The sequence below is a fragment of the Pseudopodoces humilis genome, chromosome 16 (assembly GCF_049639895.1).
Source record: "Pseudopodoces humilis isolate 2021_Gansu_Grassland_sample_001 chromosome 16, ASM4963989v1, whole genome shotgun sequence".
Taxonomy (NCBI): domain Eukaryota; kingdom Metazoa; phylum Chordata; class Aves; order Passeriformes; family Paridae; genus Pseudopodoces; species Pseudopodoces humilis.
Window position 1 is genome coordinate 10,285,205 of NC_142215.1, and position 135,654 is coordinate 10,420,858.

Below are 135,654 nucleotides of genomic sequence, written 5' to 3' on the forward strand. Positions count from 1 at the left end.
CACTCGCTTTGCATTCTTTTTTAACCATTTTCACACATAGTCCAAAGTTGATAGATTTGTCTTGTTATCTCTATTTCAGCATATTGGGCTGTTTTCTGTGTTCTGTAGCTCAGCCTAATTTTCCTACTTTAGCAATAGACTCAGTATATGCACCTTTCTGATATGAAAAATGTGCTGCTGAGGGCTTTCAAAGGCTGCATACCTGCAGCTGATACACAAAGAAGTGGCTTTCATTAATTAACTCTTGTAAACTGTGATCACAGCTGTCTCCATTTTGACCTCTGTCTTGTCAACCCATGGCCACCATTCTGACAAGAAGTGGGGACTGAAGTGACTTATCCCACTTGTGGCTTTTGCAGTATGTTTGCTGGATTTATAGCAGCATGTTCTCTGACCCATTCCACAGTCTGAATTCAGAATGATAGCAATGAAAAAAATTTGTGGTATTCAAAAGGCTTATCTCTTGTGTATTATAAAGAAAGCAATCAAGGATAAAAGGTAATTGTGTTTTACTCAGCAAAATAGGATGCAAGTAGAAATGTTTTTGTAAATATTCTGTGTCTTTTATGTCCAATAACAGTCTGCACTTTCAGATTCATACTGGTTTTAATTTTTCTTTTTCCTTGCTAATGTATTGTTTCTGACAGTTAGTACCAGGAGAAAAAATACATACCTGAGGTTTCAGTTCCAGAAAGCTGGAGCTATTCGTGGTCCAGGCATAGCCATGTATTTCTCTTGGCTCTGAAAAAATAAATCACTTGCTGTAAGTGTGTTTTCTTAAGTGGTGCCTCACTTCTGATCTCTGTCAAATTCTGTAGTTAAGAATAAATGAAAAGTGGCTTAGATAAGGCACTAGCTCTAATTTTATTTGGTGAACAATGCAGTTACTCTTTAATTATTGTTAGCATCCATATCCTTGTATTTTATAATTACAGAAAAATATCTTTCCACCATGCTTTAGCTGCAGTTTTCCTTAATCACACATTTTTATATTTTGCTACACAACAAGTCTGACTGTAATTTTTAATAGAGGTATGCCATCTTGTTGTGCATGTGCACATCAGGCTTCTCTGCACGTATCTCTAAGCCTCTGGATGGCCCTACATGCATCTGATAAATCAAGCATAACTAATATCTCTCTCAAATTAATCTGGTTTAGGTTTAGAGAAGATTTAGCTAGACTGAAACTTGGTACTCTATCTATTTAATGAGGTGAATGCCCAGGTCTTTGCATTACAATCCCAAGCAAATCTTTAATAATATATGGAATTTTTCCACCTGAAATGCTTATGATTTTCTGTTTCTTTGGTGATGTATTCAGGTTTCAGGACCACAGGAAACATGGAAATGTGCAAAATGCACATGCTGTAAGCCATCCTTTAATATTTAAAGCATGTACTGGTGCCTCCTTCCTGTTGGTAAGTTTTCCACAGCACTGTTACAGTGCACATGCTGAAAAGGAAAGTGGAAATGAATTCCAAGCACTTTGCTTCTGATTGTAAAGATTGTGCATAGGTCTCCAGTTAAAATAGAGCTTAAGTTTATTCCCTTTTATTTTACATAGGAAATTACTTTTTGTCCTTTCAGATGAAAACATGACCATAAAGACCTATGCTTTCCTCATCTCCAGGCTGGCCTGCTGCAAGTTTACTGCCCAGCTGTGGCATTGGGTCATGAATGTGACTTTTAAAAACCTCCATTTTGTCTAGTTTCCCTATGGGGCAACACATCCCTGCTAAGAAACTTATCATTCCTTTCCTCCTTGTTCCTTGATCCATTTCAAATTTGTTTTAGAATACCTTTCAGAACTTCCAGAGTTTAAGACAGTAGGAAGGTAAAAATCTCTGTATCAGACTTTAAACCAAAGATCTTGGGTTTTAATACCCTGAAGCAATAGCTAAAATGGAATTGGAAGGTCCCAGGGAAAAAATACCATAGATGTGAAGGTGCTAAATATTCTTGTGATTAAATCCTTATCCACAGTTTCCAAATCTCAGAAATCAGGATCAGATCTGTTATTACTGTTATTACATGCAAAAGATACAAGAAAAGTGCTACTGTTTGAGCAAATCTTTGGTCAACATTGCAGTATCTGAGAAACACTGCAACATGCATGGAAAATAAACTCATATGATGCGGGAGTAAAAGCAAGAGAGACAAGGAATATGTACTTCAGTTTGGATTTATCTTTTCAGGTTGTAAGAATCAGATTAAAAGCTATAACTATGAATCTTTTGTCTCCCTGACTCTAAGAATGTATTTTTGGTTTTGGTAACTGGTATGGATTATTAAAATCATATTGAAAAGACAACAGCAATTTTTTCCTTGCAATTTTCAAAACAGATCTCTTCAACATCACTCTTTTTTTTGTTTCCTCCTATTCATCCAGATCATATTGAGCTGATTTAAATCTACAGGAAAAATTGAATGGGATGCAGTAGATACTTGGAAAAAAAAACCCCTTCAAACTATCAAATAGTTTGACTACTACATAACTAGTTTCTTTTCTTTTAATTATTTGCAGCAAATGTGTTTTATATAGCTTATTTTAGGGAAAACAAGGGCTAGGAATACCTTAGCTCAGTCAATAGTAAACTTAAAGGTAAATCCATCCAGGCTTTTTTCACTTGGAAAATGTAGAATCATGATACAGATTTTTGAAGGAGATAGAATAAAAACAGAATGCAATGGCAGCTGGAGGAATCCTTCCTTTCTGAATGGAATGGTTATGCTAGATCTTGTTATTCATAGCTTAACAACCCTCAGCTTCAGGGGATTCAACTTGTGATGACATCAGGACGCTCAGGCTATGTTTATTATAACCTCAGATGTTGATGCAGAATTGTAACAATACATTTTTGGTGGTGATATAAAAATAGAGAACTGGTATGTGAAGATACTGAGGAGACACATTTGGTTCATCTCATTTATTTATATTCAGAGGTCTCTCTTCTCTTTCTGAAGTGATATATACATTTGTAGTCAAATTTTTGTTTTACCAAAATACTTAACCAGGCAGTGATTTCCTCTGCTGGACTTCAAATATATTCTTTTTACAAAATAAAAAACTTGTATCATCTTCTTTATATACACAGACGGTTGGATGAGAACCAGCTTTAAGACCTCTGGATTTGTGGAATCTGTGTGCTTAGAGTCGCCTTCTACAGCTGTCTTCAATTAAATAGGTGTGATACATCCAATATCTACTGCCCCTGCTGCATACTGTAGGTGTCAAAATGCTCCTGTGATTGATTTCTAAAAACCTGGGCTTACATATATACACACCATACACTGTAACATTATTAATGCTGTAAAATAAAATACTCAAAAGGCACAAATTCTAGCTATCCATCTCATGCATTCAGTCAGCGGGCAAAATCATGAAGAGAAGAACAATAATAAAACTTAGTCTGTAGCATAGTATATACTCACATGCTCAACCAAACCAGTGTTTATCAAAGTAATCTCTTGTCATCTCTGTATTATTCAGTGCGTCCAAGATTTCACCCAAGGTTTAATGTAAATTCCTTCTTTATGTTTCTCTACTATTTATGAATGTCTTAATGTTTGAGATTTAACTGGACATTTTTTCAGTGGCTTTCTTGGTACAAAGGCAATAAAGCAGGTTGGTACAATCAATGCAACAAATATGAAATAACAAAAGGTGGGACTGTGTATGGCAGAAAAGCTACTGGATTCCCACTGTGTATTTATTATTTCATTTTGGGAAACAGCTGGAATAAGACTTTCCTAACTTTCAGCTAATTACATGAGCTATTGTTACATGTGTTCTAAAAGGAAAGGAACACACAGGGAAACTGCCCTATTCCCCTGTAAAGCTGTGGTCCTTGTAAAGTTCAAAACTCACCAGTTGACTCAGAGTAAGAGCAGTTCTCTGTAATGATTGCTTTATTTATTACCCATCTGTCAGAGACAGGGACACCACTTAGTCCCAAAAATGTAAGGTTTTACAGCTGTTTGCTATTTGAATGGTAGATAAGCATGTGCTAAACTGAGGGAATCTAATAAAAGGATGTCGTTCCTAGGGAATCTGTCTTAGTAATTGGCTTACAGAGTGAACTCCACCACACTTCCTCACTTTTTCCATTCCCTCACTTACTGATAATGAGGTCCATGATATCCTACTAAATCCTATGTAAATTCAGGCCAGAATAGTAATTTCATAATCTGGTAAGGGTGTGAAAGAAGGATGTGAAGTGCTAGGATCTGAGTGCAGTTCAGCATATCAAGTGCAGGGTTAGAACAAGCATGTTAGAATCATTCCTGAGGCATCTGGTATGAGCATGGACTAGTGAGCCAGTTTTTCTAATTATAAAAGGAAGAAAAGAAAGTGTCAAAATACCTTTGCATTCAAAGGACAAATTTAAGCTATGACAAAACTGCATTTTCTTTCAGAGCTCCCTCAAGAGAGTTAGGCAAGAAGGGAAGAAGGGACGCTACTGATTTCAAACTGGCTGTAATTTAAAGATGCCTAGACTGAGGCTTACCAGATAGTGCCAAATAAACCAGATGTTTATTTGCAATATGAACTATCCTTCTCCTCTGTACGTATAGTTCTGTAGATTGCAGGAGTGATCCCTTCTTTCTGGGAATTGCTGTGCTTCCAGGAGTTGAAATGCCTGCCAGTGCAGCTGTTGCTCTGGTAGATGGTTATTTGCCTGGCTTGTGGCATCAGCAAGGATTGAATTTTGTCAGCGACTGATGAGGGTCAGGCGTTGAAACAGATTGTTATCAGACTTGGTGTTCTGATCTGCCTCCCTATCCCTGCCTTACTTTTCTTGTCATAACTATCACATTACTAAAATAATTTCTACCCTTTAAACAGTAATGCCAGTTGCTAGTTTTTCACACCTTTGACAAAGACTGTCCACTGCAACTAAAGTATTCTCCACAAACCTAAATATTACTGTTCTGTGAAACTGGAATGTGGAACATTTGGGAGGTGATAAAGAGAAAGAGAGGGGTAAAGAGCTGGGACTAAAGAATCTGTGTATTCCTTCCTCCCCTGTAAAAGAGGAGGGAAAACATGATTCTCTGATAGGAATTTGTCTAGTGTAGTGGTAAATTCCCTTTATCAGCCTTTTATGATATTGGGTTGAGTGCAGCATCTGTCTAGTTTGTGTACCTCTTGCACCTCTGTTATCTCTGCCCCGACTGACAGTGGGTTATTGCAACAGAGCCCCTTTTCTGGAGTAGAAAAGTTTTATTGACGTGACTTTGTGTAAACTTTTTTCACACTGAGTATGTGTATTGGCTCCAGTGCTGCAGTCACTGTGCTAAACTCCACCATGCTGAGGTACAAAGTATGGTAGTCCCTTGACACTGCAATCAACTGAACAAGTTTTTTGTGCGTTTTTTAATCCAGTTGACTGAAAGCCCCGGAATAAGAAGATATAAATATTAAAGGGAAGTTACTGAAAAGCTATTTTTTAAAGAATTTTGACAGGCAGTTTTTTGCTAGTTAACCACATTTCAATAAAATTCCTCTCTTAAGATCATGCCATTGTTTGTTTGTTTCATAGCATTGTTAGACATGAACAATAAGCTGGCAGTGCCTGGTATGAATTATTGGTCTCTAAAAAGTTTCTGGTGAATGGTTTATCAAATTGAACATGTGTTCTATAATCTTAAATTAGGGATTAGGTTTTTTCCCTCAAGTAAGTCTGCTGTGCCCTTCCTCATTATTCCTAATGGTGACTTAACACTTTTTATATCTTTTCTTGATGAGAAACCTGTGGAGGAAAAGACAGCTTTCTCAAAGTGTCCTGAAGTTTAGGGGCTTGTTCCAATTCCGACTCTTCTGTGAGGATTGTGAAGTTCTATCAATAATCCCCAATACCAACACGATTTTGATAGCCATTGCTTCAAAAGCAAAAAGAAGGTGTCTTTTATAGGAGTCTCATGTTATACAGATGTGGAAAAAAATCTGTAATGCAAAGAAAGATCAGCTGTGTACACACACGAGTTGAAGTAAGGCTTCATTAAAAATGTTAATTCTGGTGTTTCCAAAATTCAGTGTTTGACTTTATGATATTCATTTTCTTCTGATATTGGAGTAATTGATAGTTGAAATGTCTGATTTGGCAATCAGTTGGCACCAGCATCTCAAATGTAGCAGGGGATGTCTCAAAAAAGGGAACTTTGTTCCAATACTGGTCTTTCAACACCCACTAGTGCTGCTTCTCAGGAAGGTTGTTGTCTGAGTACACAAACTCTGTGAACTTCTAAAGCAGTGATGGGTTTCCCAAGGGGCTGTTACTTTACAGGCAGGTGCTGGCATGTGGAAGAGAATGGAGAACCAGCTATGGCAAGCAGAAAATTAGGAGAATTATAAATTGTGGAAGAGAAGAGATAATGGACAAAACCTGGTGAACTTTCAGGAAGAGGGAGAGAGATACAAGACAGAATAGAGGAAAGTAAAGAGGTCCTAATGTATACAATATGTCAGAAGAAATGGTAGTTAGGAAATAGGGAAACCTTGTAAGTCACTTTAAGAAGATACAGGAAGAGATCAAGGAATTTCTCATACAAATCCTTACTTCTTCTGTCTGATGCTTTTTCAAAATATATCTAAGAGAAATAACATCATTTGGCAAAACAGATATGTATTAGACTGTAGTGCTTTTGAATTTTGAAATCTTTCATTTCAAAGTTTGTGTTTTGGCTGTAGTAACCTGCGGTGAAGGACTTCTAGGGATGGAATGATGGAATGATTACCACATGGTGATGAAGCTTTGTTCACCCAGAAAATAAGATGGTGATAGCTAAAAGAGATATTTCTAAGTTACTCCTTCTGCCTTTATATGGTGTGCTATTTCAAGTTTTGCAGGCCTGATTGTGTGGCTTGTGCTTTTCCCATTGTAAGTGAAGCTTAGCTGCAGCAAAATGACCTGGCACAACTGGGACAGTGCCATTAGAGTTGGTGCTGAACAGGGCTAACCCAGTCTCTCTTCTAGTTCTTTTGAAAATAAGGTAGATATGTGAGAGAGATTTTTTTTTTTAATCTGTTTTTGAAATTATTATTTTATCTACCCAATGAAGAAATACCTTCCTCTCCATGCTTGCCAAAGGAGACTGCCACCCTCTTCACTGGTCTCTGGTTCCTGGCCTAGATCAAAAGGTGCAAGGGAAAAAATATGACTTCATTAGGGCCACACTATCTGCAGTAGAAGCTGTGATGTTGAGGAGTGGTCATGCATTTTCCTTTGTGGTTTGTGATCCCTGTTCCTGTGGGACTTGAAATTTTGTTCTTTTCTCTTCCGTGTGAAGAAACAGATGGTCTGCTCTGCAAAACAGTGCCATTGAGTCACACTTAATCTTCAAGATTGCAGATACTGGCCTGCATTTAGCAAAAAAAGAGCTCCCATCAGGATTGGCACAAAGATTTCCATTTTGTGCCTCTCTGGAGTTGAAGGTTTATATGTAGGTTCCAAAAAAATTATCTTACAGTCCAGTAAACCAAAGTGGTATTCCTGTAAAATGCTGAGGTCTAAATGTAAATTAGTCTTTTTCCTGTGAGCTTTATTTCTTGTGAATTTATGAGCGAAACTGAAAATAGAGGTTTTTTTCTTTGTTTTAGTGTTGGCTGGTACACCCAGTTTTAAGATAATGGTGCATTGGAGTATAATCAAAATAGGTGTCTAAAGAGCTAGATTGCTTCATGGTTCTTAGGGATTTTTTTGTGAAAGAGTAGATTTCTGGCTTTGACTGTTTTTCAGTTCCTACCCCACCCTTCTAAAGATACATACACTCTCCCTCCTCAGTTTCAAGAAACACCCCCAGGGCATCCTTTTTTATTTGAATTGATTTTCTGGTTGTTTATCTTTTTCAATCTGGTAATGAAAAGCACATCTGGTTCCTATTTTAATCAGTATTCCAGTGGGAGCAACATCATATTATAGAAGGCTAACAATGCTAAAATAATAATCCATAATGATGCAACTTCTGGTAATTTAAAACTGTTTTATCCACTGTTTGTAGAAGTGTGTTAATGATGTCAGCCAACTGATCTCTTTGTAGATTAAACTCACCCTGGGTCCTCATAACAGAGGATATCTGACAGCCACATAGGCAAACTCTTCGAACTGTCAGCAATTCCTGAAGTGTCTGAGCATTTCAGTACTTACAGAAAGTGCAAAACTGACAGTTGTGCAAACTGAAGCAATCACTTGACAAAGAGGTTGGGTAAAACAACCCCAGTGTTGGTTTAGATGTAAACTGCTTCTGCCTTTTATTTGACATAGTTCTGCCTCTAGAGGTGACAGAGTTGGATGGAGGTCTTGCTCTTGTTTTTCTTCACTTTGTTAGTTGATTCAATACTCAGCATATATGGCAAGACCGTCAGAGAGTGACAGTGGTTATTTTATTACAAAGCTGTGTGCTAGCAGATGAACTGAGATGGGTTTCCAAACAGCGTTCAAGTAGTAGGACTTGTTTTCTTTATTTCCTGTCTTGGTTTAAGCCAGCAACAAAGAGGAGAGACTCTACTGTTTCTCTAACCAATGCATATTTTGCAATTATGTAAAAGTGAAACTTTGTATCTCTGCAATTCCCACATGAATGGTCCAGCAAAGCAGCCACCCCCAATACTTTTGCTGACAAGGTGTTTGTTGAAGTGTGGACCTCTCAGTCATGTTTATAATTGCATTATCACTTTAAAGTGTATCATTCTGATGCCATCTGCAGACTAGAATTCCACATGATAGCAGAATAAACTGAAGAGGCTGTCCTTTAAAAATACCTCTGAGACATGGGGAGAACATAATCCTATTTGTTGAGAAAGAATCCTCTGTTACCAGAACTATCTAAAAGTTTCATTCAGCCTTCCAAATATCTATTGAAACTGTCTCTTTGATATACACCTGCTTCTACCAACTGCTAAGTTTCTCAATGAAGAAGGTTGTAGCATATCTTAAACAGGGAGGTCAAATTTAATACTGGTATAATCAAGTAAAGAGTGGCATTCTTGACAGGATGATGGAGTTACACATTAATTATTTTAGAGACTAAATTTATACATGATAGTTGATGTTCATGACCTTCTTTCTCCTCTAACCTGGTGTTAGAAAGAGCTAAAGCCCAAAATGAAAAGAAGCATTAAAATTTTGCAAAATCAGTTTTTAGATAGGAATTATTATCTTTTGGAGAACAATAACTGCAGTCAATGTTAGTGGAATTCTCCTAAAAGTCTGTGGTCTTGGTAAGAGAGTATGGAGAAGGTGTGTACAAGTGAACCTCAGCAGCGGGTTTCTCTAGTTCTCTAAGAAACTCTGCTCTTAATTTATTCACTTACTTTCCTCTCTTAAGACAACTGAGTAGTATCTTAACACTTCCATGGTTTTATTTTGTGGAATAAAACAAGCCATTTTCCTCACAGTTCTAAGAGAATAAATTATATAAAACATCAGAGCAAAGCACTGCAAATTTTAGAGGAGCTAAGCTTTTGAAACTCTGTGTCTGAACTTCTGTAAATAATCTGTGCTCCAGGTCAGAATATCAGGTCAGGGATATCCAATGACTGCACACTGAAGCAGGGGAGCTGCAGTACCTCTCATCACTGAAGTTTTTCATTTGCATTTTTAAATAAACCAGGAACAAGTGCAGGATATATATAGTATCACAGCCTTATGCTGGCAGACGGAATCTCTTGAATAATTTTATTCCAGCATCTTGAAACAAGGAATTGGTTAAACTGGTGAAATGTTATATTTTCAGCTAACCATTAACAAGAGAGAATCTCCAGAAGATTATCGAGTGCTATTCCTTGCTCTCATTTGAACTGATGCTACATTCCTGATTGATCTTGTGAACTGGATTTTATTATTTGTTTTACCTTTTCCTGTTTTGACACTATATAATTTCAGAATTTAATCTGTATTTTAAAAACCATTCTCATCTTTAGAATGTTTCATTCTGAAAGGACTTTCATGAGTCAAAAAATATTTTTGTTTCCACTGAAGGAGTGGGTGGAGAATCACTGTACATGTCCCTTTGGCACATTTAGATTTCCCTAGTAGCCAATTTCAAGCTGTGGATACTGAAACAAGTTTCCAGTCTGGGTTGCTCTTCAAGTTGTAGATGGTGTGCATTGTTTTTGCTGTTGAAATTGTATCCTGAATACAAACCAAATTTGTCTTTCCAGATCTTTGGTTTAATTTCTTGTGGTCTAACTTTAAGTGCCTCTTCTAGTATATTTCTCATATGTATCACAATTTAAGTTCCATATAAATGCTTTCAGGATACTTTGGGAATAACTGTGTAAATAATGAAAGGGAAATAAAGCTTCCTATATGTAACTATATGATTTCTGATTTTGGTGGTTCAGAAAAAGTTTCCTGACTGCATACCAAGAGGCAAGCAAGCAGCAGGCATTCTGAAGAAATGACAGAGAGAGTCCTTGTAACTTGATATCATAGCTGGGGAAAGTGAGGTACACAGAGGAAATGTGTGTTTCCCATGGCTATGAGGTGATGTAGCCATAGATCTTGGAGCTAAGTGCAGGTGGCCTCATTGCAGGAGCTTTCAGAATGAGATCAACTGCTTGAGCTGTATCTCAAGTGTGCATTTTGCTTTCTGGTTTTCCCCTCTTGTCATCATATTTTTCCTTTTCTTCGTACTATTTACAGAAGAACATATCTGTTCCATTTTCTATGTACATGTACTTAGGAACAGAATATAAATTTATTAAATAAAACATATTCCTAGGATGGGATAAAGGCTCAGAAAGTTGTAAAGTAGTGGAACTTCTGTGACTTTTATGAACTGATTTTATATTCTGCCTCACCCCCAATATATTGCTCAGCTGCTTGCAGCTGAAGCATGTAGTTTTTCACAATTCTCTTCTTGACTTCATTGTCAGAGCAGATGTTCTTTTTGCCAAATTTTTTCAGAATACTTCTCCTCCTTTTTGCCCCCATGAAAATCATTAGCTCCACCTTTTATTTTGAAAGATGCTACTGTCTTGTTTATGGAAGCCAGTTCAATTTTTCCTTTGGCTCAAGAAGTGTTTGGTTTTCTAAAATTGTTCCTTCTCTGTGTATGGTGCCAATTTGGAATTTTGCTGAATAAATGAGTAAATAAGTTGCATGGTAAGTAGAAAAAATACTAAAAGATGTATTTGGTGTGAACTCACTTTTTCTGAGTAGATACAGTGAAGTATAAATTTAGGGTTAGTTTACAAAGCAAAATTTCTCATGTTCTTTACAGGCAATCTATTAATAAATCAGTGGCATAATACAGCCTTTTCTGTTTCATTGGTTTTCTTTCACTTTCTCACAAGTAAGAGGATAGTGGATCACATAATTCCTCTATTCTGAAACAGAAACCCCACCTGATTTCAATGATTTTACTTAAAAACTGATGGTGTGATAAAGTCACTCTATCTAACATCCAATATTATAAGATAAGAATATTAAGAGCAGCTTTATTGTACAAAACGAAAGCAGATAAATTATCTCTGCTTTATCAAAGCTTTACAGGTTCTAGAAACAGATGCCGTTTAAAACCAATACAAAATTCCTAGATATTAACTTTGCAAAAAATAACAGCTGTTAGAAATCAATTTTGATTAACTACTCTTGGAATAGACCAGATTTGTTTTAAAATTAAACACTATTACAGAAAGACTTTCTAAAATCAATTTTCATACTCAGTCCAAGGAAATTCGTGTTAATTCAGAATTCATTGTATATTTAGCCCAAATTTCATAATAAGGGAAATCTTTTGTAACCTAAGTTAAAATGTTACTTTTGCATTTCCTCACCATTTAAAAACTGTGTAATGCAGCTTTCCTATTTAATTTTTTATGGTTGTTTTACCCTATTAATAAGAGTGACGAGGGAATTAGGACTGGTATGGATTCTGTCAGTTGTATTCCTTGATAGATTAAACTTTTCTGGCATCTTCTTGAAGAAATGAGTCAGTTTAGAAGTTTAACTTGGAATTTTATTTTTTTTATTATTATATTTGATTGCAAACAGATAAATGTGTAAATTGAATATTTGGAGATAAAGTTTCAAGTTGCAGGGGAGTGCCTGTTGTCACAGAGCTGGACTCTGGCCCAACCCTCTGCCACATGCCAGTGTACACATGCAGTTCCCTGGCCCACTGCACCTGTTCCAGCTTTTTGCTATTCTGAGAATACATTTGTGTGTGTATAGCAACGAGGCTGCTTTTTAAATGGAGATGGATTTCTGGTGCCTCTGGGCAAAAGTAACCAGTGTATTCAGAGACTGGGATAGCATCATCTTTTCCCAGTCATGATTCATTTTAAAGGAAAAAAGTTAATGATTCTTTCTTTCTTTCTTCCTTCCTTCCTCTGATGTTACTGCAGTTTTAGACTAAAAGGCTTTGGGAATTTGGATGTTCTAATCTAGAAATTGATGGTACAGTTTATAATACTAGAGATGAGGAGCAAAGCTGAAATTATTCTCTATTCATAACCCTCGTTCAAGACAGTGATTTCTGTTAACCAAAACCAGCTTTCTGCATCTCAGGTGATCAAAAGCAAGATACAGATTTACATAAAAAAGAGGAGGGTCTGTGCTTTATTGTCCATACTGGGGAGTACTGCAGTTCTAACTTTCCCCTTCACTTAGAAGTGGCAATAGCTGCATGACTGCACTAATGAAGTTGTTAATTGTCACTGCCAGAGATACTATCATTTGCAGGGATGTAAATCTTTGCTGATTAACTTTATTACAGTGCTTCTCCTTTACTTTGACACTGAAGACAAGTACAATCCGTATTTTGGTACCTCATACTAGATTCAAGCATGGGAGCCAGTAATATACCTACAGAAGTACATGCTGTCTTTGCTCAAATGTTGAGTCTGTATCCAGAAGATAATTGTGTGTGAACTAAAGTTTTGGACTCTCAAAATAATATAATCAAGTATGATTAAATTTGTGTTCAACTTGGATGCTTCCTAAGGGGGCATATCTGTAATAAACTCTTCTGGTGATGATCTAAAAGCACTCAGATTGCTGTATTAGTGGCAATAATTATTAATGAAGGATGAAGAACTAGAAACTCTTCTGGCATTCAAACAAAGAGGAAGAAAAAAAAAGACGACTTTCTGTTACTGTGCGAGAAATACAGAAGTGTGGAAAGTCTGATATTATATTTGGCACTTTCAGGAAAGAAACATTAAGCAGTTTTAGGTATTTGCACTGAGAAAAGTAGATGTCAGAAAGATTTGAGTTCCAGCTACTGCGCCAGTTCTTTTCTGCTTCCATCTTCAAAAATGGGGGAATGTATTAAAGTGTTACCAGGTTCTCATCACCTGATAATTGTTCATTCAAAATTACTGTAATAATTAGAAACAGAATCTTAGCTCCTTCCTTTCTCTAAGCCTCAAATAGCCTCAGAGAATAGAAAGGCCTCGGAGTGTTTCATAATTTAATGAAAAAATGGAAGCAAGCTGAATTCCTAAAGTCTTTCACTCAAAAGTCTCTTGAAATCTGAGTGGCAGTAATGGGGAACAGAATTTCTGTACCTGTTTTTTGAGGTGTGGGTTTTTTATGTATACATATTTGAATGACCAAGATATCACTACCCACTTTTCAAGACACCCATATAAAAACTTTTTCCACCAAGTAAAAATTCATCAGCTTTCTCTTGCCAGTACTATTCCTGCTGTTAGTCATAGGGTTACATGCAGTATTTAATCAGAAAGAAAGAAACAATACACATATCTTCTGCTCCTTTTATACTTCTATCATGCAGAAATATGCAAAGCACTTACTTATATAGATTACTTCATGGCAAATAAAAAAGAACAAATTTATTTTCTAAATTTTAAATTTGGATTTTGCCCATTTTGGTACCCTAAAACTGCTGCTCTAGATTGTTGAAATATTTTGCTAGTATGTCCCAAGCTGAAAACAAAGAGAGACTTTATTTTTTCCTGCCAGCATGCAAGTGCTGCTTGGAGAGGTTCTGGAAGCATTCATCCACCATGTAATCTCTCTGACAGTGCACACACTGCTGGTGGAATTTCCTAGATAGGCATGCAATACTCATTTGCCTCATCTCATCAAAGGAGCAGGGGAACTTGACCCATCAAAATTGTCATACTTTTTTGACTAGGTGATTATAAATAAAGCCTCACTTTCAGTTGTTAGTAATTCCTCATTTCTTACTTTCATTTGTGGTTATTTCATGGCATGCTGCAGTAACTAATGACAGCCTAGGTACTCTGTTTTTTAAACCAAAAACATTTTTAAGAGTTAAATGCTTTCATTTTAGTTGGAAAAATCCCAGCAGAGTAAAAGTGCAATTTGTGCACGATACTAGAGCAGACTCAGAGTTCATTCTAAGTTTCTGCATGCTAAGCATCTACTGAAATCACTGACAGCTGCACATGAAGAGATATTGCAGAACCCAGCCACAGCTTAATGATAAATAAATAGTAAGTATGAGATAATCTGACTCTACTTCATTTTAATTAGAAAATTTTGATTCAGATTTTGGGGTGAAATTGTACCTAGACTTCCATATGAGTTTCTAGGGTATGAAATTACTTCTGAATATGTCCTGTACAAGGGGATCAGGTACTCATCTCGAGCAGTTTGCTCATGTGGCTTTTCCTCTACACCTTCAGTTTATAAGTCTGTTTTTGAAATCAGCTCTTTGTACATATGAGATATTTTCAACAAATTCCTCTGAAAATTTATTGTAGCAAAAGCAATATTGTTTCCAGCTGTTTCTATCCAGAACTGATATTAAATACTGGAAGATAACACAACCAGATCACTTTCTCTATCATACTTTGACACTAGGTCATGGAAATTAATAATGTTCCAAATGTATCTCAGATTGAAGCTGGAAGGGCCAGTCAGAGATATCAACCAGCAGCAGATGTTAAAGCCACACTCTGATCCAATTATTACCTTGCACTGCAAAGGAGGCAAAATCTTCAGGAGGTCAGTCCCATCTGGTCTGTCTGGGTGGCCTGAATGTCTTCTCTGCAGCTGATCTAGTCTGAATTTCACTCAAGACACTTTCAGGTCATTCAGACAGGAACACATTTTGTTCCTTCCCACCACACATTAGGATACTGGGGAGATAAGGTGTAGGTAAGATACCAAGAAAGATACTGTCTGAGTTAATACCATCAGATTAGTTTCAAGTTTTTAGTCTTACTGCCATATTTTGTTAGGTCATAATGTAGCTGGAGGTCAAGTTTCTGTGCTATTTCCTAATGGTGTGTGTGAGATAACCCTAAGAGTGATATATAAGTAACAATACTAAAAGCACACTCCCAATTGCTTGTTCACTGAAAGCAGACAATTCCAAGTACTGAAAGCCAACTACAAACTTGAGATCCGCCTCTATTTATTGCTGATATTTCTGGTGTGGTGAAAATACCAACAGCCACTAATAAGTGTCTGCTTAAACATTGGATCATGAAGTAAGGAGTATGTTTTGCTCATATGCAGCAGATAATCTGCTGTGCTGTCTGAAGACTTCAGACTTAAAGAACGCTGTTCCTAAAACCACTCTGGAATTGAAAGCACTGCAGTAGCTGTGCCACTGTGATGAAGCATACCTAAAGCAGCCTGGTCTGAAAGATCTCCCATACCTCCTGGGAGGCAGAATTTTTTCTTTCAAGGATCAAGGTGATCATCAAACTCCAGGTGGTTTTTTACTTATTATGTGTTGTACAGTAAAATTTGGCTGCTAAGAAACAAAGTAATTGAGGGGAGAATAAATCCTTCTGTTGATAGCAATGATGTTGAGTCTGTAGAGGCTGAAGTCTGGGAAGCAGTGGCAGCAGCAGGAAGATATTAAACTGCAGTAGCTGGCTTGCACAGAACCATTCTAATGGCATTGGGTTATTTGTGGATTGAATGCCAGCTTGACCTGTCTGTAGAATGGGTGATTTTTGTATGGCCAAAAGATGTAAAATCCTCTCTCAGAAAAGTATAGTCTGACATCAAAGTATTTGATAGAAGTCCTATTAAATGTTTTTTTTTGTAGTATAAGAACTCACAAATATTGACTCCAGAAAATGGAAATTCTTCTCTATTAGTTTGGGACTATTAAATGAGCAGTTTCAGGAAAAGGAACCTTTAATGAGAGAACAGTTTTTTGTTTCCAAGACATATTAATATATAAAAGTCTTCAGCTGTCTATAGCAAGATTTTATATGTTACAAGAAATCCTCTGATTATTCCCTAATTTTCAAACAAGCAAGACTACCAGAACATCAGATTAAACTAAAATAAAAGAAAAATGGCTCTTCATGCAATATTATTAAGCACCAAAAGACACTGTAGATATTAAATTTTAAAGAGTTCTAAAGATTACTGAAGTAGCTTGAAGAAACTTGTACAGAGCTGTCAAATAGAGTCACTACCTCTAGTTCCTGAGCCACAAAATGCTTGTGGCCAAGAGAGAATTCTGTGGAAATATCACTATGTACTTGCCATGTTCTTAGTCTTCCTTAGGCATCCGATGTTGGTCAGAGCTGGAAATTGAATCTTGCGCTTTGTGTACCTTTGGTTTGACCAAGTACAGCTATTCTTGTATTCTTCTGTTGTAACAGGAAACAATCCAGTTATGTTTTATTTTTTGTTCTGCTGAGAGAATTCAGATTTTCAAGTAGAGTAAAGCAGATGCAGCATTAAGGTGTCTGGTGACAGTTAGTCATACAAACTCTCAGTTTCTTGATTTTGATTTTTTAAATGTCTTTTCATCTGCTGATGAGCAGACTTACTAATTTATAGATTCTACATTTCAGTAAGAAGGAACTGATAACAAATTTTATTGATTTTTAAATTATGTGGTTCCACTCTTATTCAGAGCCTGCACGATTTGGCTCCACAGGCTTGTTTGGAAAGCCATCTTTTTCTCTCTTCTTTTTTTTTCTTAAGGGTTTGAGAAGATTCAAAGGAACTGAGTCATATCTGATGGCTGATCAAGTTGTTCTTTTGCATTCAAACTGTGTCAGAATGATGTGCTGGTTACGTTCCAAAACATCCTTCTATCATTTGTCTCTTCTTGAGCATTGAATTTTTGGATTTCCAGCCCCTGTTTGATGCTTTGTGGTTTACTAATCCTGCACTTATTCTCTTCAGTACTGAATGTCTTTCCCTTTAATATTCTTTGGGTCACTAGTTCTTACCTTCTTTAACAAATCAGTGTTTCTCCAAGACTCACAGGAGCTGCAATGTAAATAATTTCAAATAGGAGAAACAGGTGATGGGATGTTTGCATTATATCAAATTTTGTGTCCCTTACACAGTGAGAAAACCTTACCCTTACATAGTGAGGATAAGCTCTTCAGCTTTTTTTGATGACCAAAAGATTGTGGATCTTAATGTAGTAAAACAGGCGCTCATCTATAAAACCCTTAATGCTTGTTTAATTCTATTTATGTAAGTTATTTAATTTGCCCATCAATACAACTGTTTCCAAATTAATTATTTTTCTATTAGGAAAGTTAAAAAAGGTGCATCTCCAAGCCTAGTCTGATAGTAGACGGTGGCCAGTGATGATGCAGAAAACCAGATTACAATTTCATTTACAAAAGAAGCCATTTGGTTTGGGACACTAAAAGGGTGCAGATACATCCTGTGAAAGAATAGCTTAAAATTTCCAAAGCTGCTTTTACAGACTTTTTTTTTTCCTTTGTAAGAAAAGATCTTGTGAGAAGTAGTGGCTGCCTTTGGTTCTCCATGATTCTGTTCCATAACGGGCTGCGTGAATGAGGTGTCTGTGTGAGGCAAAGCTCACTTTAAACCTGACCTGCTTTAATTTTTTACTTTCTTTTCAGAATGGCTTTTGTCATCCTAAAGACAACTTTATAACCTTTTTACTAAGCAAACCAAATTTTTTCTTCTCCTTTCATGCCACTTCTTTTTTCCTTGTTAGGAAATGAGTCCTGTTGAAAAGAAAGCACTAATTCCTTACCAGTAAGGGCGAAATTGGAGAAAATGAAATCCTGTGAGGCTTTTCTCTGTAGGATGACAAGTTGTAAAAATACAACTATATGCTGAAAAGTGACTGTAGAGATGGCATCTTGGGAGTGAGTGAGGGAAGGTTATGTTTATTATCTGTTAATGACTTCCAGATCAAGTTTGTTCAGTTTGTGAGTATAAAAAAAGAACCCTCCCTTTTTTAACTGCCTTCTCTGCAGACTCAATTTGGGATTTAAAAATCATGCTGTGCTAATTTTAATCTAAGTATTACTATCAGTAAAAAAGAGGTTTTTCAGGGTATATTGTGCCTTTAGTTAAACTGTCCATTGCTGTAAGTGAATGTTAATGCTGTTGATGAGAAGCTTATCAAAATCTGGATATTTCTTTTCCTGATTAGTCTTAATTAAGTCTTATTAACCCTTTTAAACACGTCTGTTGTATTGGTTTCTGGACTTGTCTGCTGTGAAGGAATGTAAAAAGAAGAGGAATAAATCTCAGAGCTATTATTTTTGTGTTGCACATAAGGATTGTTGGGTGAGGTCACAGGAGTTATAAAATAAGTCCCATTGACATGCTGGCCATCTTGTTTTAAATATCTGAAGGATTTGAATATCTAGCGCTCATATATAACAGAAATGAGAAATTTGTGGGATTTAGTTAAATCAAATTATGTAATTTGAAAAATGCCAGCTTTCAGACATGTAGGTCCTTTAAATCCAATTGGAATCATAATAATCATAATTGGAATCGTTATCAGATAAAGAGCTAACAATCTGGAAAACGTTGGGTGCATTTGTGTGGCCTCTGAGGGTGCTTTGATGGCAGCACCACTGAGCTTGGTGGTTACAGTAAAGGAAAAAACAGATAATAGTGGTGATCTTGCACTCCTTCCTCTCTCTGACAGATGTTCAGTGATCCAAACTGTACCCAGGTCTTGTCAACAAAGACCTTGTTACTGACTTGTCAGGCTACAGGGCTCAGCCATGCTCTGAGATGTGACTTTTCCACTGCACTTCTCACTAAGTGGCAAACTGGGCTGGATGCTGCCTCTGTCTGTCTCTCAGCCTGGTAAACTGGGATTCTTTCAAGATCAAGGGAGGAGGAGAAAGTGTTCATCTTCTTTGTCATACTTTTCTTATTTTGTTCCTGTCAGATCATCCGACACTCTTTAATGACAGTAGCTTTTCTTTAGCCTCATGTTGGTTACTGATCCTGTTCCATTCTGCCCACTTTCTTCTTCCTAGGGAGAAACTGCTGCACAACAGGAGAGCACTGCAAGGATTTGAGATAATTCCTGGTTTTAATAGGCAGTACAACTTCTGTCCTCAGTTCTCTGTCAGAGTACAGAGGGGTTCCTCATCTTCTTTGTTTCTGGTATGAGGGTTTTTCCTCCTGAGCTAAAGCCTGCACCTATGACTACATTTGTTACTCCTGTTGATCAGCCTTTCAGACCCTTGTCTGCCTGCATGCTGCTGCACCTTTCCATGGAATTGGTTTTTTTTGTGCATGTCACTTCTGCATGTAGTGGGAGATTTTTGTGTAGCACACAGATTCCAGATATCGTGTCTCCAAACCCCACATTGTGAGAAAGATTAAATTATAATTCAGTTTGAGTCAGGACATTATCCCTTTTCTTTCCTACACTCACATTTTAGAGCTGAAGAGTTTCTATGGTTATGGGTTTCAAAAAGTCCTGGGCTAGATCTGGAAACTCAGGCCTTTTCTAAGATCTTTCTAAGAATTCAAATTAATTGATTTGGAAGGGCTTGGTGGCTCCTTCCCCCTCTTGCTAATTTTCAGCAATCTGGAACATTGTTCTCACACGTATTCTTCTTGTGAGTATATAAATTGTTTTGAAGCCCTATGGGATAATTGTCATTGCTGGAAAACTTTTATTGAATGGTGTTCGCCAGCATCAGAACTTGAGGAGGTTATTTCATCTTGGCTTTCATTTCAGTTCTATTTTAGCAGTTCTTTGTCTTCAACTCCATCATCTTCTCTGTGCACTGAGCTGCTGTGTTCAAAGACATTTTTTGAAACAAAATTCTTCATTTTGTGGTTCTTTTTCAATGATGTTATTTTTCATTTTAGGAGCTTTTGTATTTCTTTAAGGCAAATGAGACATGTTAGTGGTTATTTGTAATTCTTTTTTGTTCAGTGGATTTCCTGTTATGCAAAAATGTAAAGCTTTTCTCACTGTTCTTCCAAACTTTTGTTTTCCTGTCTTGATAGTTTTGTACATCTGTGTCTGCTTTATAACCTGTGGCTAAGATGTACTTGCCCAGTTAAGATCTGGCTTTGTCTTCATGGATGTCTGACAACTTACTGTAAAACTGCAAGTTAGAACTCGTGCTTGTTTGTTTGAGGACCTTCAAGAAGTGAACAGCTTTGCTTTTCTTTAACAGCTTTTCTGAATGGACAAGAGGCTGCTGAAGATCTACATAAAATTATCAACATGTTGTGCTTGCATACCATGTGTCCAGTAATAATTTCATTCATTTGTTACAGTAAAAAAGAATCCCTTTAAAGGGAAGCTTTAAAGCATAAGGCTTGCACAGGGACCTGTGCACTGCACAGAGTGCCACATTTGTTTATGGAGCACAGCAAAAATCACAGTCACAGAATGCTTTGGGTTGGAAGCAGCCTGAAAGGTCATCCAGTTCCAACCCTGTGCCATGGGCAGGGACACCTCCCACCTGCTCAAAGCCCCATCCAGCCTGGCCTTGTTCTGGTGCCTCACCAGCACACAGGAAAGAATTTCTTCCTGTTATCTAATCTAAACCTGCCCTCTCTGTTTTAAGCTTTAAGCCATTACCCCTTGTCCCGTCACTTTGTCTTTCTAAAAGGTTCATCTCCAGCTCTCCTGTAGTCCCTTTGGATACTGGAAGGCTTTGCACACACCTCTACTTTACAGTTACTTTTCCCTTCATAGGCAGGTGGAGTAGGGACAGACAGACACCCACCTTGTAAGACTGGATAACTAAGACTACTCTTTTCCACCACAGAAATCCAGGATTATTAATACCAGTCTGTGTTGTATTGCTAGTGTTTAATGGATCAAATAACTTTCTTAGCACCGTTTTTCATTAATCAATTCTTTATCTGTACAGAAATCTCTTTGCAGAGCATTTTGTTTGGGAAGAAAAAAAGTGTGGAAAATGTGCTAAGGGGAGATTTAGTTTATTAGCATTTCACTGAAGGGTGACGTGTATCCTAAATTACCAAGAAAATGCTGTGTATGGTTTTTATGTTTTTGTTAGAAGATGATTCAATTTGCAAAAATCAACCTAAAGATAGGAAATATATGGCAGATGAAGAAATAAGTGAATGTTGTGAACATATAAATACTGTGCCAAAGGAATCCAAAGCCATAACAGAGGTTTGGTTTACATATTTCTGATATTTAAAGGATCATACCATGGGTAACAGGCTAACAAAAGCTGTGATTCTGTCAATATTTATAAACTATGTTATAAAATGCTTGACAGAATACAGAGGATTATGGGGGGAAACAACAATGAATGTAACTGAATTAAAACTCAGCAATGAAGTGTTCCTTTTCTCTACTGATCTGGCAGCTGCAGCAATATTAGGTGTGATATATTTAAAAAACTATGCAGAAAAGCCAGAGGGGAACATCATCTTTAAGTTTGTTGTGTAGGTGATACCATCAGAGGTTTTGAACAGTGCTGTATTTATGTTGGACTTTTCCTTTTATAAACGTATTTGTGCTGGGCATTTTTTACATGTTTTACATGGGTTTTTTTCAGTTTTCCTTTCTAATATATTTTAATGCTTTAAATGTTCACAAAAGGAAAATGCTTATGCTGGAGATAAGAATCAACTAGATTAAGGTTAGGGCCTGATTGTAGTAAACTGCAGCTTAAAATGTGATACATTAGTTTAATTCTTAATAAAACTTTATCACACACCTTGATTCTTCTTAAATAGCTGTACACAAAAGTCAGCATTAATTTTTTTAATAACTCAGGCTCTCAGGTGTTTACGTTCCAATGCCTATTACCATCTGCAGGTTTTCTGCTTGAAATGGAGAACGGTCTCCTGTAAGATATTAGATCATTGACATCAATCTTTGCCAGAAATTCTCATCCCTTCTTATACTGGTATCACCATTAATTAATACAGTACTTCATTTTGGTGAAAAAGACAATTAGTTTTAAAAAAAATCTCAATATAAATATTTTGTAATATAAATGTAGAATTTCTTCATCCCTTCTGCTAGTCTTCTGAGTTTGAAAATATCCTTTATTGACATTTCTTCCATTTTTACAGCCCTCTTCTATTGGCTCAGAGTTGAATGCATCTCTGTGCTCCTCAGAATTCAGTGGTCAAAATCCTGTATCTCCTACTTTCTTCATGCTCACAATACTGATAATGCTGTGTCATATCCCTTGACTTGAAGAGTAATTGTACTCAAGTTTACAAACAACGAGATCCTTTGGGACTCCCTGACCAACCTGTATTGTGTTTAAAAACCTTTCTTCAGAAGTTTTTGCCAAGATGGTTTAAACCAGCTGGGGCAGGGAGGAGAAGAATGCATTACTCAAGTCTCACCCATTTATTTTGTTTCCTTTTTCTGCTATGATCCACAATAGCTGGGACAGTTTTCTCTTTTCTAGACTGAGACAGACCACAGTAATGCAGACAATCTCAGCAAGTGGTTTGCCTAAAAGACAGAAACTTAAAAATACAGAAAAAAGGTTTGATTGGTTCCTCATCTTGTTATCCTTTAACCTATGATTTAAAATGTCTGAAGTAAGACTGCATTTCAGCTTGATTACTTTATTTCTGTTAGATTTTTGGGGAATTAGGCTGAATGAGAAACATAAATCAAACTTCCCAGAATGTAACAAAACTCTTCTTATATCTGGATTCTAGCTTTATATATGGACTTGGTTCTATTATTGCCCTGAATTATAGTCTTTGGATCCAAACATCTATAAATTTTGAGGAAGCTTAGAGTATTTTCTGAAATTGGACATATTTCTATCTGGCATGTATCCTGAATGTAGAAAGGACTTATCTGTTTTGTGGTACAGATAGTCAAAGCCCTTTGTTCTTTTTATCTTAAAACAAAGAGTTTTCACAAGCAAAGATTTGCTAATTAATTCAATTCTTTCCCTGACACACATAGAACTTCTTTAATTGCAATGTTTTTGGAGGATTTAATGAACACTTACTTGAGTTTCTCTGAAACCTTTTCTCAAGGGATTCTTAGCACTTTGGTTTTCTGTATATTGAAGAGTTTGCACACAACACATTAAAGGAAAACCAGTTTGCCACTGGTTTTCAGCATATTCAGCATAGGGACGCCTCAGCTTGCTTGTAAAATCTCAGCAGCTTCTGTTACAACAGGACAGCCCTTATTCAGTGAATGCAGAGGTCAGTTTGTGTTATGGTAGTTAAACTTCACTGACTTCAACAAATTTCGCAATATCATATAGAAGAGTGGAAAAATTATTTTTTTTCAACTTTCAGTGTGGCATTTTTATATTTGTCATTGTTTTTATGAACTTCACAAGGACAAATTGTAAAACTTGTTATTAGGCTGACTAATGGGATAAAAAGAAAATTTTAGACTTCTTGTGAAACTGATTATGTTTTTCTCAGCAGATTTTAGGTGACTATTCACATTATGGGCACAACTCTGTCTAAAAATGAGTTTTGTCCACTTCTTTATGGGTTTATTGAGAACAGAAATTTCCACACCATTCTCCCTTTAATGTGACCACAATGGGCAGTCATAATTTGTCCATTTATAAAAAAGAATAAAGTAGCAAATTGGCCACCATAAACTGTTAGTATATCCACTTTTGCTGACATGTTTATTGTAGTTTGCAATATGCATGATGTTGATTTTCAAAAATGTTCCATTTTCTTTTTTGAGAGTATAAATTATAAATTCATTAATCACAAAAATCAAGACTGTAATACAGCTCAGGAGTTGGAAACGCTACATAGCACTCATCTATGTCATCCTCAAGAAATGGGGATGTTGAAATTTTTCATAGTTTGAATAAAAGCCTAAAACCTTCTATTTATTGTACAGCTGAAGCCAAGCAGATCAGATAGTTTTTTATGCATTTATGTAATGAGCAATAATGACCAAAAGGCAGCTAATGAACAAGTCAGGAAGTGTTTAGAGAAAACCTAGAAAGGGACAAATATGTAAATTTCAGTGCCCCACCTGAAACCTTATATAGCATATAATCTCATAAAATAAACATATAACTTTGCCTAAAGTCTGAAAGTTTGTTTTATGTTTTGTTTTCATGGTATGTTTCAAAGGAAACAAACTTGACTCCAAAAAACACATCTAGGAATTAAAGATGGCCCCTAATGAACAGACAAAGGAACGAAAAAAGCAGCTTTTGCAGCCTTAAAAGTAGAGTTCAAAATATCATCCCTCTTACAAAATATTTCCTGAAAATAGGCTTGTGGAGCACAAAAGTCAATTCTGGAAATGTGAGAACTATGAAAGCAAGTCCAGTAGTCGGCACTTTCAAAAATAAATAAAACCATCAGGCAACAACTGTATGCTAATTGCATTTAAGAAATAAAAGACCACCTACATAGAAATAAAATAAATCTCATTAGTGGAGCTAAAGCAGATAGTTGAGATTCAAACTCTGCTAACCAAAACCTTTAGGCTCGCCAGAAAGAGCTTGTGAAGTCACTGCCATTTTCCTTGGGATGGGGGAGAGCTGTGCAAACCCCCTCTGTGCCCCTCAGCTGAGCTCGAGAGGCTGCTGTGCATTTCCTGGCATGGCTGTGCCCTCACTTCCAGAGCAGCCAACCCAATTGTTCCTGCTGAATGAGCACAGCTAAGGCAGGGAGAAAGGAGGGCACTCAGAGCAGTGCAAGGGACTGAAATCCCCCTTGTGTTGTTCTGTCAAAAAAAATTTATTTGTTTAACCATTTAATTAGTTTTATGAAGAATCAGCTTTAGGAAGGCATACCACTGCAATCTTATAATCAAGAAAGTTAAATATTTTATGACTTTCAGGCAGGACAATAAATTTTGAAGGTTTTCAGTAACAATAGTGAGAGGCCTGTAGGTCCATCTCCTGAAGCAGCTCCCAGAAACCATCCTATTCCCTCTAGAGGAAGTATTGAAAATCATTTGCAGCCCGTGACCCCTCTCTCCCTGCTGGCCATCATCGGGTTATAGATCTTCAGAAACAAAAGCTGCCCAGGCCCTCATTCACTCTCTCTAATGGCCTTCTGAAAAGAAATGAAAAAAATAAAAAAATATTTAAAATCACGACTATTCAAAGATCCTCATCTATTCTGCTACTGACATAGATTGGCTGTGGAAAGATTGCAGAGGAATTTGATTGGATATATTTGTAGGGTCAAGGCCTGACCATAACTAACTTGAATAAATGCCCAATAGGTATTTTTCCCTTGACCTTTAACCCTTTGTCCCCAAATTTTTTCCTTCAGTTAGTATTTGGCTCTGACTAAGTTTATGATTCAGCTGTGGAGTTTTAACTTAATCTGACAGAAGTTCTGTAAATCCTTGCTGGACATTTTTGGTTCTGATTTTAGCTCGTTTTTGGTTAGATTTTTAAATTCAGCTATGAGAGTTAGAGCTTTATGTTCCTAGATAAACTTAGGTTCAGCCCTTCATAAAAAAACTTATTCTTGAAGCTGCTATAGATGTTTAAAAGTGGTGCTCTGATTTTGAGGTTTTTTTTTTCCTCAAGTACAGGGTCTTGTCTGAATTCTTTTCTAGATAGAAACCTGAAAAGGAAGGAGACAAGAAAGAATGTTCCCAGGGAGAAAGTCAGTAGAAAATTCTTCAGCATTTAATCAGAACAATTTAATTCTGTTGATAATCAATCAGTAGAACACAATTAAAAAATTCTGCTCTATGTCAGAACAGCTCAGCCAACAAAAATAAATACATGTATTTGTCACATGAGGGACAGATAAGAAACCAGAAAATGTAGAACAACATGAATAAAACCTTCCACCATATGGAATTTGGCAAAAAATAAGGTATTTAATAATATTCCTGAGGAATTGCTGTAAGAGCTTCATACAAACCTGCTTCAAGGTTTTCCCTTGAAAAATTAATTTGGATTTTAAAAAAAGAACCCCACACATCTGACTTGATCATTGGCTGATAGAATATATTTTTATTCCCACCTCTAATCACACACAGCTTGGCTGGAAAGAAGACAGCTGCTTGGGCACTGGTTGTATTTCAGTCTGAAGTACATCTAATCTTTATTGAGTTATTTGATCCCCATGTGCCAAGTGCAAAAAGTTGTGCTTTAATGGGAAGATAATTTTTTTTTTTCCTTTTAATATTAACATGTAATTTTGGCCAACAAAAAATGGTTTAGATGACAGCAGTTCTCAAAATGCATTAGACTTTAAATCCAATGAATATCCAGTGCTTTTGTATGAATCCTCATCAGTTTGTTGATTCTAAAGGAAGGACTGCTATTGGAAATCAATCTCAAGCATTTTAATGATAATTAATTCTGAACGCTCCTTAATGTCTTCTCATCTGAAGCTTAAACGTTTTTCACTTGTCTACAGTTTTTCCATTACTAGGTCTGACACCTCTGATGAATTTGGTCTGAGTGCCTTAAATTACTCACGAGATTTGGTCACATTAGCTCTCTGTGCAAACTCTCACTACTTGTTATTGTATTGCTTGTACTGTTTGCAGGGACTATAGGCTGGGTAAATCCACATTATGCTGAAATCAGTGACCAAACCTACAGAGGCTTCAGGAGCTCCAGAAAATGTTCACCCACAGGTTTAACTGGTCAAACGATCGTAGGTGATCTGAGGAAAAACACGTGCTCAAGAAGCAGCGGTTGGCAGTGCAGCAGCCCCAGCTGTGTCCTGCTGTCTGAGGCAGGGCAGCGCTGCAGTCCAGGGCAGGGCCAGCTGCGGGGGAGGTGGCACTGCCTGCCCTGGGCACAGTGACAGCTGTCTCTGTAAACCCAGGGCTGGCAGGGGAGCCTGTGGCCTGTCGTGTCTCAGAGAATCTCAATTACTTGTGACACAAGTCCAAAAGCACAGGGCAAAGTACAAGAGATAAGATCAGTACCAGAATTAATCTCTTGTCTCTATTTTATGAGATATTGAATCTTAGAAGAGCATTTGATGAAAGAGCTGGCTGAACTGCAGAGCTGAGGGAGGACAGATGTGTCGCCAGCATTGCTTGGCAGTGCTTCATCTGCCAGTTCTCTGTGCACTGGGAAAATCTGTCAAACAGGGCTGTATCACAGCAAGCAATTTGCAGTTCATTGTACATTCCCCACTGTAGTCCTTTCTGCATTGTGAACAAGTCTCTCTTATCAATACCTAGCCTTCAATGTCAAAATTAATTTAATGTGCTGCATGATTCACAGGTTTTATGACATTGTCTTACCAGTCCAGTTTTCACACTACTGATACTTTTTAGTGTAAGTTCTTCTATAGAGTTCATTTTTTCTTGATGCACCTTTTAAGACAAGAATCAGGGAGCACTGCTTCAGTCCTGCCCAGAACAGGTATGATTTTCAAGGTATATTTTTTTAGACTAGTATACTCTTGTGAATGGTGTGCATCTTTAACTAGATCTGGTTGGGATTTAGCACACACGTAAGTGTTGTAGTTAGCTGAAAATATAAATCTTTCACTTGACTGAAGCTGTAGTGCAGCAGTTGCTCCAACTTATCAAGATGTTATTAAAGAGACACATGGACTCAGAGAGGAATTTCAGAAGGATTAGACTGACTAAGTACTCAGCAGTTGCTAAAATAAAAGTTGGCATTCAGATCATATTAACTAGAAACCAATATTCCCAAAAATGTTATGTAAGTAATTATTGTATATTAGGTTGCCATATGTCTGTGTGTGTGTGTGTGTGCTGTGTCCAAGACAGCAAACGTCAAATACACGGTCATGATCCCCTCCCATCGAGTGAATGGTAAAATTGCTCTCATGCTATTTCTGAGGATGAGCATGTTCCTGTGTACAGAGACACAGTCAGCAAATGCAGTGATGAAGATGTACATGTCAATGGGATTACCATAATACAGAGTATTAACACGGCACCAGGCAGTGATGCTGCACCCGGATGTCTAACAGTGTCTCCATTCCAGATCTCTTTTGGAAAGGTTTAGAGCCCATTTACCACACACTAAGATTAAACTCGTGATTGAATGAATTACAGTCGGGACTTAGATAAAATTACACTCCAGGAATAAGCATAGCTTGTGCTAACCTTCATTGGGTGCAGGGGGAAACATAGTGACAAAGGATGAGGAAGCGCCTGAGGTACTTAAAGACTGAAGCAGAGAAGGCATTAATAATAAGAGCAGTTGTTCTCTGGGTACCCAAACCCCTGAGCTGGAGGAGAGCATTATTTTCTTCAAAATATCTGTGGTTATCTTAAACATTGTTGAAGATACCTTTTTTTTTCTTTTTGAGGTCCTATATTTACAGGTTTATTTGAATGTATGTATATCTACTGTACATTACAAATAGGTTACAAATTCAAAGATGGCAATAGGGAATGTTTAAGGTTAGCCAGTTCTGTAATCTGCCAATTGTTCAGAACTGTTTCCCCTCTCCTTTGCTTTCTCCTTCTTACATGTATCCCTTTAACTGTCCTCCCTCCGAATCGTATTTTCATCTCCTCCCCTTGTGCCCAGAGCCCATCCTTTTACTCTTCAGTCTTGATTTACTTGACCCAAGCACTCTGTTCCACTTTTCCTGGTTGTTAGAAATAAGAGATCTTCTCTACTGATATTATTGCCATGACATTCCCCTCTGAGGTTCCTGAAGAGATCTGGTAGTTTGCATTGGCTGTCGTTCATCTGCTGTGCTCAGATTTGGCAATCTTCCCACAGAATTAGGAGCCTCTGAGAATTTGGGTTTGGCCTGAAGTAGCATGGGTAATGTACAGAAAATCTGAGCGATCTCTAATTTGATGCAGACTTCTGGACATTAACTTGTGCTTAGCATCACAAAAACGTGCCCAGGGCCAACTCTTGCTGTCTTTTATGGCTGTAAGGGCTGTGACACCACCAAATCTTCTCTTTGGTTTTCTTTGAAGAGAGCAGAGAAGTGGAAGTTTGTGCAAGAGCTTGACTTCCCCCTTGGGAACAGGGTTAGGACATCTTTGGAGGATCCTGATATACGCTCCCCTTTCTGCAATCAGAACCATTTCTCCTGCTGAGGAGGCAGGTTATGAACTGTGGGTCTGTTCTGACAGAGCAGTTACAGGGGATGGCAGGAGTAGAAAGTGATAGCAAGGTCAGAATTTGTCACTGATGTCAATGACATTTTCCATTGGTCCTACCTAGAACTTACTTTTGCTTAGTTCAACTGAGTAAATTCTCTCAAATTCCTTATAAAATTGAATTGCTTTTTCACATGGTCAGTGGCTCATATTTAGTCCTCTATAATAGTTTTGCATAAAATGCAAATGTTCTATGATGTAGATGTGCAGCTGGGACTCAAGCATGCGAATATGGTGTTTGGATAACTCAAAATCCAACTTTGCTTCATTGTTAGCTCATTCACTTAGGTTGTCATATCTTACAACTCAGGAATAGCATTCATTTTTGTTGAAACTTTTTCATACCTGCACGAAGATACCTAAGAAATATTGCTAGGAGAAAAGCTGTCCTATGTATTCCTAATGCTTTACTTGGCCTGCAGGCACTCTTCCTATTATCATTATTATCATTAATTATATCATTATTATCAGTATTATCATTAATTATAACAGTAATTATCCTATTTGTGGACAGTAGAAAGCTTGAAATGTTTATTAAGGTCCTTCCAAGTTTTTGAATGCTTCAGTTTAATCTTCCTTTTTTACAGAACACTCCAAACAAAACAATGTCCAGCCTGAAGAGAAAAAGCACTGAACTGCCCTCCCCTGAGGTCCCCTCCCTCCACTGAGGCAGCTCATGGCACACCTGGTCTTTTATTACAGTCAAAGAGAGACTGTAACAAATCACCGTCTTTATTTCAATTTCAGTTTTCCCTGTCAATAGGTTTTAGTAAATCAATATTTATACTGAAAGATATATTTTATATGGGGGAAAAAAGACTTTTTTAATCAAAGAATTTTCTTTTAATTGCTTCTTCAGAAATACATTTTGATAATAGCAACTGCTCATTACAATACAAACCAGAAAAAGCATTCATGTACTGTGGCATGGGAAGTACTGCCAGTTCTACATGCTCTACATAGTTTCTTTAAAATTTTTACGTTCTTCAGGCCTCAACAAAAACCAAAGCTCCTCTTCCAGGTTTGGTAGCAAACAGACTATTATTTTCCACTGCTAACCTTTGGCCATCTGTTTGGTAATAAGCTTTTTTTACATTTTTTAGGAAAGTGTTCAGCTTGTCAGTAGGCACCATTGACACAGTACAGCCACCCCATCCAGCTCCAGTCAGACGTGACCCAATGGCCCCAAATTGCCTAAAAGAAAATAACAGGGGAAAAAAATAATGTAAAATAAACCAAAAAGAGGTACTTTGTCATATATAAATTTTTTATGAAAAACTGAGATGTATTTTGAGTATTCCCATGTAATCTGACTTTTCTGATGTTCACTTGCTTGTATGTAATAGTACAACAGTTTGCAGTTACCCTTTTGGACCAAATAAAAGTGCTGACTCTTTAAACTGCAATATAGTCATTTCTGTCAGTTCCAAAAGTCCCCCTGTTTTGTAATGCTCCAGCATCAGCTGTTTTTAGGATCACAGCGCAGCTGAGATGAAGAAAGCAGGAGAAGAAAGGAATTGTGTTAGCAACATTCATAAGACATCAGAAGTGAAAACAGAAATACATGACAAAAATAACAAAAGAGGGTTCATAAACTAATTGCACAGGATGTAGGCATGCAAGCCATTTTCTAATGTGGCAAAGACAAATAGCTCTATTCTTCCAGGACAGATCTAAACCATGCTGAAGATTCACAGGCTTCTGCAGGACCGCTGAGCGTACCAGTCAAGAAAAGGAGAGTTCAGAGACTCAAAGAAGTCATAGTCACTGCACTCTGTATAAATAAACTCACATAAACTTCTGTTCATGCTGAATGGACTGAGTTGGGGATCTCTCTTCAGAGGAACCTCATGAACTTAAGACTGACAGCAGTAGAGGTAAAGTATGAATGTCATCCCAAAAGGAAAAAAATGCTCTTAATGAAGAGTGCGAACAGAAAGAACAATGACAAATAAATGACATGCAAAATATAAACCATTCCCAGCCTCATGACATTGGCCTGCTAGAAATGTCCTAGAGCAAATCCCATGCTGTTATGCTGCAAGACTCAGATGCCACCTGATTAGAATTTAGAATTGTTTTCAATAGTTTGCTTACCTGTGTTCCTGATCTTTGCTTAGACTCAGAAAAAATAGAAAAATACCATGCAATAAGTTACTTTGGGGCTTTTTCTAACCTAGTGAGAATAGAACCAGTCAGATTTAAAAAACTCATCTGAAATCTTTTTCTTGTGGAAGATCTAATCTGATTTATTAACAAATACTTTTGATGTGTTTCCAATAGCCTTGCACAGAGAGACTGACCAGCCCTAGAATATGTTAGAGGGAGAGACAACATCATGTGACTAGCATTGGAAAATGACAGCTCATTTGGAGTGAGCTGTTGTAAATTTTCATGTGTGCATTTTATGTTAAATGAATCTGGTGTAGTGCTGGGTTAGTAGAGGTTTAGGTCATATTTCAAGCAAGTACTTGCATATGTGTTTGATTCTAAACACACATTTCTTCTTGAACAGAAACACTTCCTTCAGTGTGTCTGTGTGGTGTCACCCTTCATACTGACTCCATTTTATGTTCATTCTGCATTTCCTGTTGGTGTTTTATTTTACTTATTGTTATTCCTGTAAGCCACTCATTTTCTGATGCAATGGTAGTTTCTAGTCCATGGAGCAACCTCCTAAAATGAGCAGGATCCAATCCAGTCCCAGTTGCAATCAATAAGGAAATTCCCATTGACTTTATAAGGCCCAATCCACTTTTCAGAATCTGTAAAATCAACTGTCTGTACTCATTTGGTCTGTTACCTCAGACAGAACTTCATATTTCAGATGATGTCTGCCTTTTATTTTGGTAGGCAACTGAAATCCCTTCAGAATAGTTCTGAACCTTTTATTGATTTCATAATTCTCTGTGGTCATGCTCATGTCTCATTTTTACTGAGTCATTTTTGAATACTTAGTTGAAATAAAGCATAAAGTAGACAGAAAATATGCCTGTTGCAAAGCTGAAGTCACTGTGTTTCAAAATACTGTGGCTTAACAGTGTCAAATGTGGTGATAGCAGCCACTTGAGGCTGCTGAGGAACCTGATGGGCAGTGCTGCACCATCTGAAAAACAGGTACCTCATACTACCTGGATCCAGGAGGGAGCACCTCATTCTGTGTCTGCGGGAGATGTGGTGCCTGGGGTATCTAGATCAAACACAAGGATGTTGTCTTTGGAACAGGTCTGAAACTGCCTCATTAAAGTTTTAATCAGTTCAATACTAAGCTGGACCCCTCTGGTAAAGTGGGATTCCTGGCCAGACACTCTTCTTGTGCACTGGCATCTAGACGGTTTTTGAAGAGCCGTCTGAGCAGACAATCCTGTGGATGGGGAGCTCACCTGTGCAGTGGGAGGTGAGGATTTCACGTGTGGGAAAGGCTCTGTGCGCTGCTGGGCCCTGCAGCACCACAACACGGAGTGCAGGGAGAAGGGCAATGTGCCTGCAGCCCAGTGCTGGGGGCACTCAGCTCCCAGTCCCAGGTTCTGGCCTTTGCTTCTGGAAGTGTTTATGTATCTTGTTCCAGTCTTCACTGAACACAAAGAGAATTTGCTTATGGGGGTGTACATGAGAGTAAACATATGAGTACTGCAGCAAAGGAAAGAAGAGTAAAAGAATAAAAGAAGGGAATAAGAATGGAAATCCCATAGTCTGGTGTACAGAAACAGTAGGCAGGACATGGCAGTAGTCCATTTTAAAAATAACTGTGCTTTTAAGGTGTGAAAAAAACCCAGAGCAATATTGTTAATTTGAAGTACTTAAAATTATGAAATAGCTTTTCAGAAAGCATGGAGTTAACATGGTAAGATTTAAATATATAAATGGAGAGGATTGTGCTAATTCTGCTTTGTAGTTTATAGTTTGCATTTGAATAGCATCTTTAAGTGTTTCTGGCTTTGTTGAAATTTCAAATTATGCCATTAATGCTGCAGGCTCTGCAGCTCTAAGAAAATCATCAGTGGAAATGCTAAAAGTCTTGATAAAATGCAAAATTGTGTTGGCTATTGTAATGCACTGGATGTAAGGTACAATCTGTATTTTTTAAAAGTGGTCACAGAGGATTTAGCTGTCTGTCATGTAAGAGGCATGGCTGGGAACACAAAAACTATCAGGATTTATAGCACCAAAAGATGGAGAATAAGAAAAGGAAAGTAAGTTACGTGCAAAACTAAGGACTGAGAGATTTTCAAGTGTACCTAACTTACTTAGGAGCTCACATCCCACATTTTGTCCCTTGATTGTTTAATGAATCTGCTGTGTTACCTGCTTTAGAAGACTAACAGGTAAACCAGCTACTAGCAGGATGAAGTGAGTTAGAGAAAGCACAAGTCTTCAGTCTTTGCAAATGAAAAAAACAACTGACCAACTTGTGGTTACAGTTTTCAGCACTACAAACCACAGCAAGTATGGATCCCTTTCTTTCTTTCTTGGCAGAGGTTATACAGTAAAACATAAAGATCTAGGCAAAACAGAAAACATCTGGATATGCAGATAATTCTTCACAGTTTAAACCTTGTAAGGAGAGAGTGGCAGTAGACTCAGGCAATTCTGTGGAATGCATTTTTGGAAAAGCTTTTGAAAGTTACAGGGCAGCTGTATATCATCGCAAGTAAGAATGTAATTTATGTAGTTCTGGCCATTTCTATAATCACATCAGCCAAGCCTTCCTAGAGTGACTAGTGATTTTATATTTTCTAGGCTTTTTAATGTACAACTTAAGAAAAGTTAAGACCTTTTTTCCAAAAATTAGATGCTGGCTTAAGCAGCATTAATCCAAAATAGCTATAAACTTTTAGAATTCTAATTACTAAATCAGAAAAAGATTTAATACTAAACTTCTAGGGAAGAAAGATGCCTTTCTTAGGAAATATTCTTGATGAGACAAGACTGCAAAGAACAATGAACAAACAATTTACTTTTTTCTGTGCAAAGAATACAAATAAAAAGTCCCACATGAAATAATTTTAATATATAAATTTGAGATCATTCCACGTGAATGACACTCCACTGTGGTACTTAGCACTGCCCATCATATACTGTGGGCTCTTCTGCTGGTAAGTCAGGAATCTGATGTAACATGGGCACACACATCACTTTTTCCCTTTTCTATTTATATTTTGCTCCCTGGAACTGAAATGCTCTGATGAATTTTAATTTAATTTAGAAAAATCCTAACTACTGCTTTCCTTTTGGTACTGTGGCTGTGTTCCTGCCTGCCAGCCAGTGTCCCCCTGCCTGAGCTGGAGCTGTGTCACCATGGAAGCACAGAGCTCAGCACAAATGGGGAACAGTTTCCATTCCCATGCTGAGCTTCCTGCTGCAAGAGGGTGTCCCTGCCATCCTCGCTGGTTCACTGCAACGTGGCACAGGTAACTCCACACTGCAGAGCACTTCTGGCCAAGTTGTACCTGCTTGTCTTCCCCTGCACAGGGCCCAACAGTTTCCTTCCAGCTTTTCTGAGAACAGGCCCTGTCAGAATGGGTTCCTCAGCTGTGCCAAGTGCAGTCATTGGACGCCACTGACTGAGGCACCAGCTCTGGGCAGTTACTGCACCTAAAGCAATGCATGTGTTAATTAAAGGCTCCTGCCCTGCCAGTGGTGCTTCAGAACAGGCAGTGCCAATGCCTTGCATGGGATCAAGACTTTGTTGCCCAAGATCATTGGTAATTCAGTACAGCTCAGTTTCTGTCTTCAGCTGACCCTGGAGATAGTTATCCCCTCTCACACTCGGATCAGCGGTTCTATTTGAGCAGCTGGGATAACTCTGGTGGAACTGCCCTGCTGAGTTCACTGTCACTGTGTCACTGTCACAGTGATGTGATCACTGTGTGATACAATAAACTGAACACAGCCTGGGAGTTACACCCTGGACTGGGTCCCAAGAGAAGAATCAAAATTTGTTCTGCTCAGTTGCTATCAGTCTGTCCAGTGGCAATCAGGCTGCTTTGTTTTAGCACAGCACGTGTATCCCACATGAAAAATAATCTGTCAATGTCCAGAAGTCTTTTGTTCAGTTTTTAGGTTTGTAGGTTTCTGCCTCAGAGGCCATTCCATCTTGTCTGCAAAAGAAATCACACTCACCTAAATAATCATATGCTGTACTCTATTGATTTACAAACCTGATAAGTGGGTACTGCAACTTAAAAAATCCATGAGTGCAGAAGAAAAAAGTATACGGTAAACTGCATGCTTGTAAAATTTATATTTTCATTCTAAGCCAAACTAATTTCTCAGTTAATTTAAAAAAAAAAGCTGGTAAAGGTGGTAAGGTATTAATTATTTAATTTTTTTAACTTCAAATTGAAGCCATTTATTTTCTTCAAGACTGAAAAGATGTAGCAAGAAGACGGGATATCTGCTTCTAAAAGATAGTGAAACAACATTTCTTGACCTCAGACCTGCAAACACTTGTGTCACCCCACATTTCCCTTCTTGCAGGGCAGTAATGCTCTGGCTTAGGGCAGTTTCCTAAACTAAGCACACCCTTCTCCAAGGAGAAGGAGGAACAATTAGGGGCGCAAGTTATGAGGGTGGCATCACCAGGGAGTCATTATGGAATGGTGGGAAGCAGCTGGGACAGGATGGCTGGGGCAGAGGCAAGGATGGAGTAGAGGACAGACAGCCCAGGTGGGCAACTGTTTCCCCCAGCCCCTGTTAAAATGATCACCAACCACTAAATTCCTTATATAGGCACTGAATTTAGATCAAAGTTAGCATCAAATGTCTGTCCAGTGATTAAATATACCAGAAAAAGAGAAATAAAGAAAGACCGAAATGTGTACATTGTTTGATGCTGACCCTGTGGGAGGGATGAAATGCTATGTAGGATGTGAGTACTCAGTACTTGTTCTTACTTTGTAGATTAACACACGCTTGTACCAGATCTCATCATCCCCTGTAGCTGAGTCATGGAAACAGCCTGATACCACAACAGCCTGTGTGTGGGAGAAGAGAAGGGACAAAATGGCACTCAGGGAATTGAATTGCTTTAGAATTGAGATTGTTTCCTCACAACCAAACTGAGTTAGAAAGGGATCACAGCTGAAAGAATAATGCTGGGGCAGAGACGGGGACTTAATTATATGTGGAAAGTTCAGATAGCACAGAGAGAAGCAAAGTGTCAGCCCCCTGTAACAGCACAGTCATTTTTTAAACAGTGAAATGCTGTCCAACTATCTGATATACTGGACAACTTATTTTTTTAATTGAAAAAATGCAAATAGCATTTCACTACATTTCATTGTAATTCTAAGACAACCTGAGGTTGTAGAACAGCTTGCTTACACCCTGGAACTCCTGTGGCAGCAGTACTGAAATAGTTAAGAAACATGAAAAAGGTAGATTTAGATTAGATATTGGAAAGAAACTCTTTCCCATGAGAGTTGTAAGGTACTGGAGTAAGTTGCCCAGATAAACTGTGGATGCCCCATCCCTGGAAGTGGTCAAGGCCAGGTTGGATGGGGCTCTGAGCAACCTGGTCTGGTGCAAGGTGTCCTTGCCCATAGCAGGGGAGTTGGAACATGATGATCCCTTCCAACTCAAATCATTCTATGATGCTATAATTTGAAGAAACAGAGAAAAAGTAACAGTTCAGATAGAACAAGTAAGATGATGTTTTAAGAACACCACTTATGACTTCTGCAACTTAAAAAAGGGTAACCAACAGTCTAACGTAAGACTTGTGACGATGAGTCAGTCCAAAAGCAAAATCTGTAATAAAGCCATAAACCGTAGCTTTCATCTGAAAGTATTACACAGATGTCAGCAGGGAAACAATTGACCATGTAATGTCCCTGCAGGAGATTAATTTTGTAAGAGACAAGAATACTTTCATTTTAGGATTGCAATAGCCGAGGATGTCATATTTTCTCCTCAATTCGAACCGTATTCTCCACAGACCATTACTCTTCTTTGTGGTCAGAACTTACAGGCAGATGTCGACCAGGCGATCCAGTTCAGGACAGCTGCACTCATACATCTCCCTGCAGCTGATATGGCTCTGCTTCATTAATTCTCCCAGCAGCTGGAGTGCATTGGCAGGTGCTTCACTGCAAATCTTCTGAAATTCCAGCACTCTGGCAGCCTCACTGTACACGTGCTTTGCACGCTGGTATAACTTAAAGGTGGAAACTACACAAAAAGAAAACTGCATTATTATTCACTACAAAAGCAACATACAAAAACATAACAGAACTGTGTTTTTTTAGCAATTTATATGAGAATTCTCTAGGCTGAAAGTCTTCTGCAAAAGTTCACCTACATCTTCTTTAAAAGCCCTAATAAAAATAAAGTTTAGAGGTTATCAAAATGCAATGTAAACATCTTTTTTCATTTTGACAGCTTCATGCACATGCTCTGGTTATTTGCTGTGCCACTGAACAGGCTCAGTCTCTCCTCTTACTTTGCAGAGGCAAGGCAGAAGCACAAGGGTTGGCAGTGACAGCATTAGGGCATTAATCTAAAGCTTTCAGGTTTTCAAATAGCAGCAGAACAGAGGCAGGAGAACACCTGGAGGGTCCCCAGTGCCCTGCAGGCAGCTGTCAGCCAGCACCTGCTGGCCCAGGGCCTTGTGTGTGGCTGCTCCAGGCCAAATCTGCATCAATTATGGAACTGTGCAGATGGACCTTTGCTTGAAAAAAAAGCAACCACCAAACCCCAAAAAACATAAACATCACCCACTTTTTTTTTTTTTTTTTCTCAACAATGCAGGCTCACTATGACTGTAGATAATACCAGATTAAAGGTACAGTGAAGAAAGAGAACAGGTGCTTTCACTTTGGATTTCAGGGTTTATTTTTGGTACAAAAATAGTTAGTGCTGCCTGTGTGGTTGTGAAGAGGTACCAAGGCCAGACAGGTACTGATTAGTACAGACCAACTAAGAATGAAAGATTAGTGCAAGGATTTTGGCTAAACTTTTTCTATTGTGCCATAAAAAAGCAATTTTGCTGGGAAGGGTTGAGGGGGGGGAGGTCCAAACCTGTGTGGTCATCAGGGTAGAGACCGCCATCAAGCCTGAATAACGGGGCATAAAAAGGAAGGAGATGGTTGTGGTTAAAGATGCCACAAGCCACCCATATTTACAGGAAGGTTTGGTTTGCAACTAATATCTGAGAATTGATCTGCTGTTCCCAAGCTTGTGCTGTAGTTCATTGTTTTCCTCTCCCAATATAGTTCTGTTTGCTTTAATACCATGGCTACTATTTAAGAAGTATTGTTCACCAGAAGCATGCTTAACATAATTTAATTTATGACTGAATTGGTTTGCATGAGCTGTTTGGGTGGTAAATATTAATGGACTTTAACCTTTATATGGAGCACCTACTGCACTGTTTCCTTATTTTAGCACAGCAAAGCCTTGCTAGAGCACTTCAGGACATCCTTCTTTCTACATGTAAATTCCCCTTTAGAGTGAACTTTCAGTTCAGCTCGTGGTCTCTCTTGCTTTCCAAAATGGCTGAAAAAACACTCCAATAGAGGTAAAAGGAGAAGCAAGACCAGCCCTGTATTTAAAATAGAATTTTCTGTCTGACCCAGACTCACAAAGTTCTTACTTGGCTGTTCTGTGGAGACTGCCAAGTTCTGGAACCACTTCTGACACTTTCAGTAATCTACATTTGCAAATACATGTAGAAATCTTCCTTGAAAGACTGGAAATAAAATTAGGTCCAGTACGAAGTCTCTCGTGTTGTACACTCCAGGCAGCAACCCTTACAGACTAAAACTTCATCAGCACCTCTATAATGCCTTTTTATTTCTCCAGAGTATTTCACAACTGTAAATGCTCAAAATAGTGCTGAGACACAAGCAGTCTAAAATGAGACAGAAACATTTAACATAGCAATGTTCTTCTACTGCTGATATTGCTCCTATTTATTTTGTAATTCAATACAGCCTGCTACTGAGAAACCCTGTGCTGTTCGCCTTGTGAACAGGCCTTCTGAAAGCATTTCAAACTAGAACAGAAGTGAGAAAATTGAGTGCCCCCCAGAAACATGGACTTGAGAGTATCACACAGGAAGAGCATATTTTGGTGTCTGATTTTGTTGCTGCTGGAGTGAGTTGCACTGTGTTTTGCAAAGTGGTGCCTCAGTATTTTTGAACTCTGAAGAAAGGCAACTTGGCCTATTTTTAAGGATCGTTTCTCTTTAAATATTCTTTTCTTATGAGGCATTGTTTTAGAGCAAGGAGATTTCTAAATGTGCATTCGTTTAGGGAATATCTAAAGTTGCGTGAGAGATTGCCATAGCTCACACTCTCTTGTAAATCACCATTGAACAGTAGTAACCCAAAGAATGAACTGAAAACATGTCTGGTTTCAATTGTCGGGCCACAGACTTGCCAAAGGCTGTGATTGATTCGGAGACCACCCTTTGGTAGAGCAATGCTCTACTGGCCAGATTACCTTAAATTCTCTGGGGTTGTGTTGTGCTCGTCGTGTCAGGAATTGGAACCACAAAGGGCGCTTGGCTCTGGCTGCCAGCCAGGGGACCTGAGCTGTGTCCTGGGCAGCGCTGGCTCCCGGGAGAGCCCCTCTGTGGAGGGGGGAATTTGCTACCTTGACACAGCTTCCTCTGGTTGGGAACACACTCCTTCCAGGCAGCACAGAGTGGCTGTGTGTTATCGTTTACCAAATTAGTACTGCTTAAAGGCTGGGATCTGGGCATTAGCTCTTGGTCTGCTACAGGCAGCATTTTATTTCAAAAAAATTATGTTTAAGAATTTTTGTTATAGCTTGCTTTTCTTCTCAGGCAAATTATCTTCAGGACAGCAAACAGCTTGGTACTCTCTAAGCTGTATTCTAAAATAATGAAATTATTCATGTATTTTCATCTTTCAACACCAAATGCCTTTGATAATACAGAAACCTTCTTCTATCTCTTCTGTTTGAATGGGTAGTCCAAACCAACCCTCTCTACCTAACTGAAGATAGAGTACAGATGATATTTCTAGAAGTCATATCTATATTGGAAACTGTTTGCAACATCACAGCTTGCATATTGGCTCCACTGATTTCCTAAGCCATGCTCTGTCACAGTTAAAAGAAACAAAACCAGAGGGCCCACACCTGATTAGTTTATATCTGAGCCAAGGCTGGAGTGCTCTGAAAGAGGAAAAGCTGAAGTCCTCAAAGAAACCCTTGCAGGATTGCACACAACTGGGTTACCTGGTCTCATCCTCTGTGGTGCTCCAAGGAGAGCATAAAAAGCAGAGTTTGGGGAACTAATGCCAGATTCTCAAAAGCATGTGGATCCTTAAATCTCCTATAATGTATGGAATTAGGTAATTAATTAGACTAAAAATGTAAATATACTTTCCTAATCCACTCAACTATAATAAAGGCCGGGTTTCTCCCACTTCAATTTATGCAGAGGATTTGTCAGGTCACCCACGAACAGGTAAATTCAGTTCATTTACAAACCACCAAATTCCCTTGAAAGAATGGTGCCATTTTCCAGGGCACTAACAGACAGTACCGCAGCAAGAATCTTCCAAGTTGATGTGACCCAGCAGACTAATGTAAATGAAAGCTTGTCCAAAATCCATATAAAATCCCTTAACAGACAAAAAAAAAATCTGGGCTATTAGTCCCAAATAATTGTGGGTAAACTAAATATAACAGAAATATTTATTGTAGATTTTCAACTGTATGGTCATATTTTTAATTTTAGCTTTACAAAAATTGTGCAAACCTGTCTAGTCCATTTAAAGGATTTTTTTTTTCTGTATAAGTAAATGTTGTGGCTTCTCAGCAACTCGTATTATTTGTTACAACTTCAACTTCAGCAGATTCTTTTCTTTAGAGGCTTCCTGTACAATTCTATCTGACCTTTAGCTAAAGACCAGCCTCTCCAGGCTATATATTTTTTTCTTCTAGTTGCTTTGGCAGCTTCTAAAGATACATTTCACTGTAGATTAATGAGCTACACATGGCTGATGGGACTGTTAGAAATTTACAACCGGAAAAACTCACGGACACGCAGTTGTGTAGGGGACAGTTTCTAGCACCATTACTCACATGGAATAGTACCCTTCTCTGTTAGGCATCCTGCTGATTGAACATGATGAGGGTGAAGGTTTCTGGCTCGTAATGTATATAAGAAAATGCTGCCAGATGGCTTTAATTTGAGCCAGATTGTGAACCCCCTACTTGAAGTGGGGAACAGTTACTCTACTGGGACTGCTCAAGTAACTGTTTGCAATCTGGCTTTCTGAAAATAAACCAGGGGACAAGTCATCACTGGATTCGGTGACACATTCAGCAGACACCTGTTTTGAGATTATGGTAACTACTGGCTTAAAGTGATTTTTCCTCCAGAGGAACGGCGGCTTTACAAGGCTTTTGCAACTAATCTAGACACTAGTGCCTGTGCCTAACCTGCGGCACACCCCAAAAGCCTCCATCCTCCAGGTATGGGATCTGCCTGGAGCAGCCACATCTCTGTTTCTGTGGTATATCCCCAAATTCTCCATGACATGGATCAGGGCAAGGCTGAACTAGGCACCTGAACCCTTAAACTGGGATGTGCTCTGAGGTCTATCCGTTTGGAGGTGTAACTTCTGGTCATGCGGGGCATCTACTGATGCACAGAGAGAGCTTTTTGAACCCCAGAGCCACCTGACAACATTTGAGGCCCCCTCACCTACAGCTGCCAGTGCAGGGAGTGTGGAAACTGTTCCTCAGATCACCATCAACGCCCACGAACGGCTGTTCAAGCAGCACTCGCGGAACTTGCAGCACAGATTTAGAATTCTCTTTCCAGGCAACAAATAGGAGTTAAACAGCCAAATCCATGCAGCAAATGGATGCCTGCTCCTCCCATGGTGATTTCATTCTCAGGTTTAAATGTCAGAATTAGATTACAATTTTTTGTATGAAAAAGAAAAATGGGCTTAAAAAATACCTCATTTAAGAAGAAAAAACATTTCATGGTTAAAGGAATATACTGGTTTACAGGAGAATAAACTTCGCCCTTTTGTGGCGAAGCTTATAAATACTTAATGTCCCACAATCACCACACACTATGTGTTCTGTGAAGCACTAGAGTCCAAGCCAAAATTATGGCACAGTGCACCTTAGAAAGTAATAAATATTATTTTTCTAGAGATGTTCAGAAGCCACAAGTGCAATCCATGTGTAAACATTTGCAAGGGAGCTTTAAACTCAGGATTTGGAGTTGACCAAAGAACAACTGCAAGAAGTTCAGAGAGGCTTTATGCACCATCTGTACTTCTCCAAACATGGGGAATGAATGGGCTGTACAGTGGGGAACTGCAGAAATCCTTGCATAGTTGCTGTAAAGGGATGCAAAGTTGCTGTGGGCTTCCAGACCTGGCCTGGAACTTGACCAAGGCCAGTCCTTTGAGACATGGAGTTTTTATCTGGTCATCCTTAAATACTGATAAAACTTTATGTAAGTATACAGGACTGTCACTGGAGGAGTAGAGGAGGCGAAGCTGGACTTACAGCTGAGTATGTACAGAGACCTTTTAGATCCTTAAACATGAGACACAATGCCAGTACAAAACAATATTTGTAACGATCCCTGGGCATGGAAAGATCCCCTAAATGTTATGGTTTGTTCTGCATGTCGAACAAAGAAATTCAATTGACGCTCTGAAATTCACTGCAGAGGTTACTTATTTAACAGTATGTTTTCTCTCTCACATGAAGAAGCCAGGCATTGTCATTAAAAAGAGTGGGAAAGTAGCAGGGAAGTAAGAAAAATGTTTTCTTCAAACAGTCTCTGCTGTTCCAAAGCCAACATAACATGTAATTTGTATAGTGTGTAAGAAACCCAGCAGATTTAGATTCTTTTTGTGTCTGTCTAGTTTCTTCTGCATAAGTTTTACAGAAATCTGTTATTTAATTTTGTATTGTACACGCAAAAAGGCTTTCAGCATAATCCTTTTTAATTGGTCTTATCAAATGAAATCATGGTCATGCAAGTTTAAGAGATTTTGTTCAGCAAACATCTGCAAATAGTATTCAGAGCTACAGTATAAAATTTCCTTTGAGTTTCTTCTATGGCTTTTATGTCTAAATTTTTCATCTAGACTTCGTTTTCTGAAAAAAAAATCAAGATAACCTGTATAAACAACTCAATTTTGCAGAACTGTAGAATTTTGTTTTATAAACCAGGTATAAGGAGTATAAACATCTGTAAGTTAATAGTCTTGCATTGCTTCATGAAGGGGAAGTGCAGGGACAGTGTAAGATTTACAACCTTGCAGTTTCCCAGGAAAGCGCTGTAGAGTGCATTTACATGGTTCATATCTTCCTCATGTACAGACAGGACAAAGTTATCAAAACTCTTTCTATGGAGATAAAGAGCTGGCTTAAGATATCTTATTCCATCCGGTTATCTTCTGGCAGTGAAATTAGACAATAAGATAGTCTAATACTGTCTGATACCACTGGGGTGCAAAACAGGTTAAAGATTCAGGACCTGGTCCTTGGTCAATATATAAAATTTACAATCACTCCAGATGGACAGATTATTTAAGTAAGTGTCAGTATAGACAGATATGTTACAGATCTGTGTACATCCAATGTACACATTCCTGAAAGCAGTCATGGGAAGGACTGACAAGGAGGTAATATGGCTCCAAAAGAGTACAGGTATTAGTGCTACAGTATGGAAACAAGGAAGAAAGATTCTATGTAATTCTTACAGAAAGATTCTGATCTCAATTGGAATGAAAGCAAATTGAATCATAAATTCTCTATTATTTGGTATTATTAGCAACCCTACTATATGCATCCAGGATCCATTTCATGTGTGACAATGCTCATGACTGCGTGGTATAATCCTAAACAATAATACATGGGAAATGCTTTAGATACTTAATTGTTCATCTTCCCCAACATCTTCCAAAAAGAAAAAGAAATAGTAGTAGTGACAGGAACTTTCTCAGGAAAGACCAAGATAACTTGCTGCCCAGTGCCTGTTTTAGGAAGTGATCGTGTATTTATCAGTTAAGAACAGAAGCACAAGCCCATCCATGCTGGTATTAAACACCAGTTAAGTGATCTATTATTTTCATCATTTTAGAAACAGTTCAAACAAAATCAAAGTTTGCTCTATTTTAAATTAAAAGAATGAAAATATCAATTGATTATGGTATCAATTCTTTCACTTCCCAACCAAAACTCCAGCCAAGCATTCTGGCAAGACTTCCACTTGCACTACTTATTAATGCATAAAATTTTTATATAATACAAACATTGTACAGTAAACCCCATCATTTCATATATGCTCACCATCTTGCATGTTTTGACTAAGGATCTGAGAGCGGAGCTCCTCCAGGCTAATTCCCAGGCATTTACAAATTTCCTCTGTGCTGTAAGGCTCAGGATGTAATACCTCCTCGACAATGGTCAGCATTTCCTCTAGGCTAACTCCTAGCTTGGTTTGCACATCATGGAGTCTCAACATTTTTCTCCACTCCAAGCCTTTTGACTTTGAGAGAAGCTAAAATTAAAAAAAAAAAAAAGAAAACAGAAAAATAGAAAAATATTGTGCTTTCCTGTTTAAAACTATTAGTTGTTTGTAAGTATAAGACCCGTTTTCTTTTTTTACTTAATTGAGAACCATTACAACATAATTTCTATCAGTACAGAGAAGTCAATACTTATATTTATTATTAAAGGTCTGTGAATGACAGATATTCTCTCAAATCAGATACTGCCTGTAAAAGCCCTACTGGCATCATTTGTGTGGTATAAGATCAGTGATTTATCCTCTTCCATGGACTTTGTTACTTCAAGCACTTACTAACTTTTTACAATCCCATCTGGACAACTGTTTATACAAGTGCTATCTATGATGTTGTAACACTGAAAGTCCTTAAAAAGTCTATTTCCATACTATTAGTATTTGCTCTAACATTTCAGTTTGACATTTCCAGTACACTCCTGGAATTTTCTGATGAACATTTGAGGTTGTCATTACAACCTTTTTTCATAATATGAAAAATATGAAAGTGGTCAAGATTTGTGAGGAGAATAACCATAACCTTTTTCAATCTCTGGAGTTTTAAGTGAAATTTAAGTACCTTCTTTAACATCCAATTTAAAGGAACTTTGAACCTTTACAGGAATGGTACACTGTTGGTCTGAATCTGTTCCATTCCCACATGGCTGCTGTGATATTCATTAGTTATATATGCATCTGCTTTCCCCACTCCTGGAAATGATACCATGCTTTGTGTATCTTTGTGATGTTTTGGCAGTTGACAGTTTTTACTTCAACACACCAGAATCTTGAAAGGCAGAATGTCCAACAGGCTTTTCTCTGGAAGGCTGAAATACCTGTTCATGTTTTCATGTGTCTAATGAAAGTGGTAAATCAGCTTTCCTCATAAGGTAAAATATTTTCATGTTATGAATTATAGAAGAATAGTCAGTGATCATTGACATACTACCTGTAATTTCAACAGATTACAAAGTAAAACAAGTAAAGATTAGCAGGAACACACCAATATCATTTTACTGTGTTCATAAGCACACAGTGTATCTCTAGTGCTGCACCGTTTAAATTGAATTTAAAACTTCTAGATCCAGCTGTATGTCTGGAAAGAGTTTAAACCAGAAAGACTAGGGAATGAAATCCTTTTTCTATACAAATCAGAAGTCAAACCTTTTATGAAAAAGGCCAAGATTTCACCCAGTGTATTCTTTTCAATAAGCACCAGTTTGGACTGAGATTGATTTGAAATAATTTGTCTTGATTCAGCTAAGCCATTTAATTTTCTGGGTTAAAAAATCATGGGATTTACATACATGTCTTAGAAGTAGTTGCTTTGTTTTGTGCAAAGTTACACATGAAATTTAAGCAGATCTGCTGCCCAGCTATCTGCTGTAGATTCTCAGTCTCCTCAAACAGTGCTTTTTTTGCAGGGGCTCTTCCAGTTTTGCTTTTTTGCAGTATCTAAAAATTAACTACTTTTGGTGCCATCTAGTGACTTTCTGAGATTTATGTGAGGCTCAGCAGAGCAAAACAAACAAAATCCTAATCCTATAACTTTGCTGCCATTTAAAACACAGTTTTATATGTTCAGTGGTAGAAAAAGAAGCAGAACTGTTTAGTGCCTAATGCAGAAATCAGTGTGAAAAATTTTTTTCTGTCAGAGACTGGTTAAGTCACTTCTGACCTCCTTTTCAAAGGCTCTGAGTACCTAGAATTCTACAGCCTTTATGTAATCTGCATTTTAGCTTACTTACTGGTAAGTTAGAAGAAAAATTACTGCTTCATTTTAAAAATGTTGTATGTTGGTACATATAGATCTTCTTCAAGGTGCTAAATGAATGGAAATTATTTTCCTCATGCTTTAGTCACAATAGTCAGCATCCCCTGGATTTTATTATGAGAAGTTAAACATAATTTACAAACAGTAATATTCTATAAGACAACAAAATTTTTTCTACTTCCTTTTATAATAAATAATCCCCTGCAGAAATAGGCCACATGTATTGTCACATCTGTTCCCATTTCTGTACTTCAAGGGAGATGCTGTGTTTCAGGCAAGCCTTAAACTACACTGGGGTTTTACAGGTCAAATGTTCCAAATGGAAACTGACCCTGTTGGGCCAGCGGGCACAGCTTTGCTGGAAAGATCTATCCTGCTTATAGCAAAGTTTTGATTCTGGGAAAAATATTATGGGCAAACAGAAATGTTTTTTGAAAACAGTCTAGCTGCAGCAGCTTGAATTGTAATGGACATGGAACAGAAATGGGAAAAAAAAATTCCATTTCATTCATGTACAAAAACTAATCCAAATACTTCTTCCACAGTTGGATATTTTCTTGATGATCTCTGACTAGATGGATTAAAGATATGGACATCAAGCAGCTGGCTCTTAGATGCCAGGATATAGAATCTCTGGGCTTTATTGTTCTTTATTGTTCAACACAGGCACACAGGAGAACTGTAAGTAACTGAGAGGAAAACATACTTGGTAAGTGATGGGACAAATATAAATACAAGAAAGTCTGACTAGGAATAAGTCCAGGAATACTTTTATTGCAACATCACCTCCTTACACGTAACATTTCTATAATGCCACTGGAGCATCTGTGCCCAGGAGCTGATGGTGGCTCTGCAGCTGCAGAAGCTGCTGGCCCCACACCACACTGAGGGCGAAGCAGGGAGAGTGTGGCGTCCCCAGCCTGCTCTGTGCAGCCGGGAGAGCGCGCAACGAGGGACAGGTCAGTTCCCCATGGAACTGTGAGTGCTCTGCACAACAGAAATGTCTTTAAACTCACTCTAACAGAGTGCAGGACAGCACTCAGAGGCTGCTACAAGAATAGAGAAAGGGAAAGAAAAAGGCAAAAGAATGATTCTCTAGAGGGAAGGTAAAGAAACAGAACCTAAGAAAGGTAATTTGCCAGGATGATCAAGAACTCACTTGCTGTAGGACAGACTGATACCAAAATCCTCTATACTAATGCTAGCAGGGATATGTTCTGTTGGAATCTTTACCTACATCGTAAAGCAGTATGAAATTCTAGAATTACCTAAAGCAGAAAAGGGGAAAAAAAATCCTGTCCTAAGGCACTTCCGATGAGAACTTCTTTTAAAGCATTATTGCAAGGCCCAGCACGTTAGTTCATAGTTCCATTAGCTTAATGGTGCTTAAAAGACTTCCCTGTTTCCACTTACATACCTGCCCTCCTTCACCCCACTGTGACCTCTTCCTAAAGACAGTCTTTTCCTGGCTCAATGTATTTTTATAGTGTGTGCAGCTTTCCATCTGGGTAGCATATGTTCAAAACCAGACAGGTGTATGTTGTTAGTCTCTTTACAATCAAGCATCTGCTAAAAGTACATTTTTAGAGATTGCATAGCTAACAGGAATGTGAAAAAAAAAGATGTTTCCTTACTACCTCTTCAGTTTACTGTACAGGAATAATAATTTAAAGCAATTAAGAAAATTTGATTCAATTCACGAAGTCTGATATGTGGAACAGTAACTTCAAAAGCTCTCACAGCTTAACACACTCATCGTACAGTGCCTTTTAGAATAGATGATATGTGAAGGCTCTCTATTCCTTATGAAAAAAAATAAAAGAATTTACAAAAGAAGCTCCTTTTAAAAACATATATTTTGTCAATTAGCAACCCTAAATTAGACTTTTATCAGTTATTACAGAACTAACAAATAGACAGGTCGTTATCTTCATTTTCTTAATGGCTTAAAAACTTTCTTATTAACTTCATGGACAACAGCTTTAACTGTGGTCATTGGGACTATTCCTTTTATACTTGAATTTAAAGCCCATTTAAAAAGTCATCTGAAATTTAGCTTCCCTCCTCAAAAATATCTCAGCACATTATTCTATAATACATTTTGTCAGTGTCTAATCAGATCTTCAACTATTTTTTTAGCACTAACTAAAACTTGTAAGAAATTGTTTTTTTATGGAATCATGATGCAAACAGATATTCAAAGTACTTTTGACTATTGCTCAGATACTGATCTAATGTTCTGTGGCAAGGAATTCCACACTGCATTTTTCAAAGCTTTCTTCTAGACTTTGTGACCCACATTTTGTTCTTTCCCAGAGCATCCTGTGTTGGGTACAACTGCAGTGAATCTTTAAGCTTACTTGTCATTTAATCTTATCAAAGAAAAAGTACTGTCTTCCCATAAAAAAATCAAATCAAACCCTATATCTATACACTCATGAACATACAAAATCCAGAACTAAGCAGAACTAATTGAACTCCCCTGTTCAATTTCCATACATTTTAGAGATAATTTCAAACTGTAAACTGGCAGTACAAGTTAAATGTTGGGGATTAATTCAAGCCTGTTTTTAAACTTTACACTGACATACATGCTACTAATCAGCATTTCTAATATCACTCCCAGGCCTTCAACTACTAAATTGGATGTTCTCTAAATCCTAGAAAATATACATCTATTGCCATATATACATAAAAACATGTGACCATACTGGTTGCTTTCCATTATTTGTCATTCAGATTTAACAGAAACAGTCTATCTTATTAACTGGGAATATTTTTTTTCTGAAAAATAGACTTACTTCCTCCACTGAAATAAAATAAAAATAAATCTAATAGAACTAAATCACATAATCTTCTATATAAGGACACAGTCCTTGCACTTCCATTAAGCCTGGCAGGACATCTGCTCTTGCAGATGAAAAGTGTCTGGTTCTAGAAAGAAAAATTGTACTAAGAGTAGCACCTAGCCAGGTGTTAAAGACACAACTAGTCAGAAGTGGAAAAAAAGCACATATTTAGATGAAGGTTTCATTAGAGTTTGACATAAGCCATGCATTACCTTTGTAGCCAGCCGACACTCCATTACCCTAATATTGTAATGAGAAGTTGCTGCTTTATTCATTTCAACACAACTGTTAGCAATAACAAACGTTGCTCCACTTGGAAGTCTAACATCAGTTGCCCTCAGTGGACTGAACTCTATCAACTTGGCCTATTGAAAGAAAAATGAATGGTTAGTTTTAATTTACTACTAGGTAACAGTGCACTTAGCTCTATAAATCAATTGCAAATTTCCATGTTTTTTCTCTTGAAAATCCAGGGACAGTTAAGGAAAGAAAACTGACATGAAACAGCAAGAAAAGAGGTTTAACCTCATTGGTCAAGTTACACATACATTTCAAGCCTTTCCCTGTAGCTGGATTTTAAAATGTTTCCATTAAGTCTTTGGGTTTTTTCAGCATTTTACAGAACCCCACCCAACCTATTTTTCTTGCCTGTTTAAGACAACAGTTTCACTTTGATCTGCAGAGAAGTACCAGGCCTGGCTGAAGCTAATGTGCGTGCCACTAGAAACAAGGGGCTTTGCATTCCCTGCCCCTTCATCAATGTCCATCTCCCCCTCAGTCTTCTGATTCTTCACTACAGTGAGATTAGTTCACTGAGGTACAGTATGGTAGCAACATTTTAGGACTGATTTGAGGCAATGATCATGGTACATACAGACAATCAAACAAGAAACTAAATAAAACTGTTAAGAATGTAGTTACTGTTTCCTGCTTTCTGACATAAGAGACTGCCTTGCCTCACATATGCTTACACAAGCTGCGTAAGATGTTCCCAACATTTGTGACCTTTTCATGGAATAAGTTAGGCATCCATTAATTAAATAATTCAGGATGTAATGTAATCAAGAGATTAAATTCACATCTGGTTTTTCACTGGGATAAGTTGTAAATCATGTGCCCTACTTTGGCTTCTTAGAATAGACTATAACTGTGCAAGCAGGGGCGTCTTATGGATTTTGGCATTGTTCATCCCCAGAGAGTCCCTTGAGCAGCTAGAGTGCTAAATAAACAATGACAAATCCACTTGTACATTATGTACAGCATGTGTGTTACTCCCTACCATTGAGATTCTGGACCCCATCACAGAATTACTATCAAGACAGACAGACTTGCTTACATTTAAATATACCCTTTAATCTGCTACATTAGACCAGAATGTATCACTAAGCTGGTCTAGTGTCCTGATTCTGACAGTAGCCATAAATGGCTATTTAGGGGGAATATAAAAATAGAACACATATACAAAGCAATCTTTTCTTGGGGTATGTTTTTCCAGACTCCCATAAGCAAAGATTACAATAGTTGTACTTACACTGGAAGAAACATCTGACTATTATGTCAAATACCTACATATAGTTTAACACTCTATTACTATATCCACAAAGGTCTTTTTTGAATCCTTTTAAAAATTCTGCCTTCCATAATGTATGGTATTTCTCAATTTGACAATTAATGTTTTGGAAAAAAAATCCGAACTTCCTTGTTTGTTTTTTTACAAGCTGCTTGCTAATGTCATTGTGTTTCTTTTAGTTCTTCAGTTATGAAAAACACTGAATCCTCCATTTACCTTCTCTTTACTTGTTTAGGGAATTTGCAAACTTCAAAGTATCAGCCTCAAAGCTTTTTGTTTTTCAAGCTGAAATGTTTGAAATTATTCAGTCAATGGCCAAATTTAAAAAAAAATAGCTTTGATAAACCTCAGTGTCCTTTACTGTACTTTTCTTGTTTTTAAAAGATGGGAGGCTAGAGCTGCATTCAGCTGCAAGTATACTGAAGCAAGGATCTTTTCTGGTTTGTTCACAATTTATTTTCTCATCTGTTCTAACATTTTCTTTCTCTTTTTGGTCACAACTGCTATATATCAGAAAAGATTCCATTTACTTAAGCATCTCTGTGTATGGCAGGAAAATACGCTGCTTCCTTCTTTCATTATTCATGTAGCTGTGTTTTTACTAACAGTATAAACATGAAGGAAAGGTGTAGAGTAGGTACAGGTGATGTGAAATTGAAAATACATGTGTCTCATGATGGCATTAAATGTTTGTGTAATTCTAGGAAACAGTTTTATTTTCTGTGTAAGCTCATCTAAGACATGTCATTAAGGAACAAAAGCTGTAGAGATATAATGCCACACTCATAAGGAAAGTAAAGATTCTTATGAAACACTACATTAATTCCAGTGACAGGTCTGAGGTTTGAACAGTTGCAGTCCTGTGCACCTTCTGGGACAGCAGATGAACCTCACTGTAAATTCCACTGCAGGCACTCATGCATAACTTGGCAGGTCCTGTTTATCACAGCTAGTTCACCTTCTGTCACCACGTTTAAGACTGCTAAATGCCTTCTACATCAAAATCCAGCCACAGAATTGTCTGGAATTAGCAAAACTGGTGAAAAAAAAAGTTTCTATTGTCTTTGTAACTGAACCTGGCAAAACTTCCTAGAACTGTTTAGTTATAAGAAGTTTCAAGAAAGCATTTTTGTAATAATTATCCCATTTGCAGTGAATACAAGGCATGCCGACCATTCAGATTTCATTATATGGGAAACATTCTAAGTTCAGCATGAATTAGTCAAATAGTGAAACCTGGTGCTCTTCTAGAGTACATCTTTCCCCACATCTTTTCCTTCCTACTTGCCATTTCTGATTTTCCTCATCATATTCATTCAAACTTGTCATACTCAATTGTACCTGAGTTTATAGATTTAATTCCCGGTTCATTTGTACCAATGGTGCTTACAAAGGTATTCCAGTTTCTTATCTTCTTTCTCTTCTAGATACCAATGAAGGTTTTTTTTGCTTACATAAATGAATATTACATTGTTAGTTTAGATTACAAAGGTGCACATACAGTTCCTTCTTCTGCCAGAAAAGAGATTGACTGGTCCATTCCTCCGCCTTCTGTGCCAATATAACGTTCGCTCTTTGTGCAGATTTCTGCAAGTTCCACCTGAAAACATAAGAACCTTCAGCCACAGTTAAGGATGATAATTTTTTCTGTTGACATATTAATTAGTGAGAAAAAAAAGGAAACAATGTCAGTGTTCTTAAACTATTATCTCTTACACATCAAATAACATAAGCTGCTATCAACCAGGATGCCACATGGCCCCTTTTCCCTTTTGTTCTGAAGCAAAAATGAACCAACTACTCAGCCTCCAGAGGACCCACCATAGCCAAATGCTTTTCAGAGTATCCTTGTTTAGACATTTAACTCTTGCAGCTGTCCTCCTCCCACCTTCCTTATGCACTTCAAATCCTACCATCCCAATAGCTAATGTTTTGTTAATTAGATTAATCCATCTACAAGTGAATCTCGGCAAAAAATTGCAAGTTATTACTCCATATTGTTTCAATGTACTGACTCCATAATCAGAAATGACTCCAAAACTGTTTCCCACTGCAGATACTGAAGTCAGTGATGCCTGTCATGTCTCCTCGAGATACTGTACTCTGTTTATCTGAACTAATTCATACCTATGTGTGATATGCATTCCTTTGTGACATTTTAGGCATATCTTTGTGCACTGTAATACCTGCAGGTCAGAGGATACTATGAGAGGGTAGAATTTCAATGTTGTAACTGTAAAAAATAATAATTAACAGTAAAGCTTTCACCTATCAGGCCAAGTCAAAACAAAACACAAGAGAAACCTTGGAAAATGGTCAAAGAACACAGAGTAGTCAAAAAGAAGTCAAAAGGAAAGTATTTGTGTCCACCTATTATGACCCCTACCAGTTTGTTTTTCTAAGCACAAGGTAACCACAGGGAAGATGAGAAGAAAACTTTAGAAAAGCCACAGGCCGTTTTCCAGTCCAGTGGCAAAGTCAGATTGAGATTCCACAGTCAGGATGTAGCATTACAGGACTGAAACAAGCTAAGCAGCAAGACAGGGACACTAGCCAGCACACAGCTGTAAAAGGCAGCAGATAGGGGCAGTAAATCACAATGCTGAGAGGTATGTGCAGGGTGCCTGCCTGCTTGCTTGCTCAAGTCCTGTAATGGCCCCACTGACACAGCTGTAAAATTGGTGCTTAGATGAGTGTAATCAGGCTGAACTGCTTGCAAATGCACTAACAACCAATTTACTCAGCTCACAATGCAGTTGTGGCCAATAAGCCTTAGGCTGATAAGCAGAAGTTATCAAAAAACATTAACAAAGTTACTCTAAAACTATGCAGAGTATATCTCTTTGAATCAAACATAAGAGGTAAACGACCTCTTACAAGAAAAAGACCATTAATGAGAGAACATTGAAAGTACAATCAGTAAAAATACTCTCCTTTCCGGCACTGCCTTTCCTTTGTGTATTTTAAAGATGAGCTGAAATAATGTTTCTTTTATTTTTTGAGAAACTACAGAAACTGCATGCATTTCAGTGCTCTTTCTTCTTGACAAAAAACATTTCCCAGGTTCATGAAAATTCATTTTTCCTCCCTGTCCCACGTCACTTAAGTCCTATTTCTAGACTGAACCTCAGATCTCTTCATCCCATCAATGAAAGTTTAACATCTAGTTACTGTATCTCCCTATTCCACTATGAGCTGGAAATAATTCTGAATGAAATGCTATGGAATGTTATGATGCTTTTTTTCCCATTTAATGATAAAATTCTCAGCAACAGCTCCACAGAAAATAACAAACCTCCACACACAGCAGTCTCTAGATGCTCACTCCTTTCTACGTAGGAAGATGTGCCTATTTACTAACAACTGTTGCTATGACAAGGGAATGCCTGCATGTCTCAGCCAGTTCTGCTGAACCTGCCTTTTGTCCCTCTGAGAACTCAGCAATACCACATCCCTAATTTTTGTTGCCACTGGCAGGAGCTTTCAGACTGGAGCTTATGAGTATTACTCACTGGATGAGAAGACCATGCTGGCAGATGGGCCATGCGCACTCAAGTAGGAGCTGCAGTTGTGCAAACCTGGCCTGAAGTACAGCTCCTGAGGTACTCACAACATAAATCCCATTCTTGGGCACAGCTGCCTGAGGTATTACTTCATCTGCAACTGCCAGATAAAGCTTGGCAAAGTCAGAAATTAGGCATTTCACTCTTCACTTAGTCTGGCTGCATCTCTATCTCCACATACACATCAGCTACCACTTGATTGCCTAAATTGTTTAGACTTTATGAGCCTAGGCTTATTAAGTAAGTATCAGGAGAAGTCTTGCAGAGGAGGAATGTTAACCATTAGGACAGTGCCACTCCCCTGTCCCTTTACAAGGTCTGGTGAACTGTGCCTGGTTGAGCGCCGGGCCTTGCTCGGTCCCGGCTCTCCTGCTGTACTGCTGCGTATGCTGGGCAAGCAGCGCTGCTCCAGCTTGAGCAACTTCTGTTTTGAAACTTAGCAAGGATTGGCAGGACCACCAAGTAGTAACTGGCAAGGGTTGCAAAGAACCCTGTCCACAAGACAGCCCAAGGCATCCCTGAAATATTATTTGGTTTCTAATTTAAATGGGTCCTTGCTGACACAGGCTGGCCTTTAATACTAGGATGAGAAGCATGTGAATGGAGAGGAAATTGTCATCTGTATAGAGAGTAGTTTCTACTTACTGTTGAGACAAATGGGAAAATGTTTGCCTTTTTGCTAAAATGAGTGAAAGGGCAAAGTTTCATTGGAAACTAATGTGAAGACTAAACTGGAGAGTCTTGTGTACATATTTGATACTTGGAAATGTCTGAATGGATATGACTGAAACAGTGAACTGAATTTCAGGAGGCCTGGGCTCAATTTCTAGCTCCACATTAAGTTTCTTGTGAGTCAGGGAAAGTCACTTTAATTCATCATGGCTCCATTTCCTCAGTAAAATGAGGAGTATTTTCCCCCTCTTTCTAATTAGTAATTGCTACTTGGGATTCTTACATGATAATGCTATAAATATGCATGACTTCATTACTAGAAAGTGAAAAAACCCACATTTTACTACACAAGTTCTTAGAGTTTAGGTTTCCACAGAAAATATCTCTAAGGGAAAAGGTCTGTGAGAACCATGTAATAATAAAAGGAAATAGCTTTTGCCTATCTTGAGAAATGCCTTGTTTCCATTTAACTTGCAACACTCTGAAGCTCTTTAGGACAGGAACTGTTCGGATCATCTGCTATTTATATCTTTTCTGTGTATGTCTGACATGTGAAAATACAGAGCTTCTCAGATACCAGATTTCACTGCACAGTTTGGCAACATCTCAAATGGCTGTCTGAACAATACCTGGGCACAGAATGCCTTCCTTCTGGATGCACTGCAGTTCCTGCGAAGTAATTTTGAGCATTCTCACAGTCACATTTAGGGGGACTGCACTCCAGGCAGCACAGCATCACCTGTCAGGCTGATACCTACCACAGGGGGCCTGACACTCCTTGGTAGACTTCCACATACTATTGTTATGTATATAAAATAATATTAGCCCTATTGAGTTCTGCACAAGTCCTAGAACAGGCTTTCTCACTGAACTTGGTGAAGGCACTTATTTGTTCCTCATGAAGCACCATGTGAAATACAGAGAAAGAATAAACCCCATCTGCACACAGACTCCACTTGCATCCCACACATTCTGATTCATATGAGAGATCACTTTGAGCCAGCCACAAAACATAGCTAGTTCTATGCACCCAAGGCTCATTAGCATGCTTTTCCATCCCTAAAGCAGTATTTCAAAAATACTAGTAAATCACAATTTAAATCTTCATAGAATTTTACATAGTTTACTTTAAAAGCATTCCTATAAGGCTGCTGTTATCTTCAACTTAGAGACAGCACAGATACTTAAATGATTTGTTCAAAGTCATGTGAGTCAGTCACAAAGCTGAAATGAGAATTCAAAAATCTCCCTATTTCTAGCATTGTGGCTTATTCTTGTAAAGAGTTGTAAGGAATATAGTCCTAGGGAAACGGTTGCAGGGTAGATTTAAAATCTTATTCATATGATGGTAATGAAAAGTGGGACAGAAATATATTAAAATCATAGTTGAAACGGGTCTGAATAGTAGCATTATGACTCTACTAAAAAACTATTTGGATATATTAAAAATTTCCTTAGCTCACCTATTGTGAGGTGTACATATGTTACTGCCCTCTGAATTTCTGTACTATTGTTGCAGGAAGCTGTTCCAACAGGACTAACTAGACCAGGTGAACTGTAACTATGGTGGGGACAGTAAGTCCTGAGCTGTCATCTACACTGTTAAACAAGCAAAGTGATATATTTAGCATAGTAATTCAAAAAGCTCAAACATCGGGAGATGTTTCCTTTGATCTCACCCCCCCCAAAAAAACCCCAAAGAACCCAGCAATCTAGCCATAAAGGGAAGTGCATATAATCACAGAATCCCAGAATATCCTGATGTGGAAGGAACCCCCAAGAATCTTCAAATCCCTCTCCTGGCCCTGCCCAGGACAAGCCCCAGAATCCCATCATGTGCCTGAACACGTGCCCGTAAGCAAGTAAGGGATTGTTAGCTCGATAAAATTTATTAAAAGGCTTGAGTCAGAATAAAATATAGAACATATGAAGATAAATCAGCCTCTGTGGATCAAACCAATACCACTTCTAGTCCTGTATCTTGTAACTGAAAGTGGGATCTTAGTATGGACCAGAGGCCAAGTAAGGATCTTATTTCCCCAGGACTTTATATTTTGATAGGGAGTTCCCTAGGCTGAATGTCAGTTCTGCACCCTTGGTTACCAACAACAGATTTCTTACATGTGGATTTGTCCAGACTCCCTTTTAACTCATGCATAATTTTAACATGTAGATCATCCAGGAACAAGGACTGCTACACCTTGTCAGGTGAAGAACTGTCTCCTTTTGATTATTAATGTGCATCTGACCAGCTTTATTTCATACCAGCTGGATCTAAACACTTGAGGGGGCAACAAACAATTGATTCCCATCCACTAGATCAATTACATTCATCATGTGATGGATCTCTGACCCTTCCTCCTTTAAGTGATTTTTTCCAGAGTCCTAACACACTTTTATGGTGGTCATTCTGTACCTTTAATCATTCCATGTGGCTTTTTCCTAAATCTTTATCAGTTTAACTATCTTGGTTGGTAAGAAAGGAGAAAGACAGACTTAACAGCGTTTCTTAGACACCTTAGAGAAAATGTCACTGTATCATTTGCAATTTTAATGTGACAAATGAGCCACAAAAAGTGAGTGTTAATTAGTGTTAACATAAGCACACTGTAATGCAACCTCAAGCAGTTCAGCACTACTATTCCACCTCTTTCCCTGAGATTGGTGTACTGGAGTCATTAGGAGTGATTATGTGACCACATCTGCCACTCCTGTGCCAAGTCCCTTTGTTTAAACCTGGCAGTGACAGAGCTGAAGCAAACTGTTCCCTTCTGCTGACTGTAGTGAGGTCAGGGAGTGGGGTAGGTGGAATGGGAACTAAAAATACCTGAAATTATTCTAGCAATACCCCAAGCTGCTTTACACACTGGCTTTGTTCAGCCTCTGAACACGGGGGAGGGATGACCGTAACATGACAGCAGCAGTAGCTGGCAGGTGAGTAAAACCTTGAAGTCTCCCTGGTGATCTGTCAAGAAACACGGAATATTGCAGCTTTTGAATGCCAGACCAAATACCATCCACACAAACACTACTTTTATAGCTGTTGGCAAGTACGCATGCCAAGTTGGCTGCGCTTCCATGGGAGATGTTTAGAATCAGTAAGTTTCATGATAGATTAACACTGGGGTTTTTTGCTGTTTATCCAATAAGAAAAGATACAACACAATAAATTAGAATATCCATAATTAAAACAATATAAAGCCACATCACTAGAAGATTCTCAGTGCATGCAATTCACTAACAAACAATTAAGCATTAAGAAATTTATGTAAATTAATTACCTAAGGAAGCTGCTGTCAGGTTTTAGACAATGTTAGTTGGAGCACTAGGAAATATCTAAAACTAACAGTTTTCAAAATGTATTTTTTAGGCTGTTGGTTTGTGAAGCTTAATTCTGAAGTCTGTTCAGAATGTATCCTATTGCAGAAGGTAACACCCCTTTGTCTAGCAGGCAACTGCACCCCTTGTGCAGACCTGGGCCAGCTTTTGATCTAAGACTCTACTAACTACTCCTGCTTTTTGTTTGAAACAATTTAAGGTTCTCCCTGATAAGGAGCAAGTCAATCTTGAGTTACAAAGAAAGAAATTACTATCACTTAAATCTGTTTTATCTTTGAGTCACGAGATTTTCTATCCAGCATGCAGAAAGTCTAATCTGGGAAATCATATCAGTGGAGATATAATTTAGTCTGACAAAGATTTTTTAGTATTAGTTGCCTTATGTGTAGTTACTCTAGATGGAGAGATTTCTTGTAATAAGAACTCATCAGTAGCTCTGCATCATGTTACCTTGTTTTGGATTTTTAATGGAAAAAGTGAATTTTCAGTAAAATGATACTTTTCACTAATATGTGCTTTTCTCTACTTATGTTTCAATATGGAACACCTCAAATTCAGGTTTAGATTTCCAGCTGAGTCTTTCTGGTCTTTCAAGTCAAAGAATTGATAAATTATAACCCACCCCATACAGCTCACTTGATTCTCTGTTGCCCCATCATTTATTTTACTTTCTATGAGTTTGATTTTAGTGATAATGAGCATGAAGACCTAAGTGTTGAAAGGTATTTAGATATCCTATGAATAAGGAAAGTGAACAGATGATCCCTTAATTATAAAAAAACCCCTAAAAATAGAAAACTAAATAATTATCTGAGTGAGGACAGATATGGGAATTTCACATTTAGTAGTCCTCTTGCTCACAAAGACGCCAAGGGCCAACTGCTCTGATTGTCACTCATGCAATAATGGATCTGGACAGAGTGTAAACTGTGACAGAATTTGTCCCTATATAACTGTCACTGTTAATATGTTCCAAACCAGTGATCAATCCCTTTCAATCTCACACAGCCCTTCAAAGAAGTAAACTTGTGTAAGAGTAAACCCCTTAAAAGAGTAAGAAAATTAGTGAGTAGGAGACAGACAAATATTTGTTAGTAAAACAGAATTAGTGTTGCTTAGTATTTTTTTGGAACAGCTCACCCTACATTACACAGAAACTTGATATACACAAATCCAGAATGACAGCAGCCAAAATAAAGCAATCTTCTCAGTAAAATGATAGTATTAAATTACAGCTGCCTCAGTGTTTTAATGTAGTTAATTTTGGCCCAAGTGTGCTAGATTTTCTATATACTACAGTGTAGTAGTAATGGTAACTGATCTTTAAAGTAACCCAGTTTTCTTCTCATTTTTAATTTTATTGTTTGTGAATGGAAGCTCCATGAAGAGAATGAATTAGTTAATGCTAGTTATTTTTAGCACTGTTATTTTCAGTGCTCCAGAATTCTCTTCAGCATGCAAATTTAAGTAACTGGAGTATTTAAGTATCAATTCAGTCAAAAGTGCTGTGCATATATTTACTCCCTCAATGGAAATGGAGTAACGGTCCCCCAATGAACATTCCTTACCATTTTGGCAAACTAATCTGAGAAGTCACTCAGACTGTTGCTTTCCTTTACAACAAATAATGTTGGTAATTTAATAGCAAATGTAGTGTAGATTTTCTATTAAATTCTACAGAGTTTGGTTTACAATACACAAGACTGAAAAGGCAGAAGAAACATTTATAGATAAAGATGAGTGTTTTAAAGTAAGAAGGAAACATTCTCCATCATATAACATATTTCAACTCTAGTCAGACTGTCATTTTTTTTTCCCAATCTGTGCATGTTTTTATATATGTGCATATAGGTATAAAAATAACTTCTGAAATATAAGGTACTATGTTTCATTTAGTAAGGTATAAAATTATGCCCAAATTTTTGAGGTTATTTTACCCCCAGGAATGCCTTTTTTTTTAATATCTCATCTTGACTAGGAATAGGTTGCTGAAAGTTACCATCTGCTTCCAGTTTGCACATAAAATCCCAATTAGCTGAACTTCATCTATGTCTTGCAAGGTAATTATGCTTACTTTTTTCCCGAATGGGAATATATTTGTCAGATAGTATCTGGATGTCCTCATAAGCACAGCAATCTTAGCAATCTTAGCTTGACTTGTCTGCCCCCTAACATGCTCAAATAGAAGGTTATCAATTTGGTTGATGAGAGATTATGGCCTTTGATTACCACTGCTCTAAAGTACTCTGTTCCCCCTTGATTGCAAACACCCAGCCAAGCTTAACAAGAGCCCTGTTTTTTCAATTCCACAGGGAGAAAAGAACTGTAGCATTTCTCTGTATTAATAGTACTTTAAAATACAGTATCCATGTGCCATTTGTTGTGTAAACAATTTGGTTTCTCATATAATTAACCTGAGCATGCATCTATCAAAGACTACTTATAGATCAATAAAATAAATTATAAAAAGAAATATTTTTAAACGAAATGAAATAAATTATAATTCAATCCTAAGGAGTATTATCAGCACAAGTTACTAATTTCAAAGTCATACTATCAGTATGGATAAAATCACAGGTTTTCTTGCCAGACAGCTATGGATTAGGAGTGGTAAAGGGTTCAACTCAAGTACTTTCCTTATTTTATAAAGGCTTCAGAAAGTAGAAAGTATTCCAGATGGCATACCTATTCTCCCATTGAACCCAGTGACACTAGCAGATATAGTAACTGTTGAAATATTGTTTAAAAATGTTTAACACCCACACTCAAATTCATATGAATTTTGGGAAAAATGAAATGAAGGGACACTGTGCCATTACTGATTAGATTTAGGTCTTTTATTTATTCTGTCTGTCTTAGCTTTTCCTCAGTCTAGAGAAAGCCAAATATGATTCCCCTTCCTAAGCTAAATATTTCACATTTAATTAGATAAACCCTATTCACTTTTGATCTCTTCTTCCCAATAAGTATGTGCACAGCTACCCAGCCTTGAGTAACAGAAAAAAAATGTTGAGGTGTCTGAACAGGCCTTACTTTCACAAAAATCTAACATTTGGACAACACTATCATCACACCTTTCAAGTAAATCTAGTTACTCAGTCCTAAGTGATTTTCTGTACTCATTAATTCCTACCATGAAACACAAAGCTGGGACACTTTAGAACATTATTATGTTTCCTTTACAAAAAGTATCATCTCTTGATGAAAAGTTATACAAAAGATTGATTTTGTAACAGTGAAATAAAAATTACTTTAAAATCAAGAGCTACTACTACTGAGCATTACTGCTGTTTGAGAGATGCCAACACGGCCTTAGATTGGTATCCTGTTTGGAGGAGAAAAATGGATTCTTTTTAAAGATCACATTCTACATTTTCCATCTTGTTACTTGAATGCTATTGCACTGCTGCAACTGGTTAGCACTGCACATCTGGCTGAATTGTCTTGAACTGGTATTTTTCCTAACTATTGTGTATGTGTACGATGGGTTTTTTAAAAAAATATTGTATGCTCACTGAAACAATGCCCTATTGCTGACTGCTACAGACAATTAGTGAGAGCATGTTTTTTTCTGATTTTGTTTTCAATGTCAAAAAAGTGCTATTTTTAAAATTAGCCACCATGAAATTCTAGCCATGCTTTTACAATGTTTTTTTAATTTTGTGGAGTTTTGGCTCTTAATTTTCTGGGACCAAACCTCACACTGGAAGTGTTATCTCATAAAAGCTCTAAATTTCAATGACTTTTACTCTACAGCAACTATTCTAAACTTACATTTATCAGGCAAAAGAGCGTATAACTAAAATATTCTCATAAAAATAGTTTCACAGAAACAAAACAGATAAATGTTCCATTCAGTAAAAGGTCATTTTTTCATAACTTTGGCTACAGAAGCCCTACGATTCAGCCAAATTTCATTCCAAAGCCAAAAGTTTCCTGTCTTCCTGCTACAAACCATCATACTGAGATTTTGCAAAGTCCATCAGACTAGTGAGGAGAAAAAAGTCAATCTTTTCTCATAAAATTACCATCATAACCAAATATCGTTACTTATAAATACTACAGTTTACAACTTTCAGAACTATAAAGCCTTTGGAAAAAAAAAGATGGATGGGAGGGGTAAAGTGATACTTCTTATTTAAAATAAACAAACACATAAATATCCAGAGCCTTAAAAATGCACGGTTCTGATTTGCTTTCTAGTGGAAAGGATCTGGAAAGCCCCTACTTGTGCTCAGCTAAGAATTTCCCTGCCATGGGGGAGCTCCCTGCTGACACAGAGCCAGCAGGACTGGATCCTGCACAGATCCCATTTGACACCAGCACAGGATGCATTAGGAGCTGGCAAGAAGAGCCCAGAGCACGTTTTATACTTCTGAGGACTCACATGTCTAGATTGCTCTAATTTATACTCAGACTAGTCCTGCCTTATACAAGGCAATTCTGCAAGGCTAAGCATAAATCCAGTGCAACAGAGACTCTGAATTTAGCTACATATAAGAAGTCTCCAATGCTAAATCATAAATTAGCCAAAAGCACTGAATGAGTTTTTACTGTCCTGTAAGATCTGGGGACTTGAAAAGCCTGGACAAAAGCAATCAGTCTTCAGAGCTGTCACCCTCTCTCCTAGCCACGACACAAGGTGCCTTGGTCTATGCAAGCATATAAAACCTTGGATATGTTCTTAACTGCTCCTATGGTGGCTATTGAGAAGTCTCATCTGTACATTAATTGCTCATTTTTCATCACAAGTCCAAAATATCTGGCAGCAGACAGCAGGGTTTCCTGACAAAAATGTGCAATTGTGTCTCTTGTGTTTGTCCAACTGTATTTCAGACACAAGCTTAACTTTCAGCACATTTTTCAACTAGCAAGAAGAGGATTGAATAGGACACATGAGGAGAAGAAAAGACATTCATTGGAGTCTCTGTCTTCCTTCTGTTCTTCTCTAATTTTCTATGAAAATGACAGAGTTTTGCACCTTTCTTTTCAGTAAGTCTGGCATAATGCCGGCCAGTACTCCCAAGCCACGTGTAAATTCAGCTCAAGATACACACTGTATCATTTATTCTCTGAAGAACACTGTGCAGAATTGGAATAATGAAAACCTGGCTTCTGGTTTTCCAGATACAGATTTTTACTACCTAGTAAATTTTGGACTTTCTGACCTCTGTCAATTTTATGATTGTGCAGATACAAATTTCTGAACACGTGCACTCCTGTGATTTGGATCATTTGTTCCCAAGCTTCGCTCTTGAGGTGACCACCATCAGAGATGGTGCTGACCTGTGGTAGGACCATCTATGCAAAACCAGAAGCTTCTTGTCAGGCCAGGTACACATTCTGTCACCTCTAACCCTTTAACTGCAGTCTCATTCATCTGAGAAGGATCCTCAGTTCCATGTTTTCATCTACCACTGCTCTACACATCTCACCTCCCAAACTAAAGCCTCTCTTACAGTGTCCAACCCCTTACTGACCTTTGATCACACACCAACACAAGTCCGCGTGACAGTAACTGTAGCCACATCCTCCTACTTAAAAAGCTTCCTGCCTCACCAACCCTGCTCCTTTCTGCCTGAGCAATGTGGGACTGTGCAATCACTGCTGAGAGCACTCCTGCAACTGCAGCTTCATTGAGAAGTAAATCTCAACAAAACCTTCTGTTTTGTGGATCTGTTCACCTTACGGCTCAGAGAAGTTCTTGTTAAAAGCAGAGTTAACAGCTGCCATCATCATGTGCCACTTTCAGTTGGCTTCGTACCACAATTTGGGAATGTCTGTCTTAGACAATAGGCACAAATACGTGTAACAGTCACATTTAGATCTGTTCTTTTCCTGACAATGTTCTAATTTAAGATCCTAGTTTCACTTAACCAGACATTTTTAATAGAGAGAACTTCATTCCCATATGGCACCTTCAAGAACCATGACTCTTCCAGAAATCTGTATTACACAAGCCAAACAGTGCTAACAGTTGTACTGCTAACAGGTCACATACTTGGGGTTTGTTTTTAGACTAATGTTTGCTTAAAAGTGAGGAATACATTTTGGATTGTAAATATGTTCATTCCAAAAAAACTGTGAAGAGAATAAGGAGAGTCAGATGGAAGAATTTTACCTCTACTTTGTGCTGATTACATAATTTATCAAGAAATTGTTCCACAGGCCTCCAACAGATGTTGATGCTCTGCTGTTAAAGCCATGAAAAGTCATTCAGGGAGAGAGTAAAGGCCTCGGGGGTGTGGTCCACATGCTTCAGCACATATATCCTCAGCCCTGGCCTACAGATAGCACATCTGGTCCAGGCATGGACCTGATGGCTGGCCAAAATACAGGCTTACAATAATGCTCCTTTTTTCAGCTTTAATGCAAGCCTGTGTTCTTGCCAAATTCAAATCCTGCCAAAATTTGGCCAAAGATGTTTGCTCAATTGTGCAATATCTTAAGTTTATATCCAACAACTCTTTGCAAAAACAATTGTATCGTGTTTTTAATGTTTACAGGCATTAACAATATTTAATTTTAAGTAGAATTTTACTGCTGACACTCTCGTGTTTTACAGTAAATTACCTTAGAGAGGGTTTTTCCATTAGCTCGGAGTGTCACGAGTCCTGCACAGCACACCAAAGCACTGGAGCTAGAGAGACCAGAACTTGGAGGGATGGTTCCATCTAGCAGACAATTCATTCCAGTTGGGTTATTAAGACCAAAATGTTCCTAACAATGAAAAAATAAACAATCTTAGTTTCAAGTACAGACAGGCTCAGGCTTGCAATTTTCTGATACTTAGAAAGAGAATCCTTCTGCTGAGTTGCTGGAAGCAAGGACCTGCTTCTGTTACCTCCAAAATAAAGCAAAAGCAAAATTTTCGTTCTGTTCCTTACAAACAAAGCCAATGGTGAGGCTTCAGCCAAAGGTATGTCTGCAATTGCTGTACACAAACATATAACTACCCCTAGCAGAACTCAGGATGGGCTGCACGCCCAAGAATTTACCAAGCTTCGTGGGTGGGTTTTGCAGCAACTGGCTCTGCTTTGAGCTGCCGTTGTGACAGTGCAAAGTTACCAATCCTTTTATACCCTACTTTTGTCTTTTTCTTAACAGCTCTTCATTTTAGGCACCACAAAAAGCTCAAGGTCCACTTTATGTTTCACTTCCAACACTGGCACGTGGTATTAGGGAGCCACACAACGCCAAGGGGGAACCAGTAGCCATGCAGCTGTTTTCAAAGCCAAATACTCATGTCCTGAAGCACCCACAGGACCGACACTGGGAAAACCACAATGGTACTTAAGGAACTCTGTGCTTTAGGGTCACAAGGACACACCTACCAGCGGGGCTGGTCTCTGGCATGCTATTTTTTGAATGAAGTTTAAAGTATTTTAACATACATGATAGATATCACAGATAATACATTTAATCCAGAAGTCATAAATCCTCATGTACGTACTCTTTTAATTATTCTTTAGTTGCTTTGTCTTTTTATTCATAATCACTTTTATAAAAATTTTTCTCTGCTATTAGTTTGAAACAAACATTCAATACTTATTACAAAATCATTGACTGTATGTGGGGCTATATGAATAGATAACTTCTGATGCAATTTATATGTCAATAAACTATGTTACTGTGTCAATAATCATAAAAAATAACAGTACTTTCATAAAGAAATGTTCGCCTTCAAGAGATTTTTCCTACTTTTACTGACAGAACTTCAACCATAAATACCAATGGTAGAGATTGGCAAACACAAAAAGCCCCCTTTAAAATCTTCTACCATCACTTCAAAATCTATTTTGAATTTCCTGTTTTACAAATAAAGGAAATTCATATCTAGAATACTATTGCTGCCCATGCCCCTTCATGAAGAACACTAGACAGGCTTGTTCATAAACAGAAAATGCTTGAGTAACCAGAAACTGATCCACAGTTTCTGGATTGTCTTGAACGTGAATCAGGCTTGCAGACTTATCACGCGATGTTTAAATAGAAACGTACTTCAGTTTCAAAAATGAAAATGGACTTTGCCAAGTTCTGCAACAGTTCTGTCCCAAAAGGATAGCATGTTCAACTTAATATAAACAGATTATCCCGCTGGACCCTCTGAGTACTTGTATTTCAGAGTTTCTTAAGTCTGTAACATTTATGCTTATTTTCTGCCAGTACTAGAGTCTGCAAACCTGCTTTGCAAATTAACCTTCAAGTATGAAAGCTTGTCCTTAGAAAACAAATCTCAGTAGCAGACTGCAAAATAAATAAAGTCAATTGGTCATGCAAGCCTTAATGCAAGAAAGGATATACTGTAAAGAAACCTAATCTATATCTCTACAGTTACTGCAATTTAAATGCCTATGTTACTGAGCAATACAAAATTGAAAATACTCATGTTACTCATGTTACTGCACACAAAAGTAATTTATTTGGGTCTATGCATAGGAACAGGGGGCTGTTTAGGACCTGTGAATTGTAAGAAAGTGATCTGTGGCTCTAATTGTTCTGAATATTGTATTTTGAAGACTCCAGTGGCAGGTCTGAGGTAGGCTTTTCAACAGTTGCAGTCCTTATCTATTGGACCATCCTGTGGGGTGACCTAGATGGCCTATACTGAGGCAAACTTCATGTGCTTTAAAAAGCACATTTACCCAAAATTTGGGTTGGCTATGGTGCCCTGTTCCTGACCTGCTACCACTGTTTAGCCCATCTGTCCTTCCAGAAACATAATTTGATTGCCATCGAGCAGAGAAGTCACCTTTTTTTTTATCCCTGAAAGGGCCATGAATTCTGTGAATTCTGTGCTTCATCTGCAAACAGCAGGTGAGATTTCCAAGAGCCTCGATGATGAGTTAAGGCCACCTCTCAGGGCAGCACTGACGACCAGCACTTGCTTGCACAACAGTTGGGTTCTCAGGTCAGTCTGGAGAGGGGAGCTCCCCAGGGAGATAAAGCTGGAGTGGGCAGACAGGAAAACATCTGTGTGTTTGTGCTCCTGCCTTTACCGTAAGTGTGCCCCTTCCTGCATAGCTGCACTTTTAACTCAGGACATTCTGAAAATCCCATTCAAATTCCAAACTCTGAAAACCAGGATGAGTAATGGTTCTTAATGGTTTCTTCTGTGTGTTGTTTACTTGGCTTTTGCATTTGCTTTTGCCTACTGCATGAATCAGCTTCACTCAGCTGTTGAGCACAAATTATAGGTTTTCAGCTTTAATGGAAGTCTATGTTTTTTAAATGCTCCCATAGAAAGAAAAGGGCTAAGATACAATCTTTGTGTCCTGAAAGACAAACCTCCAAACCTTTTTCAAAGCAGATTTTAATTAAATAATTCCATTGGATAGCATTCCTTCTAACTTCAAAACACAGGAATATCATCCTGATAATATTTGATCACAACTTTCCTAAGCAATTATTTGCTATTGTAATTTGTTTTATAGAGATGAAAATAGTGCTCTGCAAATATTTTGAAGCAAACTCATTCATATCTCCTCTTTAAGATTTAACATAAAAATACTTCAATGTATGTTTAAAAAAAGCTACAGAATGCAGGGAAACATTTTGAAGGTAAATAGGTATTCTTGTTGTATTTTATTTCTACATTAATTTCATAAATAAAACGGATTTGGCTTACCTGAATACCCTGCAGTCCACACAGGAAGTAGTTATGCCACTGAGGTTTGGTTTTGTTAATCTGAATGTTATTAACACTAGTACTGAAATCCCTGCAAAAACAGAAAAACCTTGAGGCTTTAATTTGTATTTAATTTAGTTTGAAAAAACGTGGCTTGTTACTGCCACCTGCTGATGGACAAAACTGGTTTGATAGTTTTCAGTGCAATGTTTTCTGTCTTGGTTTGTTGTTTGATCTTTTTACATATCTTCTTTATTAATCATTTCTATATGGTTATTTTAGATGAAAGCATAAGAATTCTTGATTAACTATAAAGAATATATTAAATAAATCCAGAAATTAAGCTGCCCTTGACATCCTTAATTAAGGCAGGATGACTTCCATCATGTATGTGAGCTATCATGGTTTCTTAGAAGTGAAAATTTAAATAATCATATTTGTCAAACCTTGACAAGAGACAGATAAACTTCAGGCTCTCTGGTAATTCCTGCTCAGGATATCATCTTCACTACCTTTGCTCTGAATGGCACTTCACTGAAAGTGGCCAAATGCTGCAGAATTATATCATGTATGTTACAAGACAAAAATATTTGGTTTAAATACTTTATCTGTTTCCTCCAGGATAATTCCTACTCCATCTTTCTTTCAAAATAATAAAAATAGTGAGCTTGAATGTTCCTAAAGAACAGCTAGGTGCTGTCAAAATTGGCATGGGTGACATGCAGAGGCCTCAACGAGGTGCATCAGTCCCCAAGGTGTGCAAGCTGTTTGGCAGTCTTGTACCCCTGAACACTCAGGAACTTTATCTTCTTGATGTCATGACAGCAGGTGCCCAACACAGAAACAGCAAAGGTACTGAGAACATCAAGAAACCAAATTAAAAATATTCAGAAATTCCAGATTAAGATGTGCTCTACAAGGCAAGGTCTGCTAAAGAATATGAACAGAGGCAGCTGAATTCCTGGAAATATTTAACAGTAATAAAACCAGTTTCAAGAAACAATACTTCAGGGGACAGTCTGCACCTCCTAAGAGGATGGGATTTTTCTTTCTTTCACTGGTCCCAGTAAACTACATAGATTATTGATTTCCTGGGTTGATTTTTGTCCAAAAGGACTTCACTAATTAATACTTGTAATGGATGCCAGTGAAAAGATGTTTTTTTCAGTTAATTATTCTGTTACCTATGGAGAAAAAGTTATGCAAATAAAAAGAATCTTTACTACGATATAATTGTCTTCGAGCAATGTCTGAAAAGCTCACTTTATTCTGGTGCACTTTAAGGCTTCCATTTTTGTGTCATGCAACCCCCAAAGCAACAAGCAATGTTGCAGTGGCCCCACACTTCATCTAGTCTATTGCTTGCCCCACTGTAGTGAGGAACTCCACTTGTACTCCCAGCCTACAACCTATTTCCAGCTCCACGGCACATAACACATCTTGTACTTCGAGTATCAACTTAGAATTCCCATTTTGCCAGTTATACATTCAAGTTCAACCTTAATTACAGTGCAAACCCATCATACTGGTGTACAGTTTAATGTGTAAGCTGCTATCTTAGTGCAACAAAGAGGATTTTATCAACAGTGAAGCAGCAAAGAATTGCACAAAGCTAGTGACAGAAATTAGTAGGTTTTGTAGAGGAACACAAACTAAATGAAAGTGAGTATTGAGATTAGACTGCTAGGAAACTTTGAGAATGGCTTTAAATTTTTCCAGTATCAGATTCGTGTGCATTTAGAATGATCTCCAAGAGAATAAAACATCAACTTGCTCATGGTTTTTGAATAAAATAGCCCCCGCACGAGATGTTTGTAAAATAGAAAATACTTGTTATCAGTAACAAAGGTTTGAAAATTCTGTTTGTTTATGCTTGCTTCCTACAATAATCTTAAATAATTGTTGTAAAAAATCAAGGTTGGTGTAAAGCAACCTTATGTGAAAGCAGTTAAGAGAAAAGGAATCCTCTTTGTCTCAAAGAAGAGCTCTAAAATATTTTATCTTCATATTTCTTTTTACCCTGTCAGACAGAGTAACATTTCAATGAACAAGCAGACACATACTATATTTGCTGGTTCTCAAGATAAATTAAAATAATGACTTCTTAAAATGCATTTTTCTCTTTTTTGCAATCTTCTCACATAGAAAATGAAAGCAAAAAAATTTGCTTTGATTTTGGCAGGCTTTATATGGACATAATTCACACAAACACAGAATGTGGGACTGTCAAAATCCCCAGAATCCTTAAATCTATCTTTTGCTATTATATTCAGTTTTTTTATAAAAAATCATTCCTAAATAGCCTAGCTTTATCTTAAATCAGTAAATCTTCATGCTTGCCTTTGAACCGTCTACTGAAAATTAGTCAGTTTAATACAAGAACTTTATAACAAAATAAAATAAAAGATTGGGAAAAACATACCCATGAAATAAAAATACTCTGATACTGTCTGTTCCAGCCTTTCAGTTTTAAAGAATGCTTAGGGAAAGAATGTCAATTCTCCATAATTAGACATAAAAACCTCAATTTTTCTGTATAATTAGAAGAGATGGGACTTCCAGGTAGTGTGACTGAGGTGGTTTTTACTGCTTGAATAGTAAATAATCCTTATTTTTGAGAGATCAATTTGGCTCTTTCTCACAGAATCTTATTGTCTTGTCAATGTTAGTTTATCTGTTTGAGTCTTCTGTACAAAAACCCTGATTTAAAAACAAACAAAACTTCCAGGTTTTGTCATGAGACAAACTGATTGGTAATTACCATCCTCTGGTACTTCTGAAGGCATTTTGAGAAGTATAAACGTCAGATATTCTCTCTACACATACTTCTCAATTACAAAGATGTTTTGTGAAGGGGAGGTATCAGGAACTTCAAAAGAATGTAAGTTTTGAATACCTTTTTAGTCCCAATAACATAAAAGGCATAAGATCAATTGAGATAATTTATGATGAAAAACAAATACGTGGTTTTTCCAGCAACCTGTTCTCTGTTTAATTTCTACTAAAAGTTAACATGAACAATCAGGGTGGAGGAGTGCTACAGAACTGCTCCAATGTTTACCAGTTCACAAAATAAGAATGAAAAAGGAAATAGTGATTCTACAGAGGATTCGGGATAGTTCTTGTTCACCAAAGGCCTATAGATATGCATTCACCACAGGCATAAATCTACCAGGGTAACAGGCTGGGAAAAAAAGACATTTTGTCATCAGTTTTGTTATGTGGTGTAACATTCAAAGTGTTGAAAAATATTTCTTTGTTATGAAATTATGGGCATGTTTTAGCTTTGTTTTTAAGCAACAGTGTCTCAACAAAACCAAGATGCTTAGTGCTGTGTTCTGAGACCTTTTCTTGGTTTATGGCTTAAAGCATATGATTTCAAACTGAAACCAGGACAGATGTAAAAAATATAGTGACAATGTGCAATTTAAATTCAAAGGCTATAATCCTACATTTGGTGAACTGTCCTGAGAACACCATTTCAATTGCAATACAATGCAGCAAAGCTTGAAGACCAAGTGAAAATGTTTACCTTTTCATTACTGCTTTATTTAGTGTTCATTATAACAACTTTTCCTAATCAAAACTATTTTAATTCTGAAGCTATTGTCTCTTGCAGAATGATTTTGCAACACAGCTTAAGCCCTGGTGGGAGGCTGCTGTTGAAGAAAGGGAAAGGTCCCACACACACCTTCCACTTCCCTTCCCTGTTCACCACTGCTTGTTCTCACTGTTTACCCCGAGTCAGCTTTAGTGCTGAGTGCATGGCAATTCACTAAAATGACAGAAAGTTATCCAAGCAAAAAATGGGAGAGTAGTGCACTTTACTTATGATCAAACAAGTACTCTACACCTGCTAAAAGACAGAGGCTGAGTTGATCTTAGAAGCAGAATCAGGGAGACTAGGAGGAAAAGAAGCTAAGCCATTGCCTTTTAGCAGTGTCAAACTCTTAATTCAGCCCAGCTATAACGTGAAAACATACTCCACTAAGTGAAAAATCTCTGAGTATTTATACTTAGCATGGAAGTACAAATTCCTTTTAACTGTTTTAGTCACAGGCAGCAGTTCATAATGTGTTTATAACAAACTGAGCTTTAAGCAGGAATATGTGCTCAAGTATTTCCTAATTTGGATAGTATGTTCCTGTCCCTGTGCTGCCACACACTGTGCTTTCAGGAACTAATTTACCAATTAAGCCAATGGCTCAATAAAAATGGCTTAAACTAAGCTTCTGCGTACTCTGATTTTTGTAAAATGTCCACAAAAGCTCATGTGGATGAGTGACCTGATCTGAACTGCCATGCAACTACACAAGTATCAGTCTGTTACAAAAAGGCAGAAAAATGTGCCTGAAGTTGAATAGAGTGGAAGGATTATTTCCCTATGTTCAGCACTTGTGAGACCATAGCTGGAATACTGCATCCAGTTTTGGGATTTCCCAATACATAGAAGACATTGGCAGGGAGTTGAGCAGAAGGCCAACAAGATTATTTACAAGGGATCTTCAAAGGTCCCTTCCAACCTAAATTGGCCTATGATTCTGTGAACAACAGCTGTGGAGGAAGTGGAAGCGAAGGAATACTGGTTTTTTGAGCCAGGATTGTTCCTAAAGCTGTTGTGAAAACACAGTCACAGGTTCTCCAGAGCAGGGGAGTGCTACCTTACTTTTGCAGTCATCGATTACAAAACAATTCAATCCCTTCTTCAGAAGAAACTGAGCTGCTGCCAATTATTATATCAAGATTATATCAAGAAAGATGAGATAAAAGAAGGGAAGACAGAATTGCACTTTTGAAGGATTGAAAAATCACAGGCCTTACAGAGTAATATGAACAAACAGGTAGGAGAGAACAGCTGCAAAGCTATTGCTCTAAACTAATACACACAGCATGGAGTCAGTCTGTGGGATTCCATCTGCTGATGGAATTGTTTTACACAATCAGACTCTGTATTGCAATGGAAGTCTGTCAGATCTCTGAAAATGTAAATTGTATTGCAATGCATCAAGAGGTTCATAAAAATTAATGAATAAACAAAGTAATTACATACAAGTACAAAGAATTGGTATTTGCCAGTTGCACAAGTTGAGTTTGTACAGGTTCTACTGCAATCAGGATATCTTGTTCTATAGCCATCGGGAGCACAGCATAACCACAGTAGTCTATGTGTTCTCCTAGCAAAGAAACAAAGAAAATACTTTGCAATAATTCTTTCTAGAATAACAGTAACAGAACTTCTACAAGGCTTCAGTGTTGTTTACTGGATGAGACAATTTCTTACTATAGTTTCAACTCTTATTACCTAAAGTTTGGGGTACATTTCCTCCATTTCTTATTACTTTACAAAAAGTTTTTCTTTCTTTAGTGATTTTAATCTATTGCACCTATTTATAAATATTCATGTTTTAACAGTGGCTTACGAAAATTTTAAAAAGTCCCCACCATGTAGATTAGATATTGTCCAAGAATGAGAACTGTCATGTACATACAATTTCTGGACCTTTTTCCATGAAGGTAACTACATTATTTAAATAATCAGTAATACAGTTGCACACAACACATAAAGTAACAAATAGAAAATGTATGTAGTAAAGTAAACATCCTCTCCCTTGGGAATAATTCTCAGTTACCATATGCTGTCTATTTAGTCTATATGAGATGTTCACATAACACTGAGATAAAAATTAACATTAACTGCTCAATAAACTAATTGACTTTTACAGCTCTGTTTTTCAGGATCCTTTTACTATGTCTTCAAATGTGTAGGATTATTTTACGAATATATGCAAGAAACTCAGCTCCAGGGAGAACACAATCCTAACATGGACAGAGAAATCTCAAAAATAAGGCTGCTACAGAAATAAAAGTAAGACCTAAATACAAAATAATTATGACTCTCCAGTCTGCCAGTGAATCACACCCACTCAAGTTCTGTGGACACATCTCCATGGAAGAGTAAAGAAGAGATGACGGCAGAATCATTTCATGCTTTATCATGTGCATTGCTGTGGGGCTGGTTATATTTGGTAAATTTAAATAATTTTAAAAACCATAAGCTGGCAAGTTACTCCAATTTTCAAAACCATCAATGCTGTCTGTAAATGTCTTTCTCCAAAATTGATATCCATGTAGAGTTGTTTATAAAAATATATAGTAAAATTATATATGATTTTCAATTTATCACAAGAGACTTCTCTGAAAAAATAAAGATCAGCATTTTCATTCTGTGTTTTAAACTACTAGACTTCCATGATGACAGATGAAGTAAAATAACATAAGGTTAATTTTTCTATTTTACCTATTAAGTTGACTCGTCCTGGTGCACGAGCATAAAACTTGGGAGCTGATCCAAACTTTGATATAAACATCTCCTTCAGTTTCTGCAATCTGAAAGGAAGGTTACAAACATTTAGAAGGACTGTATTTGCATAAAAGACAGGAAGTTTCAATGCTTCTTGAAGCAAATTCAATTCAGCTTCCTGAAGTATGTGGAGTTTTCTCTGCTACATCAGGAGTGACATTAAGCTGCTTATTTCTGCTCTTCACAGAGCACTGAAGACTCAACCTAATCTTGATTTTTATCAATTTTTATATTTGACACTACCCATCTTTGTATAAATATGTATGCATAGAACTAAAATTCCAAACCTCAGATTATCCCGAAGATTTATGACAGTATTCACTCCATAAGATGCCAGCAAAAGTACTTCAGGTTTTCCATTTAGATGTGCCTGATGTGCTACTGAAAGTTCAAAGAAAATCAACTTTGTCATACTGCTTTATTTCCAGCAACTGTAAAGGTACCAACCTTCTACCTGATGTTTGCAAAGTTGGAATACTTCAGTGTGTCATGCAGAACAGTAGGAAAATGAGGGCTGAGAACAGATGAAGCTATTATCTTAGTGAAGCATAGGAAACTTGATAGTAATTAATTTTGAAACTACCTGAAAGCAAAATTTTAGTCTATTGACAAAAATCCAGTAACAGAAACCCTGATAAGACTTCTACATTTAATCTAAATCTGGAACTGGAAGCCTAGTTAATGCAAAGTGGAAGTAAGAAGACTGCAATGAGAAACAGATGTTAGAAAATTCCACGATTATTTAGTTTGTACATCTTTGTAAAGGCTATGTTACTGCTCAGCTACTTATATTCAAATGTTTTGTACCATTTTTATGAGTGGAAAGCTACAAAATATGATTTGTTGCGATATTTTCAAACATATCTTTCAGTTCCTTTCTATCTTTGTGCCCAGTTACAAAGCTGTATTAGGTCTATGATTTCCCCTTCTTATAATCTCCCCTAGTATTGACTGGTACATTGCTCTTCCAATTAGCAAAAGCAATTCCTGCCATTTCATTGTACAATCCCTTCTCTACATCACATTAATAATATAGTCCACGGGGGAATCTGTTGGCAGAATTCTAGGTGTTAACTTTATTCCTTTTTGTGTCAGTATTTAGAATGCTGCTTTGTTTCACAGATATTTTTATAGTAGTGTTGGTACCAAGAGACAACAAACAAAGCAGTCATGAGGGCATGTTTATCTAAGTGCTGATTGATCTCTTTTTTTAATGCGGGTTTTACAAGCAGGCCTGATGAAAGGCTATTTACAGGCTTTGGCCTTGATGTTGCAACACGCACGCTGCATTTCAAGCACCTACACCAAGAAGAAAATTGTCAGAAGCCTTAAAGCAAAGGCACTCCTCACAACTTCACACTTCCAAGTCTGGAAATGTTGGACTTGTCGTTTCCGTGGGATTTATGGTGCAATCATATGCAAGTAACCGGCGTTTTAATAAGTGCCCCTTCTGCTGTGCTAACACAAGCAAAAAGGTTCGTTTGTGTTTTAATTCCACACACCGAGCGCAACTGCATGGGCAAGGAGCAGGAGCCGGCATGTGCTGCAGCCATTCCAAGGACAGACCAGGCCAGCTCTGCTCCAGGGCCTTTTACAGCAAAAAGCAACGAGAGAATAAGCAGTATTCCCTAAAACTCTGGGGGAGAAATGATGTAAGCGAAATGATGAAAGAATAAATGAATGAATAAATGAATGAATGAATGAACGATTCCTCCTGCTGCCCCAGCGACACCCTGCGAGGGGCGTCAGGGCGGGCCCGGCTGCTGTGGGTGGGAGAAGGGACCGGAGGCCGGCGCGCCCCGACCAGCGGGAGCTTCCCGGGAAGTCTCTGGTCGTGTCACGGAAAAACCACGATGCCACGAGTCCACACCGCCTCGCACCTCAGCCCGAAGCGTGAGGACGGGCTTACTCACCCGTCCTCCCACCCCCCCGGCCCCCGCAGACCGCCCACCCGCTCCGGGATATGCGGTAGCGGGGCCGGGGAGCGACCCACCCACCTGGGCTGCTCCACCAGCTGCACCGGGAGGGCGCTGGGGCTGTCCCCCGCCATGGCGGCTCCTCCGCGGGCCTGGCTAAGGCGGCTCCGGCGGGACCGCAGTCACGGGGCAGTGAACGCCGCGTCCTTCCGGGCGGCAGCGCCGGCGGCCCGGCCCCGTCCCGCCCCGCCGGCGGTGCTCCGCTCGGCACCCCGCCGCCGCTCGGCTGGGGGGCCGCTCTGCCCTCGGCCCTGCGCCCGCCGCAGCCCCGTGGGACAGGGAAGCTGCTGCTACGTGCGAAAGAAATGTTTGGCGATTTTTGGTATTCCTGCCGATGCTCCTGCAAAATGCACGTGCCATGAAAATAATAAATGGACAGTCGCATCCCTCATGGCGTGGAGGGATGGGTATCTGTTTCCCCATGGTTTTTTGTGGTGTGTGGCTCCTCCAGCTCCCCTCCCAACAGGCAGCCTCGTGGCTCCTGTTACCCTGGAATTAATGGCTGCAGATACTTGCAAGGAACTGACCATTTCAAAAGTGTTCACAGGCTCACTCAGTGTTTTGGTGTCTGTGCATTTTGGTATCTATATTTCTGTCCCTCATCCTATTCAGGGAGTTTTAAGTGCTCAGAATGAAGGAAGCACAGTAACAAATTTCATTGTGGGTTTTCTGAGGTAAAATATTTATTTTCCCATTAGTATAGTTGCAGAATACAAACACAGCTTTTAAAAGACTTGGCAGTAGCTGTAGGGAAAAAAAAACAACAAAAACCCACTGTCAGAAACCATAATACAAAACCAACAAGACCAACAAGAGGAAAACCTGGAGACCCAGTAAATATTGCAGATGCACCTGGGTGTCTGTGGGAACCGCAGGCCTTGCAGAGATGGGGAGACAGAGCCGGTCTGTTGTGGGGATTGCATCTCTCAGTTGAAGGCAGCATCAGAAATTAACATGTAAAAATCTTTATAAAGCCATTGCTTTGCAAGGTCTGTGGATTTAGAGAGCTTAGGTCTTTAAAACTGCTGCTCTGGTATTATTTGCTTATGGTAAATGCAGCCCAGGTAAACTGTTCAGCAGCACTATGTAAAGCAAAATGGAGCTGAGCAGTGATGCTGGTCACAGCAACAGGCTGAGCTTTCACAGAATGGCTCAGGTTGGAATGGCCCACTGTGGGTCATCTGGTCAAACCTCCCTGCTCAGGCAGGGTCATCCCAGAGCATATGGATCAGGACTGTGTTCAGACAGTTCTAGAATATCTCCAGTAAGGGAGCCTCCACAACCTCTCTGGGCAAGCTGTTTCAGTACATGGTCACTTGCACAGTAAAGAAGTTCTTCCTCATGTTCAGGTTGGCTTTTCTGTGCATCACTTTCTGCCCACTGTTCTATTGGATGGCACCACAAAGAAGAGCCCGATTCCATCCTCCCACACTTTACACAGAAGCGCCTCTCAGTTGCCTCTTCTTGAGGCTGAACAGGCCCGGCTCCCTCAGCCCTTCCTCATGAGAGCCATTTCCAGACTCTTGGCCAACTTATTAGCTCTCCGCTGGACCTGCTCTAGGAGTCGTGTATCTCTTTTGTACTGTAAAACTCGTACCACAGTACTCCAAATGCGGCCTCATCCGGGCTGAGTAAAGGGGCAGGATCCCTTCCCTCGACCTTTCCAAAGATGCGCCAGTCCCCATACTCGCAGCCTCCGTGAGGGATCCGGGCAGGCAGCGCCCATGCCGGACACACAGCAGGCGGCCCTGGCGCCAGCACGGCGCACTCCGAGCGGCGGCAGCGCCGGCCCGAGGAGGTTCCGGCGTGCATTGCCCAGGCCCCGCCCGGCCGCCGTTGCCAAGGGCCGGTCGCTACCAGGGGGAGGGAGCCGGCGACGGGGCGGCGCGGATTGGGCTCCGAGCGCCCCGGGCCGGGGGCGGGACAGGCGCGGGCGGCAGCGGGTTCCGGGCGGAGCGGAGCCACATTGGGCAGCGCCGCGCGGAGTTGTGGGAGAAGGGGCCGTCCCCGCCGCCGCCCCCCGCCCGTCCTCCGGCCAAGATGTCTGACATGGAGGATGATTTCATGTGCGATGATGAGGAGGACTACGATCTGGTAGGGCGCGGGGCGGCGCGGGGGCTCAGCGGTATAGCCGGGGGTGCCGCCGGCGCGGCGCAGCTTCGGGCCGCTGCTAGTGCGGCGCTCCCGCCGCAGCAGCCGCCCCGCCGGGTGCTGCCCCGGCAGGGAGCGCGGACATCCAGGATGAGTTTTCCTCCCGGGAAGGAGGATGCGGGCCGGGGCTGCGAGGGGCGGGTGCTGCTGTCGGAGCGGCGCTCGGCCGCCTTTCGGCGGATGGAGCAGGCCGGCTCCGGGCCGGGCAGGTGGATAGGCCCGGGCTGGTGCACTGGCCCCGGGCTGGCCCCCTGTGTCCCCCGCAGGGCTCACGCTGAGGGAAGGGCTCAGGCGCGCTGCCTCCTTCTCTCTTTCCTCCTGCCCCAGCCCAAGTGTCGGGCACGAAGTGGAGTGATAAAGTTGCCCGCCCTTCTCCCCACCCGCGACTGTGAGAGGCCCTTGGGACCAGATAACATTCATGTGCTTGTGTGAGCAACAAACTGAGGAAAAAGTAGGGGGAAGAGAAAGGGAAGTGAGGAGAAATGGCCTCATGGCCGGTTTCTGATCCAACGGGCCGAAGGGTGCACTTATTTCTAACTTTCTTGTCTTAATAGTCTTTATAGTCTTTGTAACCTTTCTACCACTCCCTTTTTGTTTTTAATTGTAAGGACTGGGGGGTTTCATGTAACATTTAGTTATATGTTAACGTCAGATTTTGTCCTAAGCTTTTAAAGTTAAAAAAAAAACTGATTAAATATAATTATGTTGCCCTTACATTATATTGGGGCTTGAAGTTTGATTTTTTGGGTTGGCTTTTTTTTCTTTTCTGAACTTTGATTGGGTTTTTAGAACTAGAGACATTTTTTTGAATAAAGTTACGTGTGGTAGAAGCTTGAAAGTCTATTGCATTCATTTCAGTGAAACATGTACTAGCAGTATTGCAGTTTCACTGAAAAACTACAGACACTTGCTTCTGGAAGACTTGCTCTCTGACACATTTGCCACTTACGAGTTTGTTTAAAATGTTTACCTGATTTTATTTGGAATAGTTTCTGGGCAGTTTTTGTTAGGAACTGCTTAGAATGGTTGGATGATATTAGATATAGAGTAAAAGCATCTGGTTTTGGTTTTCAAGATTTTTTCAATTCATGTAAGAGTGCTTGTTTGACAGGCATTGTCATCAAAACTCTATGAGTTGCCTGTGTCACTGTTCCAAAAACTGTTTGTATTCCCCTTCCAGTCTCTGAATGAATTCACATTCTGTAGTTACTGAAGGAAATACACAGAGTTTTAATACCATTAGAAACGTTTTGTTCCAAAATTAATTTCCATTCATTTTTATTAACACTGAAATTTGTGCCCTGATTTGAAATACTGTGGTGTTTTTTTCTATGCAATACAATCAGAGGAATATTAAACACATCAGAATTTAGGTTCCACATCCTTCCATAACATGAGAACTGGGCATGTAGAGAAACCATTGGAATTTTTCAATCTATACAGATATGAATAAAAGTGCAGCTGAAACTAACACTGCTTTATGTCAGTTTTCTCCAAGAATAATTGGTCTAGTGCTTTTTGCTGTGTTTCTTTCTTTTGAAGTACTTTATTTCTCATTGGAAAAACCTTCCTGAAACACCTTGCTTGTGGCAGATTTCCACTTCTGACTGTAGTTACTTTTTCTGGAGCATTTTCATTCTCATTAATTACCCTTAGCTCAGACCTTTCAAAATTTTTAAAATACTTCTTGTAATAATTAGGAGGACATTAGTTTTTTATTTTTAGTATATAACTCCCATGTAAAGCATCAACTAATACCCAAGCTTCAGATTTTTAAAATTTAATTTTAGTTCATAATTGATGGGGGAAAAAAAACCAAGAATTGAAGAGTAAAAATATTCCAGCTAGATTAGTTTCAGCATTCTGGGACTACCAAACCATGATTGACTGTTGTTTTCAAAAATGCTTGAGACTCTAATTGTAGTGTTCCACAGAACTGTTTCATAAAGAAGTTAGGGACTCTGAAGACAGGGCCGGATTTCTTCCTTTCATGTTAATATCAAGTTAAATTAAGAGAAGACTGTAAGGGGATGTGTGATTCTTAAGTTGAGCATATCAGCTGCTGCAAGAGGCTTTGCAACAAAAGAATGAGTACAAGACATAATACTCAAATCAGTGCAGAATTGAAAGTAAAAGAGCACATGCGAGTGCTGTGAATACTTTTTTAAAGAACAGGAGGAGAGGCAGTGATTACAGAAACAGTCAATGAAAGAAGTAGCTATTTTGTCAAAATATGGTGAAACTAGGTTCAGGTCTCCCAGGGTAGCTGCCATCGCAACAATAGCAGTGCAGACTCCCCAAAAAGTTAATTTTGTCAGCTTTTATTAGAAGTGGTTATGGCTGCTTCTCTTTAATGTGCACTTGACCTGCTGATTATGTAGAGACAGTCAGTTAAATTTCCTTAAGTATGCAAATGTTTTGCACTTGAACTGAAATGTGAACAGATATTTTAAAGGCCCAGATCTTTCCCAGCTACATCATGGAATTTTATATTATTAGAGTAATTACTACACTGTTAAACAATTGAAGACTATCCAGGTTGTATTGGATTGTTTCTGTTTAGTTTTTCAGTGGGTAAAAAGTCAAAGTTTTACATGTAAATGACCTTATTAGCCACTCCTACAAAACTTGAGTTTATTCACTGGAGCCTTGATATCAGGAAGAAATTCCATTTATATTTGTGAGTGGATGAACCTAGATTCACAATTTGCTAGTAATGTGCTGTGACAGCTTTGATTACAACATGAATTACTCCACTTTATGCTTCAATGAACAGAATAATGTTTACTGGTCATTATGAAAGCCACTCAATTTTAATTTCTAGCTCAGTGCTACTAGGTGCCTTACATGATTTCAGTACAAGGTCTTTTTACTAGATCCAGCTTGAGGGTGGAGAAGGACAAAGTGGGAAGGACCACTGTAAATTCCATTTTTGTTTTTGGTCTGGGACAAAAGACTGTACTTTGAATTGACTTGGAGGCTAAACTCAGCCTTCCTCCAAAAATTGATTCTTCAGGTATATTGACAACATATTGACAGTTGTTATAGTACATCTACTGGATCTTCTTGTTTTGTTTTAAATAAATAAGGAATCTGTGGTGTTCTTAATGAGTCATCTCTACTGTGTTCTGAAATTCAGCTTTAAAATGAATCTGAGGCAAGGTTGGACAAATATATTTGCTGAGCAACTGTTCTTTTTATCTTATGGAGTTGTGTTGTTTCAGTGAGTTACAGAAGATCTGTTACAGTTCCAGTGAACAGTCATCAGTTTGCCCCCTAGTGAGATGGCTGCAGGTTCATGAGGATTGGCACGACTCAAATACAGAGAGCATCCCTTCAGATTACTGAGGATTTTCCGTTTCAGGATGTGTTGATATTAGGAAATAAGCAGTCTTACTACTTATTTCAAGCTACATGCGTTGGGTCTGTCTGTCTGTCTTTCCATCTGTCTGTCTTTCAGTCTGCCTGTCTTTCTTACTGAAATACAGTCCATTGCAAAAGGAATTTCTGTATGTTACCAAACTTGATAAGCAATCTCATCAGTAGACGTATTATCCTGTCTTCTATTGCTGGATTTTAATAGACACAGTTGAAATTTTGTGTGGATGTTGTCTCGTCTTCCCAATTGCTCATATGTCACTATTATTATAATTTTCTGAAATACATATATATGTTGCAAACAAGAATGTGGTAATGCTGCAAAAACAAGTATCCGGATCTAGGGAAGTCCCAAATCAAGCAGATCCACTTGGCCCTCTTCTGTTTCTTAGTGAAGTTTAATTACAGTAGTATATGATTAAAAAAAAGTATGCTTCACAGAGGACATAGAATGTACTGTTCTCTGAATTAAATATTATTTCATATTTTATATGGATTCAGCGTTTATTGTGATACTCTTTATGCATTGTCTTCAGACTCATCTTCAAACACAGAATTAATATATTTGAGGTTTATTTTGCTCATTACCATAATGTCTCAGAAGGAAGTATTGAGGCAAAAAGCCCGAGAATAATTAATCAGTAAATTCTATCTAAACATTGACAAGTATCAGTATGTTCTGGTTTTGTTGGCTTCTTTTGACAGTTATTTAGGGCTGTGTTCAGAATGGTGCTCTCAAGGATCTGATATGCAGTTGAGTCTTAAACAGACATAAATTAGATCTAAGTTATGCTGAAAACTGGACTTTCAGAAAAGGATGCACATTACAACTACAGGGGAGCTGCATGACAGAGGTAGAAAGAAAAGACACTTTTTTTCTGTACTTTTTTACATGTTGTAATACCAGGATTTTCTTTCTGCAGTCTCCTGTCTCATTCCTATGCATCTTCCAACTGAAAAAAAAAAATAAAACAAAGCCAGAGCACTGCCTTTCATGGAACTCTTCTGACGCCATTGCAAATCACTGGTTTCACAGACTTCTATTCCTGGTGTCAGCCCTGGTGTGAGCCAGCAGGCACTGGATGACTTGCAGAGTTAGTGAGTAGCAGCAGGAGAGAGAGACTTGGAACGTGGAAAAGAAGCCCAATGCATGGCTGAGCAGTTGCATGCAGGCTTCTTACACAAATCGAACTCTTGTTTTCACTTTCAGGGTTTGCCTCCGTTCTTTTCCTCTTTGCTCTTTTACATTCCAGTCGGATTGCTTTCTTTATATTCATGTGCCTGGATACCAACTGGCAAATGCACATAGAGCCTGGTAGTTGCTGTTTGTCCTGGTGCCTGCAGGTCAGGAAGAGCAAATGCAAGGAACATTGTGCTTAGTAGACCTCCTAAATGCCATGGTTATGAAACAGTTAGCTGAAGTAAAATGAAATTTGTACCAGACTTCTTCTCAGAAACAATTGCACTTCATAAAAAAAAAAAATAATTGTTTGAGTCAGCCAAATTATTGAAATTTGGTAAAATCACCAGCAATGATTTTACCAGTAACAGTAGTATTTCAACCATGTCTTTGAAAGATCATTTTGTACAGAAATAGAACTTTCTGTATTGTCTTTTTTTCCTGGAAAGTTGCCCCTATATAGCTACTTTCCCCCTACTCCTTTTTTAGAAAAAGGTTTGCAAAGTAGGAATTAAGTTCCTGCAGTGATGGTGAATAATAAACAGAGGAGCACAAATTTAGGTAATCACTCCAATTAGATGGAGAAGTTAGGTAGGTGCTTCAGGCAAGGGAGGAGACCAGAAAATTAGTAACAACAGTAGTTTTCACAAAATACTCGTATGTTGTTTTTGTTCGGAAAGAACTTTACCAGGTCAGTGTACCACTCTAACAGAATGCCACACATTTACTTTTAAAAACACTGATAGGCTGTTATGGTCTCCGTGTTCCTGTCCCTCATCGTGACCCTGAGCACAGAGGCCGTGCTTCAGGACCTGGAATCTCTGGAGGCCACATTGACAAGGCTTCTGCCACAGTTCTCGGAAACCAGCAAGGAGCCAGACAGCACAAACCACTGGATTTCTCAGGGATGGGAAAGGCCAGGCTAGGAGCAGCCATGGATGGGGATGAGCTGGGAGCGCTGGGTGCTGTTAATGTGCCTTTGCTGCTGGGCAAACTGCAAATGGATCCATGCACAAAAAGGATGACTAAAGCTGACTCGGGTGAATTGACTTCTGTGTGTGCCCATTTTTAAGCTGAGGCTCAATGTTTTAAAGCTGTTTACTAGATAAAATATTATGAAAACCCAATATGTAACATAATAAAGACTTCTTAATTAAATTGGTTTCTGGATTCTAATTTAACTTTTAATAAAACTTTTTGAAAGAACAATGTTCCAGACAGAGTAAACTCTATCAGAGGTTTTATCTCTGTTACAATTGAGCTAGTGTAGTAATTTCTCTGCCTCCAAAAAGCAGTGGGATGGTTTAGGATTGAATATAACTGACTACATTTAGAACATGCAGATTTTCAACATAGCAGTGCTTAAATAATATCCTAACTTATTTAACTGCATTTTTTCAAGCTCTGTCAAGGTTTTCTAATTTCTTGAGTAGTGATAAAAACCCCATTTGTTTGTTTTGATGATCCTCTGAGGAAGGAAGAATTCAGTGGGTTTCAAAGAGTTCTGTGTACTCAGACTGCTCTTTTTTTCATTTGTACTTAAAATGTTGAAGTCCATTTGAAAAATACCATTAGGACCTTAGTTTTAAAAATTCCTAGGCCTTTTCCTTTTTTACATCAGCTAGAGATAAATTATATCACCCAGCTGCTTTTATATCTTGAAGTTCTAATTAAGGATGTTTGTCACTATGCAAATTGTTAGGTCTGGATGCTGTAGTGGAGATTTTTAGAGTTATGTAGAAATCCTATTTGTGAACCATATATTTCCACTGAATTTGCAGCAAACTTCCTACCTAGAAGATTTGAGCTGGGGAAGTTGTTCAGGCAGGAGGAACCAGGGGTATTAAAAATGAGAGTGAGGAAAGGCTTGGCTTTTGCTATCTGAATTTTTTGTTAGAAGAACTTTTCTGTTTTCAGAACTGAGAAGGAAATTAATCTTTTTCTTAATTGGAACTTTGAGGACATAGCTTTATACTTTCCTCCTTTTTTGCTTTTGGCAGAAGCTTAATGTTCTCGCATTTGTATCCTACTGCACTAAGCCATCTCTGCAGCAAAAGAAGACTGAGTGCTCGTCCTTCTGAATTTATCAGCACTGGCATAATTAGCATCAGTGCTTGAAATAAGATTCAGTATCTGCATGGTGGAGGTTTTTTTTTGGTTTTATTTTTTATTGTATAAAGATTAATGGCATCGGCTCATACTTAGTTTGAAGTTTTAAAGTTTTCTTCAAAGCCATTAATTCTAAATATGTCTTTTTAAAAGTAAACCACCTCACATTTTCTGTATGTAGGAAGGCCTTATTTCCATTGCAGCTTTGAGTCCATATCATCATCCTAAGTCTGTTGTGAGGCAAACAGACATCAAGTGAAGAAAAAATACAGCCATGAAAACATAAACCAGTACCTTTGATACATTTCAGTGCATTTCCACTGGGGGTAAAGTATATCAGACTTATATATAGACTTAACACTTCTTTATTATGTATTAATATTATGAAAGGACCTTTATGGGATATTGAAGTAGTATGAGAAAAATTATCTGAAAAAAGGCTTCCTACATGAATCCACACCCAGAATCATTGCCAGAGCTAAGATGAAGGTTCAGATGTTTCTGGCTTGAGGCTAACAGAACACATTGTCTCCTATAAGGAATTAATTTAGTTTGCTTTCCTTTTATCTTTGCAAATAGACACTCCTGCCAAAAATATTCCCCATTGTCCGAGTTAAGCATAAACAAGACATCAGCTGATTACACATATCTTAAATGCTATGCTGTTTAATTTTTGGCATCCTGTATATATAAGGTGCCTGATACAGTTGTTGACATCGTTGTGTGTACCCACAGCTGCTCCATTGGAGTTGGATCAATAGGATAAGGAATTTACAAAAACAAGCTAACCAAAATGAGAGCCTGCCCAATGAAATAAGACACTTCCTGTTTTCTTTGCTGTTTTCAGTATCACATTTTTATATTTCTGTGGGAATTCAGAAAACAGGTTTGTGGAATTCACAAGACTTCTCAGTCCATTCATTCTCACTAATGATAGTACTTTGTTGGGTGAAAATAAATACATATCTGGGCAGCTTGCCTACATGTTACAAATAGAAACATTAAAAGGTAGAAGGACAAATGTCTCAAGTATCACATTTAATAAAACTTGGTTTGACTGTGGGCTCCCATAATTAGTTTTTCTTTTGAGCTACTTTTTTTTTCCATTCCTTCCCATGGTTTTGGAGGAGTCCATTAATAGTCGGAATATACAAATGAACAAAAGAATAGATGTGCCTGATGAAGTACAGCAAGAGTAAAATTCACCCTAAAGGAGGGGACCTGACTGTGCATTACTTATGTTGGTGCAAGGGAAGGTTACTCTGACAGCAGTAACTTTGAGAATTAAGCAGATTCTGTTAAAACAGTTCATCTCCTAATAACCAAAATCCTGTTCAGAGAAGTTAGCATGAAAATGCAGAGGTGTGAAGTGGTTTTGAATCGTGTAAACATCAAATGAAATTATTATTTGAGCTTTGTGAGTGTTTTGTAATTTGGACATGCAGCATTGTCCTCCAGCAAAAGAAGATAAAATATGCAGGGTTTTTTCATCAGAAGTCTCAGAGTACTTCTTAAAAAAATTAAGTAGTAATTACTTCAGTTTGTTTTGCACTAGTGTACATGATAGATAATTATTCTATTAAATTATTGTGCCTATGCTGCACCCCAGCATCTTTGGCAGCATTTTTAGCATTTTCTCAATCATCTCTTGCTTCTCAGTGCAGAAGCAGCTGGTGTTATCATCATTATTCTTTCTTTTAGTTTCCTTAGACAAGGATGAATCGTTATGGCATAGAAGGGCAGATTATAGAGAGATTCATGGAAGCATTTGATACCCTCCATAGCTGAATCATTACTTGTGTGGCAGCTCAGCCAGAGTCTTTTCTGTGGGTAGCAAAGGCTGGATAATAGAGTGCCTTTAGGAGGATCAGTGGGCAGCGTGTTCTCTCCCCTCCCAGAAATGACATGTGCTCTTGGGCCTCTGCTTAAACTCCAGCATCGGCAGAATTTCAGTAATACAATCTGTGCTTGTCATAAAGGTGAAGTTGGTGGAGCTATGAGTTCATTAATCCAGAAAGAAACCTGCTGACAGGCAAATGTTGGTGGATGGTGAGTCTGGCCTAGTAATGGCAGACAGAGAAAATGATTATATGGGTCCATACCTGTTACGTGCTCCAGAACCAAACACTGCCACTTAATACACAAGCATTCTGTGCTAGTTGGAGTAATATGTCTTACTATTTGCTATTTCCAGCAGATTATTAGATTCTGAACCTTTTTTTTTTTTTCTCTGATTGATTTTTTTTTTTTTCTTAAAATGTAGGAATATTCTGAGGACAGCAATTCTGAACCAAATGTGGATCTGGAAAATCAATACTACAATTCCAAAGCTTTGAAGGAAGATGACCCCAAAGCAGCATTAAGCAGTTTTCAGAAGGTTTTCTGTCTTTATATTCTATCTCTGCTTTTTATACTAATTCAAATTTTAAAATATCTGATACCATTTGAGGTATTTTCTGAGATTTTAAGAGTAGGATTTACCTTTTCATTTACTAATGTGCTAAATTTATTATTGAGTATCTTAGACTCCTGGCTGACTGCCTTTCAGGATCATTCTTAGGGATAAATAGGACATGGTATAGTCTCATCACAGATCTGACTTTTTAATCTTCAGGATTTACTAAGTTAATTAAACAGTTCTGAATGTGTTTTCATGCATCAATAGAAACCAGATCCATTTGGGTTTTTTTAATAAAATGGTGTTTTCCCCAGTGTCTTATGTAACATTATATTTGCTTTGCTATCTGATTCCAAAGCTTTAAATGCATAAATACTAAGTGACACAGAGTTTCTTTCCTTCATCTCAGTTTTAAATTCTTAATGTTTGCACACTGCTAGGAGAAAGCAGTATGTTAGATGCAACTTTTTAAAGAAAAAATAGATATTTGCATCTCTTGGCTCATTTATATAGTGTATAACAAAATTAAATACATGACTTAAAAAAAAAACAAAACAACTTTCTAAAGTTTTTACAAATGAAACATGTCTGTAACTATGTTGCATTAAAACCTAGAAGCATTGCATTAAAACCTAGAAGCGTTTCTCCTTTGTGAAGGAACGGTAGTAATTCAGAAGAGCTTGTTAACTTAATTTAGTCAAAATTTAGTTGACTCAGTTTTGCAGGAGGTGTTACAACTATTTTTGCATATGTTTTTATGGAGTGGTGTTAAAACTTAGTGTTTGGCATTGAAGTGTTTGCTGTTAGACAACAACAACAATCATGTTCACCCTCCCTATATCAACTAAGTCGTGAAAACTGATGAGATACAGTCTCACTTTTTCAATAATACCAGGAAAGAATAAAATTGAAGAACAGGGCAGAGTCAAATGTTACTTTGTAAGGAACAAAGTGGGGGGGAAGGGCATGTCTGGGATATGTATATTTTAAACAATTTAAGTTTGAATAAAGCTTTTATAAATACTGTTTTAAAAATTATTTTCCAGGTTTTGGAGCTCGAAGGCGAGAAGGGAGAATGGGGATTCAAAGCTCTGAAACAGATGATTAAAATAAACTTTAAATTGGTAGGAATTACAGCTATCACTTGGGAGTAAATGGCGTAAATATGTCTTTGATCCAGAGATCTTATGTTACTATTCTAATTTATGGCTATGACAACTAAATCTACCAGAACCTGTCTTTTGCAGCCTTTAATGGCTACTACAGATATGGCAGGGAAATGATGTGGTGTTTGCAAGTCAAAGGCAAAATGGATGCAAAATAGCTGCTGTAGTCAGCTGGTACTCCATGAATGTGTGAGGCTCAGTCCTTGCTGTACTGAGGTGTCACACCACTGAAAGTGGTCATGTTTCCCTGTGTGCATTGCACTAGGACCAAACAGTGAAACATTTATATGCTATGTATGCAACCATTCCAGAGTTGTATGGCTAGTTCTGTTTTCTTCATTGAGATAAATATTGTAAATGTGTGCTCTGTGCAGTCCTGAAGTTATTTCTGATTCTGCAGGTTATGAATAAAGTGGTGATTTGAAAGTTTTAGTAGCAACCACTACTGCATTGTCTTTCTCTGTGCTTTTTTTTCCTGTATATACACTTGCAAGATGTCTCAGTTTTAACAATTAAAACAAAAAATATAATGTGATTTTGTTTTTCTTTTAGACTAACTTTCCTGAAATGATGAATAGGTATAAACAGCTATTGACCTACATACGGAGTGCAGTTACAAGGAATTACTCTGAAAAATCCATCAATTCTATTCTTGATTATATCTCTACTTCCAAGCAGGTTGGATCATCAATTCTTTCATCTTCATAGTTTCAGATTTGCATTTTTAACTACAGACATTTTTTGTGTTTGGTTTGGGCTTTTTTGATCTTAATAGAGGAATTTTGACTATTCACTTGCTGTCATATATAAAAATATATTTCCCACATTTAGTGGATTCTATTAACACAGATAAATCTTCATAAACTTGTCCTTTTTTGGCAATATTTACCTCTGTATTAATAAATAAGAGCTTATTTTTAGCATAGATACACAGTGTAAGTGCCCTCTCAAATATAATTTTTAATTTAAAAATGCTTTTTTTTTTTAATTTTGGGGGGAGAGGGAAATCTTTGCAGTGAAGTGTTGGTGTGAAATACTGCCTGTCCAGTGCACTGTGCAAGTGAGGTACATGTCCATAGATACACAGCCCAGCTCCTTTTGTTTTGTGTTGTGGTAGAAGCTTTACAGAGAGTAGGAAGGTCCTCTCACTGACTACCTGAAAGTAGCACTTTCATACAGAGGATCATTGGTCTTCAGTGCTTAGTCCTTGGTCATTATCACAATCCTTCCTGCCCTGCCACTCTTAGAAGTGGAAGTTGAATGCTGGGTTACTGTTGAGATCTAAAGGATTGTGTTAGACTGTCCCTTCTTGGCAGAGGTCAGTGTCTCTGGTTTGTAGTTGAGCCAGACCTGGAGGGACAGTCTGGAAATCATAACTTGATGTATAGTCACAGATTTGTTACCCCCCAAAGGAACAGTGGTCATGAACAATACTAATGCATTCTTTGTACAACCCTTGTAAAAGGTAACACTCAGCACTTCTATTTCTATTTCAAATGTTGTATTTTTGGGTTTTATGCAAAGAAACAGTTTGATGTGCTCAAGAGCTTTCTTCCACTCAGCATTGCTAGTCCAGAAAGAAGAAGGCATCTTTTCCTTTGACCATTTTCCTCTCTTTGTAAAGCATATTTTCTTTTTGATATGTAAATTATTTTTATTCTTTTAAGTGGGAACAATATCACCTGTGTTTGTTACACAACATCAGAGTTCTGTTCCTTGGTTATATAAGATGGGTTTTATAAGGTGGCTTTAATTTTTCACAGATCAATCAAGTACAGTACAAACAGTACAAATCTTAAAATGTGACTACTTTTTAATTATATCTGCTTCATATAAGAAAAGATAGTGTAGTTAGTTTGGTTACTTTAGAAGCTGTTTGCAGTTTAAATGCAAACATTAAGTAAGAAACAGATACCTTTCTTATTTTGAAGTTCAAGCATGCACTTGTAGGTTGTTCAGATTGACTTTATTAACAGGTACAAATTTGCTGTTTACAATTATAGAATTCTGATTTTTTATGTCAGATGGATTTGCTTCAGGAATTCTATGAAACAACACTTGAAGCTCTGAAAGATGCTAAGAATGATAGATTGTGGTTTAAGACAAACACAAAGGTAAAATATATAACTTCCTATTTTTTGCTTTTCTTTGACACCGTCAGCTAATTCTTATAAATTATAATTGTGAAATTTTATTACACCTCAGTACTTTAACTTTCTTTTCATTACAGCTTGGCAAATTATATTTAGAACGGGAAGAATATGGAAAGTTACAAAAGATTTTGCGTCAGCTGCATCAGTCATGCCAGGTACCTTTATATTCTAAATCACCGTGGCTTAGTAAACAACTTTGATGCAATGATTTATTTTTTTTTAATACATCTGTTGTTGGCCTTTGAGGCATTCTGCTGAGCTTTAGTGCAGAGGGAAGAAATAGTGTGCCTGAATTTATTTGTTATCTGCTTGATAACATGAACAAAAAATGCTAAGTGCTTTATTCCTTTCTTAAAGATGGTTTTTAAAAAATTATTCACGACTGCAGATTGGGTTTCTCTTCAGGGAAGACGAGGAGAAGCTCATATCAATAATCTATGATGCATAGACATTTATTTTAAAACATAGCAAAGATTCCAAGTGAGCTTTATTCAAAACTGAAAGTACTGTTGTTACTTTCCCATCTGGAAGGGGAAGAAATAAATTAGCCATGCAGTCTGCTGTGCTTGTTTGTGATATTTTTCCTCCTTCAGTATGGAAATAGGCTACAAATATCTGGGAAATGGTTCTGTCAGAGGCAATACATATGTATATATGTGCATTTGTGTTAGTCATTGTATTTATATACTAAGAGTGTGGCTTAAGGAAAGTGGAAAAGAATTAAGGTTAAAGTTTTGAGAAAAAAATTTAATTAAAAATACTGACATTTTAAATAAAGGGCTTCAAAATGTAGACTCTGGTTAAGTTCTTTGAGTGCTATGTTTTCTGATAGTTTCATCAGAATTTCAGAGTTTTAGGAATATTCTTGTTTTTGACAGGAAATTACTGAGAGTATTTGGTTATCATTGTTTTACTAGTATAAAACTGAAATTGCTGTTCTCTTAAAATTTCACAGTATTTATTACTTAATCTGTCCTAGACTGATGATGGGGAAGATGATCTAAAAAAAGGTACTCAACTATTGGAAATCTATGCTTTGGAAATTCAAATGTATACAGCACAGAAAAATAACAAAAAACTTAAAGCACTATATGAACAGTCATTGCACATCAAGTCAGCCATTCCTCATCCACTGATCATGGGAGTTATCAGAGGCAAGTTCATCTTGAATTTTTCATTTGTCTTCTGTTGCAGAGATTTATTCCATGAAAATCTGATAACCAGTGTTTTTTTCCAGTTCCAACTATGAAGACAGGCTTCTGTAGATTCAGTCTCATCATTTTCTTCTTGCAGGACTTCAGCTCTGCAGTTTTGGTGCCCAGGTGCCAGAGGCACTGGTCAGAAGGGCATGACGGTTGGCTAAATAACTGTTAGGAGAGAAGCAGTAGAAAGAGAAGAGGAAGACTTGCTGTTTGACATCATGGCAGGCAGCAAAAGATGAATGCAAAGGCATCTGCAGGGGAAAGAAACAAAGGCTTGACAGGACTGCTAGCAGAATGGTTAGCAGATTGCTGTTCCTGCAATCCCCTTTTATAAATTTGTGTCTCACCTTGCTAAAACTCAGCGGGAACTAAAGGGCTTTTAGATGTACTTGAAAATATTATTTATTATTTGTAATAATGAATTGTAGTGGAAACAAGTGTATGTTAACTTTCTTTAGAACACTGTTATGCCTTCCTCCTTTCCCTGGTGTAGATACTGCACAGACAATCAGGCAGCAGTGGGTACTTCAGAAATAAAAGGATATAGAAAGTATTTCTCATTTTTTCTGTGTGGTTTTGCTCAACAGATAGGGAAAATTCCATAAATATATGAAGCCTGTTGCCACTGAAATGGAGATAAATTCTATCTCAGTTTTTGCAGTATTTTAACATAATGGTGACATAATTATTGGCTATGAGGATTAGTGTTCTTTTAAGTTTTATGGTGTGGGCTGGGTTTTGTTTTTTCTTCTTTGGAATGGGTTTATTCAAATGGCAGTGCTGTATGTTAAGGCCCTAATGCTTTTTTTTCCTAGCGATTTCAGAGAACCAAATGACTTCTGAAAATGTTTCAGTAATCTATTTAGAAATAGCATGGAACTTGAGTACAATTATTGTAGTCAGCAACAAGCACACAATGTTCCTTTTCATCTGTGTTTTCTTTTCAGAATGTGGAGGCAAAATGCACTTAAGAGAAGGAGAGTTTGAAAAGGCACATACTGATTTTTTTGAAGCATTCAAGAATTATGATGAATCAGGGAGCCCCAGAAGAACCACTTGCTTAAAATATTTGGTCTTAGCAAACATGCTTATGAAGTCTGGAATAAATCCATTTGATTCTCAGGAGGTATTTTTTTCTTCTTCCTTCACACCACCCCCCTCACATCCCCTCACCCTTTTCTGAGTATATAGAGAAATTACCCAAAGGGGAAATGGGAAAAAAACCCCTAAACTTTCATATTATGCTTTCTGTTCTGTGTAGGCTAAACCATACAAAAATGATCCAGAGATTCTAGCAATGACGAATTTAGTAAGGTAAGATTTTAATTTTTCTGCAGAAAAGAACAAAAAGATAAAAAGAAAAAAAATACATTGTCCAAACCTGAAAAGGAATATTTTTAGAAATTGCTTTTCTCTGCACAGTTAACACAGTTATTCATAAATATTGGGCAAATATTTGAGGACTGCTTTTCTTTAGAAACTTAATATAAGAGACCATAGTATTGATGCCATACTATGTACAGGTGCAGAAACTGTGTTTTGTCACTAAAGGTGTGACAAAAACCACATTTCTCCCCTTAAATCAAGTTGTCCCATCTTATACTGCAACTGGTCTTTTTAGGCTCTGACTGATTACACAATAGAAATTGAGTTAAGTGACATCTCATACCATAAGCAATAGAATAATTTGCTGCATGGATATATCATGATTTCCTAAGTTAGGAGTACGAAACTTAACTCACAATGAACTCCTGTATTCTTCAAACATGTAAAAATCAAAAGAAAGCCTCGTTACCTCTTACAAACAACTCTGAGAACTTCTAGTGCATGGTCAATGAACTGGGGCAGGTTTTGTACACTGGGTTTTGAAGCTCACCTACTGTATCCACTCTGGCCTGCCTCTGCTCCTTTTCCCATCTTTTCCCCACATGAGAAGTAATGTCTGCTCACATTTTGAAACAGTTGATCCTGTATTTGAACAAATTGCTGTGATAGTGCTGTTGTGCATTGTATACATACAAATTGTTTCTGAAAGTGAGGATATTCATCTATTAGTGACATAGTGAATGAATAAATTACTTGGTGGTTTATTAAGGGACTATTTCCAGTAAGTCATTCCACTTTAGATGTATTTTTTTCTAATTCACTCTCATAGTTTCATGTGAATTTGAGGCAGAAGGAACTCCAGATGGCCTTACCCTATCTGATTTTATTCGTATTTCTAATTTATATCTTTTATTGTGACATTTGAGTATAACTCCTTCTTTAAAATTAATAATGCAATTAAAGCAGTGTTGATAAGAAATATGCAGAAGATAAAATTAATTTCAAATATGACAATTACGTTTTAAATCCTTCCTATACTCTGCAGTGCGAGCTTGCGTGCTTTACATATGATAAAAAGAGACTTCTGAAATAACCAATAAAATATACTGAACTGAAATTCCTTTTATTATAAAGTAAAATTTACTGGTTTCATGTGATACAGTCCATGCCACTCACATAACTATTTATAAACTACTCAAGTTATACCTTAAACTCAACAGGTCTTCCTCTTGGCCATTTTAATAACAAATTAATCTTCTTTGACCAGTTTAAAAACAAATTTAAAATGTACAGAGTATGAAGGACAAATAGATGTTGTTATCAAAATATTTGATGTTAGTATTAAACAGAAATTTAAAATTTTGTTTTGAAAGAATGGTTTTCAAGAAAAAGGTCTTTCTTCAGAAGTTGCAGCTTTTGACCTTTAAACGGTGCTGTGGTGGCACCTTCCTTTTGCAAAGCTTTCTCAGATGACAGGATTGACTCGTGAAAGGACATATACACAAGTCAACTACAAATAAAAATCTAAAAAGTAATATTATGCCAGAATTACTGATGAATAATCCTGGGAGTCCATATTTCTTTCATCTTCCAGTTTTTTTAGCATCGAGCTTAAGCTGGACATTGTAGAGACAGCAACAGCCTTGTAGACTCTTTTTAGCTCTTATTTGTTCCATAAAGTATGACTTCATGAAGCCAAAATTCATGTAATGATACTTTTCAAAACAGGGTATTTAAGAATAGCTTCTTAAAGTATAAAAGTTTTGAAACTAGAGTGCACATGTGGAACAACTAAATCTTCATACTAAATTTTAGTAAATGCTGCTAAAATTGAAGCAGGATAAAGGTAATTTCTGTTGCATTTCATCTTGAAAGAGTTTTTACTTACAGAGGTTCTGAATAGAAATATTTTCCACCAGTGCATAAGATGTGGGTTTTTTTTTGAAATTGTGGAACATAATCTTATAAGTCTGTTTAACTTTTAAAATTAATAATTCAGTCTCTGTTTTTCTGAAGTGCCTATCAGAATAATGACATCACTGAATTTGAGAAGATTCTGAAAACAAATCACAGCAACATCATGGACGATCCCTTCATAAGGGAGCACATTGAAGGTATTTGAAGGCTATTATATAATTTTTGTTTTGTTTTCACTACTTGTAAGCTCCTTTTTTTTTCCTTCCCCCCCCCCCCCTTGGTTTATTTTTCTTTTTGGCACTAAGAGTTCCTTATAATTACTTGTGGATGATTCCTTTACAAGTTACTTAGAAGCTGGTCAGGGCTAACTTGCATCCAGGCATGTGGCATGACTGCAGAGATATGCAGGATTTATGGAGAAAGGTCTGGAAGAGTGGATATTTTAAGGTATCTATGGTGACGTTTAAACACTTGAATATTTTGAATGTTGTTTTTGTTCTTTGTTCTTTTCCCATTGGAATAGTGAAATGAGAGCAACCCTCACCTGTAAAGATGGTTTGTATCAGTATCATCCAGTTTGATGTTTGCTAGTTTACAAAGTTAATTTACTGCTTCAGAGTACAGACAATACATAGACAATGTAATGAAGGTTCCACTAATAAATATGTAGTAATGTAGTATGTAAAAAGGTACATACTTTTCATTTATATCTTGTAAACAGTGGTTGGAGTTATAGTACCTCTACTACATTAACACATGCCTTTCTTTTCTGCTCCATTAATGTGACAAAATAAAGTTACCTCATCCATTTTTCATGTATCTGAGAATGAGGAGTCTCTTCACTTGAATATAGTGCTCAGTTCTTCAGCTAACTGTTGTTTTCAAGGGTGGGTCTGATTGTGGCAGTGCAAGATCATTTAGCTGGTTAGTTACATGAAAGAAAAAGGTTAAATCCAGAGACCTGGTTTTCTTATACTTGTTTGTAAAAGAGAGCAGAGGAAACTAAATATAACCCACTACTGATGTTCCACGTGGACTGCTGGTGAGCTGCAAAGTCTTGGAGGGAGACTTGGTAAGATTAGAACTGGATGCTCATGGAGGAAGGTGTGACAGAGCTGGAGAGTAAGAGGAGGAAGCTGAATCAAAGCACTGAAGAGAATTTGAGTGTCACTCCTTATATGCTACTGATGCCTCACCATTTTCACTCTGCAGTGATAAACAACGTGTTCATGGTTATGTTTACATACCTTGCCTTGTTGTTTCAACCTCCATAGTTTATTGAGACACATAATCTGGTTTTCAGTGGTATTTTATTATATAAACAGTCCTTGTTTAAACAGGTAAAAATGGATCAAGATTTTTTTCCTCTATTAATTTATTATTGTAATTTATGCTTTCATTTTATCCCTACTGTTTTTAATAATGTAAAAATTTAAAAAAATGATGACTACCCTATTTTATTTGAGCAAAATCAGCCTCTCCATGCAGACCATTTTATACTACTTCAGTTCCTCACTGTAATTGCATCATTAGGCCCTGACTTTTAACTTTAAATGTGAATATTCCCCATGATGTTAAATGCACAGACATTTTAAGTTGCACAGCTTTAAGAATAACCCTTTTCAATTTTGTACATGGCAAACATTCTAGCCATAAAGTAGGGGGGCAGACATACCAGGTAATGATCTCTATGATTTATCCAGTTAACTTGAATAAATACAGTTTTTACCAGAGGTCATGTTGCTCCATGTTTGAACAGTTTTCAGCTCTGTCTGTCCACCTTCAGAGTTACATATTGCTTGGATCCCTGGAAAAGGAGGGTTGTTGTTAGTTTGCTGGGCTTCCCCACTCACTGAACTACTACCTTCAAAGACCATGGTGTTTAGTGTATCTTTCTATATGGATTGATATTGTGGTTTTATTTCAATAATGCTGTTTTTACAGTGTTTGTTTTCTTCTCTTACAGAGCTTTTGCGAAACATCAGAACACAAGTGCTTATAAAATTAATTAAGCCTTACACAAGAATACATATTCCTTTTATTTCTAAGGTATGTGTCAGTAGAGCCTTGCATTTGCTTAAGTAAATGATTAACTGTGAATAAAAGCTTTTAAATAAATACAGTGCTTCCAGAAATAGAACATCTAAAATACACTTTAAACCATAAAGTACTAATGATGCACTGCTGGCAGCTTTGCAGTGCAAAAATGTAAATTTCAAGTGTCATCCAACTGCTTTTTATAATATGTACTGTGATACACTTACAAAATACTCAACTACCGTATTCTACTTGGTGTAGAAAATAACTTTTCTTAAGAAAAGTATAAAAAGTGAAATTTGTATAATAAAAAATGGAATTATGGACATAATTTTTATGAACATAAAAATTAAAAATTTAATCCCTTTTGTTCATAAACTATCTTAATGTGTTTGTGTTGTACAAGTTACAGAACTGTGGTAGTAGAACAAACCAAGTATTACCATAGAATCACTGATTTCACTGCTTAATCTGCAAAGAATGGAGTAAAAACCCAGTGGTAATATATGAGAGTATTTCCATCTCCTGTGGGTCTGTGATTTTTCCTGCAAAAGTTCACTGTGTTACAAAATATGTCATGAAATATTAGGGATGCCTATTTTCTATGCTTAAATTCTCTTTGGAACTTGGTATGCTTTTTTTTTAAGCTAGCCTTAACAACTGTAGAACTTGCTTGAGCCAGAAGATGCAATTACATCTCTAAATGGTTTTGAGTGCAGATCCATTCTTTTCTGATAATTATTGTCTTATTTTATTTCCTGGGTTTTTGTGGTTGTGGTTTATTCTGTTGTTTGGTTTGGGATATTTTTTATCTGTTTGTTTTTTCAATAAGTCAGTAAAGGAACTCATTTCTGGAGCTTCTAAAATTTTGCTTTCCCCTCTTCAGCTTTTTCTGAGAGGTTACCAGTCTCTTGATTCTTGGCCATGTGTCCTTTGGGTGGAGGTCTTTTGCTTAATCGATGATTATTGAATTGATACTTATGAACAGTAAGAATCAGAGGTTAAACCAAATTCTGTATATGAAAACAAAGATTGGAGGTTTAATGTTGCAGAACATAGTAGCAGCATAATGACTTTTCTTTTTGTTTCAGGAGTTAAACATAGATGTAGCTGATGTGGAAAGCTTGCTTGTGCAGTGCATATTGGATAAGTATGTACTGATTCTTGATCTTTGATTACTTTAAAATAATCAAACTATAGAAGAAGCAACAAAACAATATTTTGGGGCATTGTGATAATACTGGTTGATTCTAGAAGTGAAAGGTAACGGTGCTAACTTTGGATTTGCTTGGTTTCTGAGCAGTAAAGTATGTTTGAAAGATGGGAGACAAGAAAATTATACAGGGAGATTGAGCGGCATCTTTTTACTTTAATTCTTAATTACATAATAAATCCCCTGAATTATTATGAAATTATGAAAGTTGTTATTCTTAGTAATTGCTGCTTACACCCATGTATATTTTTGATTGCATTTTCAAGTTGACAGATTGGTAGTCTACTGTCTTAACTAGAAAAATTTAACTACAATTTGTGAAACCTATTTTTCTTGAGGGTAACTTTTTATAACTATTACAAAAATGTAAGCTATACATAAGCTTGTATTGTTTGATGTCTCTTCACATTAATCTCCATTTTTCATGATTCTTTGACTTTCAAGAACTTCTTATGTCATATTCCTTCAGACTTTGTATGGGGTCATAGCCAAGCAGATAAAATATGCATTGAATGAATATGAATGCAAATATGCAATGAATTCGTTTGGGTTTGGTTTGTTTTTTCCAGTCATGATGACAGCTTAATAGGCAGTACTACCCAGGACAGTAATGATAAAAGTGCTGAATTCTGAAATGGACTTTGTGCCTCTCTTGTATGAGACCTCTTACTTTACCTCTGATTTATTGTTAGCTTCTATTTCCATGTCCATTAGCAATTTACAGTTTTTATTTATTTACTTCTAGCACTATACATGGCCGAATTGATCAAGTCAACCAGCTCCTAGAACTGGATCATCAGAAGAGAGGTGGTGCACGTTATACTGCGTTAGATAAATGGACCAACCAACTAAATTCTCTCAACCAGGCTGTAGTCAGCAAGCTGGCCTAACAGAAACCAAGCTTCTACAATCGTACTTAAGGCAACAGTGCAGTGATGTAAACCTTAAAAGAACTGGGAATGGCAAAACTACTGTCGGTTGGTGTGCCCTGAAATTATTGGAGTTATGGCAGAAGTGCTTTTTTGATCAGCTGGTTTGTGTTTTGCTGCTGCATTTATCCCAAGAAAAAAAACAGCTTTAATCTCCAGAAGAAAACCAAAATGCCACGGGATTTATGCTGTATTGACATCTTGCCCTAAACATACAACATCCTAGTAATTTGTCAAGGGGCAATTAATGACCAGAGAGAAGATTTTTGTCATGATTTTAAATACACTGACACATTACTGTTGGTTAAATTTAAACATGTTTTACCTGCAGAAATTCTCTCACAGAAATAACCTGCAATAACTTGAAATGCATACCCTTTTGAACACTTCCTTTTCTCATGTATAAATTGAAATGTTTGCTGCATTTTGCAAAATGTCAGTTCTCCAAAAATGTGTCCATATATTTCTGTACCTGCAGTGTAGTAAAGGTTTAGAAGAAACCCCATAATTATAGTGGCATACTGTCACTTAGGTTTCAAGCAGCAAAATAAACAGTGCAGTTCAGAAATTGTACAGTTTGTTTCTTGATGTGCTTTCATTATACTTGAATTTTACTTGTGTTATTTTTAAAAGAAAATAGGAATTACTTACCACATTTGTGAAGGACAATATGGAGATTCTAAGTCTGAACCCCTTGGTATGTGTGCTGTTGATTTTTCTTTTTTTTTTCCCTTTGAAATAATGAAACATAAATACTAAAGAGCTGACATTTAGCAGCCTTGCTAACTAACTTTTAGCTTCAAGATGCCAAACTGTTATCAGTCCTGTCTAGTTACGTTGGTGGGTATTTGGCATCTCTCAGGGATATGCTTGGCTTTTATTTTGCTATTTCAAGAATAGAGATTTTCCACGCAGTTCTGTGGGAATAGAGATGCAGACCCTGATTGTTCTCTCTCTTTGCCTAATCTGGTCTTTTGGAGCAGATTCAGTGTATAGAAAATGAAACTGTGTATGCAGTGGGGACCAAGAACAATGACCTTGCTGGTAATGGAATCTGTTCTGTCCCAAATGTTTGAATGTATTGCAGTCCCTTCAGAGCTGCTGATCCATAACACAGTATAGCCACATGCCTTTTGTGTCCTAAGATTTTGGGATCATCAGATCATTTTAATATAACTACAGTGTTGACCACAGAAAATTTTATTCCTGTAACAGATTGGAGCTGACAGAAAAATTCTCTTGCAGGTCTCAGAAATGTAGTAAAAAGGGTAAGATTTTCCATAAATGTAAGTGTTCCAGTTTAAAGCTGAGAGTAGTGTGTGATGGTACACACAAGCAGTGCCACACACAGACATTGTAATAGTGGAAAGAAAAATCTGTATTCAGAGTAATTAACAACACCTCAAAAATAATGAAAAAGCCTAATAAATTACAAATGTCCATCACATACACGCAAGGCAGCATGGTAAACTCAGTGTTCTAGGGCAGGATTTAAATTGGTAACAGGTTATAATTAAATAGGATAAAATTAACTTCAATCTGAGGAATAGTTATTTCCCTTAGAAAATTATTTTGCTCTGCAGTTGTCAAAGCAAGTATTTTTTTTTTCCTGGTATTTACACCATAAAAGTTAATGTGTACCATGAGTAGCATAATATTGAATCTTGGGTGAGATTTTCTTCACTCATGTATTTTTTTACCAATAGGTGTTTTTAATTTATCCATTTACTTAAAACAATAATATAAAATTTAAATTTTTAAGCAAAGTTTTTTGCCTTTGTAAAATCTGTATATAAAATTTAACTAAAGCACCTTGTATTTTATTTCCTTATAATGCTGTGATAATGCTGAGTAATGTAGTTTTTGCATTGAAAATTCCAGTAGTACCTGGTGATGTGAAGTTGAACTTAACAACAGTGCACAATCATTGGGACCCTTGCCTACAGGTTCTTTCTCCCAGGGGGACAGGGGATTGTCACAGCTATTTCAAGGTTCTCCTTCCCATGGAGACAGGGGACAGTGACAGCTATTTATTTGAGTAGGTCTCCTTTCTCTGCCGTTTCCCAATACCCTTGCTGTAGGAAGGAACAACTCATCTCTTCTAAAGGAGGGGGAAAAAGAGAACTGTCCATAAACTTACAATCACTGAAAATAAAAGTTTTCTTGACTTTGTCTGTTGTACCTGATGTAACATTTTCCATCCCAGCTACGTCTGCTGGGGAGGCATTTTTGTATTTTTTTCAAGAAGGAAATGGGAACACTGCAGTAAATCTTGTCATGTCCATCTAGTTCCCATGTTTGTCTTTTTGTTCTGAAGGACTAATTGTTGTAGGACTAGTCCAACTATTGAAGGACTGTCAGTCTGAAAAATGAGGGCTAGCAATGTTTTTAGAAAGAAAAAAGGTGTTTGCCTCTAAGAAGTAGTTGTGTGTTTTGGCATACTTCAGCTCTTACTCAAGTGTACAGTGCCTTAGCATCTGTGCTCTAGGCACATAAGGAAGATTTATATAATCCCTAAGGGATTCTACCCCTTTTCTGAGTTCTCACAATTCTTAACCTAGAAGATGAAGATTTTCTCTGGGGAAATACTGAAGAGCTCTGTTGTCATACAACTGTAGCAGAAATCACCAATAGTTGCTATAGCCCACCTATAGTCCCTGGTAGATCTGGTTCTGATGTCATTTCTGTCTCCTCAGGAAAAGTGAACAAGCACTTGAAGGAGGAGAGTAGGTTTTTGGTTTTTTTTTCAAAAAACACCATTGCACTGCAGGTTGTTTGAAATGTGGTAAGCAGCTTCACTGCATTCTCAGTCTTGGGTCCAGTCATTAAATTTCTGCAATTGTTGGTAATTGTCAGACCCACGCTTGACACAACTTCTTGGGTGTTTTTATACACCTCTTGTTGCTGCTGGTACAAGATAAACTGGCATTTTAGCTAGTTACCATAACAGTGTTTGCAAAAGAACATTTTAATGGCTGTTGTAATCTTATGTAAGATTACAACAGTGATTAAGCTGTGTATATATAAACCCTTCTTTTGAGTTGTGGCAGCTTATGCATTAAAACTGAACAACAGGAAAATCTGGGAGGATGTGGGTGCTATGTCTGCATTTTAGATTTTTACTATTATTTTTAATTAAACATACTTTGAAGGAATGTATTTTTTGTGCATCTTAAAGTCCTATCGGATTGGATCTGAAACCAATTTAATTTAATTTTCCTTTTAAATAAGCCTAGCACAGAAAATGCATTGAATAACAACAAACCCCAGAAAAATGGCAGTGCACCCAGCTGAAATGCACCCAGCAGAATAATAAAATGAAGTAATTTGAATTTTAGTCTGTAAATAAACTCTGATTTTGTAATTTCTCAGGAACTGACAGCTATAAAACATTGTAATTGAAGATTGTATTTTCATATTTTTTCTTTGAGAGGTAGTGAATTAATGTGAGTAAGAACTGTGTATGTATAGAGTAAAATGACATCACTTGGTGGAGCGGTACCCCTTGCTTTCTCAAAAATACAGCCTAAATACAGAACTAAATTTCTATATATAGATGCTAATATGGATTTTAAATATAAAAGTGTCACTGTTAATTATTTTCAAAGTGCAAAAAATGTAGTTTAGAACCAGGTTAGTGAACTAGGTAAACTACATTACAAGCTAGTCAACTATTTAAGTGTTAATTAAGATATTAAGAAAGGATTATCACCATCTTAAATGCCTTTAACTGTGTGGTAAGATAGATTGCAAACTATCTGTGATAGAATAATTGCATGTGTAGTGCTAAATTTTAGGTGTAAGATGTGTAAGCATTACAGCAAGAGTAAAGGCTAATCCCTTCCTGGCCCTGTTAGGAGGAGTTGCATGGCAGTTCTGTCCTGGCTGGCTCTGCTGCCTCCCTCTGCAGCTGCTCTCGGTGGGAGTGCTGGGCTCACTCTGCCTGCTGCCAGGTAGCAATCGCTATTGGAATCGTGATTCTCAGGTTCCTGGAGTAGTTCCCAGCTCACCTTCCCACTTAAGTTCCAGTTCTGTTCCCTGCTGCGTCTGCCTGTGGCTGCCTGTGCAGGACACCATGTCACATCGCCAGATACAGTTTTATTTGCCAAGATACATTTCACTTTCTGTACTTGTCTTTTTCAGTAACTATACTGAAAATTTTAGTCCCAGGCCAGTAAAACTCACTTTTGAGTCTGCTTTGTTCCTGCTGCCTTTTCCACTTGCTCACCATGGCAGCCTCCAGCCCCACTAGTGCTGCTGCCGTGGAGCTCAGTCTAAGCCTGCCTGGACCTCAGGCAGAGGGTGTTACTGAGCAACCCTTATTTCATGCTTCCATGCTAGTGCCATTAAGCCTGTACATATGCTCAAGCTTTCCATATAAGAAGCTGCCTTGACTTCAGTGAGACGTGTGTAATCACATGCTTGTGTTTCGTAGGACTTTATACCCACTAGATGTAAACAGAGCTCATTACGGGTCTGAGTAGCCACACATGTGCTGTTAGATTTGCTTGTAATCCTGTGGTTTGAAATCTGAATACATTCATTACCAAGTGCCTTTCCATATTGCTCAGATATTTTGGTTTAGACTCCCATTTTTTATTTTTGTGTCAACCTAGATTTTCTTCATTTGATCTGTGTCCTCCATTGTGTTCAGGAAGGATATCCCTACCCAGTAGCTGCAGCAATAAAGCTAAAACCTTAGTAGCAAAATTCCAGTCAGCACCTGCGGAGTTCAACCATCATTTTTGCTTATGAACTAAGCACTTCACTTACTCTGTGTTGCAGCAAAGAAGTTGCAATAATTGTTTACAAACTGCCAGGTTTGAGAACTGGACTGTTACAACCAAGTCTTCAAAATCAGCTGCCAAGGATGTTCAAATTCAACCATGTGTAGCTACCAAGTATTTTAAAATTCACCAGGGTTTTTAGAATTTTTTGTCCTTAAGAGCTGTGACATTGTCGAGTTCTCTTACACAACACTCAATCAAGATGATGTTGTAACCAGATACCCTGGCATATCTGTGATAGCTGTGGATAGAGGATCTCACATAACTGGTTCTGAGTGCTTTGGTTTGTTTTTCTTTTTGGTAATAACACAGTTAAATTTTATGGGAGACCTTAAGTATTTTTCACCTGAGTGGCCACTCAGGTCACCCAGCATGACTTTCTGTACTATGTATATTGTATAGCTTTATGTAGATCTGATGTCTATTTAATCACTGCCCAATTTAGAATTTAGACATTCCTGTTATTTGAGTGTGCATAACAGCCCTTCTAAGTGTGACCTTTCTGTTGGTATGTATCTTGGGAACAAAGGAAGAATTTCATAACTGACAGCCTTGCCATAATGACTCATTCTTTTTTAAAAACACAGCAACTATCTTAAGCAAATGTCATAATATATATTCCATGGTCAGCATCAATTTGAACAAACTAAGCTGCATTCCACACTGAAACACTGGTGTGCTAATACAAGAAGACGATTGTTCCAGCTGTTTCAGTGGGATTTTTTCACTGTTTTCCAGTCAGGCAAGTTCTCCCACTTGATGAAAAGTGATTAAGTTTGAAATAAATCAACCTAATTTCACACAAATAAGCAAAACACATTCAACTACTGGGAATGAAATGCATTTTCTCAGTAGAGATTTTTTGTTTGAGTGAGATGAAGTTTAGGTAGCTTATGTTTCATAATTATTTATCTGTAGATTTCCATCTCATATTTAAGTTCATCAATTACTGATGAAATGCTATTCGGTTGCATCAGCTGAAAGCTCTGTGTACAACCAGCTTAATACCCAGTTTTACTTTCGTGACTTCTTGTGTTGAAATAACAAATCTCATTGTGTAAAAGCCCCTGGGAACAAAACCTCATAACCTCCAATTACTCTGTCTTACCACCTTGAAATGGCTTCCCAGTATTATAAACACTTATGTGAGTTCTGCTGACCATTTAATCTTGTCAAGAAAAGTGCTGGGATACAGAAGTGCATACAAAATATACAACTGCTGCAGCTTCTCCAGTTCAGATGAGGTTTTTGTATCAGTTAGGACACTGCAGCAGCTCTCCCCTTCTCTTCCCTGGTAGCAAAACACTGCCCTCACTGAAGTTAGTAGAAATATGAAAGTTCAGTTTAATTGGGATTACAACCTGGCCCACTCCCTTTCCCATATGCTCAACGGGACCTATGATTTTGTGTACTGTGACCTCATGAAAACTTAAATCACAGAACATACGTAATGTTGCAGACATCTAGGCAAAAGCTACACTTAGATGGTGATCCTGCTGATGTGGACGGAATAGCACAGAAGGCAGCAACAGTCTGCACAATTCTCTGTTCGTGTCATCTGTTTGCAAGATGAGATCTTGCAGTGCAATGCAATAGCCCTCTTCATAATCCCATATGGTACATATGAAGTTTTAATGGCAAAGAGAAACTCCTAAGAAAGTACAAAGGGATTATGTGGGTTTATCCAAGAAATAAAATTTTTATAACATAGGAAAAAATGTTACATGGTATCATGAACATAGAGCAGGAAAGATTAAATAATTATAAAATAAAGGTTTAATCTAGGAAGCTGTAGCAAGATTGCTCTGTCGAGACATTCTGGATAGCTTTTACTGCTGTCAAATTCAAATACAGGCTTTCTTACTTGTTTCTTTAAAAAGCAAGCCATTTATTCCTCAAAAGAACCTTTTATCTAGCACGAACCTGACTCATGCATTAATACGTAATACATTTATAATATATTTACCTGGAAGTGCTCAAGAGTCTGATCTGGGATATCTTTTGTGGATTTCTTTCACAAAGGTACTTAGCCTAGTTTTGCTATTTTTTTTTTCCCTTGCCATGAATCAACCAAGTTGTAAATAAATCATGCCACATTTCCATTAAACCCAAGGCAGCAGGCCTATTAGCGTAATGAAATGCGGGGACATCCCCTGCAGAATACACGCACGGGATCATGTGTTGTTATGCAGCACCGGCTCCTAGATGCGTTTCCCATTCTCCAGGCTCGGGGTGAACACAGTCTCACTGATTTCACTGGCGTTACTCATTATTAACCACATGTTAAAAGCAGGGCAGTAAAATAAAGGAACGTCATACAAGCTGCGCCCAACCTCGCATCTCAGAATCTCCCTGCTTTGCTGCCGCCCCAGTCCCTGCACACACGGGACCCGCTTCACAGCCCAGCCCTGCACTCCAGACGCTTGTGCGACATTTTTAGATTTCTGCCTCTAAATAAATCACAGGGATGTTGTTTTTTTTCCCCTCGGTGTTCCAGATAATTTCAAGGACGCCATCGGCCTGAGCCTCCCCCGGCGCCGCCCGCGAGCAGACGGGCCCGCCGCGCACCTGCCGCCCTCGCTCGCCGCCGCCGGAACGGCTCTGGGCGGGGGAACAACGCTCTCCGCGCCCATTCCCGCGGGTTTCCGCAACGCTTGTGTCACGGCCCTGCTTGTTTTCGGGTGGCCGGAACGCGGGAGGGGAACGCCCGCCGTGGGGGGGGAGCGAAGGCGTTCCCGGCCTGAGCCAGCCCGGCTTCCGTCCCAGCTGGTCCCTCCCCGCCGCCCGTCCCTCCCCGGCCGTGGCGTAGCCGGTCCCGGTTCCCGTGATAACCGCGAGCGGGGCCGGCGCTGCTCCGGGCGAGTGCGGAGCGCGGCAGGGGAAGCAGCGCCATGGGGGAGGCGGCCCGGGTCCTCCGCTACCCTCATTAGAGCCGCCGCCCGGCGTAGCTGGAGCCATGGACAAAGCGGACAAGGTGCGAAGGGACCGCGAGCAGCCGCGGCGGGAGGGGCGGCGGTGCGGCGGTGAGGGCGGGGAGCGGAGCGGCCGCGGCCGTGTCAGCCCCGGCAGGGCCGTCGGCAGCGGCCGGTCGGCGGGCGGGGCACGGTGGGGCGGGGCGCGGCTCGCGGCCGGCGGGGCGGGGGGCGCCGGGACCGGCCGTGAGGGGCGCCGTGAGGGGCCGCCGCCCCGGCCCGGCGGAAAGCGGCCCTCGGGAGGTGCAGACAGGGCGTTCTCCGGGCTGGAAGCGGGAGCTCGGTGTGTGTCCGCCGGCGCCCTTCCCTCCCCGGGCGGGAGACGTCAGGCCGCGCCCGGCCCGGCTGTCCGGGGGAGCTGGGATCCCGGGAGCGGCTCCCCTGGGAATCCCAAGGGAATTCAAAACTCGGTTCTGTTCTTCTCCCTGGTCCTCCAGGCTTTGTTTCGAGCTTAGGGAAGTATTGCAGTTTAGCGGCATTAAGTTTAAGCCTGCCTGGTCATTATTAGACACTTGGTTTCTTGAAAAAGAAACAGGTTTCTTTAAGAACTTAGCAACACAATTGAGGTGTCACTCTTGTTGAAATCCTGTAAATGTCAGGGTCGGGTTGAAGTTTGTAGTGACAGGACACTGCTGATGGTCTCCTCATAGCTGAGTGGGTGTAGCTCACTAATTCTACAGGTCGTTATATTTTTTGTTCTTCTGTATTAAACTCGGCCTTTCGAGGTAACCAGTTTGCATTATTCTTAAGAGATTTTAAAGTGTAGGTATAAAGAAGCAGGGACTTACGAATTTGTATGATTTGTTACATATCTGCAAAGAACATTTCATCATCAGGAGGTAGTTCTAAAAAATGTATCTGAAATGAATGATGTCATCTGTTAGAGCCTGATACTACTTTTAAGCTTCTGTTTCAGCAGAATGTGTTGAAAATTGGTGATTTACAGCTCTTTGTTTCCTAGTTTTCAGCTTTAGCTCTCCAGGGGTTCTAATAGTAGGGTAAGGAATAAAATAACACAGGTTCCTGTAGCAAAGTAGATAATGACTAGTAATGCACTCTCTAAAGATACACGGCTTTTCATGCTGTATGTATATCTAAGGAAGTTTGTGAACAGTGAGTCTTATTTCAGTATTGCTCCCACTGTGGCTTTCTTCCTGGGCTTTCTGGTGTGATAATGAGTTTAATATTTTTTTTATGCTTATTTGCCTTGATGTTAAAACCTGATCTTATTCTGTAAAATTTACGTTTGTCCAATCTGTAGTACTTTTTGTTTTAAAATCTTGGATTTTGGTGTGGTGGGATTTTTTTTCCCCTCTGTTTCATCTGTAATTAGTACTGCAGTACACTTGTGAAATATTTATTCCTCGTTGCTTGAGCTCTTCAGTACTGGAGGTTCACACACATGTCCTTATCAAACCATTTTCTTTTCATCTGTCAAAACAGTTCATGAAAACAGAGAGATGTTATTTACAGTATAAATAACTCAGTTGACTCTGAGTGATTGTTTTAACTAAATACAGTATTTCAGCTTGAAGGTATAGTTAAGCTCTGTAGCAGGAATGATCTTGTTTATTATGTTTGCAGCATATCTGGTCCTGTTGGTTCCTTATCCCCTAGTAAGGCTTCTAGGCAGACAAATAATTAATACCTGATGAGTTTCTAAAGTGATTCAACAATCTTGTTGCTTTTGTCTGCTCATTATACAGTAGCATCTTGATTAGGATGCTCCTGGATACTTTGGGTTTGCATCTTTTGTGCTGTAAGAATTGAATGTAATCACTGTTACCAGTGTAAGTGTTTGGTAAGGTTGCATCAGTTTTGGGAGCCATTTCATTTTTTCTTTATTTGGGCTTCTTTCTCTGCCTGTACTGCATGACATCTGATAAATGAATATTAAAGCCTACACATGTGTGTTAACAGTACTCATTCTCTTTCCTTTCCCTCAGTATGCTCTCTCAGGCACAGTACAGTAACTGTATGTGCTTATAGGAGTAACTGCTGTGTAATTAGAATATGAGCACCTAGGACTATTGTACTGTTAGCATGGTATTTCAAGAGTAGAGAATGCTTTTGATGGGTAAACAGTTTTGTGGTGTCTTAGTGAATCAGTGTGAGATTTCTTGTTGCAGGATCATTTGGACACCTAATTAATTAAAAGATACTGCTTTTGGATTGCCTTTGAGATTTCTGTTACCTAAATTCTAATATGTTCAGCAATATTTTGGCAGCTGACATAGATGAGAACAGACTAAAGCTGCTTAAAAAGAATTATTTTTATGATAGAGTAGTTGAAATTTTTGTAGTGGGTGTGTAAGTTTACTTCTGTCTACACCAGAACAAAATTGTTCCCATTAAAAAGTGGGTTTCAGCAGTTAAGTGTAGGTTATTTTCCTACAAGAGAGGAAACTCAGCAGATGACCTCTGATGCTCTTTCTGTTTAAGCAGAATGTGATGGAAAACTAAAGAGAAACAACTTCTTTCAAAGGTACTGCTGTGCTTTGATTTTTCTGTCTTATACTTTTGTCTTGCCCTGTGATTAAGACAGTTGGTTCCTTTAGTAAGTTGAGAAATCAGGTGAAGTTGCAAAATCAGTGACCTGTGTTTTGTTTTAGTATTGCTTAAAGATAGCCTGTTCTGCTTGCCTCTGCTATTCTTGACCACTCAACAGGTGGCTTGATAATATGGTTGCCATGGAAGTGGATCTAGATCAATGTTTTGTGCTCTTTTATCCGGTCCAGTTTCCTTCAGTGTTTCTTACCAATGGCAGATTTTACAACTGAGGCAAGCTGGAAAATGTCTGGTTTCCTGTACTGTTTGCATATTGCTTACTTTTGAATCTTGAAAGTGCAAAACACTTTTGGATTTTGTGAGTTTAGTATTGTCTTATTTCAGAATAATGTTCTCTGGTGAATTTAAATGTTATTGATGTGATTCCATGAATATCTTAACTGTTTGAGCACAAAATTATTTATCATTGACTAGTTTGTGGAGACGAGGAAACTGATTTGCATAAATAATTTGGACTAATCCTTTTAGTACACTGTCTACAAAGCACTCAAATATTACTACTTCATTTGGATAGCATGAGGATAGAAGTTTGTACTGCTAAATGCTGGAAAGTAGTGAAGTGAAGAGGATCCTTTTGATAGCTTTTTTTTGTCTTTGGACAGGCTTTGTGTAAGTAAGAAATTTTAGTTTCTGCCCCCTTTTTTCTTACAGTATTCTGGCTTTGAGTTTAACATTTTTACTTATATATAGAAAACAAGCAAGTAGCACAACCTGACAAGCTAGCATGTTTAAATATTTAGCTTTGTTATGTTCTGATAATGATATTTAATCCTGTGAAAGGAAAGAGAATTATGCGCAATTCCCTTTTTATGAGCTGAGGGAAAAGGAAAGGAGTTCATTGTGTATTTGCTTTAAGTGCTGTGTTGAAATGACTATGTTAAATGCAAATAGGGAAGGTTAAATTTTGTGCTTCGTTAAATGGCCTGCTGCTGGTGTTTCCAGTTGGACTGCATATTTACCATTCCCGAGGTATCTGCCACTTAGAAGCAACTAATTATAGAAACAATGACTTCCATATTTGTAAAGTTTATCTTAAAATAGATAAACTGTGACTTGCCTTACTATTAACACAGCATTTAAATTATGAAATCCAGAATTCAGAAACAGGATTGTTTTTCTTAAAAAAAAAACAAACCCAGAAGTTTGAGCTATGTTTTTATTTTACTTAGGGATGAGACTTCTTGTTTCCAGACTTTGAGACAGTAAAACAGCTGATTTTATTATAGCCCTCTGAGATGTGGCATCTGTGTCTATTTTCTCACCCTGTAAATGGTGAGATTGATATCTAAGCATTCTCCTCTGAGAGCAGGATGACAGAGATCCTATTTAATGGAAAATGCTGAATGACATTAGGCTACAATGAACAAAAACTTTTCTAAGATTAAATGTACAGTGCTATAACTATAGGACAGAGTTTACCAGTCTGTTCCTGCTTGTGTCATCTTCTGTCTTAGCAGCTGTTGATGACTACAGTAGCTTTTATATAGGAAACAAAGGAGCTCTTCAGTATATATGCTGTCTTGAAAGACTTGTAATTGTTGTACTGAAATATGTAATGAGCTACTACAAAACGTTTTGTAAATTGAAACTAGGGGTATCTACAAAAGAGGCTTCTGTCTAAATCTTGGTTTCTTTTGAAGGGATGTATTTCCATTAATAGGCAGCTGATTGAAAATCTGATGTTTCAGCATGACTTAAATTTATATTTAGAATTGAGTTGGGTCATCAAAGGTTGATTTCAATGAAGCTTTGTTTGGTTTTGTGATATGAAAGGTTGAACAAACATGAAGAAGTTGCAGTCAAAAAAAAGTTTAGTCTTGCAGTATTTTCAGTGTTTGCTATTAGATGGCATGATCAAACGACACAATAGTTTGTATTAAGGTCTGACCCTGCATTTACTGATGGCAGTGGCAAAGTGTTAATTTGTTTTAGAGGATACGGACTAGAATAAATCTTGATGCTGTGAGAGCAATTAAAGCATAAACTTGTATCACAAGTGCTCTATTGTAAGGATTAGGGCAAGTGTATCAGCCTTCTCCCAAATCTTTTTGTGTTTGACAAATCTTTCTTGTCTGTGGTTACAAACCAGTGGCATGATCAGTCCTGTTTGTGCTGTTCATGTGCACTTGGCACTCCATTTGTGCTGTGTGGGTGAAATCTCTGAGGAATTGTGTTCATGTGTATTTGCATGCACTTTTTTTTATGCATTTTCTTGTTTGTTTCTGAAACAAAAAGGAGCTTGTCTTGTGTTCTGGAGCTTACTTCATTTGTTACTGGTTGCATTTTCCACTGAGTCTTAAGCATGTCAGTATTTAAACAACCAAACCCATCACCAAACTGCTTCTTCGGCATTGTTGTTTCTGTAGCTCACCAAAGGAGCCTTTCCTGTTAGAAGAAATAATGAGTTTCGATATGAAATAACTTATGCTTGTCCAGTGCAATGAGAAATTAGCCGTACCTTTACTTGATACTAAATTGATCAATGTTTTTTTTTCTTGTTTCAATTTTTCTCTTTACATTATGAAGGAAGAAGGCTGTTTATTAGAAAGAGAAGGTATTTTGCTGTGTATCTTCACCAACATTTCCTCCTAGCTGAGATATCTCTAATCCTAAAAAGATCTGCTAAGAAAACTTCGAACAAATTACTTAGCATTGCTCTTTTGTTTCCCTCACTTGTCCAGTGAAACCACTGGTCATCTGTGAAATGTGCTGAGATGTCTGGAGAATCACCCTGGAGAGTTAATTCTGTTGATGTTTTGGTTTGGTTAGCAGTCTGACCTGACTTAGTACATTTGTTTCCCCTTTTTGCTTTAAGTTTACTGCCCTCATCTGAAGACACAGTCTGTGTAACACAGAAATATTAAAGTATTTTTGAAAGACTGGTAAAATGTTCTAAGGAAGCAATATACTGAAGTTATTTTAGTTTAGTTGTTGATACACTTGAGTTGCTGGTGTTCTACCCTCAAGTGAAAATGGGGCCTTGTTGTCTAATGAAATGTATAAGTTATGTGAGAATTGGATGTATTATGTTTGCAGAATGATTTTGAAATACCTGTATTGAGGTTTCTAAGTTTTCAGGTGCTGTTTTCGTGAGTTGGTATATATACGTGTGTGTGCATTGCAGAACAAAACGCAAAATCTGAAAACAGAAGTTTGCCCTAAATCATTTGCCAAAACAAGTTTCTTGAAAGGATTAAAAAAACCCAACTGTCACAAGCCAACCAAACCTGTAGGTTCAGACTAAACTGCGCAAGAAAAGTGTTTAAGATATAATGCTTGTAAGAGGTATGTGAAATACAGTTTTGATTCCTTTAAATAACAGACACTCCCCAAAAAGCTGTAAGCAAAAAAAGGATTTAACTTTCAAATGCACCCATATGTGCTTATGATTACAAGATCTGCTGTATCTCTATTTTACCATTACAGGTAGGCTAAACTTGTTTTGAGCTGTACAGAAAATGATAATTAAATATATCAGGCAATTGCTCTGTCATAGCAATTAGTAATCATAACCTGTATAAGAGACTCAACAACAGGAAAGGAAGAATTAAAGCTGTCTTTTTTTTGTTTGGACATCTCTGAATTGTTTTAACCTAATAAAACCAAGTAGAATAATGTGAATTATTTTCCTAAAATCATAAAATTACATTTTAAGACTGTTGAGTCTTATAGAGGGGTTATAAATAAATTTAAAACAAACAAACCTCCCCCCCATATACCCTTTTTTCCCATACAGATTTAAATAAGTCAAATATTATCCAATCCACCTTGGATGTAAAAGTAAGGTAGGGATTATCTTTGAGAATTGACAGGAAATATTTTGCTGTGGCAGCCTTGCAGGTGGGAATAACTCACTTCCTGCTGGATCAGTTACAGCTCTGTTTTTAATATCTGATGTGAAAGCGTGTTCTCTCATAATCCTAATGAGTGATGATATAGTACAATATCACAAAAATCATTGTCATGAAACCATTCTGCAAGAGCCTTGTCAATAAAGAATGATTTCTGTATTTTCATGTAAATCTCCCAAATAAGGGAAAGAGCAGACAGCCACATAGGAAAGATCTTTAAAACAGGAAATCTGGTCCCAACATGAATGACAAATAGAATGTTTTTACTATTTTCTGAGCCAGTGCTAGAGTTTATTTTTAGTATCTCGGATGAAGTTCACTTGGCATGTTGTGGTAGGATAGTGACCAGCAGGTTAGGATTAGTTGTTTGTCAGTTTTCAGTGTTTCCTTAGGAATACCACATTTGTAAAGCACTCACTGTAGTTTTACTCTTGTCTGTGGATGAAGCACCCTTGGTGTGTTCCTTTAATGTTTTGATTGCTCAGTTGGTTAGAGCAGGGTGCTGATGATGCCGAGGTTGTGGGTTCAATCCCCATATGGGCCATTCATTAAAGAGTTGTACTCGATGATCCTTGTGGGTCTCTTCCAATTCAGAATAATCTCTGATCTAGTTTTGTAGGCCAGCCCAGAAGTGAATCTATTCTTAAGCAAATATTTTTTGCCTCACAGTCTTGAAATAGCATAGAAAAAACACTCTTAGCTTTAAGGGAGGGATTCAGTGTTGGTATTTCTGGTACTTACGTGTTCACTGTACATAAACACTTTAAAAAAAAATATTACAAGAAGTCTTTCTCTTGTGTTGAGCAGAATGCCTTGGAGCTTTGCAGAGGGACAGGCCAGTCACCAGGCAGCTGAGGGATGTGCCTGAGGCCAGAGAGGAGACTCTGGGTAGAGCTGGGTTTGATTTGTGTTGCACAAGTTCGGTGCTGCTGCTGCAGCTGCCCCACAGCTTTTCCTCTGAATAGAACTTCAGGAATTAGAAGAGAGGAATCTCTTCTTTCTTTCTTCTCTCTTTCTTCTTTACTGTAGAAGAAAGGAATGTTCACCCTCTACTAATGATAAAGAAATGCATTTAATTGATGTGAAGGTGATTGTTCTGCTGTAATGCAGATCTTGTTATACAGCAGGAGTGATACCTCTGTGTCTGTGCTTATAGCATCAGGCTGCCCTGCACTGGAACTAGACCTTAAAAATCGTTTGGTTCCAAACCTGTGCCATGAGCAGGGACACCTTCCATTACACCAGGTTGCTCGAAGCCCCATCCAAACTGGCCTTGAACACTTCGAGGGATGGGACATACTTCCATTTATTATAGTCCATCTGTGTATATATATCTATATATATATATAGATAAATATAGATATATCCATATTACAGCCATAAGCATTTTCAGAACAGTCATTAAAAAATACTTTCCTGCCAAGAACAGTGTGTCTTGTCAGTTTGAAAGACATACTTTTTTCATTGGGACAACTATATTTTAAAAAAAATTTTGGACTTGCCCTTCCCACCTCTTCCACTCCCATGCTGCTAAACCAGTATGGGATTTTATTTAAGCAGAATAAGTTTTGGGGACTTGGAGATTCAGATATTGGGTGAGAAGGCTGTCTCTGGATGGATTGTGGATGTGACGCAGAGCAAAGGCATGGAGTGAGAAGTGTGTGGTAGGTGTGGGACCACTTGCCATGATACTTCCAGAGCTCCTGTTCCACTGTTTCAGCTCATGTGGAGGTTCTGGAGGTAGTAGCAAGGATAGAAGACTGTCCTCAGCAAACCTTTAGGATTTTGTTCTTTTATGTGCTGTAAGAGCATGTACTCATACAGGTCATATGTTACCTTTGAGATTATTTTGTAGGTGTATGGAAGGAAAAATGTCTGGAGTCCTTGTCTGCTTTAGAAAGAATCTTCTTAGGGTTTGGTACTCCATGAGGTAATGATGTGAGACATATATAATTAAGCTGAGATCTTTGTACAAAAAAAGGTTGTTTTCATCTGAATGCAAGTTATAGTAGAATACAGAGTTTAAGGGTTCTTAGGTTCTGCAGTTGTCTTATTGAATACAGCATTTTTTGTTATTTAAGTGTAAGATGCAGCTATGTTGTACAAAATCAAAAATGTGAGCAAAACCAGCTTAAGCTAAGGATACCTTCAGGATTGGGGGAGATACTTTTCTTTGAAAGCACAGTTTGAAATTTATTTCTAAGCCTTCTTCATGACAACCTTTAATCATAATTTTAACACGTTAAAGTATGTTCAGGTTGTACAGATAGAATGTGTGGGGAGGGTTCTTCTATGGTGCATCATCTTTTTGCAGTTAAACTATGGTTTAATGCTGAAAAGCCTTTTTTATAATTGCCTAGAAACATGGTCAGTTTTGTAGAGCAGGCCAGGCATTACTACATCTTCCATATGTTGGTTTCACTTCTGAAAGCCTACACAACTGTGCTCCACATACAGTGCTAATTTGGTTTTGTTCTGTGCTCCGACTCATATATCTTCTGCAAGATGTGAGCTTCAGTCCCTTTAAAGTTAATTAGTGTTTGCATTGCACTTGTAAAGGTTAACACAAATGCTAAATGTTGGTGATCTGTATTACACTCTGCATTGATTGGGAGGATGCAATAAGCACTTGCCAACTGTTTTCCACCTCTCTTGGTTTACTGCAGAAATCCTGTAGCCTTGTCATCCATTTGCCTGCTGTTCATGGTACTTTGCGTACAACTTTATGAATCTAAATTTTCCCAAGCAATTTATGATTGTAATTAATGAAGACATTCTTTCTTTTCTCTTCAGAATGTCAAGCTGTCAGCTGAAGTAGAACCATTTATTCCTCAGAAGAAGGGTCCAGAAACACTAATGATCCCAATGGCACTTCCTAATGACAGTGGAGGAATTAATGGAATGGAACCAACTCCAATCCCTAGCTACCTGATCACTTGCTATCCATTTGTACAGGAAAATCAATCCAACAGGTAATAAGTGATTGTGATCTTCATAGAAGATGATCTGTTTTTAAATGAGTTGAAACTTGTAGGCTTGAGAGGAGTCGGTGATTGTGGGCTTTATATTCAGTTTTTTGTTCACTGTATTTAACCCTTCATGTATGAGGAGGAAGTTTCTCTATCCTCAGTCTTTTACCTATTTTCTTCCTTTGTTTTTTTTCCATTCATATTCTTTGTTGCCTTTTTTTTCTCCTGGCTATGAAGGTCTGGTACGGATCCCTCCCAAAGTCACCTGCTGTGCTCTTGGATCTTCTAAGGCAGTCAGGAGATTTTTTGTCTGAATCTCTGATGCTTCTCTGAATGAAGCAAAGCTTTGGGTGTCCAGCTTGGGTCCTGCCATGGTGAAACACGATTGGGTGTAGCTGTATCCAGTTTTCTTCACATAACTAGTTAAAAAATGTTGAGTTTAGGAACTTAATATAATAGAATTGTTGTTTTTGAAGGGGTGGTAAAGGTCTGAATTTTCTATGAAAGGGGGAAGACTTACTGAGCAGTTTTGTTTCGTTGTTTTCTTTTTTTTTTAATAGACAGTTTCCATTATATAACAATGACATCAGATGGCAGCAACCCAGCCCAAATCCTGCAGGACCATACCTTGCTTATCCTATAATATCTGCACAGCCACCTGTTTCTTCAGAATATACTTACTATCAGCTGATGCCAGCACCATGTGCTCAGGTCATGGGTTTCTATCATCCTTTCCCTACGCCCTATCCTGCACCCTTTCAAACAGCAAATGCTGTAAGTACAGTTACTACAGAATGCACTGAGCGTCCCAGCCCGTCAGGCCAGGTCTTTCCATTGTCCACTCAGCGGAGCAGAAGCAGTAACAGGGGACCAGTCATTCAAAAAGTAAGTCTGCTTTTAAATAGGATAAGTAGAACTGTATAAAGAAAATGTCTTTGTACAGGAAGCATATATCTCATTTTTTATCAACTTTTTTTTGTGTGTGTGTGGCAATGTTTGAAAACAGCAACAGCAGTTACAGATGCACATAAAAAATAAACGTCCTCCAGTGAAAAATGTTGCCACTCAGAAGGAGACCAGTTCATCAGGCCCTGAGAATAGATCAAAGATTGTTTTGTTGGTTGATGCATCACAGCAAACAGGTAATTTGTTTTTTAAGTTCTGGGTGTATGAAATAATTAGAACTGCATGTTAGTTGTCATCTTTTCTAAAAGAGGGTGGACCTGATTTAGATGCAACTTTTAAAAGAAATCTTTGCAGCTCAAAAGGATAATGAAGAAAGGTGCTGATGGTTGCAGATACCTACTCAGTATGTCACCTTATAATGTCACCTCATGACCTACTCAGTATGTCACCTTATAATGTTGCAGTGACATGGTACTCCTGCAAAGACGTTGACAACTCTTTAAGGAGTTGGTTATCAATAATGGTTGGACCTAGACATAATTTAAATTCAGTGCTGGTTTAATGCAAAGACTGGCTTTTTAAATTTGTTTTTATGATGTGTAGCTTTTTTGTGTCTCTTACCAATTCATGCGCAAGTAATTTTATTTTTATTTTGTTTCTTGAAGACTTTCCTTCAGATATAGCCAATAAATCACTTTCTGAGAGCTCCTCCACGATGCTTTGGAAGTCAAAGGGCAGGCGCAGGAGAACCTCTCACCCTGCTGCAGAGTCCTCCAGTGAACAGGGCGCAAGTGAGGCAGACATTGACAGTGACAGTGGCTATTGTAGTCCTAAGCACGGCAATAACCAGGCTGCAGCTATGGCTTCAAGAAATACAGATTCTTGTGCAATGAATGTATGTAAAGATAACTGAGTAACAACTATATTTGTAGCCTACAGACTAATGAAAATTACGGAAATAATTGTTTCTTTTCCTTTTCAGGTTGTAGAACCATCGATAAATACAAGTAAGCATTATCTTGACTGGTGAGCTGTTTAAAATTTGGCTGGGTTGCATTTGTATTTTTGCTTTGCATAACTCCTGATCTACTTCAGCGTGCTGCTCTAACTGATCAGACACTTCTGAGGATGTATCTTTACTGTGATTTCCAACCACCTCCACTAAGACACACCTGTTACTCGCTGAATGAAGAAGTGTATAGCTATCACTAATAATTTATTAACGACTGCCTTTCTTTAATGGGTTAAAAAACAGCTAGAGACTCCAGTGGAAGCATTCAGACAAAGCTGTGCTCCTGTTTAGTTTGTCCTCAGGCTTCCTTACCCTTTTGGACTGCAGTTCATAACTGGGTAGTAACAGAGCCAAGGAGTTCTCATTCTCCATTTCAGAAGCACTGATACTTTTTAGAAGCTTTACACATATCATGAACAATTAGTTTGACTAGTCTGGTAGTAGTAGGTAATGCCAGGGACTGCTATTTATGACTGAACGGAAATTGGTATGGATGTGAACCTGAGATTTTCCTTTCTTGCTGCTTTGTGGTGATCAATTTTTGGCAGCTTAAATGTTCCATAAAGGTGACTCTGGCAACATCTGAAAATAGCTATGGAAGTTAGTCTAGTTCTCCTGTGATAATACTTTCTCCAAGAACTTTATTTGTGTCAGGATTGTGTTCCTGGCTCTGGTGGCATATGAATCATTATGAAATGTTCGAGATACTAATTCAGTTTTTCATAGATGGCACTTCTCTTTCAGCTGGTATAGGTTGGACTAATGTAAATTCCCAAGCAACGCAAAAAAAGCCTTGGATTGAAAAAGCTCCGACCTTTTCTAGAGGTGGAAGACAAGCTGAGCAAAGAAATAATCCACAGGTATGCTGTCAGAGGTTCTCAATTGAAGTATTTGAGGCTTTTTATAATATGGAAAAATAAGGAATTTGGAGGGAATTATAAAATTAACATACAAAAAATATTTAATGAGGACAGTATAGAAATTCAACCTTAAAGTCTAGTTGCACATTTGCTTATTTGCACATTTCTAACTGATATGCTTTTTGAGCTGTCTCTATATCATAAATATATTTATGTATAATTTAATATCCTTGACAGTCTTCTGCCTGTGCTTTATATGTACCTACCTAGGAAGAACATTGCATATATAAAGCAACCTGTGAAATGATGATAGTGTGGGTGTAGAAAAGTTAATTCAGTTTTTGACCCATTCACACTTCAGAGGAAAAGAAAAAATCTCAAACTTTCTAAAGAAAGATTCTGATGTGGTGAGCTAGAATCCTCTGTTCTCACTCCTCTTGTCTTGAAAACTTTTTTTTAAATTCACATTAGCATACCATTTTTAATTTTTTTAAATTCTTAATGGCTTAAAATTATTTTATGCTAAAGTTTGAATATCTTTCTGTGAGGCTTCTTCAAGTGGGACAGGATTTCTGTAATTAGTATGTGAGGAGACAGGAGAAGGTGGCCTTCCTAATTTTGAAATATTTTATTGGAGCAAGTTGTTCAGAGGGTTACAAAGAAGGCTGAAACATTTGCCTTTGTTTAAACATAGGTTTTGCTTGAACTCTCTTATTGCAGACAAGAAATCTGAGCTCCAAGTGGATGCTTTGTATAAACATGCCTGTTTGTGCAAACATATGTGAGCCAGCTTAGCCTGTTTAGGTTTTTAGATGGAATTGTTAAATTGTCTTGAATCTTCCTGTTTGATAACTGGGTTTATTATAGAAAGAAGCTTGTGGATGCTAGTATCTGGTAGTATAGCATTTCTGAATATTTTTATAAAAAAATGAAATTTGTTATCAAATCAGAGGCTTTAGAAGCCACTGTTGTTAGTTTATGGCATTGGGACAGTAGGAAGAGCCAGATTTTTCATCCAGTCACAGTTTAGACTCTAAATCTGACAGTTATTTTAGATATTTAAAAACAAAGCTGGCACAAAAAGTTTTAAATGAGGTTGCCTCAGCCAAATTCACTGTACCTCAAGGCAGAATTGTCCTAGAAACTATTCTCTGTTGAAACTAAATTGGTATGAGGTCTGTAGTAAATTTTCTTGAGAAATAGGTAAGTATAAATGTGAAATTCAAATCAACCATTGATTTTTGCGAACAGGTCTTGCACAGGGGTTTCCACCAACCTGTCACATAATAAACAGAAGAATGCTTTTACCACTATTCTGCTGTCTCCAGCCTTCAGAGAACTGTGTGCATGTGCACTGTCATAAAAAATGTGTTGAAAGGCAGTAACTGCATGTAGAATAATTATGAGGTGGGAGAGAGATCTTTGGAGTGATCGTGGTTACAGACAGTTCCTCAGGGTTCATTAGTCACCAGCAGCTCCTGAGTTTCTTTGTGTTTGGCCAAAAGAAACCTTTTTATTTAAGTTACAAATTTAAAGATTGTCTTGAGGGGAGGAATAATCTGGTACTGCCTGTAGAATCTTTGTGCAGGCTTTAAAGAAAAAGACAAACCAAAAAACCCACCAGAAAGCCCCCACCAAAAAAAATTCAGAACACCAAAGCACAATTTATCCTCTGAAAACTGTACCTAGTTGCTAATTAACAGGCATGTTCATGCACATACATAGCCTGAAAAACTGAAATTACAAAATGCCAATCACATATGTTTTCTTCAGTCTGGTTTCAGATGCAGAGACCACAGCACATCTTCAGAAAGAAGGCAGAGTTTGCAGAAACGACATGAAAAGCCTTTAGCTACAAGCCAGGCAAGCAGAGCTGAGCAGAGTCCTGAACCTCTGTATTTTGAGGTACTGTTGTATGAAAACTCTTTCCACGTAGTAGCAATGCCAGTTGTGTGTGGAATAAGTGATGTTCTCAATAGGAAGTTACAAAACATCTAGCTCCAAGAGGTGTACAGCCGAGGTCACTAATTTATTAGACGATCCTTTAATCATGTACAGAAAGAGACTTGTACTTGGGTGTTGTGTAAAGTGCAGTAATTTAGAACACTTTGTGGTTTACAGATTAAATAAGCAGCCTTCAAGTAACTCCTTCTGTTCACTTGTGAATAGAAATTTGTGTTCACTGGTTTATCCCCTCTAATTGTAATAAGATTTTTTTTTTGTGTAAAAAGGAAAATTTAAAAAAAGATACTATTTGGATGCAGAAATGCTTTCCTAATTTTTCATTATTTTCTATTAGTATCACTTAATCCCTTCTAATTTATATGTGATTTAGGGATTCAATTTGTTTTTCTACCTTAAGCAGTTTCAGTTGATGTTCCTCAAGTAACTTCGGTTCCATCCTTTTTATTTTTAATTTCTGTATTGTTTAGGATGAAGATGAATTTCCAGAGCTAAATAGTGACAATGGCAGCAGCAAAAGTAGTAGCATCCAGCAGAAGATTTCACCCAAAGTAGTAAGTAATTATTTTCTTTTGCAAAGCATTGTCTTTTGAGACTATTCAGTTTGTGTAATTTTTTTTATGAATCTCTGCTACAAGACTTGCATTGCAGTAATTGTGATGACCTTGGAGTGTTTGTGTTGTCTTGGATGCTAAAGAAATGCCAATTAAAATAAGTGGTGTGGGGAACCCATTTTAAAGAAAAAACTTCAGGATTAGCAGGATCTCTGCTAATGAGATTGTAAGATACCTGTTGCAGACACTTGGTGTCACAGATTGTCTCAAGATTTCAATCTGCATCTGCTTGAGGGCTGTGGAAGCAGTTGTTGGAAAGGTACTTTTTTTAGTATGTGATCTACTTAAACACTTTGTTGCAGAATTGTGCCTATAGACTGCTTAATCTATCTGGCTGCTTTCCAGGATAGTCAAATCCTATGTGAAATCTTGGGGAGGGGGAAATTCTTTATTTAGTAATCAGACTGGAAAACCTTCTGAAGCCATAATTGTAGCTAAATAGAATAGCTTTCCATACAAAAAATATTATTATTATTAATATTAATATTAATATCAATTATATTAATATATTTTTATATTAATATATATTAATTATATTATAATTAACTATATTAATTACATTAATAATATTAATAATAATAATAATAATATTACTATTAACTTGTGTCATCTAGCTGTAATTAATTAGGATGTCATATTGGTTATCAAAGCCTTGGGTGATTTGATTTCTGAAGTGGCCCATATTTGGTGATCTGGAGAGAAAGGTCTTTTAATTGTGGATTTTTTTGCATTTTTAAATTCTAGTTGGATGACTTACCAGAGAATTCTCCAATCAATATAGTCCAAACTCCAATTCCCATTACAACCTCTGTACCAAAGCGTGCAAAAAGTCAGAAGAAGAAGGCCTTGGCTGCAGCACTTGCAACAGCTCAAGAGTATTCAGAGATAAGCATGGAACAGAAAAAACTTCAAGTGTGTAGCACCCTGCCCACCCCCAGCACTTGATCAAGAGGAGGATCAGTTACCTGTTGCTCCTCTTACTCTCTAATAGCAGTAATCTAATTTGTAAATTTGTAAAGAATATTGCAGGCACCATTTCTTCGTATTTATTGTATGTGATGTTCCTTTTGTAGGAGGCTTTATCTAAAGCAGCTGGAAAGAAGAGCAAGACCCCTGTTCAGTTAGATTTGGGTGACATGTTAGCAGCTCTTGAAAAGCAGCAGCAAGCAATGAAAGCTCGTCAGATCACCAACACCAGGCCTCTCTCATACACAGGTATTTCTAATCTGCCTGACAGTGCTAACATTTTGTGCTAACATGGATGTAATTGATCTGAGCATCTTTAATGTTTTTCTTTCTCTCAAGTTTTAGCTTTTGAATACAAGTGTGATAAAAACCTGGGAAGATGATTTTTAATGCATTTCTCAATAAATTACCTGTGCTGTCACCCTCTGAGCTGCAGTATGCAATAGTGAAAATCCATATAGAACTGATGCCAAATGTCTTTTAAAAAGACCTGCTATTCAAAACTCAGGATTTGTGTCCTGAGAGTAATTCAGTGCTGAAATGAATATGTGAAAGAAACATCTACTACAGATATTATAAAATACTCTTGGAAAGAGAGGATACCAATGACTGTGATATGGAGGGATATGTCCCTAGGATGTTCTTCCCATTTCTGCTGTTTATGGGTCTCCTGACCCACAGCTTTCTCAAATCAAATTTGTTTCTTAAACTATCCATTGTTTCTACCTTATGCTTTTACCATCCATAATGTCCAATGGCAATGAATTGTAACTTTACTAAATCCTGTGTGGGGAGACTCTTCTTTCTGCTCTGTTTTTGGGGGATTGAGGTCAGTACTGGATTTTTTTGCGCTCTAATTCAAAATATTGTTAGCTTTCACAGACTTTGTGCAAAGACTGAGCAGTCATTCCCTTCTTTTCTTGTCTGATTCTTAAATGTCTGTGAGGTCTCTCAAGAGTCCTAGTCTATTTATTTAATTCTGGAAGTATCTTTTCTGAGAATCCATGTTGCTTTTTCTGTACCTTTGTGTAGTTCTGCTGTATCCTTTTAAAAATAAGATCAGACATGCACAGAATATTAGGCTATAGTTTGATTATGAATGTATGCAATGGCTTAATAATGCTTTTATTAAGTCTGTATCAACACGACATTAAATTAGCTTTTTTTTAAATACTTGCTGCCAAATGCAGACTTGACATTTTTGTAATCACTTATAATAACTCCACCATTCTGATTCCTGAGCTCTTCTGTGTAGCCTGGAGTCTATCATTATGCACATAGTTACCATTTTCCTTCTGGTGTGTTGATTCCTTTACCTGCTTTGAGTTTCAGCAGTGTTCAAACATTAATTCAAGCTGGCATGGTTATATCAAACAAAGCTCAGCAGAGAACTGTTGGCATTTCCATTTGAGACAGCACTTGTTTTATTCTTTCTGGCAAAAGATCCACTTAACTACATGCTGCTCTATCTCTTCTCTTTTGTCCTGTCAACTATTCAAGCCTATAACAACTGAAAATCAGTGTTTGGATAAACATTTGTGATTTATCTTACCATAATCATCTAACTAATAAAGCTACATGTAGTCATTTGAGAGAGACCCCTTACCATTTATTAAAATAATTTCTGGAATCCACAATTTCCTAAAACATTAAGGCTAAGTTGAAGAAAGCTTAAAACCATCTGGAAGCAACAATATCTGATGATGTAATTTTCCTGTCATTATGAACTGCTTTTTTTTCCAAGGAAGGAAAATCTACTTAGAGAATTCATCAGTGGAAATTCTGAAAACAGTGTTGAAATAAAGCTGACATGTCTTTTGGTGAAACTAATATCTATCATGTATTTAGTTGGCAGTGCTGCTCCCTTTCATACCAAAGAATCTGCCAGCAGAAAGTCCTTAACAAAGGGACAGCCGTCTATGGGTTGCCTTAATCCTTTGGATTCGACTGCCCCAAAAGTTAAAAGAGGAAAAGAGAGAGAGATTGCAAAACTGAAACGCCCTACAGCACTCAAAAAGGTAAGTGTGCCAACCTTGGAGTGTTTTGACTCACACTCATAGTCCAAAAATAACAAAAACCCAACCTTTTACTTTCTTAATTGAGGACTCTTTTCCATGAGCATAGGGCAAGCAAGTTATGAGCTTCTGCCTCCAGTTCATGCTAAAGTGATGCCCGCTCCTTTGGATCTAGGCATGTAACATAACTTTTATAGCCCACATAATCAGTGAAGTTAAATGTAAAATGTAAAAATGTATCTCAATACAGATTGTGTGGGTGTTTTCTTTTTTTAACTGCAGGCACTAAGACACATGGAAAAGCTTCCATAGGTTTTTCATGTGGCTGATTCCTAGTCTGCAAAGTAGTATGCTAGCCTTAGTTTTTCCTACTCCTTCTTACAGAGCTGGGTAAAGAAGTTGAAGCAAACCCACAATTTTTGAGTAAACCTAGAAATAATTAATTGCTTATATATATCTACCTTCATGGAGTCATAAATTAGGTATGTGCAGAAGGAATAGAGTATACATATATGGACATCAGAAGATAAAATATAAAAAAGTGAGCCCTAAAAATGCAGGCCTTTTTCTGACCTGCCTATGATCTGAGTTAGAGGAATTTACCTGTTAGGAAAAGTTTTCTAAGCTTTGTTGTCAAGGCTTTTATGTTGTTGCTCTTAAACATGATAGTAATGCCAGTGTATCCATGGCTACTTATGTTTGCACTTTCTTTTATAGAAAGGACTGTCTTTATTGAGGTGCTTCATAAAGATGACTAGTATGCCTGTATAAGGTATTCTTTTACAGGCATGGGGATAAGGAATTGTTATGTTAATGTTATGTATCAGAAAGGAAGCTGTGACAGTACTTAAACTATTGAAGGTCCTGGTTGTGTAGAAGTGTGTATTGAGTATGCCATCTGAAATGCTGCAGTGCATACTCTGTGATCAAAGAGGAAACTGAAGTGATTTCCAGAGTTTCTCTCCTGGCATGAGTAGGAAGGTTCAAAACAGCTTGCTTAACTTCATGTTATATCCAGTGAAAGGGATGTTTTTCTTTACAGGTATCTCTCATTTTCAGATGCTGACAGCTGTTGGTTTTGTTTCTAGATTATTTTGAAAGAGAGAGAAGAGAAGAAAGGTCGTTTATCAGGTGACCACAGCCTTCTGGGTTCTGATGAACAGAAAGAGGCTCATTTAAACTTGACTGCTGACCAGTCGCAGGAGCTGGCCTCTCAGGAAGGTTGGTCTCTATGTCTCTAGACACCCATCACTCCCCCTCAGCTGTACTAATCTGCTTGGTTTTGTATTTTGTCTTCTTATGCCACACTATCTTTTAGCTTTTTTTTGACTTTGAGATACTAGCATATGAACTCCTCTTCTAAAATACCTTGTCTGTCCCTCAGTTTCTCAGTACATGATGTCCATATAGCAATTTAATTATTATCTCAAGTGGATGTTCCCACCATATGTCAAAATTGATAGTATTTTTGATAAGTAAGCTACATGTGACCTCTTGTCAACCATGCTATGTTGACCAGAGTACTTTTAATGATGAGCATTCTGAAAGTTTTCCAGGTATAGAAGTTGCAAACTGTAAATGGGGTTTTCCAGTTTGTTGAACATGTCAGTCAGCTGCAATGTCTGGATTGTCAATTTGCAGCAGAAGCCCTGAGCAACTGAGAAGCTCTAGAGAATTTTCAATGCCTTCAACATGTTTGGGTCTGTAGGAGTGGGGGAAGGAGATGTCCATCAGGATTCCGCATGTACTGCTTCAAAACTTTTTCTTCTGAGTGACCTGACTAGAGTGGGAAAATCCTAGGCATTCTAGGAATAAGTTAGTTGAGTATTTTATATATATATAAATAGTAAGGAATTATTGGAAGGAGTAATAACATTAAAACAGGTTTTTTCTTCTGTTTTATTAATTTCCCAAAGCAAGCTCAAGATATTTTTTAATGAATATTCAAGTATTGCTTATTTATCCAGTCTGTGCTGAGTGGTGGATGTGTGTTCAGTTTGTTTTCTCCCCTTTCTCCCACCCCTCCAGAAGGGGAGGGAAGAGTAACGTTTAGTGTTTTCAAAATGGAATTTGGACAGAGTAAGAGAGTGATAACACAAGAAGTGTGGTTCTGTTTCTTTTATATACAAAAATGTATTTGCATTTTATAATATTTAAAAATTACCTTTCAGAAACTGGTCTGAGTATGCCTAGTGATACTTCACTTTCTCCAGCAAGTCAGAATTCTCCATACTGCATGACCCCAGTGTCACAGGGCTCACCTGCTAGTTCTGGAATAGGCAGTCCAATGGCATCTTCTGCAATAACCAAAATTCACAGCAAGAGATTCAGAGAGTGAGTTTTGCTTTAATAATATAAATTCAAGGCTTGCACTTCAGTCACCCTTGTATTTTAAATGTGGGTAGATTTAGTAGACTTAAGAGCTTAATGAACATAAGCTTCCCTTTCAGAAATAGAAGGTTCTGCAAGTATTTTTTTTTCCCTAAATGGATCGCTTATGTTTGTCCACAAATGTGTGTGTATATGTACACACACACTTGAGACTTCCGCAACTTTTGCTGTTGCCACAGCAAATAAGCAAAGTAGGAGTATTCTCTGAAAAATATTTTTTGGAGGAATGCTCTGTATGCTTTGGATGGGAAAGGGAGGAATACTTAGGAGTGCTTAAAATACTGTAATAGTATCTCTTAATGTATTAGGGCTTTTTATTAATGTATCTTTATAATGTACTAAATTAAGTAGAAGAAAATTGCTTGAGGCACTTATTGCAGTATTTGTTTGTTTTTAATATTATTTATGATTGAAGCAAGGGATATTACTACAAATATGAATGGATTCAAGACATATTTTACAGTTTGCAGTCTGATTTCTAAATCCTTTTAATAACTTTAGTGAAAGTTAAATAACTGTTCTGAGAAAGTAAAATTATTTTCATTTGCAAAAACACTGGGTGAAACCTTGGTTAGGCAAATATTTGTGAAGTAGCAATGCTGACACTTGTTAACATTGTTTTGAATTGACAGATACTGTAACCAAGTTCTAAGTAAAGAAATAGATGAGTGCGTAACTCTGCTATTGCAAGAGCTTGTCAGCTTCCAGGAACGGATTTATCAAAAGGATCCCATGAGAGCTAAAGCAAGGAGAAGACTCGTTATGGGGTTGCGTGAGGTTACGAAGCACATGAAACTAAACAAGATCAAGTGTGTAATCATATCCCCCAACTGTGAAAAAATTCAGTCAAAAGGTATAAATGATAAAAACAAGTGGTCTGCACTTTGCTCTTTTCAGTTTTCTTGTGCTGATTAGATGTGTTAATTAGCAAGGTTAGAAGCATTTGTTTAACTATGCATGATGTAGCACTTTCAGACTCCAACTGGGTAATTGCCATTTCACATTTATTCAACTCCAGTCTGGAAGAAACTTGTCCATGAGAGGTGAAAAGCTTAAAGAAAAATAGATATTGAAGAATTGAAATTTACTCTGTGTGTTGCTTCTGTGTTCAATACACCTTGCAGGGAGTCCTGAGCTCTGGGTGCTTTTTAGGAAGATTCCTTAAAAGGAATGTGAATTGTGAGTTGGCCAACCAACATTTTGCCACAACCACAAGTATAAGCAGAGGCTTCCTGAGATAGGAGAATAGCAAAGCTCTGCTTAATAAAAGATCTGTGAAACTCTGGCTTGTGTGCCAAGTAGAGAGTAGGAGTAGTAGAGAGTACAGAATATCACCTTCATCTGTACTCATTCACTACACTTGAAATGTATTGTGTGTTATCCTCTGGGATGTAGGAGCCGCTGATGTGTGTATTGAAGATTTACAGACTAATTGCAGTTAAAGTGGGTTAGAATTGTATCACACCATATGATGATGTCAAGTGACTAGATAACTATTTATAATTGCTTTCTTCAAGGTGGACTAGATGAGGCTCTATATAACGTAATAGCCATGGCACGAGAACAAGAAATTCCATTTGTCTTTGCTCTTGGCCGCAAGGCTCTTGGCCGCTGTGTGAACAAGCTGGTTCCTGTTAGTGTCGTGGGTATCTTCAACTACTCAGGTGCTGAGGTGAGTAATTCCAATCACATAAGTGGCTGGAGTAAACAATTATGTAGTAAAGAATTGGCATCAAGAGCACACCTAATAATAGCCCATATCTCTTCTATATTATGGTGTCTTTTCTTTGAAATTCGGTTTTTATGGTACTAAGTGTGCTGAAACACTTTGGTCACAACATCTCAGTGTAGCTTTTAAACAGACTTAAACTGTAATCTGAAATTCTCTGGAAGGCTTAAAAATGTGAGAAAAACAGTATCCTAAAGTATGTTCATCTTCTCAAAGTTGCATAAACCTGGTATTTTTATTATTTAATACAGAGAAGAACTAATTCTTAGTTAAAGTTGAGGTATTCTGTATTAATCTTGAGGCTCATATGAGGTATACCTTAGACTGAAAGGAGTAATGTAAAGTGAAAACTATTGGTAAGAATTACTGCTGATGAAATTGCCTTTGTACTTAGGATCTGTTTAATAAGCTGGTATCCCTGACTGAAGAGGCCAGGAAAGCCTACAGGGACATGGTGGCTGCAATGGAACAGGAGCAGGCAGAAGAAGCCTTGAAGAATGTCAAAAAGGCCCCGCATCACATGGGTCATTCTCGTAACCCTTCTGCAGCAAGTGCTATCTCATTCTGTAGTGTTATTTCTGAACCCATATCTGAGGTCAATGAGAAAGAATATGGTAAGTAGGTTAAAGCTTAACTTTGTAAATAGAAGCTGGGGTTTTCCAAATGCTGTTTGTTGTGAAATGTACCTAAAGATGCAATCCTTCCTAATTTGCAGTATTCTACAATATCCAGGGGTAAGAAAAGATCAGTTAGTCTTCAGTTAATTTCATAAGTATTTTTTTTCTCTGAACTGTATAGAAAATAATAATTTCTAGTCCTCAGAGGTGTTATAGGTATTTAACATCAATGGAGGTGACTTCTCCAGTTTTACTGAACTGTTTTAAAACTGATAGCACTGGATTGATTGTATGACTGAGGAAGAACTGGTGACAGCAGGAACTAAAATATGAGGTCTCTGAAGATAGGACATGTAGCTTAAATTTTTAAACTTGAGATGGCAGTGAATGATTCTAGTGTGAGCAAAAGGCAAGTTCATTTATCGAGTTGCTTAAGCCCAGATGAAAAGGAGTATATAAGGGAGACTACTTGTTAAGTCAAGAGTCTTTTTTTTTTTTTTTTGTCTTAGAGTGAATAAAAGAGAATGCTGGATTTTTAGTGACTTCTTTTGTGGTATCTTTAATTCATTTCAGGAGTTAAATATTTTATAAGAAATCCTTAAATGAATGACTTAAGATGGTGGCAGTTTTCTTTTAATTTATACTTGAGAGTAACCTCTTTGACTAATTCAGTGTTACATTTGGTGTTTGTACAGGAAACTAAGTGGCACAAACTTTCAACTTTGTAACCCTCTGCTTTAGGGCACTTTAAAAACCCAAAGTTACTCACAGCTCTTCTGTTGTCTCTTCTTCCCTTCTTCCTCTTTTTTCTAGTAGAAATTTTTCTAGAAAGCATAGAATAATATTAATATTATTAGCTCATTTTGCTATTTAGGCTGCTATTGCATGCTCAGGGGAAATATTTTTATATACAAGGAATTAATGTTATCTATTTAAACTTCTTTCAAAATTTATAGAAACAAACTGGAGAAATATGGTGGAAACGTCTGATGGGTTAGAGACCTCTGAAAATGAGAGAGAAACTGTGTGCAAGGCTGCAGTACCAGAAAAAGCTGGTAATGGCCAAGTGGAAAAAGCCACTCTTAATAAACAACCACCTCTGGCTACAACTGGTGCTACCTCAGCAACAAATCACGGAAAATCCACCCCAGGTGACAAAGATGAGGTAAAACCAGATGACAATCTGGAATGGGCCTCACAGCAGAGTACAGAAACAGGATCCCTGGATGGCAGCTGCCGAGATCTTTTGAATTCTTCCATGACCAGTACCACCAGTACTCTTGTGCCAGGAATGCTGGAAGAGGAGGAGGAGGAGGAAGATGATGATGATGAGGATTATGCCCATGAACCAATTTCTGTAGAAGTTCAGCTTAATAGCAGAATTGAATCTTGGGTTTCAGAGACCCAGAGAACTATGGAAACACTGCAGCTTGGGAAGACCCTTAGTGGTGCTGAAGAAGACAATGCAGAACAAAGTGAAGAGGAAGAAATAGAGACTTCAGAGCAGGCTGATCCCATCACTGATGGGGAGGAATGGACAAATGATAAGCACGCAAGTAACACTCAACATAAACCCACCATCTGCAGTTCTTTGAATAAAGAACACACAGATTCCATCTATATGCCGTAAAAATAAGCAGGAACTCAGGAACTTTTTAGAAATTATATTAAAACTAACTGTTGTAAAGGTTGCAGCCATTATTCCATATGCTTCATCTCAACATTTTGCACTGTTAAACATTCAATATGTGTATTTAATTCACAACAATATTTTTGTAGCTGTCTGTTACTTTTTTGATTTAAAAACTAGGTTAGCTATTAATCAGTATTGATTTCCCAGATTAGAAACTGTGTGGAAAAGTTGTCAGTAAGCATTCATTTGATCTTTTGTAAAAGGAAACACTTGTAACTGACCAGTTTTAAGCAAAATTCTTTCAAGTTGTGACCTAAGCTTATTTTCAGACAGGTAACCTACATTAACACTGACAAATTGCCAACAATTCATGGTCATGGTATAGTGTTATACCAGGCCTGTCAGTGTATTTGGCCATGACTTTCTAGTTCTATCTAGAAATAAAAGGAGCATTTTGATTATTTCATGAAAAGCTAGAAAAAGCCATTTGCAATTTTAATGAGACTTAAATAGTAGAGAAATTGTGTGTGATTCTTATGCTAAGATAGATGCAGCTTTTTAGTTGATCTTGGTGAATGCATCATTAAAAAGCTGCTGATAGCTGAGATGGTTACAATAAGCTGTAATAACTTTGATTCCAGCAAAACTTTAAACCAGAGGGATGAAATTAATGTTTCGCAGGTTTTCTTTACAAGGTAGAAATATTGCATTAAAAAAAAAAGCAGGAAAGAAAACAAAAATTCCCCATTCTCTCTGCAGTTGCTGTCTGCCGAACCACACTAAGTGACTCATTAACCATAATCCCTATTCAGGGCTTTTAGTCAACTGATGACTTCCTCTCTCTCTTGTCACTTACCTCAGGAATGTTGTTTTGCATATTGTATTCTGCATAACACTGCAAAAAGCAGGAATAATCCCTTAACAGCAAGTGTGAATGATGTGGTGGCAATCTCTGCATTCACCTGCACGCTGTGATCCTGCCCAGGATGTATCTCAAGAACTCCTGCTGAAAACGTGACCTCTTTGTCTCTTCTTGCAGTTGTAACAGCTTTAGGAGTTGACCTCTAGATAGAGAAGAAAGTAGTTATTCCAGGAAATGAGGAAGTGCCCTGTAGTTTGGGGAAGTATTTCTGTGGTGTAGAGGTAAAAGAAACAAAAATATGCCCTCCCTGAAACACACTTTTTGCTAGAGAATTGTTCCATGTTCTGTTCTGAATACTGAAGTGAAATGTATCTGGTATATATGTAATGTAATGTAACTGATGATGAATTTGTTTCAGACTGAGGAGGGAGTGTGTGTCTAAACCTTGCACATCAGGAGTCTGTTTTCCATCTTTGTCTGGTATTGGCAAGGGATATACTGAAACTGCCAGCAGCAGGAGCTTCACTTCAGGAGTAGCCAAAGAGTAACTCATGTGAATAACACTTTCATAGCAAACATGTTTCTTTTAATTTCACTTTGTTGTTCTTGATCACTTGTATCAAAATGCATGAAAAGCCTCTGGGTAGGCTGAAAACCGCAGGAAACTGAAGTTAGCAGAGTTGGGTGTTCAGTCCACACTTGGGAACATGGGACCAATGTTTATAGCAGTAGTGATGCTGGTGTTTTAAGTTGCACTGGGAAAATAAGACTCCAGGTTTAGAAGTCATCTAGCCCTGGGTTTTTGGATGCTAATGAGAATAATAGAAACTGTGTATTATGTAAATAATGCTTTGATAGCTATAGGCATAGCAAATGCTATGTAGATAAGCAGTGTAGAGAGCTGCTATGACAACTGGCTGTTCTGTCACGTTCTTAGCTCCTTAGTGTAATCTTCTAGGTGTTGGAGCAGGCGTTTCATAGGAAAACAAAGACTAAGGAATGATGCCTCCTGAATGTTAAACCTTTTACTGTCCCTGTGGCAGATTTCTACTGTCTGTACATTTTAAGAGTTTTTGCTTTAGGACATGACAGGTGTTTGAACTGCTGACAAGCAAAACTCGCCCTTGGATGTGTAAGCACATCTCGGCACAGGTGAGATCAGTGCATACACTGAGGGCAAAACTTTGCCAGAACATCAAAAAACAAAGGTGTTTGTAGTTTCTCCTTTTGCTTTTTCAGTGCCAGTGATTCAAATAACTTTTGATCTTGAAGTATTAACATCAAAGGCGCATCTTTTTATATGTCTTTTCTGAACTTGGACTGTCATTTTAAAGTTTTCTGACATTTATATCAAAGAAGTCTTGTAATATTCAGCCCGCTATTTAACTGCAATTTTGCTACAAGTTTAATAGAGTTCTTGAAAGTGATACAGCACTTACAATTATCTCTCAATTTGCCAGCAAATAAGGAACTAGTCTCTTTTTAAAATGTGGCAGATCACCCTTAGGGGAGCAAACTGAAACTGAGTAAAGAAAACTGGGTTTAGTGCTTCCTTTTTGATAAGCTGGGAATAAGCAATAACTGTAAGAATGAAATTGCAATTCCTTTGGGAGTGATCCATTTGCATCTGAAATTAGGGAAGTTCCTTGCCACTTGAAGCACTTAAGGAGAGTATCTCACTGTGGTAATTTTGGTTCTATTATCAACAGAATTTAAGAAGAAAGCATACAAATGTTCTACAATACCATGATTTTTTAAAAAAAATAGTTGAATTTCTATTTCAGTGTAAAAGTGTGCAGTTTATACAGGTTGTTACTGTCCCCATGAAAAGATGTTTCTGTAGTTATAGGTGTATAGATATTTTTGTTGTGAAAATAATTAATTGGGAAACAAATCTACTTTTCTTAAGGCATTGTTTATAGAAATGATTTCACCACTTACTTTGTCTGGTAAAATCAAAAATAATGTATCTGTGGTAGGGGTAGGGATCTTTAAAACTGATAGAGGTGGCTATGTATACAACTTATTTATATAAATACTCTTAAGTATCTCTGTCAATAATAAAACATGGGTTACAAATCTGTAAAAGGGAAAAATTCTGAAGAACTTCTGTCCTTAGTTGGACCAAGTAGCAATGTCTGATTAAGGCTAAGGCCCTGATCCTGCTCACACAGACTTTGGAGTGTTAGTGCCACTGGCTTAAATTGGTGGCCTGTTTATCTGCTTAAGTTGTGTGCAGGCTGTTGTAGGATTGAAGCTAAACAGTGACAGAGAGTATTTACCTGTGTTTTAAAAATTAATTATAGAAAATGTTCAGTAATGCACTTGTTGGTGTTCTTCTGGTAAAGCTAGGAGGTGTCTTTATGGGTGGGTGGGAGCTTACACAATGTGGTTCTGTCCAGTTCTTTAACACAAGCTTAAATTTTAATAATGTTACTTTAAATATATATGTAAAAAAGTATTATTGTTTGAAAAGCTGCTGTTGCTGAAATTGTCATTAAGTATTTCTTGTGAAGTTGTGCCAACTAATGAAACTGTTGAGCTAATTTCAGTGTCAGCCATTTAAAAATTAGACACGGCAATTTGTTAACAGAACAAAACCCAGCAGAAACAAGCCATAGAAACCAGGGAAGGGGGGTTTCTACTCACCCTGCCACACACAAGGAAACGTGAGAATGTCTAGCCCAAAACTTCCTCACCACTGAATGGTAATGCTGAAAGCAGAAACCCAGTTGGCACAGCCCATGTTCTAAATGTTCATAAATAGTTCATATAATTTACTTTTTAAATAGATTCTAATATGAAAAGCTGTTTAATCTTTAATGTCTTAAAATTTATAGTAATATTTAGGTTAAAGCAGTAGAAAAACCATTATAAAATACAATATGAAGGGGTTTGTTCCATTTCTTTTTTGCTGTATGAAGGATAACTGTTCTGTCTACCGTACTTTTTGGAGTAATAACAGCTTTTTTGCACTATGTAAATACTAGTGGGGGTTCTTCCATAACTAATAAAAATGACTGTAGAAATTTATGGCTTTATTCAGTGCTGTGTTTATTGTTCTCTGATGCTGAGTTGGTTGGCAAGGGCTGCCCTGCTGGGACAGGTCTGTGTCACGCTGCAGCCACAGGGTGGAGGAGCTGTGTGGTGGCGCTCGGGGTGAGCCCGCACGGGGAGCTGAGCCCCTCAGCAACAGCGGGAGGGTGGCTGAAACAAAAACCAGGATGAGCAGAGGGCTTTTCACATGGGTCCCAGCCCTCTGGTGTCACCCCTTATGTCACTGACCAGAAAAATATTAGATAGAAAAAC

General features: G+C 37.9%; 3 protein-coding genes across 4 annotated transcripts; 2 read left to right on the forward strand and 1 right to left on the reverse strand.

Moving 5' to 3' along the window:
• Positions 1 to 30,040: 30,040 nt before the first annotated feature.
• Positions 30,041 to 76,631, reverse strand: GALK2 (galactokinase 2). The gene is made up of 10 exons (XM_005521517.3): positions 76,494 to 76,631; positions 74,434 to 74,522; positions 73,186 to 73,309; positions 68,136 to 68,226; positions 65,081 to 65,227; positions 52,435 to 52,533; positions 49,576 to 49,728; positions 44,527 to 44,737; positions 37,191 to 37,392; positions 30,041 to 30,414 (listed from the first exon to the last, which is right to left on the reverse strand). Exons 1-10 carry the CDS (start codon positions 76,544 to 76,546, stop codon positions 30,207 to 30,209), a joined length of 1,377 nt encoding a protein of 458 aa, XP_005521574.2. The 5' UTR covers positions 76,547 to 76,631; the 3' UTR covers positions 30,041 to 30,206.
• A 1,779-nt stretch (positions 76,632 to 78,410) lies between these two features.
• On the forward strand, positions 78,411 to 100,204 carry COPS2 (COP9 signalosome subunit 2). 2 transcript variants are annotated; one of them, XM_005521515.3, is made up of 13 exons: positions 78,411 to 78,566; positions 87,554 to 87,667; positions 88,735 to 88,812; positions 89,407 to 89,532; positions 90,858 to 90,968; positions 91,085 to 91,162; positions 91,987 to 92,161; positions 93,157 to 93,335; positions 93,471 to 93,523; positions 95,552 to 95,649; positions 97,419 to 97,501; positions 98,581 to 98,639; positions 99,448 to 100,204. In XM_005521515.3, exons 1-13 carry the CDS (start codon positions 78,513 to 78,515, stop codon positions 99,590 to 99,592), a joined length of 1,353 nt encoding a protein of 450 aa, XP_005521572.1. In that variant the 5' UTR covers positions 78,411 to 78,512; the 3' UTR covers positions 99,593 to 100,204. The 2 variants fall into 2 exon arrangements, with proteins under 2 accessions (XP_005521572.1, XP_005521573.1); XM_005521516.3 differs by having other exon boundaries at positions 90,879 to 90,968.
• Positions 100,205 to 107,184: 6,980 nt separating this feature from the next.
• Positions 107,185 to 135,378, forward strand: SECISBP2L (SECIS binding protein 2 like). The gene is made up of 18 exons (XM_005521514.3): positions 107,185 to 107,392; positions 116,603 to 116,781; positions 117,339 to 117,663; positions 117,785 to 117,920; positions 118,350 to 118,579; positions 118,667 to 118,691; positions 119,441 to 119,556; positions 121,330 to 121,461; positions 121,989 to 122,072; positions 122,877 to 123,044; positions 123,206 to 123,347; positions 124,947 to 125,116; positions 126,202 to 126,334; positions 127,285 to 127,447; positions 128,137 to 128,357; positions 129,022 to 129,176; positions 129,628 to 129,847; positions 130,807 to 135,378. Exons 1-18 carry the CDS (start codon positions 107,375 to 107,377, stop codon positions 131,478 to 131,480), a joined length of 3,291 nt encoding a protein of 1,096 aa, XP_005521571.2. The 5' UTR covers positions 107,185 to 107,374; the 3' UTR covers positions 131,481 to 135,378.
• The last annotated feature ends 276 nt before the right edge of the window (positions 135,379 to 135,654 follow it).

Excerpts from the sequence above, each read along its gene's own strand:
- GALK2 (XM_005521517.3), bottom strand. The coding sequence starts at position 76,546 with ATGGCGGGGGACAGCCCCAGCGCCCTCCCGGTGCAGCTGGTGGAGCAG. Across the intron at positions 74,523-76,493 it reads CAGCTGGTGGAGCAGCCCAG|ATTGCAGAAACTGAAGGAGA; the intron begins GTGGGTGGGTCG and ends CCTTCCTTTCAG. Across the intron at positions 30,415-37,190 it reads CGCCTGGTCGACATCTGCCT|GCAATTTGGGGCCATTGGGT; the intron begins GTAAGTTCTGAC and ends ATTTTCTTTTAG.
- COPS2 (XM_005521515.3), top strand. The coding sequence starts at position 78,513 with ATGTCTGACATGGAGGATGATTTCATGTGCGATGATGAGGAGGACTAC. Across the intron at positions 95,650-97,418 it reads CATAAGGGAGCACATTGAAG|AGCTTTTGCGAAACATCAGA; the intron begins GTATTTGAAGGC and ends CTTCTCTTACAG. Across the intron at positions 98,640-99,447 it reads GTGCAGTGCATATTGGATAA|CACTATACATGGCCGAATTG; the intron begins GTATGTACTGAT and ends ATTTACTTCTAG.
- SECISBP2L (XM_005521514.3), top strand. Across the intron at positions 118,692-119,440 it reads AGAACCATCGATAAATACAA|CTGGTATAGGTTGGACTAAT; the intron begins GTAAGCATTATC and ends CTTCTCTTTCAG. Across the intron at positions 122,073-122,876 it reads AGAAGATTTCACCCAAAGTA|TTGGATGACTTACCAGAGAA; the intron begins GTAAGTAATTAT and ends TTTAAATTCTAG.